This window comes from Lampetra planeri, chromosome 40, assembly GCF_965212315.1.
Source record: "Lampetra planeri chromosome 40, kcLamPlan1.2.h2, whole genome shotgun sequence".
NCBI classification, from domain to species: domain Eukaryota; kingdom Metazoa; phylum Chordata; class Hyperoartia; order Petromyzontiformes; family Petromyzontidae; genus Lampetra; species Lampetra planeri.
In genome coordinates this window covers 4722983-4851589 of record NC_136146.1, presented here as the reverse complement: position 1 = coordinate 4851589, position 128607 = coordinate 4722983, and the positions used below count along the sequence as shown (strand labels likewise).

The 128607-nt window shown below is 53.7% G+C and overlaps 2 protein-coding genes across 4 annotated transcripts; both read right to left on the bottom strand.

Moving 5' to 3' along the window:
- Positions 1-16223: 16223 nt before the first annotated feature.
- On the bottom strand, positions 16224-96075 carry LOC144731755 (inositol 1,4,5-trisphosphate-gated calcium channel ITPR1-like). The gene is made up of 58 exons (XM_078612973.1): positions 95315-96075; positions 80203-80273; positions 70153-70262; positions 64207-64293; positions 63312-63470; positions 62896-62994; positions 62114-62197; positions 59748-59897; positions 58790-58885; positions 58080-58130; positions 55954-56114; positions 54900-55160; positions 53865-54006; positions 52841-52999; positions 52354-52526; positions 51489-51608; positions 50878-51030; positions 50453-50704; positions 49923-50067; positions 49225-49396; positions 48797-48996; positions 48168-48297; positions 46709-46760; positions 45804-45969; positions 45376-45561; positions 44609-44632; positions 43597-43680; positions 43183-43320; positions 42934-43059; positions 42316-42516; positions 41352-41603; positions 40217-40342; positions 38757-38885; positions 37979-38099; positions 36913-37103; positions 36313-36461; positions 35940-36060; positions 35750-35797; positions 35503-35566; positions 34669-34850; positions 33975-34203; positions 33248-33597; positions 32343-32543; positions 31409-31519; positions 30120-30215; positions 29579-29689; positions 28942-29052; positions 27375-27567; positions 26162-26281; positions 25357-25532; positions 24611-24775; positions 23990-24185; positions 22842-22952; positions 22094-22242; positions 20891-21056; positions 19723-19883; positions 17729-17890; positions 16224-16779 (listed from the first exon to the last, which is right to left on the bottom strand). Exons 1-58 carry the CDS (start codon positions 95404-95406, stop codon positions 16687-16689), a joined length of 8328 nt encoding a protein of 2775 aa, XP_078469099.1. The 5' UTR covers positions 95407-96075; the 3' UTR covers positions 16224-16686.
- An 11535-nt stretch (positions 96076-107610) lies between these two features.
- FAM3C (FAM3 metabolism regulating signaling molecule C) lies at positions 107611-128263 on the bottom strand. Of its 3 annotated transcripts, none has more exons than XM_078612970.1 (9): positions 127728-128263; positions 120683-120799; positions 115187-115213; positions 113766-113889; positions 112044-112102; positions 111389-111439; positions 110777-110861; positions 109386-109512; positions 107611-108801 (listed from the first exon to the last, which is right to left on the bottom strand). In XM_078612970.1, exons 1-9 carry the CDS (start codon positions 127861-127863, stop codon positions 108604-108606), a joined length of 924 nt encoding a protein of 307 aa, XP_078469096.1. In that variant the 5' UTR covers positions 127864-128263; the 3' UTR covers positions 107611-108603. The 3 variants fall into 3 exon arrangements, with proteins under 3 accessions (XP_078469096.1, XP_078469098.1, XP_078469097.1); XM_078612972.1 differs by lacking the exon at positions 127728-128263 and adding an exon at positions 127453-127678; XM_078612971.1 differs by lacking the exon at positions 127728-128263 and adding an exon at positions 125355-125481.
- Between the last annotated feature and the right edge of the window lie 344 nt (positions 128264-128607).

Sequence of the window (128607 nt, the reverse complement as noted above, 5' to 3'; positions counted from 1 at the left end):
TTCTTAATCGCAGTGTTCATTGGAGCTGTAGTGATTCGTGGGGGAGTGGTGGTGGTGGTTGTGGAGAGAGAGGGGAGCGGTCGTGTCGCGCTGCGCTGCGCTACGAGACCCGAGTTCGATTCCCGCTCACGGCCAACACCGGTGACGATTATCTGAACCGGGCCTCCCCTAGGTCGACTCAGCCTCAATTGAGTACCTGGTGCGGTGTGTAAACATCGCCGCTGGGGAGACAAAGGCGGTCGGGCGTGGTGCTGGCCACCCACCCCCTCGTGTGCCGTACCGGGCTACATAGGCGCTAATTGCTAACAGCACTTGGCGTAACAGCCTGTTCAGGCTATCTTTGTCGTGGAGATAGTAAAACAAAACTTGTGTTAAATGGCGTGATCCTCGTGGCGTTGCTGGTGTTGGTGCTGGTCAGTCTGAGTTGTGATTGTGGCGGTGGTAGAGATCCATGCCTGTCCGTGTGACGTGGTGGTCGTGGTGGTGGTCGTCGTGGTGGTGTTGGTGGTTGCAGTGGTTATTGGGATTGTGGTATTCTTACTCCACGTGGCCCATCGTGTACATAGAGCGCCCTTACCACCGACTAACACCGCAGCAGCAGCAGCATTTGTTAATGAGACGATTCTGCTGATGAGACCCAGAGGGCACACACACACACCTGTCACACACACACACCTGCCACACACACACACACCTGCCCCACACACACACACACCTGCCACACACACACCTGCGCCACACACACACACCTGCCACACACACACCTGTCACACACACACACCCACCTGCCACACACACACCTGCCACACACACACACCTGCCACACACACACACACCTGCCCCACACACACACACACACCTGCCCCACACACACACCTGCCACACACACACACATACCTGCCACACACACACCTGTCACACACACACACACCTGCCACACACACACCTGCCACACACTCACACATACCTGCCACACACACACCTGCCACACACACACACCTGCCCCACACACACACCTGCCACACACACACATACCTGCCACACACACACATACCTGCCACACACACACACCTGCCACACACACACACCTGTCACACACACACACACCTGCCCACACACACACACACCTGCCACACACACACACACACATACCTGCCACACACACACACCTGCCACACACACACACACCTGCCTCACACACACACACACCTGCCACACACACACACCTGTCACACACACACACCTGCCCCACACACACACACCTGCCACACACACACACACACACACACCTGCCACACACACACACACACCTGCCACACACACACACACACATCGGCCCCACACACACACACCTGCCACACACACACACCTGCCACACACACACACCTGCCACACACACACCTGCCCCACACACACCTGCCACACACACACCTGCCACACACACACACACCTGCCACACACACACACACTTGCCCCACACACACACACCTGCCACACACACACACATCGGCCCCACACACACACACACCTGCCACACACACACACACACCTGCCACACACACACCTGCCACACACACACACACACTTGCCCCACACACACCTGCCACACACACACCTGCCACACACACACCTGCCCCACACACACACACCTGCCACACACACACCTGCCACACACACACACCTGCCACACACACACCTGCCACACACACACACCTGTCACACACACACACACCTGCCCACACACACACACACCTGCCACACACACACACATACCTGCCACACACACACACCTGCCACACACACACACACCTGCCTCACACACACACACACCTGCCACACACACACACCTGTCACACACACACACCTGCCCCACACACACACACCTGCCACACACACACACACCTGCCACACACACACACACACCTGCCACACACACACACACCTGCCACACACACACACACACATCGGCCCCACACACACACACCTGCCACACACACACACCTGCCACACACACACACCTGCCACACACACACCTGCCCCACACACACCTGCCACACACACACCTGCCACACACACACACACCTGCCACACACACACACACTTGCCCCACACACACACCTGCCACACACACACACCTGCCACACACACACCTGCCACACACACACACACTTGCCCCACACACACCTGCCACACACACACCTGCCACACACACACCTGCCCCACACACACACACCTGCCACACACACACCTGCCACACACACACACCTGCCACACACACACCTGCCACACACACACTTGTCACACACACACACACCTGCCCCACTCACACCTGCCACACACACACTTGTCACACACACACCTGCCACACACACTCACACCTGCCACACACACTCCTGCCACATACACACACCTGCCCCATACACACTTGTCACACACACTCACACCTGCCACACACACACCTGCCACATACACACCTGCCACACACACACTTGTCACACACACTCACACCTGCCCCACTCACACCTGCCACACACCTGCCCCACACACACTTGTCACACACACTCACACCTGCCACACACACACCTGCCACACACACACCTGCCACACACACACCTGCCACACACACACACCTGCCACACACACACACACACACCTGCCCCACACACACTTGCCACACACTCGCGTGCCGTGCTATGTTTTACGCCATGTTGGTTCACTTTCAGAAACCATCTAATCTCCGTGTCTCCTTTCCAAGGGCAAACTTTGGGTGAGCAAGCGGCAACCGATACATCGCTATATGAGCCCGACTCATGCATACATGCACCGCATACCATAACGGAGACGAGGGCGTCATATGGTTGCACTCATTTGCACACAAAAGTGCGAGCCACAAATGAGCCACGAATGAGTCACAAAGCCTCGCTGATCTCGTCGAGGGGTATAAGCCATCAGCACGTGACACTCCGGCCGTCCTCGCAGCAGCAGCGGCAGCAGCAGCGGCGGCGGCGGCAGCGGCGGCGGCAGCAGCAGTGGCAGCAGCAGCAGCGACAGCAGCAGCTGCAGCGGCAGCAGCGGCAGCAGCGGCGGCAGCAGCTGCGACGGCAGTAGCGGCAGCAGCGGCAGCAGCAGCAGCAGCGGCAGCGGCTTATGACGAACCATCGAACCAAGACGGTCACCACATCGCGCGCTCTCGGATGCGCTTCGGCGGCCGTCTGGAACGCTCTTCCTACCGATATTAGGAAGCCGCTTGAGCCACGCACTTTTAAATAATCTAGATTGAAAACTTACGTCTTCCAAACTGCTCTTTGTGTTTAGTGTGTTATCCTTTCGCCGGCACCTCCGATTGGCACGGTCGCCTACGTACGGTGCGAAAGAAGTTCAACACGCAATACGGGTACATACAATCGCGCTGCAAAGTCTAAACACCACTCGCACATCGCGACTGCGTGCCCTCTCGCCTTTCTACTTGGCCAGCGGCTGACCTTCCCCGGCGCCCCCTTTGAGAAGTCGTCGAACAAATCCGTGACCTTGCCGCCAGCGGTGTGGAAATCGTAGTCAAACCCAGCCACTGTGACCTCGGCTCTCCCAGAAAGAGAGGGAGAGACCGGTCCTTACCGGACAGGGCCTGCCACGAGGAGAGCCCCGACAGCTTTCCGCTGGTCCCGTAAATCGGCCACACAGTTGGCACGGGACGAACGGATTTGTTTTGTGTAAACCACGTACGCTTGGCTTGAGCTCCAAATTTAAACCCACCGTGAAATGTCACGATGTTAAGTCGCCCCTATCGAAGACTACATTGTATATAGCTGGGAAGAATAATACTGTAATACCATTTCTGTTTTCTAAACGGTCTTTCATCGAGCATCTCAGAGCGCTGTGCAAGAACGCGGCAGACACTCGTCATCACAATGACTGATGAAACGCAAACACGAAGAAACGGCAGAACAATAACACAAACACTCAAAGCAATGCGTTGATTTGCCTCAACGGTGAATCGGTGTACAGTCAACAATACGTACTAATACGAGCTTTACCAAGTCCACAGGATTTCGGGGATTGCGAGATCTCAGGGGGAGAGAGTTCAAATTCTGGGTGGGGTCGACATAACGGCTCGGTTGCCCCAAACTCTGTGGGGCCTGGGAACGCAGAGGAGACCCGCGTCCCCACATCGTAGACTCAATTGAAGGGGACATGCGGGTCGCAGGCGCGTGTGTCCGAGGCAGGCCTGCGGCAAGGTAGCTTCAGATCCGTGTAGGTTAGCAAGCGGATTTTGAGGCCAGTCCCCTTATGCGAGACTTGAAGTCAGTTGCAGGGAGGCAAACCGTGCGCGTTATGTAATCCGAGCATGCTCCGGATGACCACCCCAGCAGACGCGTTTTGAACAAGACGCGGAACGTTAAGCACCTTCTCAGCTAAGCCTTGGAGCAAACAAGAGAGTGGAATTCACAATAAAGGGGTTTGGATGAGATCGTGTAAGTATAAATATTGTGTCGTAACCCTCCACCACCCGACACAGCCAATTAGTAAGGGATTTGTCACGTAAACAAAACGCCAAATAGTTACTTCAGCCCACCGGTGTGTTGGAGAGTAAATCCACAACATTCACAAATGTATTTACTCTCCAACACACCGGTGGGCTGAAGTAGTAACTATTTGGCGTTTTGTTTACGTGACAAATCCCCTACTAATTGGCTGTGTCGGGTGGTGGAGGGTTACCACACAACATTTATACTTACGCAATCTAACCCCAAAACCTTTATTATGACTAATATTGGTCGCGAAAGCCTGCTTGCTGCGTGTTAAAGAGAGTGGAAGTAGTAGTCGATGCGAGGTGGTGACATGCAGGCGCGGGCCGAGCTTGTCTGCATCTCCGAAGCGGAGAAAAGGAGAACGGGGAATCGGACACGGGAGATATTCTTTGTGATATTTAGTAAAAATGACTATAAAGATAATGCGAGCCTCGAAGGACAGCGTGGGATCATGGATGGCCACTTGATTTCACACTTTGCTGTTGCAGAACCGATGATTTCAAGGTCGTCGTAACGTTGAAGAGGACAGCTTTTTGAAGTTGTTGGGGACAGCTGGAGAAGGAACTCGTGTTGCGTCCAGCTGATGGCGGAAGCCAGCGTCCAAGTGAGAGTGGAGACAGCGGCGGAGGAAGGAGCGAGGTCTGGCTCGGTATGGACAAGAGAAACTTGAGTGTCGTCCGCATCGCAATGAACCTCGAGTGCAGTGCCGGATTATCCTGGCAGCACAAGTAGCTACACGTGTAGTAGTAGCTGCTACACGTGTAGTAGTAGCTGCTACACGTGTAGTAGTAGCTGCGACACGTGTAGTAGTAGCTGCGACACGTGTAGTAGTAGCTGCGACACGTGTAGTAGTAGCTGCTACTACACGTGCAGTAGTAGCTGCTACACGTGCAGTAGTAGCTGCTACACGTGCAGTAGTAGCTGCAACACGTGCAGTAGTAGCTGCTACACGTGCAGTAGTAGCTGCTACACGTGCAGTAGTAGCTGCTACACGTGCAGTAGTAGCTGCTACACGTGTAGTAGTAGCTACTACATGTGTTGCTACGGGCCCCGCACTTTCAAGGGCCCCGCGCTAAATGCTTTCAAGCTATCAATTCCGGTTCAGTGATTCTGCACTTGCTCTATTACTATAGTACTAGACTGCCTTCAACTTCTATGAACGACTGGGCGTTTAAGGTTAGCGAGTTGTCGTATTATCTGGCTGTATAGCAAATGAAAAAATAAAATTACTTTACTATGCAAGTAAAAAATTTGTGCTCATTTTTCAGTTTTTATTTTATTTAGGGCCCCTTTATTAACATATGCAACATATGATCCGGCACTGTGTCTAATCAGATGACCCGGCGGGACCATGGCAAGGGTCCCAGCAACAACATATCCCGAAAGGAACCCCACACGAAATGGTGCCGGATCAGATCTACAATCTCAGACGCCTGTGGGTTCTCATGATGTCTCCAACTCTGATCGTAGCCACTCTCGCACAAACCACTATACATGATTCACTCTGTCTCAGCCGTATCCACTCGACATTATCCACGCGTATCCACAATGATTGAGAACGTTGTGATGAAGCGACTGCAGAATAGAACATCGATCGCATTAGACGCGTCGTTTGAAGCTGTGGCTGATAAGAGAAAACGACCAACGTGCAACAACACCATGGGGGGGGGGGGGGGTTCAGCTAACAACGCCACTCGGCCGAGTTACAATTGAACGGCAATATAACAGAGAATATGCCAGCGGGTCATGGGCCAGCTCTGGTCATATGAGCGTTGCGTTGTTGCCAGACAACTCACGCGCACACCCCACTTAAACAAAGATCGCCACTGTGTAGCCTCAGCAGACTGTCGGGGCAAGTTGCTGTTAGCGAGTAGCACCTATGAAGGCCGGCACGGCACACGAGGTGGTGGGTGGCCAACACCACGCCCGGCCGCCTTTGTCTTCCTCGCCGACAATGTTTACACACTGCACCAGGCGTTCATCTGAGGCCGAGTCAACCTAGGGGAGGCCCAGGATCGGTTCAGATAATCGTCACCGGTGTTGGCCGTGAGCGATAATCGAACTCGGGTCGCCAGGATTCGTAGCGCAGCGCGCTAACATCCCCCCCACCACTCAGGCACTTGCACAAACACCACATTCACGTGGGAAGTCGGGCGGGCAGGGGAGCGTGGGTGGGTGGGGAACTTCTGTGCCGCTCGCACTCCCATTGGCCCATTGGCCCAGCGGCAGGGATCGTTGATTCGTGATGGGCCCCCCCTCCACGCATGCAGAGGCCACGTGCGCGCTCCCGACACCACGTGACAGACTCCGCCGTGAGACATCGCCGCTCGTGGCACCAGCGGTAGCAGCGCCCCCACCCCCCCACACAGCCCCCCCCACACAGCCCCCCCCCCCACACAGCCCCACAGCTCCACAGCCCCCCCCCCCATAGCCCCACAGCCCCCCCCCCCACACAGCCCCCCCCCCGTCCCCACGGACGAAAACGTGACAGCCTCATGACTTGGATGATGCAGCTGACAAAACAGGAGCGCCATACACATGATATACGCACACGTGACATACACACACACGTGACATACACACACACGTGACATACACACACACGTGACATACACACACACGCGCACTCTCACCACGCGCACAGAAACAAAAAAAACACAAAGATCCCCGTGTAGCCGAAACAGACTTTTGGGGCAAGTGCTGTTAGCGAGCACCTTTCAAGGCCGGCACGGCACACGAGGAGGTCGGTGGCCAACACCACGCCCGACCGCCTTTGTCTCCCCACTGGCGATGTTTACACACCGCACCAGATACTCATTTGAGGCTGAGTCGACCTAACAGAGACCCAGGATCGGTTCACATAATCGTCACTGGTGTTGGCCGTGAGCGGGACACACACACCTAGCACACACACACACCTAGCACACACAACTAGCACACACACCTAGCACACACACACACAGCACACACACAAAGCACACACACACCACACACACACACACCACACACACACAGCACACTCACACCACACACACACCACACACACACCTAGCACACACAGCACACACACACACCACACACACACACAGCATACACACACACAGCACACACACACCACACACACAGCACACACACCTAGCACACACACCACACACACACCTAGCACACACACAGCACACACACACCACACACACACCTAGCACACACACCTCGCACACACACCTAGCACACACACAGCCACAGCACACACACACCGCACACACACACTTAGCACACACACACCTAGCACACGCACACAGAGCACACACACCTAGCACACGCACACACAGCACACACACACCTAGCACACGCACACAGAGCACACACACCTAGCACACACACACACCACGGATGGCTTCTCTTCAACGCTCACGGGAAGGGAGTTTCACAACAGCTGCGTGATCCACCAACCCTCGCCGTGCTTCCGCAGTGTTGGATTAGAGGTCACGTGCGTAGCCGCCGCGGCCCGGCTAAAGAAAAAAAAAGCGACGTTTCGGGCAATGACCCCACTAAACACCAATGGAGTGTGCAGCGGTTCTCAAAGTGGTTCGCCCGTGGTTATGCAGTCTTCAAATCGTAACCATTACACCTCGCTACGGCCTCTGTGATGTGCCATGAAGAAGGGTCATTTCTGAAAGCGTCGCTCATTTTCTATAATTTTTGTTCAAGGCCACACACACACCCCGTGCTATTGTGGCGTCCACGAACGCAGCATTTAACGAGACACGCGGTGCCCGGCAACGCGCCGGGCATCACGGGGCTTAGCAGCTGAGCGGGGGCCCCGATTAAATCCCACGGCACCCCCCTCCCTCCGCTCCACAGCCCACTGCCCCAGCCCAACAAAACACAATACAGAGATCACGTGCACGCCACACGACACAGGTGCCTCACCCTGATCAACGGCGGTGTGAGCAGGGCACGCGGGTTCGTGTTACGCAGTGCCGTGCTTTGTCGCCGCAGCCTGACGGCCAACCTTCTTCCGTGCACATTCCAAACTTCTCCCGCACGGTATCCGCGCCGCAGCCCGAGTTTGTCATTTCCTGACAATCGTCGTGAATTCCAGACAACCACGTGACCCTCTCACCCCCACGATTCGACGACGCGCGCATCGCGAGCTTCGCAATCCACGAGATCTCCGTGCCCACTGCACCCACAAACCATCGGCGCCGTCCCGAGACCAAGGCCCCTGCAGTGGGTGCATCAACCACGTGCGCTACAGAAGGACCCGAGGCAGCAGCAGGCATCACAGAACTGTCTCCGAAGATCCCTTCAAGTGACCTCGGCACGGAACGGCGCAGTACCTTGTGTGGTTCCCCACCCGACAGACAGAGAGAGAGAGTATGTAGCTTAAATCACAGATGGAAGTAAAACTCACTCTTTTGGACGTTGTATCTTGAGGAGGGGGTGGGGGGCATGCTTGCTGTTCCCACTTTGATGGTGTAGGGGTTAGCACACGGGGGACTCCCCCCCCCACCTCTCCTCGCCTCTGTCCACCCGACAATGTAGGCGGGTGCCAGCAATGAGTTGAAAGGCAGAGTCGCGTGTGGCGGCGGTGGGGCAAAGCGTGGGGAACTCACACCTTCTTGGTTCTTTCGGTAAAGTCACGTAGAATGGAAATAATAAAATAATAAAAATAAACATAATCAAATAATTCTCACGACGTTTCGGCCACAACGCAAGCAGCCGTCCTCAGGTGGAGAACAACAGGTCTGTCGAGAAGACAGAGTCTGAAGTCGTGAGAATTATTTTATTATGTTTTATTTTTATTATTTTATTATTTCCATTCTACGTGACCTTTACCGAAAGAACCAAGAAGATGAATCCCTGCAGTTACGAAAGCTTTAAATCGAAATTTAATTATGTTATTATGTTTTATTTTTGTTATTTTATTATTTCCATTCTACGTGACCTTACCGAAAGAACCAAGAAGATGAATCCCTGCAGTCACGAAAGCTTTAAATCGAAAATTAACTCCCACCTCTTCCAACGCGCACTGGACAGCGTGGACGAGCAGGCCAACACACGCGCACATCTGCAGAAAGTGCTTTAGCAGTGCCTCCTCCCGTCTGCAGGAGGCTGCGAGCAAGCAATTGCAGGACTGTGCCTTTAACTCGCTATATTTATTCAACGACTTATCTGGGCCGGCGAGCCCCGTGACGCCTGGCACGTCCTCCACAGCCCCCCGCTGCGAGCCCCCCCCCTACCCCTCCCTCTTAAGACCCCGTGTGTACCGATGTTAATGTTGTATTAGTATTCTTGGGCGTTGGACAAATGTTCGTATTGATGCGACCGCGTGACCGACCACGACAGCGGTCGGTCGGCTTCAGTTCCGGCCTACCCCCCCCCCACCCGCTGAAAAGCCACGGTCCTGGGCCAAGCTACGTCCGCAAAGCCCAACTAACCCGATCCCCGTTTCTCCCTACGAGCCACATTCGCTCGAAACAGGCTGCCGGCTGAGTGTAGAATTCAGCTGGGGTGGGGGTGGAATCTTCTTGTTTTTCTCAACGGCCCGCAGAAGTGGATATTGGAGAGCTACCTCCGAGGCCCCTCGATGTGACCTCTGGCTCCACGCACAGTCGACGGCGGTAACTTTTGCATCCACTCTGCGGATTGAGAGCAATGTTCAGGCAGCCGGAATTTTGCCAAAGTGCAGAAACAAAGTTGTTTTCACCGTTTTGTGTGTGTGTGCATTCATTTAATCATTGAAAGCAAGGGTTCAAACTAGTTTACCGGCTCTCTGGTTATTTAAGAACTACTCACTCGAGCAGTCATCGGTTTTATTTGCGCGGCCAATTGAATAACACGGAGATAGTTTGGGGGTTTGGAAAAAAAAGTATCGTCTCTCTTCTCAAGTGTGCCGCTGGACGGGAGGTGACGGACAGTGCTCGTTGACATCATCGGCATCAGCAACATCATCAGCTACGTCGCGCTGGGAGTGGCTAAAAGGGGGTTTCCTGCCTTCGGGAGGGCAGGATGTGCGGGCGACTACCATTTTTAAAGAGGCCCGATGGACCGATCACAAAGCAGAAGCCGATAACAAATTATTGATCGGTGAATCGACGAAGTGGGGCGGTGGTTGTGGTGGCCTCGCTGCACGCGGCAGCTGTGACCCTGCCTCCACCAGAAGATATTCCAGCAAGAACGTGGACTCCACCTGGTCCGTCTCCATGGGATAGAGTGTTTCCCCCTCGCACGCGTGTTTTTTTTTGGTGTTTCGGTTTCCTGCCACTCAATAAATTGGTTCATAGCAGCTTAGTATATAGAAGACTGCAGAACTTGGGCAATTGTTGGTGCAAGCTGCCTTCCCGCTCGTCTGTGGTTCCTCCTCGCCGCTGAGTCGTCCCCTCTGAGTCGTCCCCTCTGAGTCGTCCCCTCTGAGTCGTCCCCTCTGAGTCGTCCCCTCTGAGTCGTCCCCTCTCTCTCTCTCTCCGAGAGCGCGGAGCGGATACTGTGCGGGCGTGGCGCGTTAGAAGTTGCCATCATTATTATGATATTCAGCCAATCGCCCCAGAACTAATGAAAACACAACGCATCCAAGTAACCAAAGCTGACGTGGGCATCGCTTTATTAATATTATTTGTTAAAAGAGAATGCCCTCCCAAAACACATACACAAGATCAAACTGATATTCTAATGTAGACTTCCACACATCAAATGAACTTCCGAACGCTAAAAACAAAACACATACACACGCGAAGTACAAATTCCAGTCTTAAGAAAAACAAAACAAAATGTGGTGGCGATGTTGAGAGTAAAATAAAAGTTTGGCATTATTCTCAAATCCCACCGTGCCATACGGCGTGCACGCGGCTGCTGCCGCACGGCTCGTTCCGAGGAGATTTTTCCCGAGGTCGTACCACGCGCGCTTGGTTGTCCGACGTTTCGCTCCGCGTGCCGTGAGCGGAGCTTCCCGGGTGACCCCAGTTTCAAGAGGAGAGTCTCAAGGAACAACACACCACGCGCGCTCGGCAGTACAATCCCCGCAACAACAATGAACGCACACATCGGAGATCATCGTTGTCGTAAAATGTTTGGTCCTACAGATGTTAGAACAATTCCAGTTTGCACAATATCCACCCCGACACCCAGTCCCCCTTCCCGACCGTTAAAACGCGAAACGCGGATTCTTTTTTCGTGTTAAAAACTACAGCGGACCACTCCGAACCCATATACTGTACACACACAACTCCGACAAAACGATTACAGCAAAGAGAGAGAGGCGTTACAACGCGCGTGGCGAAATCACCCTCCCGGCGTCGCGCAATTACTGAGAATTCACGTGATTATTTTACACCCCCCTGCCCCCCCCCCATTGTGATTCATCAGCAGTCGCATTGTCACTCACCCACCCACTGTAATTGGGCTCTTGACATGGGCGGCGGTGAACCAGGGGGGGCTAATGCGGCGCGCAATCAGCCCTCCCCCCGCGGGCTAAACTACTTCACCCGAGCTTGCGTCCTTTGAACCACGAGGTCCTCTCATCCACAGGAGGCAAGACCCGGCAGGCTACTTGGACAGCGCCCCAAGGTTCGACACCTCGCCCTGGCGGTGCACGTGGAGTGGCAGCTATCAACCACCGGTGCCCCCCCCCCCCCCCCCGAGTGCAATCTCATTTTGTTTGAATTATGAACATTATTATTATGGTTGTTATAAAATGTAACGTCCACAAGGACAAGACAGCGCAAGGTTCGACACCCATCGCGGGCGGAGCACGTGGAAGAGCCACGTGATCATCGCTGACCCCCCACCCCCTCACATCCTCCTCCCCGTGCCCCTTGGGCGCGGCCGTTTCCCAGTCGCTCTGCCAGCGGCCAGCCTCGGTGACCGCTTGTTTTTTTTAGACATTTCTTTTCACCCACAAAAAAACATCTCGTTATCTAAATAGATATGTCAGCCTGCCCTCCCCCACCACCCACCATCAATGACATACGGATGAAACGCGCCTTACAAATGTCAATGATTACAAGAGCCGGCTGGCTCGAGGCCAGATCCGCCCCGGGGGCTTTTAAAACTCCCCCGGCACGCGTGGGCCACTGGGAGATGACGGCGGGGAATTCTCACGCAGAACCACGCGGCCGAGCTCACGTTCTTGTATGGACGGAGAGACCACGATGACTGTGGAATATTTGTTTGGGGGGCGGTGGGGGGGGGAATGGGCCAAACATCGTCGTTTTTCTGCCAAACATCCGCAAGATGTTTGGCGCCTCTCGATTGCCCGGCGGATCGCTCCAACCGGCGGGCGGACGGGGAGGGCCTCGCTCGCTCCTCACCGAACATCTCTCGGCTCGCCGGTCCCCCCGGGTGAAATGAAGCCCCCCCGGTAGCGGGGGGCAGACGACAGCCCCTGCCCAGCAGCTGTGGACGTGTTGGCGGTCGCGCCGTGCAGCGGTGCGGTGGTCCGGCGCGTTCTCGAGTGGCGCCATGCACGTTGGCAAGTTGTCCGACGTTTAACGGGGTGGGACCCGCGGCTCCCTCCGGATTACCCCGGTTCCCTCCGCAGACACAAACCAAGACATCGGCACGCTGGACGGCCCCAACCGCGATAGACGGAGACAATCGGCGACAAGGAGCTGTGCCGGAAGAAGCTCCCGTGCAGCGAAACGTCGGGCAACGGGTGCCGAACGACCGCGCGGCACGACCCTGACACGCATGGGCGACCTGTACCCCCCCCCGCTCCTCCACTCCCTGCTGACGAAGATTCCCTTGGCCTCTCCCGAGTCGAGATGAGTTGGTGTCTACTTCGTTCAGCCGTCACCCCCCGCCGCCACCACCACCACCATTGGCCTCTCCGGGGTGAACGCGAAGTTTACAAAAAAGTCGCGACGCATCGTGGGTGGCGTTTCCCGGAGTTGGCGGCGACTGCCAGCCGAGGAACACAGACCCGCGGGGTGGCTCCCACGCGGGGTTCACCCCCTGCACGACGTCTCGGGGGGCGTCCTTCACGACCCTCGCCATTCCCCGCGGCGGCGGTGACGGCGGCGGCGGAGGATTTCACTTCGGCCACCGCTCCCGGCCACGTTCCTCGCGAAGGCTCACGGAGCCACGCACGGGGAGGATGTCGGTTCGCATGAACTCACCAACAACAACAACGACGACGACGCGAAGAATAAATCCCACACCCCCCACCCACACCTCCCACACCCCCCACCACCCCCCACAACACCCAACCACATGCCGGGTGGCGTGCAACGCGCGCGTGACAATTCACGCCACTCCCCCCCCCCCCGATTGTGGGGAGGGATTACGGTCCAATTCACAAATCGGTTCCATCTTCTCTGCGTGTGTCGCGTGTGTCACGTGTGCCGCGGCTGGACGGATCAACGTAGTCACTTGGCTTCAGCGGTGAAGGCGCTCACAAGCCGGCGAACCGCCACCCCCCCCAAGAAACAGCCGCGCGTGGCAGTCGCCCGGACGTCCGTACGCGGCACGTGCTTGTGGAATGATACAGGGTACCCCCCCATTAGAAACCATCACAGCAGCAGCGCGCAAACAAAGTTTGAGACGGGAAACAAGAAGCGAGGAAACTTGAGCGTCTACAGAGCCCCCCCCCCCAGCTAGAGAGATCCGCCACAGCGACCGTGGCAGTTTGGTGCTTGTGGTGGCAGTGGGGGGGGGGGGCTCGCTCCTCAAGAGGGGAGTTCTGACACACGGAGGACGTTTGGGCCGATTCCAGCAACGGGGAGTTTGGCTTCGCGCGGCGTGGGAACGCCGAAGAGCGGTGGCGCTGGCTACGAGGCACTCAAAGGTGTTGGTCATTCATCACGAATCCCTCTCTCTCTCTACCCACCTCTCTCTCTCTCTCTCTACCCACCTCTCTCTACGCTGCCCATTTATCGATTGGCACACCTGGACGAGTCGCCTCACAGCGGGGAAACCCGGGCTGCGGGTTTGTAATTTTCCCTGAACCTGGAGCCACAAAGCCACGCCGCTTTTGTCGAGACTAAAAAAAAAACACAAATAAAGAATTACAAATCAGCAGTGTGCGGTTTTCCTTCTTCAAACAAGAATCGCGACGCTCGGCGGAAGCGTGCGAAATGGGCACGCAACTCACGCACCATCACAAAGACAAAGCCACGCCGTATAGCCCTGCAGACTCTTGAGGCAAGCCATGGCACAGCGAGCACCGATCGAGGTCAGCACCACACAAGACGGCATTTGTCTCCCCACGTCCACACGCCACTCCAGGCTGAGTCGACATCAAGGAGGCCGGAGACCGGATCTGACTTTCACTCCACCGGTGATAGCCGCCGAGTTTGCAGCACAGCGCTCCAACCAGTTCACCACCACTCCCCACAACGGCAGCCCACGCGAGCAAGCGACGGCGAATTCACCACAGCGCTTGTGCCAGGCTAGGTGCACTCTTGAGGTCACGTGAGGTGTCGTAGGCTCGCTGCTGGCAGGAGGTTACTGCACACACCCACGGCATTGTGGGTCTTCTGAGGGAGATGACGCACCATTCCCCACAACACGCACGCGAGCTCACACCACCCACGTGCGCGCTTGCATACACGCACCAGAGGAAGGTGCTGGCAGCTGTACAAGATCTCAGAAGTTACATCAATCATCCTCCTCCTCCTCGTCGTCGTCATCGTACCGGATGTTGCAAACATTCCTGAGGTCCGAAAGCCGGGGAATTCACGCCGACGGTGACGCCGCCGGAACGTGGCTGGGGATTCTGGCACGCGATCCGTTTTGGTCGAGGGGGCCCCCGAGGCTTGGGGGAGGGGGGGGGCTTTTGACGATTCATCAGCACCGTTTGCTTTTTATCTGCACCCAAAATCGCCTCGTGACAAGTTAAAAGGTGCGGTCGGGTGATACGGAGGGTGGGGGGTGGGTGGAGGAGGAGTGGAGCGGTGGGGAGGGGAGAGGGGGGAGTTCGGTTTAGGCACAGGCCACGCGGTGGCACGCGGCCCACGCGGGTGCCGGTGATGCTGGCGAGGGCCCACGCCGCGGCCCGGTAGAGACGGCGCTCGCCGCCCATCTCGGCCGCGGCCGGTCGTGGAACTCGCGACGCCGGCGGGTGAGCAGTGCGGTGCGCCAACCGCCAACAACCGCCGCCCCCTGATGTGAGCGCTCACTCAAGAGATGATGGAAGCGATGAAGACAAGAGACGGAGGTGCAGAGAGACGAGAGAAGCGTGGACTGAAGATAATTGTGGCGGAATGAGTTTTGAGAAGATCGAGACAGAGATCCATGAGCTTGGTATACTAATTGGCACGTTTCGTTCATTAGCTCTTGAATTTGAGCTGATGTTTGGTTTCACCCCTTTTAGATTTTCGTGAACCTGGGTGCCCCTCGAGCCGCTTGGGGCCCACTGAGCTCTTGCCGAGCCTCTCCCTGGCGGTGCCGTCACCGCCACGGCCCGCGCTATGGCCGCATCGGCAAACCGCAATTTCGCCCACAAAACCCACCGGTCGGAAAAAACACGATACGCACCCGAGAGAACGCTGTCACGCGCACACAAACACGCGCCGCACGCACGGCGTGAACTCATCAACGCGCCGACGGTGGCCAGATGGCGTGACGTGGACAAGAGGGAATGTCGTGGCCACGGCACCGGCGATGATGCACGCGTTGAGGATGTTTTATGCGTGGTTCAGGAGGCGCTATGCGACCCCCAGACGGGAACCCCCCCCGCCTCCCCCCCCACCTCCATCCCCCCCCACAGCGTCGTGGCAGTGCCGGGCACGTTGCCGAATCGTCCGCTCGGAGACTCCCCTTGAGGCTGCCCCTTGTTTGTGTGTTTGTAGCGGTTGCGGTGCCGCTGCTGCTGCCGCCGCTGGTGGTGCTCGTCGTGTCAGCGGTAGCGGTTGTTGGTGTGGTTGTTGGTGTGGTTGTTGGTGTGGTTGTTGGTGTGGTTGTTGGTGTGGTTGTTGGTGTGGTTGTGGTTGTTGGTGTGGTTGTTGGTGTGGTTGTTGGTGTGGTTGTGGTTGTTGGTGTGGTTGTTGGTGTGGTTGTTGGTGTGGTTGCCGATGGTTGTTGTTGGTGGGGGCGATGGTCGTGCCGGTGCTGGCGATGGTGTTGATGGTGCCAGTGCTGGTAGTGGTGGCACGGTGGCAGTGGTTCCTATATAGCGCCGGTGGCTAGTGCCCTGGTGGTGCCGGCACCGGCTGAGATCTCACGCCGCCATCTGCGCGCTCTCGCCGGGGTTCATGTGGGGACTGTTCGTGATGAAGCCGATCCTCTGCTTGTGCTTTCTCTGCTCCGTCATCTGCACAGAGAAAAAGATCCCCCGTATAGCCTCAACAGACTGTAGGGGCGAGTGCTCTTCGCGAGTGGCACCTATGTTTGCGTCGTCTCCAAAAGGCACGCCGTCACGTAGCAGCACCATCACCGCCAGCACCGTCATCGCCAGCGGCACCATCATCATCATCACCATGAGCATTCGCATCAGCGGCAGCACTGTCATCGTCATCAGCAGCAGCAGCACCATCATCATCATTCAGTAAATGTAGTGGCCACTGCCGACTGCTGTCTAAAGCTCGGCTGAGCGATTAAAACGCACGGACACCACCAACGCCTAGCCCCCTACCAGCACCGTCGCCTAATCACCGACACAACGCACCCACTCGGCTAAACACCCAACCGTCTACCAACACATTTACCCACCCACATACGCACACACACACCCTAAACACCCTAAACACTGACCACAAAGACAAAGATCCCCCGTATAGCCTTCAACAGACTGTAGGGGCGAGTGCTGTTCGCGAGTTGCACCTATGAAGGCCGGCACGGCGCACAATGGGGTGGGTGGTCAGTACCGTGCCCGGCCGCTTTCGTCCCCCTAGTGACGATGTTTACACACCGCACCAGGAACTTATTTAGAGTTTATGCTGAGTGGCCCTGGGGGAGGCCCAGAACCGGTTCAGATAATCGTCACCGGTGTTAGATGCGAGCGGAAATCAAACTCGGGTCGCCGGGTTCGTAGCGAGGCGCGCTAACCGCCGGATTCCCAGACACACACACGCACACCCAATACCCACACACCCTCTACCCACCCACCCTCTACCCACCCACCCTCTACCCACCCACCCAATACCCACACACCAACCCACCCACACACCAACCCACCCACACACCCTCTACCCACCCACCCTCTACCCACCCACCCACACACCTCCTGCCAACGCGACCGCCCCCCCCCCCCTGCCGCTCACCTGCTCCTTGAGCTCGGACAGCTGGCTGGAGAGGTAGGAGACGAGCTTCATGGTGCAGTCGAGTTTGTCCTGCAGGCCACGCAGCTCGTTCTGCTCACCCTCACCGTCGCTGCTCACTAGCGACATGGCACGCATCCGTGGGAACCAGTCCAGGTTCTGCTCCTGTGGGGTGCACGCGCACGCACGCACGCACGCACGCGCGCACGCGCGGACATACAGACGCATGAGCATACAAATACGCACAAAAGACACATTGACACTCGCACGCACTCATAGAGACAGACCCCCGTGTAGCCTCAGCGGACATTTGGGGCAAGTGTTCTTAGCACGCAGCGCCTATGAAAGCCGGCATGACACACGAGGGGGTGGGTATCCAGAACCACGCACAGCCGGCTTTGTTTATTACATCACACCAAGTACGTATTTAAGGCTGAGTTGACCTAGGGGAGGCCCATGACCAGTTCAGATATTCGTCACCGATGTTGACCTCGAGCGAGATTGCAACTGGGGCCGCCGGGTTCGTCGTGCAATGCGCTCACCGCTGCGCCGCCGCTCACCATGCAAACCACGTACAAACACACGCACGCACGCACACGCTGAGGCCACGTGAGGCGTCGAAAGCTCGCCGCTGGCAGGAGGTCACGGGACACGCACAGGTGTTACGAGTTAAGCGACCGAGATTACCGGCAGACGTACACACACGCACGCGCGCACGCACACACACGCACGTGTCGGTGATGGCGAGCACACGAGGCCACTCACCGTGCCCCGCGCACCAATCCTATTAGGCGTAATCTCACGGGAATGGCCGAGTGATGGTATTGGTGTCAGCGGCGGCGAGGCATGCCGCCCGGCAGAAAGTCCCCAACAACGGCCTCTCCAGTGTCCCGCGTCGCGGTTGTAATCCCGGCGGAATCCAACCTCCGCACCACCGCCGTCATCACCACCGCCACCACCTCCGCCACCACCGCCACCACCACCATCATGACCACCGCCACCACCACCACCACCGCCGTCATCACCACCGCCGCCACCACCGTCACTCCCGCCGCCACTACCATTACCACCACCACTGCCGCCACCACCACCACCGCCTCCACCACCGCCTCCACCACCGCCTCCACCACCACAGCCACCACCACCGCCTCCACCACCGCCTCCACCACCACCGCCTCCACCACCACCGCTTCCATCGCCACCACCACCACTACCTCGAACTTCAACTCAAAATCTCAACCCTCTGTCGACAGAATCTCCGACACGGCCATTCTGAACCGCACGAGGGACAGGGAGAATCACAGACCTAGGGTTCAACCTCAGAACTTCTGGTGTAACAGGCTCCGTGTCTTTAGCTATTGCGACATATTTACTTAATTTACTCAAATATTTCACCTGCAATTTAATCTCATGAGACCAAAGCGCAGTCGTCCTACGGCTGCTCAATCACAGGATCGGATCCATGCCACCCCTGTGTCTCCGACACCGCCAACGTGTACACCAGCAAGAGACAAAGCAACAAACTTAGACCCAGCGTTGGTTGACTTCATCACCAAGATTACGATTCATAATTAGTTAGATCCCTCGTGGTCGGTATAACGTCGATTGTTTAACAACGGCCGTCCACCACGCGACAGACCGGTCCATGCCACCTCGCCAACAGAGTTGTGGAGGGTCTCAGTTCAAAACTGTCATCGCAAACCCACACGGACGACGTAACCCGAGAGAAACTGAAAACGAAGAATCACGCGACCTACACCAGGGCCGCAATGTCAGAACCTCAGCCGGTGCCACCCCCCCCCCCCCCCCCCCCATTCTTGCAACGAGGCCGTGACACTGCACCGCCTTTCTAATTCGGGAGCCTCTCCCTGAACTTTGACCCACGCCATCACCGGCTCGCCCCCCCCCGTCCAAATCGGCCGTCATCCGGCATCGCACGTCCCGGCATTCCGCCCACCAGCGCCGACGCCAGCGGCCGCCCGCCCGGCGCTCCTCACCGCGATCATGTCGGCGACGTAACTCTCGGGGCCCGTGTACTCGGTGGGGTCCTTGACGCGCGCCAGCACGATGAAGTAGAGGTAGTGCCACATGTTGTGCTCCACCTTCACGTGCTCCTCGAACGACACCGTCTTGTTGTCGAACTTGTCCCGCTCCAGTCCTGCTCCGCCACAAAGTCGCAGGCAGGCAGGGAGGGAGGGAGGGGGGCGGGTGGGGAGAGGCGGTGGTGAGCGGACGCCGAGAGGAGGGTGGCGGCAGGGGGGGGGGGTCACAGTCCAGACTGAGGATGACCGGCGAACAAACGGGACACGTTTGGTCCTCAATATTCCAGAGGCTGCCCAGAAAAAAGTACGTTATTTTCATTGTTTTATTATGAACAAAGCAGGACTGTTTATCATGTTATTATCATCATCAGCTATGTTCAGTCCACTGCTGGATGAAGGCGTCCCTGAGCCGCCACCATCTCTCACCGTCCTGCAAAGTAATAGTTGACCCATCACCACCTGCACACGAGCCGATTTAAATCGCTCCATCTCTCCTCATCGGACATCCACTCGGGTGCGCTCCGTTCCATTCGCCGCCACTCCGATTCCTGCCCTACGACGATCGTTCCTCCGAGCGACGTCGTCTTGCCCAGGCCCAACTACTTTTTCCTTAATCGTCGTCGTCATCGTCGCCGCTCGATATCGAGACCGCGCCTCTCACGCAGCGGCGCACCTCGCGGCACCCAGCAGGGGACCCCCCCCCTCCCCAGCGGCAGCTGTCCCTGCGTGGAACACAGCAGCGGCGGCCGGAGCAAGTTGGCGTCAGTCTGCCAGTAGTGGGGGCGCTGGGGTGCAAGACGCCGCTACGTGCAGCCTTCTCGCTCAGGGGGCCGGTGACACCGGCAGACGGCCGTGACGTGAGAACCGTGAGAAGTGGCCGGGCCTTCCAGAGGGCCGGCGGCGCCGAGGCCGTGGGGACCGGCTCCAAGTTGCGGCCGTCGCCGCGATCGCGCCGGCTCGTCGTGCCGTGCGCCGAGCCGCCGGTCTCGGTCATCACCTGGCCCCATCGGGAGCTCCGTCGACGGCGCAAAGAACCGCGGAGAGCGAGCGAGGGCGCTCCGTTCACGGCGCTCAGGGGGGGGGGGGGGGGCGGGCGGTGGGGGGGGGCGTCGCCGACTCTCACCGCAGATGAAGCAGCTGTTCTTGAGCACCTCCTCCTTGTTCTGCTTCTCGCTGCGGAGGTCGGCGAACGTGTCGATGATGACGCCGAAGATGAGGTTGAGGACGATGATGATGACGACGAAGTAGAAGAGGAGGTCGTAGATGATTCTGGCGGCGAACAGGGGCTCCTGGGGGAGGGGCGAGGGGCGGGGGGAGGGGCGGGGGGAGATCAGTGCAATCACAGTCACTCTGGAGTCTGCTCCGTGCACGGCGTCTGCATGTGACAGACCTTCAAGACGCTGTACAGACACGGTGGACGTAGTTACGAAGTCACGCAAAGGTCCCTGTGTGACCACGTGGATTTGTGTGCAACTTTACGCTCGTCTGTGTGACTCTGCGGCTCAATGTGCGAGTCTACGGCGTCTCTATGCGAGTCCGTACACACAATGCGGTATTGATGTACGCAGCGTCTCGTAAATGGGGCCGTCTCCAACACGCTGCAGAGTGATGGTGGTCAGCTCTTAGTCGACACGTTGAGGGCTGCAACGCCGTGGTGAGGATGTGATAAGGTCATGGTGAAGCTGTGGTGAGGCTGTGGTGAGGACGTGGTGAAGCTGTGGTGAAGCTGTGGTGAGGTCATGGTGAAGCTGTGGTGAGGCTGTGGTGAGGCCGTGGTGAAGCTGTGGTGAAGCTGTGGTGAGGTCATGGTGAAGCTGTGGTGAGGCTGTGGTGAGGCCGTGGTGAAGCTGTGGTGAAGCTGTGGTGAGGTCATGGTGAAGCTGTGGTGAAGCCGTGGTGAGGTCATGGTGAACCCGTGGTGAGGCTGTGGTGAGGTCATGGTGAAGCTGTGGTGAAGCTGTGGTGAGGCTGTGGTGAGGTCATGGTGAAGCTGTGGTGAGGTCATGGTGAAGCCGTGGTGAGGCTGTGGTGAGGCTGTGGTGAGGCTGTGGTGAAGCTGTGGTGAGGCTGTGGTGAAGCTGTGGTGAAGCTGTGGTGAGGTCATGGTGAAGCTGTGGTGAGGCTGTGGTGAAGCTGTGGTGAAGCTGTGGTGAGGTCATGGTGAAGCTGTGGTGAGGCTGTGGTGAAGCTGTGGTGAGGTCATGGTGAAGCCGTGGTGAGGCTGTGGTGAGGCTGTGGTGAGGCCGTGGTGAAGCCGTGATGAGGCTGTGGTGAGGTCATGGTGAAGCTGTGGTGAGGTCATGGTGAAGCCGTGGTGAGGCCGTGCCTCCTTGGAGGGCTTGCGGAGGACGTCCCCGACGCCGCCGCCGTTGCGCAGGCCGTGGTTGAGCACGGTGACGATGCACATGATGAGGGTCTCGCACGACTTCTCCGTCTCCCCCCCCTCCTCCTCCTCCTTGGTACCGCCATCTCGTGCTGACCAACGGGGAATGGCGGGGGGGGGGCAGCAGTGTGGTTCAAGTCAGAGGTCGCAACCGGGTACCCGTACCCTACCCGATACCCGGCTACCCGTACCCGGTCGGGTACGGGTACGGGTAAGGAATCAAAACCCGTTTGCGACCTCTGGTTCAAGTTAAACGCGAGAGCGGTGGTACAGACTGGATTCTCGGCGGAAGCGTACCCGCGCGAATCCCACATCTCTACAAACAGTAACGTCGTCGTCGTCGTCGGCCATGGTGTATCCACTGCTGGACGAAGGCCTCCCCCCCGAGCCGTCGCCATCTCTCACGGTCCCACGACGTAAACGTCGGCGTCGTTAAACGAAAAAAAAATTCACCGACGACTTTCTCCTCCTGGGTTTATCGACGTGGCGCGCCGGCCTTCTCTCGGCGGCACAACTTCCCGCTCGAGTCCCGTTCACTTCGGAACGACCCGACGCGCGCCGGCCGCCCGCACCCCCCCCCTCCCCCCCTGTTACGGACGGATGGACGCAGCCGAACGCACGGACGCTGCTCTCCCACAACAGCCGGGAATCGCTCACAAATCATCTCCGGAGCCGTGAGCCGCACACGCACCTTCAAAGAGACGGCCTCCTGCTCCTCCTTCTCGCTGGGGGGCGCCGGCCACCACGCAAGACTCGTCCGTCGCGTCACAGAACTCGGACATGAATCTCGATGACGAGTCTCCTAGGATGGATGGGACACACGCGGGACACGCACGCGGGGACAGTGAGATAAAGATCCCCCGTATAGCCTGAAAGCTGTCAGTTTCATAGCCACCCCCCTCCCTCCGGAGGATGATGATGAAGATGATGATGGTGATGATGGTGATGATGATGATGAAGATGATGATGGTGATGATGATGATGGTGGTGGTGATGATGATGATGGTGGTGATGATGATAATGATGATGAAGATGATGATGATGAAGATGATGATGATAAAGATGATGATGATGATGAAGATGATGGTGGTGATGATGATGATGATGGTGGTGATGATGATGATGATGGTGGTGATGATGATGGTGATGAAGATGATGATGGTGATGGTGATTATGATGAAAGATGATGATGATGATGGTGATCATGATGGTGGTGATGATAATGAAGATGATGATGGTGATGGTGATGATGGTGAAAGATGATGATGATGATGGTGATGATGGTGATGATGATGGTGATGGTGATGATGGTGATGATGATGGTGATGATGATGATGGTGATGATGATGATGGTGATGATGATGGTGATGATGATGATGATGGGCCGGATTGACCGCTGACATTCGTTGTCGTCCCCCGGCACGCCATCGGCGGAGCAACCCGGGGCGGATCAAGAAACTCCCCAGATTGGGGGGTGCGGGGTAGAAGGGGGGCGGGGAGTGGGAAGGTCTATTTAAATGTCAGGCTTTTTAATAAGGGCCCTACATTACTAATAACAATCATTAAAAAAAACACATCACTTTATTTTCTCCGGTAAATATCAACAAAATACATATTTTAGAGATCTTTAGGTGGGGGAAAGAGGGGTGCGGTGGGGGGGGGGGGCAATCACCACTAACGCTCCCCCACCCACCCACCCCCACCGGGTTCCACCACCGGCAGAAATGGAATGAAATGGAACTTGGGGGAGAAAAGGGGGCGACGATTTTCTGTTCAACGTCTCCCTCCGGGCGGATGGAGGACGGTGCGAGACGGGGCGAGGCGGGTGGGCGGACTGACCGGCTGGTGGCTTGGCCTCCGCCAGCTTATCCACGTCCAGGATGAAGTCGTCCTTGAGGAACTGGAACCCGACGATGGAGAAGAGGTAGATGAGGATGAGGCCGAGCACGGCGGTGAGCACGATGGAGCGTCCGTTGCGCGTCACGCTCTTGATCACGTTCAGCAGCGTCTCCTCGCGGTACACCACGTCAAACAGCTGCCGGCGAGACCACGTGGGCGGCGGCGGTGGCGGCAGCCGCAGGTAGGGGGAGGGGGCGGGGGAGGGGCGGGAGAATGAGTTCGGTTCCCGGCAAAGTGGCCGACACCGTTGCGTCCGTGCGTGCGTGGCGGCGCGCTGTCGTTTGAGCATCGCGCTGCAAAACAGAAAGCCGCGAGTTCCATTCCCGCTCACGGCCGACATCCGGAGACGAATATCTGAACCGGTCCTGAGCCTCCCCTAGGTCGACTCAGCCTCAATGAGCACCCCGGTAACGGTGCGGCGACATCACCACCGGGGAGACAAAAGCGTCCGGGCGCGGCGCTGTCCACGCGTCCCCTTCGACGGGCGTGGCTCCTAACAGGCGCCCGCTAACGGCGCGTCGACGGCCGTGCGGGCGACCGCCGTGTCCGTTGCGTGCGCACCAGCAGGCTGAAGAAGAAGGGGTGGGCGAGCAGGCCGAGCACGCAGATGAGGAGGTAGGCGACGTGGTAGAGCAGCTCCACGTCCAGCATGACGGCGCGGTAGCCGCCCGCGAAGCGGCCCCTGTTGCCCACGAAGCTGGCGAGGAACACCAGCTTGTTGCACACCTGTCGTGCCGGCACAACAACAACAACAACGACAACGACAACAACAACGACAACAACGATGACGACCACCGGTCAGACCGGCCATGCCGGCATGGGATAACAACAACAACAACCACAAGCGCGTCGAGTGCCGTCCCCCGCCACCACAAGGGCGTGTACACACGTAGAGCGCGACCGAGCGTGTGCATGATCCGCCAACCCTCGCTGCCCCCCGCAGTCATCCGCTCGCCGTCGTGCGTAACCGCGAGCCGTGCGGTGGCATCCGCGGCATCCGCGGCGGCCACGTGTCAGTTTCCCCAGAGCCCCCTCTCAACCCGACGGCCCCGACGGCGGAGGTCGGCCGCACGGAGACCTCGCCCCGTGTCCGGAGCTAGTCCAGCAGGGCCCGCCGACCGCCGATGGCGTGACGGGGTCAAAGACGGCCAGCCGGAGGCGGGTCTGACGGTCGAGTTCGCCTTCCGATCCTCCCGCCAGCCGAGCCCCTCACGGCACCGCCGGGCTACGGGCGGCGACTGCCGGCGCCCGGTCGCGACGGACGCGTCGTGTCGGAGGTTGGGATTGGGCGTGGGGGGGGGACTCACGTTGGCCGAGCCCAGGAGGATGACGGTGGCCTCGAGGCCGAGCGTGAAGATGAAGAAGGCGATGGCCGGCACGCTGAGCAGCCGCAGCGCCTTGCGGGAGGGGAAGGCCGCGACGCCGACGGCGAGCGCCGCGGCGGTGGCGGCGAGTAGGGGGACGGGCCAGGACTCCAGCGTCCCTGGCGACATCGTCGTCGACATCATCGCCATCAGCGACGACATCATCGCCATCACCGATGACATCATCGCCATCACCGATGACATCATCATCATCACCGATGACATCATCATCATCGACAACATCATCATCACAATCGTCAGCATCAACACTGTCGATTAAGAAGTTTACGCGAACCCCACCGTCAACGTCGTCGCCATCATCGTACTAATCATCGGCGCCCGCTGTGACGTCACACACACCAAGACGTCGCACACCAAGATGTCATACACCAAGATGTCATACACCAAGACGTCACACACACCAAGACGTCATACACCAAGACGTCACACACACCAAGACGTCACACACACCAAGACGTCATACACCAAGACGTCACACACACCAAGACGTCGCACACCAAGACGTCACGCACACCAAGACGTCACACCCCAAGACGTCACACACCAAGACGTCACACCCCAAGACGTCACACCCCAAGACGTCACACACACCAAGACGTCACACACACCAAGACGTCGCACACCAAGACGTCACACACCAAGACGTCACACACCAAGACGTCACACACCAAGACGTCACACACCAAGACGTCACACACCAAGACGTCACACCGCGGCCACCTCTCACATTTGCTGCCGTCGAAGGGGAAGAAGAAGGCGACGAGGAGGTTGATGATGACGGCGAGGTTGAACGAGATGCTGCTCCACAGCGTCATGTTCTTGGAGATCCACGAGAGGTATTTCTTGGCTGTGGAGATGACGATGTCAGTTTTTTGCCGTCACTCGGCGATCGAGTTTCACGTTCTTTGGCGGGTTTTTGCGCTCTGCCGTAATTGCCCGGTGCTAACCGATTCACAGGCCTTCTAATCATTGCAACGTTACAATCGGCGACGGTTACGAATGCACACGCTCAGTTGCACAAGAAGCAATTCAATCGTCAAAAGAGCTTTGGAAATGGTGATGTCAATTACTCCGATGTTTCTTTTTAAAGCACCGAAGCTTTATCGCCGTTATTCGACTCTCTCTGCCCTTCATATCTCCATTTACAATCGTTACTGTTTACGTTTTTACAAGAATGTATTTGGTCACCTTAATAATTCCGCTTCTATCGCGTAAAAACGAAAAACTTCAACGGCAAATAAAAATACTTCCGTTCAAAAGTAAAACGGTCGACGACGACGACGACGCGACGGCGACAGCACGGACGCGACACGATCATCGCCGTCTTAATATTGCGGCAGTATCTCCACACTGTGGGGCACTGGCGGCACAGCCCCGAACGGGCATCTGCGACAAAGAGCTTTACGCCTCATGGGATTCCTCCGGTCGACATACAGATCCAGATTCTGATAATCCAGCGCCGTGAAGGGGAGGGTGTCGATGGATCACCCACAAATGCCGTGACGCTTACAATCAAACCCTCTGGGCACCGGGGGTCGCCGTCTCCCCGTAGTACAGCAAGTGGGTTCCCGTGAGGGTTAGCACCCATCGCGAGTGTGGGCTTTCTCCTCGCGCTCCTCCTAACTGGGTATGAAGCGCTCGTCAGTGGAGTTGCGGCAAACGTCCCAACGTCGAGCCACAGAGCTTGGGGCAAGGCGTTGGCAAGCGCCGGCTCTGGCTCACGCTCGTCTGCGTCTTCCCGCGCCTCCGGATCTCGAGAAATGCTCTTTGCGTTTCGTTTGTAGTCCGTTCCCGCGCAGCCTCCGATTGGCACGGTCGGCAGCGTACGGTGCGAGAGAAAGAAGTTCAATGTACACGCGTACGCAACGTAAACCCGCGCCGCAAAACTTGCTCGCGTTGATTTAGCAACGATTAAACAAAAGGAGAAGAATCGTCCTTGCCTTCGAGCTTCTTCTGCCACTCCATCTCGCGGTAGAGCTCCTCCCACACCTGGAAGAAGCCGTTGATCTTGCTTCCCTGCTCGTCGCGCTCCGTCGAGCTGTACACGCGCGCCTTCGACTCCCGCGTCAGGTAGTGGCAGATCCCCGGCACGGGGAACACGATCTGCTCCATCGTGCGGTCCTGACGCACGATCTGTCGCAACGTCCGGCAAACGTCAAGCGAGCGCGCCGTGGTGGGGGCGTTGGGGGGGGGGAGGCGGGTGCGGCGCCGTGGTACCACGCAAGCCGCTTGTTGCAAAGGTTCGCGGTTCAGATTTGGCAGGCCGCCCTGGTTATTACTGCGGTTGTGTGTTACTGTATCGACAGCAACCTCGCCCCGCCCCCTCCGCCGTGAGACTACTGCAGACCGTGTGAGTCAGAGCGCCTTCCTCCGTGGTGGCCTCGCCAAATAATGACAGCGCAAATAATAAGAAGTTACGATGGGAGTAGAAAGATAAGTGAGGTGAGCTGCAGTGTGGTGAGTGAGTGTTGTTGTGACCTGCAGTGTGGTGAGTGAGTGTTGATGTGACCTGCAGTGTGGTGAGTGAGTGTTGATGTGACCTGCAGTGTGGTGAGTGAGTGGGTGAGTGTGTTGTGACCTGCAGTGTGGTGAGTGGGTGAGTGTTGTTGTGACCAGCAGTGTGGTGAGTGGGTGAGTGTTGTTGTGATCTGCAGTGTGGTGAGTGAGTGAGTGTGTTGTGACCTGCAGTGTGGTGAGTGAGTGTTGTTGTTGTGACCTGCAGTGTGGTGAGTGAGTGTTGATGTGACCTGCAGTGTGGTGAGTGAGTGGGTGAGTGTGTTGTGACCTGCAGTGTGGTGAGTGGGTGAGTGTGTTGTGAGCTGCAGTGTGGTGAGTGAGTGAGTGTGTTGTGACCTGCAGTGTGGTGAGTGAGTGTTGTTGTTGTGACCTGCAGTGTTGTGATTACACGAAGCAGCGAGTGGTTGGTATAGACCGAGTTCTCAACACGGGTGGAGGAATCAACGAGTGACGTTCACAGGAACAGCGACCATGGTAGAAGCCTTCGATCTGTAAGTAGGCGACCGACCGCCGGTGAGTGAGCGAGTGACTGGAGAGAGAATCACTGAGTGCTGGATCATCAAACACGCCGACGACTGCTAGAAGATTCATTCTATCCAGTGACGTAGCGAGGCAGAAGCTGGGTGCTGCAACCCGATTGTGACGACAGGGTTCCAAAGCCGTGGCAATTGTCTGCCGTGAGTGTGCGGTGGAGTGTACGGTGAGTGCGGTGAATGTGCGGTGAGTGTGCGGTGAGTGCAGTGAGCGGCGGCGAGTGTTGTGGCGGCGTGTGGTGAGCGCGGAGTGTGCGGTGAGTGTGTGGTGAGTGCGGTGAATGTGCGGTGAGTGTGCGGTGAGTGCAATGAGTGGCAGCGAGTGTTGTGGCGGCGTGTGGTGAGTGTGTGGTGAGTGTGCGGTGAGTGTGCGGCGAGTGTGGTGGAGTGTGCGGTGAGTAGCCCTGGCGAGGGTCTCCCCGTGCGCCGGCTGCACCGTCGTGGGAGTGGCGGGCACCTCGATCTGGGCGGTGTTGGTGGCGTAGTACGAGAGGGGGTCGTCCTCTCCGGCGGCGCCGTCCACCGGGGCCTTCAGCATGGCCTGCAGCTCCTTGTTGTGCCGCGCCAGCTGCCGGGACGCAAGGTGGGGTCAGGTGAGTAGTAGCCGGCGTGGTGTGTGGTAAACATCGCCGCGAGGGAGACTAAGGCGGCCGGGCGTGGCGCTGCCAGAGTCTACGGATTCCAACGAGGCGTTAAATAAACGTCTAAAAAGACTACAATGCCGACGAGCTTGGCACTCGTGGCTTTCACTCGAGGGTCCTGCTGCTTTGCAACGGGCTAACAAACGCCTTTAAATTACGTTATAACAAATGATTTTATCCATTACTAAATAACCATCGTTCATGATATATTCCCTGCCGGATAAAGGCCTCAGGCCGTTGCTCTCTCTCCGTCCTGCGATACAACCATCCGCCTGGCACCCGGCACACAAGCCGATTCCATCCCTCCATCTCCACGGCGGTCGGCCCCTTGTGCAGCTCCCCCCCTCGCCTACCTCCCTCCCTCCCTCGCCACCTCCTCCTCCTCCCCACATCGTCGAACCGAAACAATGCGGCGGGTGGTGCTGGGCTCCAAGCGGGGGTCTCCGCGCTCACCTGGTGAGCCAGGATGTAGATGTTGTGGCCGACCTCCTTGGGGGACACCGTGTCTTCCTGGCCCGGGTAGATCTCCTCCTCCTGGTTGAACGCATTGCGGATCACGTCCACCTGCGGCCGGGGCGGGCAAGGGAGCCGAAGAGATGACGGTGCCGCGCCCCCAAGTGAAGCGTCGCCCTTCACGCCGACACCCAATGTAAGTGCCGCCCCTATGCTCGTCTCAAGTGCTACCCTCCCCCGCCCCCTTAACAAAAGCCACGTGCCATCCCGACATTGAAATAGAAGTGCCGCCCCTTTACCCAACACGTGTGCCGCCCACCAGGAAACCAAAGTGCCTTCCCCCTTGGGCAACCCAAGGGCTGTCCACAGTTAACTTTTAGTGCCCCTCCCTAAGAAACCCGAGGATTGCCTTCCTTTGAAACGTAGGTGCCGCCACCCCCCCATGAAACCTCATTGCCCCCCACTTGATCAACTTAATTATCGCCCCTCCTACGAAGCGCCCAAGTGCTGCCCCCCCCGATGCCCTTTAACCCCGGCTCACCAGCTCCTTGGGCCGCATGTTGTAGAGGATGCGCTCGGCGTTCTCGCTGTCCCGTCTGCTCTCCATGATGGCGAGCAGCAGCTTGGATGCATTGTTCTGCACACGGAACGTGATTGCGCCAGACATTCACGTCAGCCTCGTCACCGCCACCACCACCACCACAATAATTATAATAGGGGCGCCACAGTGGCGAGATGTTAACTCCCTCGCCTGGTAAACAGGAGGACGTGGGTTCGATCCCGGCCCAGACCCTGACACCTGTATATTTGGAGTTTGCGTGTCTCTCTCCACACGGTCACGTTTAGACGATTTGGCTGCCGTAATTTTCCACGTGATAAAAAGCCACTTCTTCCTCGAGCTTTGGCCAGGCCACTTCTGAATAAGAGCTCCATAGCTCGATGGGCCTTACCTATTAAAAAATAGAGTTTTATAGTTTCAATAGTTTTAATATTTACACCGCATTCCTCCGACGCGGTGCATCTCCAGACGCCCTGGGGCGGGAGCGGCCGTCTCGCTCCTGGGGACCTCACGGCGGCAGCTGCCTCCGGCCCGCAAGTCGGCGCCCGCCGCCTGCCCGGCGGTGGGCAGTCAACGGCAAAACTGGACAAACGACGGCGTGACGAGCACTCGCGTGTGCCGCAGTGCGATGCCCGGGAGAGAGAGCGTTAGGGAGCGGAAAGTCTGGGAAATGTATAAATGCGAAAAAGCTTTCCGTCGCTGTTATCCCGACCGTGTAAGCATCACGCCAATTGGTCATCCTAAACGTGGCTGAATCGCAAGCGGTGGCTGGAGCCCAAACTCAAACCCAGGATCTATCTCAGGAGGTGCCGGCTAGGCACCCGGACCTCCCAACCACCCAGCCCAGTGGTACATTTTATTTTTATTTTTCATGACGGTTAAAAGGGACACAGCGTGAGCTCCGTTCCTTCTGTCGACAACACGGGGAACAACACGACAAGGCTCGAGTAAAGGAATATACGTATATATATATTTATATAATTCAGCTCGAGTTTGCGTGCAGATTTGTCGCTGAACGAGCCGCAACCACCAAGCTGCCGTGCTTGGCAACTCCATTTTTTATTGTGGGCGACCGAAAGCCGAAACCTTTGGAGTAAGCGACATTTGGCGAGCGACCACTAAGGCCAGCGGAGCAACATGAGCGGGAGGTCACGGAGGTCGGGCCGGACGGCACGACGCACGCCCGGCCACCTTCGTCTCCCCGTCCCACCCGCGGCCGACGGGTGTCCCCAGAATGTAGCGAATCTTGCGCTGTGGAGGCCTCCCCTGACCTTGAGCTCCAGCACCAGGTCCATCTGCTTGGTGCCCAGCGGGTTGATGTCGTTGAGGATGAGCGCCGTGATGATGTCGATTCCGTTGGACTCGTGCGTGGCGATGGCGTTCTGCGCACGGAAGGAATTCAAAAATAAATTAAAAGTCACGCAAACGCACGGGAGGACACGCGGGTTAAAACTGTCCAACTAGCGCTTGTCCTCAGATGTATTCGAATCAGAATCTGAATATTTAGACTGCAGCAGGAGGAGGAATCCGATGAGCTCTCAAGCTTTTTTTCACAGCTGTCCAGTAGGGGACGGGTCAACAAGTTGCAACAACAAACAACACACAAACAACATCAAATAAAATCACATATTTTGCGGCACGCAAGCTGACAGGGGTAGCTGTTAGGGAAAAAATGCCTTTGCGTCATTACAAATAGTTTATTTTTTTTTGCTTTGGATTGGGTCCCCGAATATTTGGCATCCCCCACTTTGATCAATGTTGCTGGTTTTCTCCAGTCCCGAATGGCAACGCTAAAGTTGCGTTTGTTTTGGATCATCTGCATGAGAGTTATCGGAGGCTTTTTTTGTATCAGTGCTTGCTGTTGTGTTGGTAGTGATGCACTTCAGTAGCGTCACCAGATAATTTGCTCAATTAGGAAACTAAGGTTGACTGGGAAGATTGTGGCTCAGACAGGATAGGTTACAGAGGGCATGGCAAGATCGTCGGGAAGGGGGGGGTGGAGTGAGTGAAGGATGAGTCGGGGCAGTTTCACAGACGATAAAATCATCACCATCGTCACAACGTCACACTCGGGTGTAGCAGGAGCGATGATGGATTGTTGCATCGCGCGTAACCGTGAAAAACGTCGACGGCTCACGCAAGCCTCCATCCAGCAGTGGGTAGAGCACAGCCCGCGACGGTATCGCATCGCGGCGCGGGGCCCACCTGGTTGTCGTGGCAGGGCCCCTGGCAGTACTCGGTGAGGCTCTGCAGCGTCTGGTTGATGAGGCCCACGTTGCGCTCGTTGATGTAGAGGCCCAGCAGGCCCAGGCCGCCCGTGGTGCTGCCGCAGATGCAGTCGAGGAACTGCAGCGTCTCGCACACCAGGTTGTAGTTGGTCTTGTTGCTCTGGTGCCGCAAGAAGTTCTGCGGGGGCGACAGCACCGCCGCCACACAGGACGCGAGAACGATTATCGCTCTCTCACCGTTTGACGCGTTCGGTGTTCGCGCTGCCGTTCTTGGAGCGCAAGGCTTACCGCGGAGAAAGGCGCTCTCCTGGTGTGTCGCAGACACGGGCCGCAGTAGTTTCACAGTAGGGAGGGCGATGTTTCTGCAATGTGTGTGTCCGTAATTCCAATTGGCTCATTTTGCCGCCAGCAGCGCGCAAGGGCCGACTCTTGCAACTGACATCGTGGGATCTTTTAATCGTTCGCCGTGAAGCGTGCGGCAAGTAGTATGTTACAGTTAACGCAACCGCGGCGATATTCGAACCGCGAACCTCTGCTGACGGGCCGCGTCACTGCCCCAAACGATACGCGCGCGCGTTGGTTCATCCACCGTGCAGAATGGAGGCACAGGCCGTAGAATTCGTGTTCGCGGCCACGTGAGTCACGGACCGTCGACGAGTGAGGAGCAGCGGGAGAATTGACCGACGAGCTCGTAATCATTCAGTCAGCGGTAGGCCGGTGCTACCACCGGCTCCCCTACGCGAGAGAACTTCGGTTTAAATCACAGCACAGGTCGCCGAACCCTGGGTCGACCGCAGGACCGCAAGACCTCAGGCCGCGCCGGGCCCGGCGTCTGCGGTCTCCCGAGCCACGGGGCCACGCCGCCTCCCGTCCGCCCGTCACCTGCAGCTCGTGGTTGTGATTCTCGCACAGCAGCTGCAGCAGGCGCAGGATGGGCTGCATGATGGCGATGGCCGCACTCATCTCCGCCTCTCCTCCCACTCCGCCGCCTCCGCCGCCGCCGCCGCCCCCTCCGTCGCCGCCGCCGCCACCGCTGCCCCCGCCCCCTCCCTCGCCCGGCCCGGCGTCGGTGCTGCTGTTGGTGCTGCCGCCGATCCCGGTGGCAGCGGCGGCGGCCGCCTCCTCCGCGTCGGCACGGCGCACGGCTTGGAAGGCGCCGCGCGTGGCCACGGCCGCCTCTTCCAGCTGATTGCGGGCACGGTCGGACATCTGGGACTTGTGCTGCCCCCGCACTGGTGGGGCGGAGAGAGAGAGAGCGGGACGGGGAGACGTCGTGTGAACCGCCAGCCTCGGCTCAAAGTCACCGCAGGGACTGGTGTCGGCAAGAGCGACTGGGAGGCACGGTGGATCACCGATCTCAGTTGTTGGCTACGGAGCTAAATCATTTGGTGTGCGTTAAATGACACGACCGCGAATGTGCTCGGTCAATGGTGAACGTTCCGGACCGCAGCGACGCGAGGAAGCCAAGCAGCGTTGAGAACCTAGTCCTTGGGCACAGAACGATCAATTGGCCATCTCGGCCAGACAGGGCGGGGGAAGGCGGGGGGTGGGGGCGGGGGGGGAGCGTGGTGGTGGGAGGAACCGGTGTACGGGTGTAGGCCGTCCTCACCTCGAGCCCTGCTGCGAGCGGGCGTCATCTGGGTCCCATTGCCACCACCAATGACACTGCCGCCGCCGCCGCCGCCGCCGCCTTCCTCGTCGGTCCTCTGGCCCAGCTCTGACGTGTTCATGGTGACGAGCACCTTGATCTCCAGCTGCGCGGCGCGCATGTGCTCGTGGAAGCGCTGGAAGAATTTCTCCGAGCGGTTCTGCTGCGTCAGCAGGCAGTAGAAGGAGTGCTGCGCGCGAGCACGGAGGGGGGAGAGCGGAAGGCGTTTGGAAACGATCGAATGGAACGTTAAATCGGTGACGGGACCGCAGCCGCCACTGTCGCGTAGCCTCGGCCGAGTGTAACTCCCGCAGCAACGTGTCCGTTGGGGAACGGGAGGAATGATTCGGATCGTTCGGATATAAACTGCCCCGCTTGACGTCGTACGGTAGCTGAATAATTGTTACCCTTTCCAAATACGAAATTCGATTTCGCCAACTCGCGTCGTGCGCTGCGATTTAAGCATTGTTTTTGCGGTCGCGCAGGACTGTCTGTGATTGGATGGAATCCTGATGACGACAACGACGATGATGATGATGATGAAAAAGACTCTGATGACTGACGATGACAATGACGTTTGCTGACGATAAAGACAATTAAACCAGTGACGACAAAGATTTCTGCCGATGACAACGATCACCGTCGCGCCCCTCACCTGCAGCACGGTGTTGCCACCCTCGAGCAGCGCGATGCCCAGGACGATGCTCTCCTGGAAGATGCGCTGGCTCTTGGTGCTCATGATGAGGTCGATGACGAGGTCGGAGGCGCCCTGCTTGTCCAGGTGAACCTGCACCTTGGCCAAGGTCTTGTGGGCCCGCACCTGTGGCACCGTGGGGCCTGCACACGGGGGGATCGTGCACGGAGTGATGCCCCCTCCCGCTTCACCCTCTCACACGCACGTCCCCCTCCTCCTCCGCCACGACCGCGACATCCACCTCCTGCTCATGCTCCCCCCCCTTCCTCCTGCATCACTAAAATGTGTATGTTGAACTTCTTTCGCACCGTACGTAGCCAAACTTGCTAATCGGAGGTGCGGGGGGAAGGACAAAAAACAAACACTAAAAGCAGCTCCACCAGCGTTCCCGCACCTCCGATCAGCACGGTGTGCTACGTACGGTGCGAAAGAAGTTCAACATTTGCACATACGTGCACATCACCCAAGCACCGTTCAGCTCAGCGTTTCATTTCGACAGCGTGCACGTTGTCACCGTGAGTCGCGCCGTGGGGCACGCCGCTGCTCGTGACGCCGTGCGGTTCGAGCCGGCCACGGCTAACGTCGGTGGGCGGTGAAATCTGAAACCGGTCCCGCGCGCCCCACTGACCAACGCGCAATGACCAGCGTGGGGAAAGCATGGTCAGACTACCCCCCCACGACTGAAAATCATGGGGAAGCCTTCAAATGTTTCAATGAATGAAAGTCACATAACTATCATCAGTAATAATTTTATTACGATTACAATTATTAGGGGGCAGCAGAGGGCAAACCCACCAGCTTGACTGCCCGTCTTCTCCCCGTAGTAGCAAGCGAGCAGTCCCTCTCTCAGCTCCTCTCCCTGCTCACGCGCAGTCAGTCGCAAACAAACGGCGCCATCACCACGGGCGCGCGCAGGCGCCGGCTTTGGGCGACGCCGGCATTTGCCGAGGGGCGGTGGCGGATCGTCAGGGGACGGCAAGGGGGACGGGGCGGAAGCGATGAGTTTACGCGGCCGTGCGTCTCACGGCGCCACGGCACTCACCCGTTTCTGGTCCTCCTGGTGCTTGCGGCTCAAGCTGCAGTAAGCCTCCTGATGGTCCACAAACAGACGGGAGGATTAAACGCGGCAAAAGGCGAGGATCGCCGTAGAGCCTTAGCCACGCCCCCCGACCCCCTGACCCCCCACCCCCGCCACGGCGCGCGGCCCGCTGGCACGGAGGGCGCCGGCTCACCTGGGCAGCGGCGGCGCAGGCGTCGGCGCCTCCGCTGGGCATCATGTCCTGCAGCGTGTGCAAGATCTTGATGCACAGATCTTCGTTCTCGCGGTGCAGCTGTTTCGTGTGTCTAATGAGCCTGGCAGTGAGGGGAGGGGAGGAGGGAGGGAGGGATGTTGATGACACCGATAATGAGAAGAAAGATTAAGATGATGACAACTGTGATGCGGATAATAATGACGACGCTTGTGATGATGATGATGATGATGATGACACAGAAAACGATGCTGGCAAGGATGACACTGATGATGATGACGTCGCCGAAGACTGTTGTCGACTCTCCTGGTGATAAACGATGAAGACGACGACGCAGCTGACGACCGCCCCGTACTTGCAGATGAAGCCGCCGTTGCCGATTCGCTGGAAAGCTTCGGAGCCCTCGGGGAAGAGCAGCTCCGGCTGGTGCAGCACGTCCACCAGCACCGACGTCTCAGCCTGGATCAGCGAGCGCATGCGGCTCTGCAGCGACTGCACGATGTCCTGCTCACGGCGCCAGCGAGAAGGGAGCGGGGGTGACGGGAGAGGTGGCGGGGTGGGGGGGGCGTTGGCGAGAGACGGCGAGCGGCAGGCGAATGCGCTAACCGGCGGTGCGCGAGCGCGTGTGAGTGTACGCGGATTCCTTGATTTAAAAAGTATTCTCTTTTGTAATTCGTTTCCGTGTGTGTCGACTAACTGGCAATCACAACAAAAACACAGGTCCCATAAACATGAAGCAGATCGGTCCGCACGACAGCCACCATTCAGCAGGTGGCGCTCACACCAGGCCAGGTGCGCTTTGAGGCTGTCACGCCAAGTGCCGAAGGCTCGCCGACAGGAGGTCACGGGGCAGGCCCGGCAGGTGCCACGGGTTCACGGTAGACCCCACAGACACACGCGGACACGCGGAGCGCACGGACGACTCGCCAACCGGTGCTCCCGCGCCCGTCCGCACCTGTAAGCGCTCGATGACCTGCCGGTAGTCGCGGTTGGAGGTGGAGAGCAGAGATTCCTTGCGGGTGCCCGTCCGCGCGCTGTTGCGCCAGCTCATGGCCGTCTTGTGCACCAGCGCCTGCGGGTTGGGATGCACCACCTGGGCGATCTGCGCCTCCAAGTCCACGGGGATGGCGATGGAGCGATTCTTGGCTGCGGCGACGACGGCGACGTCGGCGGGACCGTTTGCACGCGGCACACGCGACCCCGGTGAAAAACACGGTAAGAAAAAAAGGTACGGGGCTTCAACGGAGGGAATCGGAACTTGAGCCCAATTTGTCCCGTTCGCAAAAAAAATGGGGCCGGCAAAGCGTGGCGATGGCGCCGTGGATCGTGACGGAGCTCATAAACTATAAAAAAAAAACTATTAAACTATTTTTATTTTACCAGGTAAGGCCCCCACTGAGCTATAGAGATTTTTTTCAGAAGTAACCTGGCCACAAATGGATATCTCAATAAAGTGGCTTACCACGCGGAATTTTTTTACAGCAGCCAAATACTCTGAACGCACATCTATTCTAAATGTAGAGAGGAAAACCCAGACAAAAATCCACGCGGCCACGGGCAGAGAGAACAACGCCAAATATACAACAGGCGTCAGGGTTGGGATCGAACTCACGACCTCCTGTATACGAGTGACATCACAATGACCCGCGGCAGCATCTCGCCATCGCCAGCCCGTCTGTCACCACCCGCTCGGAGAGGCAGCACTTGGGCGCTTCGTAGGAGGGGCGGTACTTAAGTTGAGCAAGTGGGAGGCAATGAGGTTTCATGGGGGTGTGGCGGCACCTACGTTTCATAGGATGGCAGTCCTCGGGTTTCTTATGGAGGGGCACTAAAAGTTAACAGGGGACAGCCCTTGGGTTGCGCAACGGGGCGGCACTTTGCTTTCGTAGTGGGCGGCACACGTGTTGGGCAAGGGGGGCAAATACTCAGGTTGGGCACTTGTCCTTAAATGTCGGGTGGCACAGCAGCGGCCCCCGTCACGTGCTCGTGTGTGGGGGGGGAGGGGGGAGGGGGTTCCGTACCGACGACAGAGAGCGTTCGGATGCAGGTCTCCACGGCGGGCTTCTGCTGCGACGTCAGCCAGGGGCAGCTGAACACGCGGAAGGACTTCTGCAGCAGCTGCACGAACATGGGCTGCCGCGTCTGCATCGTGCACGTTGGTGGGGGGGGGGGTGAGAGGGATGGAGGTTAAGGTGGTAGTGACGGTGGTGCTGAGCCTAAATCCACAATTAAACGGAGGCTGCCTCACTGGACTGGTGCGCCGGCTTGTTTGTACTTTACACAATCGTGGCAGTGGTGGCGGTAGGCAGAGATAGTGTTAGGGTCAGGTTGGCTAGATAGGATAGAGGTAGGGTTCAGTGAGGGTAAACGTTGGCTTATTAATGGTTAGAGGTAGGTCTGGTGTTGGGTCTGGTCAGAGAGTGAGGGTAGAGGGAGGGTTAGTGTGAGGGTCTGGATGGCGAGCGAGGTTAGGACCCAACCGGAATCTTTATTTATCCTGGAAGAATCCGATGAGCTACGAAGCCCTTGTTTACCGCGGTGCAGCCGGGGCGGCTCAGCGAGTTACATGGGGAGGAGATCGCTTTGCCCGCGGCACAAAAACCGGACGGGTACGGTGCCACCTCAGTCTGTGAAAAAGAGCTTTATAGCTCATCGGATTCCTCCAGCGTAAATAAAGATTCTGTTTACATCGGACCGCCGTTTGTGTCCGCGGCTGCGGTGCGACGGCTCCCACTCTTATGCAAGGGCCAGCGACCCCCCCCCCAACCCCCCTCCCCCGCCGCCCCCCCCCCCCCCCACCTGTATCCTCGTCGCCTGCACGGAGAAGGGCGAGCTGAAGAAGGCGGTGACGATGTTCATGATGACGTCGATGACGTATTTCTCCAGGGCCGTGTTGGCGTGCCGCCTGTCCGGCACCATGTTGCACACCTGGAAAATCGGCACGCGCAAAATGTCACGACGGTAACGATCTTTTTGTTCACCAGGGGAGACGCACTGAGCTGTACAGCTCTTTGTCGGGAGCAACCTGGCCACAAATGAAATGATAGTTCTCCCAAGTGGCTTATCATCACGTGGAAATGTATAACGGCTAAATACTCTCAACACGTGATGTTGATTCTAAACGTGGAGGAAAAAACCGGAGGACCCAGAGCTAAATCCGTGCCACCACCGCCACCACCGCCACCGCCACCACCACCGCCACCACCGCCACCACCGCCGCCGCCGGGCTCACTATCAGCTTATAGTTTAAGGGGGGAGCGGTGGCGCTGCGGTTGGCGCACCGCGCCGCGAACTCGGCTACCTCGCTTCGATTATAACCAGCCATGGCAAAATACCGGTGATGAGTTATACCTGGAGAACCGGTCCTGGGTGATGGAGGCGGTGGGCACTAAGCGTGGTGAAGTATAGTCAAACAGCTCTTGTGACCAACACGATACGGGGAGGGGCCTTTATCGGGCAAAGGACTGGCAGAGGGCCGTATGTTTTTTTTGTTATCGGATTGGGCGACCCTTTCTTTAGCGAGGGCCAAATAGGACTTTCGGTACCGTTGGTGGGCGACGACACATTCGCAGACATAGCTCACTTCTGCCACTGCAAGCCGGCCTTACAGTGACACGAGTGGTTGAGCGTGGCGCTAGATTTAGTCAGTTTGAAACGTAGGCTTTCGCGACCATTATGATCCATAAGAGGTTTTTGGCGTTAGATCGCGAAAATATAAATGTTGTGCTGTTAAACCCGCCACCACCCGACACGCAGCCAATTAGTACAGCACACCGGTGGTTGGAGAGTAAACCCACAAACATTTCCACTTTACTCTGCAACATACTCGTGTGCTGAACTCGTACTAACGAATTGCCATGTTTTGTTTAAGCAACAAGCCTTACCAAATGGCTGTTTCGGACGGTGGCGGGTTTAACGACACATTCACATTAACACGATCTAACACAAAGACCTCTCTAATGGCTTTAAATGAGTGCTGTCGTTTCCAGGTCGACAATATATTCTCTCCCTCCGGTACCGCCAAATACGCTTGCAACGATGGAAAATTGTCGTTTGCGGGACGTCGCAAAGTGTTAGGTAGGCCTCGTGTGGCCGCGTGGAATTAAGTTGCGGGGCGTAGCTTCCCCTGCCCCCCGCAATGCCCCCGTCGTCCCAGCTCCCCAGCCACTGCAGTTACCGAGACACCCGCGACAGTTTCCGGCGAAGAACGTCCGACTAGCGCGGAGCAGAGGGGGTGCGAGACGACGGGCGACTTGCACCTTGTCCATGTCGCCGAGGAAGTTCTCGAACACGGTCCACATGTGATTGCTGCTGTAGATCTCCTTCATCTCCACCTCCGTGTCCACGTAGCAGTGGTTCAGGAAGTTCACGTACGCGATCTTGACCTACGCGGTGCGCAACGCACAGCAACGAAAGCTTAAGTTTTGAAAATAGTCATTATAAACGACTCGGGACAAAGCGACGCAGCTCAAAGCTGCGGGCGTAACTCGCCGCCCGAAACCGCCGGTGGAACGTGACGAGTCGTGTCATTGGCAACGCCGCGTCGCGAGAGCAGCGAAGCGCGGCTAGTTTTAGTCTTGCGAGCGCGCAAGAACAGGACATACGCGGCTCGGTGACGCGGGCCTCACGACCGCGAGACGGCGGACGTGGCAGCGTCCCTTGCACAACCGCACATTAGAAGAGCGCGCAAGCTGTTCTCTTCTAGGCTAACAATTGGCCAACACTGTTTTTTTTTTATCAACGTTATCTTCTATTTTTAGCTGCTGCCTACAGCACTTTGTGACCTCTGGGAACACACCTCCCTGATTTTTCCGCTCGCTGCCAGATGCAGAAACGATGGCCCTTGCACAACTGCACATCAGAATTACAGCGAATTATCTATGTTTTTCTTACAACGGTGTTGTGGATGGGCGAACGTGGCAGCGGCGACAGCGCCTCTTTGCACAACCGCAATTCATAAAAGCGGCCATCCGTAAAAAAAAAACATACAGGGACTCCTCTACTTAAGAACATTCCACGTACGCACTTTCAGAGATACGAACAAACTTGTTCGTATGTCCAGTTGCCTGTTCGGGCCGAGAGTCGTAAGTTCAACTGCCAAGCAATAGATGGTGGTGGTGGCATCTTCAGAACATGAAGAACCAGTGGCATCTACATCTACAGGAGATTATACAACTTTTAAAGCCGTTCCCCATGTTTAGTGTGCATGCCGTATCTCACGTTTGGAATCGAAAGGAGTAAAGTTTGACTTACAAACAAATCGACTTACGAACAGACCTCTGGAACCTAACTCGTTCGTAAGTTGGGGAGTCCCTCTATATATCTTTATAAAAAAAAAAGTTATCTTCTTTCGAGGCAGGTTCAAAGTGGCGAGCGGCGGCGATGCCGACGCACCTCTGTGACGCACGCCTCGTGCGTGACCACGTGCACGATGTCCTCCAGTGGCAGCAGCGAGTTGCACTTGATCTCCGTGTAGACGTTCTTGCCCTCGGTGCAGGCGGCCAGCAGCTCGACGAGCGCGATGTGGTAGATGAGGCCGTCGTGGTCCTCCACGTGGTCGCCCGCCAGGCGCATGGCCTGCACCAGCGTGCCGAACGACGCCCGGTCGTTGTAGAACACCAGCACTTCGTCGCCGGCGTTGACCAGCTGCGCGCCGGGGTGGAAGGTGGGAGAGAACATCGCCGTTGTCCTTGTTGTCGTGGTGAACACTTCGCCTGCCGGGCGGTGGCGTAGCACGCCTGCGATGCAGGAACTGTTGGAGGTGAGCGGCTGTACCCTGGGTTCCGAGGATCCCTCTCTGGGTCCCCCAGATTTTGCTCCCCCCCCCTCCACATTTAGAATAAAAACACGCATTCAGACTATTTGGCCGCTGCTATGAATTCCCACGTAGGATGATGATGATGATATCAGCCACTTCCATCATGAGCTATCATCACGTGTGGCCAGGTCGCCTCTGAACAAGAGCTAGCGGCCTTAGCCCGCTAAGTATAACAAGTTAACGGTTTCCACAGAACGTTTGTTTATTGGACGTGACGTACCACTGCTCAGAAAAAAAACGCGAACGTGTACATATTTAACACGTAGGTTTTCGCGAATTGCCCGATGATGCTGGATGCAATTGCCAGCGAAACGTCGTACTCAAAAATTGTAAATGTTGTGGTTTCACGCTTCAACACACCGGTGAACTATTTGTCTTTTGTCAACGTGACACTTTTTTGCTGATTGGCCGTGTCGGGTGGTGGAGGGTTACGACACATTTATAAATAACGCGATCAAAACCCAAAAACGTTGATTATGAAGTGTACATATTTTTGAGATCGTGGGGTTGTCGTGACGGCGGTGGCGGCGATGGTCCCACCTCGGCCATGACCATGTCCTGGCTCTTCTTGATGTGCTTGCCCTCGGCGCGCACGATCGTCTGCAGGAAGCGCAGGTACTGCACGTGGCGGCCGTGCGTCTCGATGCAGTGGATGAAGTGCTGCACCACGCGTTCCGTCACCTCGTTGCACAGCTGGATGTTGTCCATGAAGATGTGGCGCATCGTCTCCGCCTCCAGCAGCTGTGGCGACGCGCACAGGGAGACAGTGACAGGGGTTGGGGGGGGGGGGGCGTGAGTGAGTGAGTGCGTGGGGGGAGCGGTTAGCGTGCTGGGCTACGAACCCCGGGCTACCAGTGTCATTTTCCGCTCGCGGTCAACGTCACTGACGAATATGTGAACCAGGTCCCGAGCCTTTCCCTCGGTCGACTCAAGCTCAAATGAGTACCTGGTGCAGTGTTCAAACATAGCCACGAAGGGAGACAAAGGCGGCCGGGCGTGGTGCGTGTTGCTGGCCATCCTACTCTCATCGCACCGTGCCGGCCCTTCATAGGTGCTACTCACCAAAAGCACTTTCCCCAAAAGAATGTTGAGGCTATACGGGGGACATGTGCCTTTGTGATGTGTGTATCGACGTATGTATGCATGCATCTGTCGAACCCCAGGAGTGAGGAAGAGGCTCATGTCCTTGTAGAGCAGACTCTGGTTCTGCTGGTTCCCGGCACAGAAGTTCTGCAGGAAGCGGTGCGCCAGCTTCATCAGCTCCTGCATCTTGCCGTCCTCGTTCTGAGACCACGCAACGCAAGGCAGGGAAGCGGCGAGGGTGCGGAGGGGATTAGAAGCAGGGAGGGGGGGCGGTTAGGGGGAGAACAGACGGCGGGAGGGGGGACCGATGGTTCCGGGAGGCACCTTCTCGTAGGGGATCTTGAGCAGGTCGAGCACCACCGAGTGGGCCCCCATGTTGCGCAGCAGCCGCTGCTGCTGCTTGCGGTTGCGCCGCACCGAGCCCTTCTCCTGCAAGCACAGCAGGCTGAGCCGCACCAGGATCTGCCGTTGGAGAAACACGCACGGCGGGGTGAGGTGGCGGGGGGGGGGGGGCGGTGGAGACATAAGGGGACGAGGGGACGCGTGGAGACGTCCACGGACGCGCGGGGAGACACGCAGCTGGGTTACGTGAGGACATTCGTCGAGAAAAAAGATCTCTCCCCGCATAGCCGTAACAGACTTTTGGGGCAAGTGTGGTCAGCAGAGAGGGTTAAATAAAGGCTCTAGAGGGGGGGGGGGGGGGCGGTACGACCGGCGGAGAGAGGGCGGCACGCTCACCGTCTTGATGGCCTCGTAGTTGTCGGTGCCGGGAGCCAGCGCCGCTCCTCCCTCCACGTCCTCCGTGACGCTGCTCACTCCGCACTGCCACGCCGCACACGAGAAACATCAGCAGCCTCAGCAGCAGCATCAGCAGCAGCATCAGCAGCAGCAGCATCAGCAGCAGCATCAGCAGCATCAGCAGCAACATCAACAGCAGCAGCAGCATCAGCAGCATCAGCAGCAGCAGCATCAGCAGCAGCGTCAGCAGCAGCAGCATCAGCATCAGCAGCATCAGCAGCAGCACCAGCAGCAGCAGCATCAGCAGCAGCATCAGCAGCAGCATCAGCAGCATCAGCAGCAACATCAGCAGCAGCATCAGCAGCATCAGCAGCATCAGCAGCAGCATCAGCAGCATCAGCAGCAGCGTCAGCAGCATCAGCAGCATCAGCAGCAGCATCAGCAGCAGCATCAGCAGCATCAGCAGCAGCATCAGCAGCAGCATCAGCAGCATCAGCAGCAACATCAGCAGCAGCATCAGCAGCATCAGCAGCATCAGCAGCAGCATCAGCAGCATCAGCAGCAGCATCAGCAGCAGCATCAGCAGCATCAGCAGCAACATCAGCAGCAGCATCAGCAGCATCAGCAGCATCAGCAGCAGCATCAGCAGCATCAGCAGCAGCGTCAGCAGCAGCAGTATCAGCAGCAGCATCAACGGCAGCAGCAGCAGCAGCAGCAGCGTCAGCAGCAGCATCAGCATCAGTGACAGCAGCGGCAGAAGAAGCAGCAACGGCAGCACAAGCAGCAGTATCAGCAGCAGTAGCAGCAATGGAAGCAGCAGCAGCAGCTAAAACAGCAGGAGCAGTGGTCACACAAAGCAGTAGTAGCAGCAAAGTCAAGAAAGAGAAACAGCAACAGCATTGAGGAACAGCAGCATGTCCTTCAAAATAACATTCAAATTAAATTGCCTTTTTTTAAAGAATTCCAATGTCTAGATATCCTTGACAGCAAGGATTTCCTTCAGAGCGCATACCTTTAATGGTTGACGTCTTGGGCTCTAGAAAATAAAAGAAACAGTGCAGTCGTTATAATGATGAAAACGATGATGACGATGATGACGATAATGACGATGAAGGTGATGCACATCCCTTTGCGGTGTCAGTGATGGGGGTCCTTTGACGATACTTCACCTTTGACGATACTTCACCACAATGGCCAATTCTGAGGTCACCTCATGCACACCATGGTGACGCATCTTCCATATGCTCTGTCATGTGTGTTGTGTAATGTGTGTTGTGTAATGTGTGTTGTTTGTGTAATGAGTGTTGTTTATGTAATGTGTGTCGTTTGTGTGACGTGTGCTGTTTGTGTGTTGTTTGTTGTTTGTGTAATGCGTTTGTCGTCGCATTGTTCATTCTGAGAGCTGGGACCGAGCCAAATTAAGTGGAAAAACCGATTGGTGACCGGACTGACACCACCAACTCTCTGCGCTTGAGAACTCAGTGCAATTACAACTCAGTTAATGCGAGTCTATGGGCCTCTATGCCAGTGTGGGTTTTTCTATGCGAGTCTGTTTGTTTCTATGCGAGTCTGTGGGTCTCTATGCGGGTATATATCGGTATCTATGTGGGTCTATGGGTCTGTATGCGAGTCTACTGTGACGGGGCAGAAACCATCAATCAACTCGCTGCTCTCCGGGCTGAATCACAGGCGGCCGACGCCTGCGATTCGAACCCCGACTCTCGGCGTCTCCGGCATGAGCCCCCCCCTGCCCCCCCGCCCCCCCCTCAAAATGGCGACCTTCTTGATGGTGTCCTTGGAGTCCTCTTTGTGGTCCTCGCTGCTGCGCATCTCCGACAGCTTGGCGTGCTGGCGGCCCTTGTAGACCCACAGCTCCGACTTCTCCACCATGAGACGCAGCTGGTCCAGGTCGGTTTTGATCTGCTTGTAGCTCTCCACTTCCTGCGTCGTCACCAGCAGCTGCACCTGCGCGCGCGCCAGCGGGGACCGCCGGTGACATTCACTACGCCCGCACGCGCGCACACGGGCACCATCGCACACGTCGAAGGCGCCGAGGGCGGTGTCGACACCGATCCAGCGATTGGATTTGTGCATCCAAGATCCCCCCTGGAGCCTTGACCAGACTGTCAGGGCAAGTGCTGTTAGCGAGCGCCTGTGAACGCCATCACGGCGCACGTATGCACGCGCGTGCACTCGCGCGCACGTACCTGCTTGAAGGCCTCCAGAACTTCGTGGCGCTGGCTGAAGTGCTTGAAGAGGAGCTGCAGAGCCCCGGACACCAGCGGGGGGTAGTCGTGCATCGTGAGGTTGAGCAGCGCACGCAGGAACAGCTTCCCCCCGTGGCCGTCCAGGTCGAGCAGCGCGTTCTCATCGCTGCTCTCGCCAGCGATGGGAGCCAGCCATGGAGCCAGCGATGGGAGCCAGCCATGGAGCCAGCCATGGAGCGCACACACACAGACAGAGATCGCCCGCTTCGTGTTCATACACAGTCGGGGGGGATGCTGCCGTGGTATAACAACAATTATTAACATTTTATACTTTTGGTATTTGCGCCATTCTTGTAGTCTGTGCGGTAGTTTGACGGTTCGGGGGCGGTGTTGCCGTTTTTGTACAATCCCAGTTGAGTTATCCGCGGTGTAATTTTTCAAATTTGAAACAATTTGGACCGTGACGCCGGCACACAACAGCCTACTCCTTTAGAATAACGCCAGGGGATCTTTCACGTTCACTGCGGAGCAGGCAGTGCGTAATATCTATAGTTAATACACCGGCAGTAATGACCAGGGCGGCCTGCTGAATTCGAACCGTGAATCCCTGCAGCGAGCGGAGCTACCGTTGGGCCGCAGCACTGCCCCCCAATGCAGACAGCGAAATGGTTATCACGCGGCACCAAACACAATTCACGCTACCAGATTATTGTAATGAGATGACGGCCGAGAGAACATCACAGCATGCCAGGGAACCTGCCTGCCAGGAGTTCACACCCAGACGCACCTCACAAAGTTCAAAGGTCACGGACGGTCAGGTCCTGAGTTTCGCACATAATAGTGAATTACCAATTCATTTGTACGGCGACTCATCAGTTTATTCGTTCACGAGCGGCGCGCTTTACCTTCCGTGAAATATTGCTTCTGCCTGTTCTCCAATCCTCTTGAGGTCAAGACCTGAAAATGGTGAAAATGAAAACGGCGTCAAGTTTCAAGTCCAGGGTTCCCGTTGTTGTCGAGCCACGGGAGAACTCACAGAGAGTCAGGGGGGTTGGAGGAGTCTCATTCGCAAGAGGGACCTGGGTCGCCAAAATGACAAAAGCAAAAAATTCTAGATTTGAAGCTTTCATGACTGCAAGGATTCATATTCTTAGGTTTTTTCGGTAAAGTCACGTAGGTAAAAACATTAAAATTAATAAAAGTAAAATAACATAAACATCACGACGTTTCGGAGGCAACACAAGCTTCCGTCTTCAGGTGGAACCGTCACAGCCACGACAGCTGTATCAAGTAAATGAGAGATTGCAGGAGCTACCACTCCGTTTATATAATGGTTGGAGAGGGGGGAAGGGCCAAGTGCAGCACACTTTTTATTCATATGGTAAGGTGAGGCTTAAGAGGGTGAGCCTTTGTTATGGTTTGTGACAACTAAACATGGTAAACATGGTAAACATTTTTATTTTATTTTACTTTTATTAATTTTAATGTTTTTACCTACGTGACTTTACCGAAAAAACCTAAGAATATGAAAAGCTAAAAAGATGAAAAAAAAACAAGCACAGCACAACAAGGGAAACGAACATAAATCGGGCGAAAAGCACCCGCGTTACAGAAAGAAAAAAAAACAGTGCAGAAACACGAATCGATATTCCATAAATTAGTTTCCAGGAACAAATATTTGCGTGGACAAATAAAAAAATAAAAAAAAATTAGCAGTCAAATTAACTTGCAGAAACGGCAACGTAGATGTAGGACTATTATTGGCACTAGTTTTGTAAACAGACGAGGGTACACACATATCCAAAACAACTTACAGCAAAGAACAGTACAAAACGGGACCTTTTTTGCCAGTATCAACGTATGAAAAAATAAAAATAGGCTTTACAATTTCTGGCAATGAAACAGTTGTGTTAAGATGTTCAAACACCAAATAGAAACCTTTTGCAAGGAATCAAGTCTGCATTAACCACACGTACTTGTGGTGAACATGCAATCAAACACGCTCTGATCATATAGACATTGTCTTTGAAACTGACAGCCTTCTTCAGGGCCTCGTCTCAGCAGTGTCAGACCAGAGAACGCCAACAGACCATGGGGCCTTGCGGCACCGTTTAGGCCGTTTGAAAGCCGTAGGAAAGACGCACATCGCACCGCACCACACCGCACCACACCGCACCACACCGCCCCGCACCGCACCGCACCACACCGCACCACACCGCACCACACCGCACCACACCGCCCCACACCGCACCACACCGCACCACACCGCACCACACCGCACCACACCGCCCCACACCGCACCACACCGCACCACACCACACCACACCGCACCACACCGCACCACACGCGGTGCGAGTGCCGTACCGGAGGGCTCGCGGAAGGTCAGCTCGGTCATGCTCTCCTCCACCACGGGGCTGCTGTTCTCCTCGAACTGGTGCTTGAAGATGGAGAGGAGGCACGAGATGCGGTAGTCCAGGCGGACGTTGAGGATGAACTGAAATCATCGGGGGGGGGGGGGGGGGGGGGGCAAGGCGGTGGCAAAGAAAGACGAAGATCCCCAGGTGGTGCAGGCTTCAACAGGCTGCAGGGCCAAGTGGCGTTGGCAAGCACCTGTGAAGGCCAGCACTGGCACGAAGGGGTGGGTGGCCAGCACCACGCCCTGCCGCCTGTCTCCTGAGTGACGATGTTTACACATCGTGTCAGGTACTCATTTGAGACTGGGTCGACCTAGGGGGGGCCCAAGGTTCAAATAATCATCAATAGTGTTGGCGGCCGTGAGTGGGAATCGAACAAGGCGCGACTGGGCGATCGGTCCCGCGTGTGCTCGTGTGCGCTCGTGCGGGCAAGCGTGTGCGTGTGTGCGTGTGCGCGTGTGCGCGTGTGCGTGTGCGGTGTGTGCGTGTGCGCTCGTGCGTGTGCGTGTGTGCACGTGTGCGTGTGTGCGGGCACGCGTGTGCGTGTGCGTGTGTGCGTGTGTGCGCTCGTGCGGGCACCTGCAGGATCTCGATGATCTTCAGCTTGGTGTCCATCACGGTGATGTCCTCGTCCTCCCCGTTGCCGTTGCCCACCGGCTTGCGCCGCGCCACGTCCGCGCCGTGGCCGCCCTGCCCTGCCGCGGTCAAGGTGCCGCCCCTCAGCACCATCTGCGTCATCATCTCCCCCACGCCGTGGATCGAGCGCATCACGCGGCTCGCTGGGGCGACAGCGGCGGCAGGAGAGGAGAGAGGGGAAGGGCAGTGAAATCGCCGAGGGATTAGCTGCGTAAAGTCACCTCGCACGCTTAGCGGACAGCTGCCGCTCGCTGGAGGTGCCCTTTAAAACGCGTCGATGAGATGCGACGCGAAGCGCTTCGTCGCGTGGCGAGGAGCGGGGACGGCAGGAGGGGGAGGAGGAGGAGGGGAGCGGCGTCGCGGGGCCTCACCGCTGGGAACGTCGCCGCTGCCGCCGCCGCCGTGCTTGCCCAGGCGATCGCCGGCGAAGGCCGGGAAGGTCTCCACGCAGTCGAGGAAGGCGAGCAGCGTCTTGGTGAGACGCAGGAGGTTGCTGAACGTGTAGAAGCCGAAGTAGATGAGGTTCCTGGCCAGGTTCACCACCTAGCAGGGACGGAGGAGCGACAGCAGACTTTAGAAACCCGGTTTAAATCACAACTGGGTTTGTGAGAGTCATACGGGTCTCTATGCAAGTCTATGAGTCTCTATGTAAGCCTATGGGTCTTGGGGTCTCTATGTGAGTCTATGGGTCTCTATGTAAGTCTATGGGTCTCGGGGTCTCTATGTGAGTCTATGGGTCTCTATGTGAGTCTATGGGTCTCTATGTAAGTCTATGGGTCTCGGGGTCTCTATGTGAGTCTATGGGTCTCTATGCAAGTATATCGGTCTCGGGGTCTCTATGCGAGTCTATGGGTCTTGGTGGAAGTTGTTGGTGGCTGGGCTGAGTTCATCACCACACTACACTCGACAACCCGGGTTTAATCAGAGGGCGGCTGAAACCCAGAATTCAAGCCCATCATGCTCAGCGTCTCTTCTCGAGCCACGAGAGGTTAGGGGCGAGGGGGGCGGAGTGGGGGCGGAGTGGGGGCGGAGTGGGGGCGGAGATGGGGCGTAGTGGGGGCGGCCTCGCCTCGTAGGTCAACTTGTTCTTGTCGCCGTCGGAGAAGGGGTTGCTCTGGTCGACGACGGTGCGCAGGTAGTCCTCAACGAAGGCGATCGTCTCCTTGAAGCGAGACTGACTCTCCGCAGTCGACGTCCCGTTGCACGCGTCGTAGCTGCGCACGGACACGCGGGTGGGAGCGGGCGCAGGGATGTGCGGACCTGGACTTCCCCGAGGTCGACTCGGCCTCAAATGTGAACGAAATGCGGTGGTGTAAACATCGCCCCTTGTGTGCCGTGCCGGCCTTCACAGGTGCTACTCGCTAACAGCATTTGCCCCAACAGTCTGCCAAGGCTATACGAAGGACCTTTGTCTTTGTCACAAACGCAAACATCCCCCAGGCTGGTGGGGCAAGTGCTGTTAGCGAGCGCCGATGAAGGCCGGTGTTAGCATCCGCGGTGTTAGTATATATGTGTGTGTTGCATGCACGCTGTTAGTACGCGCATGTATCGCACGTACACACACACACACGAGCGCTCGTCTCCCCGCCGTGGACTTACTCGTTGATGGTGATGCGCGTCGGCACCTTGTACCAGAGGCGCGCGTATCGCACCGGGGTCACGGGCTCCTGGGGGTCGCGATCCACGTGCAGGTGCAGCATGAGGCGCGAGAAGGAGGCCCGCAGGTCGTAGGGCAGCCCCTCGTCCGACATGCAGTGCAGGATCAGCTCGACACTCAGCTCCGAGGACAGGCGGTCGATGGCGAGGTACTGCCGGTCCAGGCACATCCTCGAGAAGAGGTTCAGCTGGTACCTGCGCGGGAGGGCGCGCGGAGGGTGGGGGGGGAGGTGGCGGAGCGGTGGAGGGGGAGGCACGGTAGACACGTAGACACGTGCGTTACACGGAGGAGGAGAGAGACGGAGAGCCGCGATTCCTCGCAAAGCGTCGGGAGTTGCGGCTGCGAGCGACGGTGGCGGTTGCCGGACCTGTAGTATACGAGGATCTCCTCGTCGTCGGCGTTGAAGGTGCGCGAGCTGTCGGCCAGCGCGCGCACCGACTTGCTGTGCGGTGACTTCTCCGAGTCGCGCCAGTACAGCCACACCTCGCAGTACTGGTTCGTGGCCGTCATCTGGCACAGCCTGGCGGGCGCACGCACACGGGGATCGGGCGGGGTTCAACGCGGAGGGCCGTACGGCAAGGGGGTTGTCGCGGATGGGCGCGCGAGTGCGTGAGGGGCGTTGAGTGGGCGAGAGGCTGGATGAGTGGGTGGGTCAGTAATGGGGGTGGGGAGAGGGTGGGTGAGTTGGTGAGTGGGTGAGTGGGTGGGCGAGTGGGTGAGTTGGTGAGTTGGTGAGTGGGTGAGTGGGTGGGGTGTGTGAGTGAGTTGGTGAGTTGGTGAGTGGGTGAGTGGGTGGGCGAGTGGGTGAGTTGGTGAGTGGGTGAGTGGGTGGGTGTGTGAGTGAGTTGGTGAGTTGGTGGGTGGGTGAGTGGGTGGGTGGGTGAGTGAATTGGTGAGTGGGTGAGTGAGTGAGTTGGTGAGTGGGTGAGTGGGTGGGTGTGTGAGTGAGTTGGTGAGTTGGTGATGGGGGGCCCTCACTTGGTCTCCAGCAGGATGTCCGAGTTGGTGGGGTTGAGCACCGACTTGCAGATGAGCTCCTGCGTGACGGCAATCGCCGTGTGGTTGGAGACACACAGGTCGGCCAGGTACTCCAGGAACCTGCAAGGCGGACGCGGCGACCCTCGTTAACCGCCAGTCACCGGGAACGAACCCGCACCGCCCTCACCAGCGGTGGAGCGAGGGAGCGAGCGTGCGCAGGCGGTGCACCTGCACCTGGGGAGCCCATGGGCCTCCCGGGCCCAGGCACCAGGCCCTATTTTGTTCCTCGCCACCAGGGACCAGGCCAACCGCGCTACGCCACCGAACACAGAATGGGTGCGGTGGGTGAGTGGGGGGGGGTGGGGAGGGTGAGGGGGGAGTGGGTGTGGGGCAGTGTGTGGGTGGGTGGGCGACTGAATGAGTGAGAGGGTGATTGAATAGGCGAGTGAGTATGGAGACCAAACCAGCGACCTCTAAGGTCCAGTTTTGCTGACCATTACATCATGGAAGTATGTGGGTTGCATTCAGACACCATGTATGGGGAGCAGCAGCATCGTGTTTGTGCGACGCACTACGAACCCGGCGACCCGAGTTCGATCCCTGCTCATGATCACAAAACACCGGTGACGAATATCTAAACCCATTTTGCGCCTCCCCTAGGTCGACTCAGCCTCAAATGAATACCCGACGAGATACGTAAACATCGCCCACCGGGGAGAGACAAAGGCGGACCGGTCACGGGACTGGCCGCCGTGCCGGCCTTCACGGTTCGCCGCTAGCCGACAGCACTTGCCCCAGCGGTCCCGCTAAAGCTACACGGGACGGGGGGCCTTAGCATCGTTGCTGTCGCGGCTGTGGCCGGCACCTGGGCTCGCGGTTCTTGCGCAGGAGGCTCACGAAGGTGTCCACCTCGGCGGCCGTGATGTGCTTCTCCAGCAGCTTGCGGTTGTTGTGCAGCAGCGCGGTGATAGTGTCCTCCGCCAGCACGTCGTAGCCAATCTGTTTCTGCATGAAGCCAAACTGCTTGGCGATGTACTCCTGTGGGGAGGGGGGGCAGGGGTGGGGGGGCACATGGTGAGGATGGCTCGGTGATTGGAAGCTCCTTTTGTTGTGCAGTGAGATTTAATATTACCGTTGGCTTGTCCTGGAGTATGATTGGACGCTACCTGTACTGTGAGTATAATCATTATCGCTAAGCTCTTGGCTTTTAATTGTAGTTTGTCTGCGTTTTATGCACAACAAGAATGCAGTTATCCGCAGGTTTTACTGTGCGTAGCAATACCAGCATCAACAATAATAATAATCGTTATCCTATCACGGCACTGGCTGAGCGAGGCGAGGCGTTTGGCCACCTGGTTCTTGCGGTAGTCCTGCTGCGAGTGGCGAAGCACGCGGTAGCACAGCTGGCAGATGTACTTGTAGGGCGCGTGCTTCTGGTCGGAGAGCTCCTCCAGCCGCAGCAGCGACTCTCGCCCATTCCCCGAGAACGGAGCCTGCAGCAGCCGGAAGATCTGCACGCAAAAAAAAAAATAAGAAAGGAAAAAAACAACACGGAACGCAACCTCGACGGTGAAAATCTGAATCGGAATCTTTACAGGGACTCCTCTACTTATGAACACACTCGACTTACGAATTTTCAGAGATACGAACAAACCTGTCCGTATGTCCAGTTGCCTGTTCGGACCGAGAGTCGTAAGTTCAACCGCCACGCATTAGATGGCAGTGGTGGCATCTACATCTGCAGAACGTGAAGAACCAGTGGCATCTACATCTGCAGGAGATTATACAACTTTTAAAGCATTCGCCATTTTTAGTGCACATGCCGTCAAACACGTTTGGAATCGATAGGAGTAAAGTTGAACTTACGAACAGACCTCTGGAACCTAACTCGTTCGTAAGTCGAGGAGTCCCTGTACTTAGACTGGAGGAGGAATCCGATGAGCTATGAAGCTCTTTTTCACAGATGTCCAGTATGGGCGGGCCAGCAAGTTACAGAGGAGGGCCCAGATGGCATGGGTGGTGAAGTGGATGACGTGTGGGTGTGTGAGTGGGTGGCCGAGGGGAGTGAGCGTGCGTGCGCGTGGATGATTGGTCAATCTGTCCGTGAACAAGTGAATGAGTAAGTGAGTCAATGGGTGAGCAAGGAAATGAGTGTGTCGATGAGTGTGCGGGCGAATGAGTAAATGAACAGGTGAGCGAGTAAGTGGAGCGAGTGGGTGAGCGAACGAGCAGGTTTAGCGAGCGCGCGTATGCGAACAGACGGGGGGGGGGGGGGCGTGACGTGGCGGTTGACAGAGTAGTAATTTGCGAGCAGGCGAACGATCCGCACGTCACGACAGCGACGACAACGGCGAGGTGGCGGGCGACGCGATGCACCTGCTTGAGGATGTTCTGCTCGCGCGTCAGCTTCTGCCGCTCGCGGTTGGGCTTGGAGATGGCCACCTTGAGGGGCTCCTGCCCGTTGTTGGGGATGTCGGCGATGAAGAAGATCAGGTCCTCCAGCAGCTTCGTGACGAACCTGGCGGAGGGGCGGAGGGGCGCGAGCGACGGTCACCAAGCCGCCGCGAACCCCGGCACGGAATCGGCCAGTCAACGAACCGCAGCGTCGGCACGAGCCCTAACGGGGGCAGCCGCCAATCACCTCTCCTGCCCCGCCCACCTTTCTCACAAGCCCCGCCCACCAACAATAATGATGATGATGACGAGCATCTCCCAATGGTGCGCCATCCGCGGGAGGCGCACTTCGGTCGAGGCGTTTTCAGCCAACGGGCGACGAATTTCGATTGAAAGCTTTCGTGACTGCAGGGATTCAACTTCTTGGTTCTTTCGGTAAAGTCACGTAGAAAGGAAATAATAAAATAATAATAATAAAACATAATAAAATTATTTTAAAGCTTTCGTGACTGCAGGGATTCATCTTCTTGGTTCTTTCGGTAAAGTCACGTAGAAGGGAAATAATAAAATAATAATAATACAACATAATAAAATTATTTTAAAGCTTTCGTGACTGCAGGGATTCATCTTCTTGGTTCTTTCGGTAAAGTCACGTAGAAGGGAAATAATAAAATAATAAAAATAAAACATTATAAAATTATTTTAAAGCTTTCGTGACTGCAGGGATTAATCTTCTTGGTTCTTTCGGTAAAGTCACGTAGAAGGGAAATAATAAAATAATAAAAATAAAACATAACAAAATAATTCTCACGACGTTTCGGCCACAACGCAAGCAGGTCTGTCGAGAAGACAGAGACTAGCGACGAGTTGTTCACAAGTTGCGGGAGGAGAAAACCGGAGCACCCGGAGAATACCCCCCATGCGCAGAGCAGCCGCCGCTGCATCGGCCGTCCCCGCCGGCCATCGCACAACCCCAGCCCCCCCACCAGCCCCCACCAGCCCCCAAACCGTGCTCACTTGCGCTCGTTGTGCGTGAGGTCGGCCTTCTCCATGCTGTCGGAGACGAGCGCGAGCACCTTGCACGCGTCGTTGGCGAAGTCGAGGTCGCGCACTTCCGCGGGCGACACGGGCACGATGGCGAACGCCTCCTTGTCCTCCTTGAGCGGCGACGTGCCGATCTTGAGCATGACGGGGCGCTCCTCGGACGCGTCGATGGGGATGAACGTGCTGTGCACCCACGTGTTGGTGCACAGGTGGCGCAGGCGCACAAACGAGTTGCTGCGGGACAGCGACGCAGCGGAGGCAGGGAGGAAGGGAGTGGGGGGGAGAGAGGGAGAGGAGTTACCCGCTGCGTGGACGTGTGTACGCGTCGAGCCCTCTGGGTGGACCGGCTGCGATCGCCTGCGGGGGTTTTGCGCGTTAACGCCGAGTGAGCGGCGTACCCTCGAAGCTAAGCAGGTTCGAGCCTGGACAGTGCCAGGAACGGGAATCCACCGTGCACACGACAGGTGCTATGGGCTGTTGCGGGGCTAAGTGGTTTGCAGCAGCAGCAGCAGCGTTCACCCTACGCACAGCTTGGAGTTTGCTTGTCTCTCTCCCCGTGATTTAAAGCTTTCGTGACTGCAGGGATTCATATTCTTGGTTCTTTCGGTAAAGTCACGTATAAGGGAAATAATAAAATAATAAAGTATTTTTTCAAATTTTCTTGCTGTGGATTTCACACCTGATGATCGAGAATTTTATTGTTTTATATTTGTATTATTTTATTATTTCCCTTCTACATGACTTTACCGAAAGAACCAAGAATATCTCCCCCCGTGGTCACGTGGATTTTTCTCCAGGCCCTCCTGTGTTTCCCTCCACATTTAGAAAGACACGTTTAAAGTATTTGGCCTCTATACGTTTCCACATTGATAAGCCACTTTGTTGAGATATCATTTGCGGCCAGGTCGCTTATGAAAAATGAGCTACATAGCCCCCGTGGGGCCTTACCTGGTAAAACAAACAAAATGTTTATGTTAACAGCTTTTAGTTTGTTGACCCCCGTTATAATCCGGGCGGCGCCCCTCACCGTGGCACGAGCGAGTCCCCGCGCTGCAGCGTCGTGGGATCCAGCTCGAAGATGGAGGCGATGTCGTCGCCGTGCGGCACCGAGATGAGCGTGAAGTGGATGTTCTCCTGGCGCCGGCGGGCGCGCGTTCGCGGGCCCTCCGGAGGAAACTCCCTCTCCACCTGCACGGCGAGGACCGACCAGCCAGGTTGTACGTCTGTGTGCTGCGCTGGGGAGCGGTGGTGTAGCGGTTAGCGCTACGCTGCGCTACGAACCTGGCGAACCAGGTTCGATTCCCGCTCGCGGTCAACACCGGTGACGATTATCTGAACCGGTCCAAGGCCTCCCCTAGGTCGACTCCGTCTCAAATGAGTACCTGGTGCGGTGTGTAAACAGCGCCACAGGGGAGACAAAGGCGGCTGGGCGTGGTGCTGTCCACCTACCCTCTCGTGTGCCGTTTTTTAAGTAGTAATTTGTGACCGGCTAAGACCATCAACTCAGCCAACGCTTGGTCTGCGCAGTGGGAGCGCAGCACTTTCCCACCCACTCTGCCAACGACAGTAACGTTTGTGGTACGGCCCTCAAAACCCACGTGGTTCATTCTCAGAGCTGGAATTTAGCCAAAACAAAGTTGTCTTGATGGTTTCTGGGTGACTAGGCAGCAGGGCCTTCTCTGCTGGGCTAGAGATTGTCAGAATCAGAAAATTTTATTTTTATAATTGAATATATATTTTCATTAATGCTATGTGTATTTTACAAGTTCGTTCCCATCAGTAGATTAATGTCATTTCATTGCTACTCTCTCCCTCAGTTGCGCTGCTTCCAGTGAAGCTCATAGAAATTGGAGCTTTTATACAATCCGGGTGAAAAATCTACCCTGAGGCCTTCAGAATGTCGAGTGAATCCCCTCTGCCGTTGAAGCCAATCAGATGTCGAGTTTGCCGTGTTGGGCGTATTCTGTGACACGCCGGAGCCTTCTAGCTGGCCAAGCCGCCTACATTAGCCTTGTCCGTGTGGCGTGGTCGGAGGGCCAGTTAGCTAACTGAAGTAAAACTAGCTAGCACGTCACGTAGCATCATCTATGATTTATTTAAACTTTATTTCGTGACGTTGATATTTTTAGATGTAGTGCTTTAGATTTTTTTTTTCTGTGTGGAAGCCTGTTGAATCCTGATTGTGTTATTTGTGTTTTACGGCATTTTTGCTTGCTTGGTGGTCGAATGAGTAAATGTGACTGGTTGTTGTGAGTGTGTTCTTGTTTCTTTGGTAATGACATTGATTTGGGCTATGCGATCTCTATTTGTGATGCAGCATCCTGTCATACTGCGTCATAGTGGTACATCCTTGATGGTTTCAGTCACCATGTATTCATGCCTCTGCATTTAGTGTATTGTAACTCTGACAGGTGTTGAACCTCGTGTTAAATCACTTCATTCCGCTCGATAAAGGTGACTGTCACTGTTAATATGGGGAGTGGTTACGTCGAATGACAATAGCCTGTAGCCCTAGTGTCATGGTGAGGTTATCCAAAGGTGGTTTCATTGCAGGAGGATCGCACTGAAGGCCTACGTGTAAAAAACACGGCACCCCTCCACTGCCAGGCAGAGACCATGACCTCACTGCACTTGAGAACACGTTTAGTCACAGGCAGTGGAACTGAACAGTGCCAGCTCAGCACTCTGACCCCTGACCCCCAAGCCACTCGGCCCGCCTCTGCAACGCGTGACCTGGTGGCCTTCGCGAGCGAGCGAGTGCGTGAGCGAGTGAGCGAGTGCGTGAGCGAGTGAGCGAGTGCGTGAGCGAGTGAGCGAGTGCGTGAGCGAGTGAGTGAGCGAGTGCGTGAGCGAGTGAGCAAGTGCGTGAGCGAGTGAGCGAGTGCGTGAGCGAGTGAGCGAGTGCGTGAGCGAGCGAGTGAGCGAGTGCGTGAGCGAGTGAGCGAGCGCGTGAGCGAGTGAGCGAGCACGTGAGCGAGTGCGTGAGCGAGTGAGCGAGTGCGTGAGCGAGTGCGTGAGCGAGTGAGCGAGCGCGTGAACGAGTGCGTGAGCGAGTGAGCGAGTGCGTGCGTTGCAGCGGTCTTCGTCGTTCTCGCCTCCCCCTCCTCCATCCGGCACTTCGTTGCCAACGGCCGCGCACAATGCGGTACTCACAGGCGTGTGCGGGGAAGCCACACTCCCTTCGTCCTGGTAATCGGGGTTGATCTAGGACGATATGAAACATATTGAAGTAAACTCATTAGCGGCTCATTCGCAACCAAGCGATAATGACAACGATGACGGCCTTTATTTACAACAACGAATGCACACTCGGCCGCATGCGTGAAGGCGCACGCATGCGCACATACACACGCCCATTTTGCATAGCCCCGCCCACTACTCCAGTAGCCCCGCCCACTACTCTGGTAGCCCCGCACACTACTCTGGTAGCTCCGCCCACTGATGGGTAGCCCCGCCCACTACTCAGGTAGCTCCACCCACTATTCAGGTAGCCCCACCCACGACTCAGGTAGCCCCGCCCACTATTCCGGTAGCCCCGCCCACGACTCAGGTAGCTCCGCTCTCTGCCCACATCACGAGTCGAGATTAACCCTTCGCCGGATTGGCACAGATCACGGAAGATGCCGATGGCTCGTGCGCGAGTGCACGACTCTCCAACACCAAACCGTGGACCGTATCACTTCGCACCGCCCCAACCCAACGCTGTATGGAGTTGAAGGCGGCGAATTTGCCGTTTTCGCCAAAATCTCAGACAAAGCAACGCGATGTCTCAATCACCTGCAACGGAATCTCTCAAACGGCAGCTGCTCTTCACTGGCCGTGGCTCTAGCGGAGGCTCTAGCGGTGTCCAGAGCGGAGCTCACCTCTGCCGCGAGGTATTTCTCCGTAGCCAGGTGCTTGAAGCGGAAGAGCGTGTTCCAGTGTCCGGCGCCACCACGGCACGGGCAGTGCTGCACCACCTTGATGGCGACAGCGGCGACAACGGCGATGGCGTCAGCGGTTGCGGCCGTGGGCCGGGGGGTTTCTCACTCGCGTCTCATCGTGTGTCATCGTGTCTCCTCGTGTCTCATCGTGTTGCCGGGCAGAAACGCAACAAATCAGACCAGCGACAGCTTGGGGAGGCCTTCATCCAGCAGTGGATTGATCATGGCTGATGATAATAAAGTCAAGGCGCACTTCCTCCTCTAACCCAGCTTAAATATACGCTGCCAAGCCTGGTGGTGTTCATTCAGACGCTGTCTTTCCGACAGACCTGTTCTTCACCTGGGGACGGCTGCTTGCATTGTGGCCGAAACGTCGTGAGAATTTTATTTTCTGATGTTTTATTTTTATTATTTTATTATTTCCCTTCTACGTGACTTTACCGAAAGAACCAAGAAGATGAATCCCTGCAGTCACGAAAGCTTTAAATCCAAAAATAAAGTCAGAGTGATGTTCTGCTCAAATGAGCAATGAGGCATTGGTGCTCAACCTCCTGTTTGCAGTCCTGAGGCAGTGGTGGAAATTCCACATTCTTATGGTGGGGGCATGTCTCTCCATAGGACAACACCTTCCCACAAAGTGGCAGAATAAAACCCAGAGGGCTGATGGGGCAAGGCATCTCCCAACCAGGATGTGAACTCGCAACCTTGCGACCGCGAGCAGCTTGCTGTACACATGTATCTTTGTTCAACCTCTTTCCCACCGTACGCCGAGCACATGACGAAGGCGACGCGTGCACGACGCTCCGCAGATTCGAGCGCCCTGGAAAACGAAACGCGATCGAACCCCAGGCGAGCGGCAGACACTCCCACGTGAGGTCTTCGCTGGAGGCGCACGCACCTCGACCTCCCAGAGTGCCTTGGGGCTGGTGGCGGAGGTGGCCGACTCGCGCAGCGTCGTGCGCAGGAACACGTACTCCTTCTTCTCCTTGTAGACGTCGCACGTCAGGAACTTCTCCTGCTCCGCATGGAAGAGACGCACCACGTCCCCCTGCAGAGCAAACGTGGTCAGGAAGGGTCCACGCCGTTAATTTAACGCGTGGGCTTTCGCGACCGATATTATTCACGATGAGGTTGTTTTTTTAGGTTGGAGATCGCGGGAAATGTGTCGTATGTCCACATCCGCCTGATACGTCCAATTAGTAATTCATGTGAATGCAATAACCCTCCTGGGTGCTTCTTTGCACTTGAAGGTGCACAGTGATGACATCACCGCCAGAATTTGTGAAGACTTCTTCACACATTCTGGTGGTCGGCTGATGATGCTGGTTGTTGTAATCGCCAGCGAAACGTCGTTAACTCAAATTGGAAATGTTGTTGTGGGTTTGCTCTCCAACATGGTGCTGTAGTAGAAACTAATTGGCACGTTCTGATCACACGACAAACCTTACTAAGCGGCTGCGTCACGTGGCGGTGGGTGCACGACACATTTACGAGATCTAACCCGCACCTCCGATTAGCATGGTTGGCTACGTACAGGGCAAAAGAAGTTCAACATACAGTAAAACCTCGTCATGTCGGTATTTGATCATTCATAATTGAGGATAATTCGGCACGGCTGCGCTTTTAGCATCTACACGGCGTATTAGCAATTTGCCACGAGCCGAACTGCCGTACCGAATGGTCCAATTTCAGCATAGCACGTAGGGCGACGTCGCACGCCACGACCAAAACAACGACTCGGTCTGGTGGCGGCGCGCGTGGCGAGCGTGGTGAGCGTGGTGAGCGTGGTGAGAGTGGTGAGCGTGGTGAGCGTGGTGAGAGTGGTGAGCGTGGTGAGCGTGGCGAGCGTGGTGAGTGTGGTGAGTGTGGTGAGAGTGGTGAGCGTGGTGAGAGTGGCGAGCGTGGTGAGAATGGCGAGCGTGGTGAGCGTGGTGAGCGTGGTGAGCGTGGTGAGAGTGGTGAGAGTGGCGAGCGTGGTGAGCGTGGTGAGCGTGGTGAGCGTGGTGAGAGTGGCGAGCGTGGTGAGCGTGGTGAGCGTGGCGATCGTGGTGAGCGTTAGTGCAGACCGATCGTTTTGGACTGTCCCTTGTGTGTGCACTCTGTTACCGCCAACCCTCTCAGAAATGCCGTCTCCACCTCCATCAAGAAGTAACAGAAAGGGGCTGAAGTATAAAACCCTGAGTCTGCGAGACAAATCCAAAGTTTAGGATAGAATGTATGCAGGGTGTGTGTCGATGCGTATGCGGTGTGAAAAGTTTGGCAAACTAATTTGGATTATTTTTCTAATGGGGCAGGAGGCACTGGGGAGTACCTTTGGACATAGTTTGGAGTACTGGATAATTCGGCAAAGGCCACAGCCCCATATGTGTCGAATTAACAAGACACATCGTCGATATCATCATCGTGAACGTCAACATCACCGTCGGCATCGGTTTCATCATGACCAACACCACGTCGTGTCTCGACGGTGGTGCCTGCTCAAGCGCAGTACATCGCACGGAGACCCAGGGGGCACTCGAGCCCAGGGGGGGGGGGGGGGGCAAGGTGACTGCAAGTGGGCGTAACACCCACCACGATCGTCAACATGACAAGCTGCAGCAGCAGCAGCAGCACTATGACCACCACCAAAGACACCCAGTCCAGCCTAACAGACTGTTGTGGAAAGTGCTGTTAGCGAGCACCGATGAAGGTTGGTAATGGCACACGAGGGGGTGAGTGGGCAGCACCACGCCCGACCGTCTTTGTCTTCACAGCGGCGATGTTTACGCACCGCACCGGGTACTCATTTGAGGCTGAGTCGACCTAGGGGAGGCCCAGAACCGGTTCAGATAATCGTCACCGGTGTTGGCTGTTAGCGGGAATCAAACTCGGGTCGCATGGCTTGTAGTACAGCGCGCTAACCACTACACCACCACCATCATCAACATCGCCATCATCAACATCACCATCATCAACATCACCATCATCAACATCACCATTAGCAACATCATCACCATTATGCCCTCTGTCTGGAAACTGGCAAAGTGCCCTCTTGATGGACGGACGTAAAATTCCCCGGGCAACGCGGTAGGTAAGCAGCTCGACGGCTCACTTCAATAACGGACGAACGACTGAGTAAATTAATGATTTCACGAGTAAGTGAAATAAGCGAATGAGTAAATGAATGAGTGAATTAATGATTGCGTGAAATTAATGAACGAGTGAATGAACGAGTACGTGAACGAGTGCGTGAATGAGTGCATGGATGAGTGCAGGAACACAAACCCCTTTGAGGATGTCCTCCTGGTTGTCGCTGTACTTCATGAAGAGCGTGATCTTCCAACTCGTGTCGCACTGCACCGAATTCACCTGCGCAACACGCACCGCAAACGGACCTAACGGATCTGCAAACGTACGATTCCGACCGCCAACTTTAGCCCGATCGCGTCTCACCAGTGCCGTGTCAGATTTCCCGTACGGCAGGGCGATCCTTCGCGTCGGAGAACGGCCCACGGAAGCTGCTACCGCAGAGCTACCTCTGAAGATCCCTTGAAGCGACTTGTAGTCCACACAGGAGGCGGTAGCCCACTCCCACCTGACCCTCTTGCTCAGAGAGTAATTCTCATGGCACGAAATCAAACTGATGCTCGTAACTCTCGGAGCGCAGAACTCAATGGAACGTGATGCCTTGTTTTGTGCGGTCATCGATGACCGGGCTGAGACCATCGACCCACTTGCACCTGGGAACCCAGTGTGATTCTCTGGGTCTCTACGCGAGTCTATGGATCGTTATGCGAGTCTATGGGTCTTTACGTGAGTCTGTCAGTCTCTAACCAAGCCGCTGGTGACGGGGCCCAGGTTTGCGCACAGCTGGCCGAATCCTGGATCAGAACCCAGGATCTCAGCGGTGCCGGTTGACTGCTCCAACGCCCGAGCCACCAGGCGACTTTAACAACGTAACAATCGACTCCGCGTCGTGCGTCTGCCCTCCTCCTGGCCGCGATTGCCGTGCCGAGGCGTGGATTCGGGGTGGCTGTGTTTGTTTGACGTTCCGAGCGAGCGCGCACCTCGTTGCTGCCGGGATTGTCCACGAGCTCGAAAGTGCTCGCGTGCAGCGGCTGCCCGGCGTTCACGGGGTTCAGCACCACCTTGTCTCCCACAACCACCTGGGGGCGGCACAGCCGGGCACGGCCAGGCACGGGGAGAGCACAACCGGTCACAACCGGTCACAACCGGTCACAACCGGTCACAACCGGTCACAACCGGTCACAACCAGGCACGGCCGGGCACAAATGGACACAAGCGGGCACAGCCGGACATAACCGTGCCCGGACGAACACAACCAGGCACAACTGCACAGACGCAACCGGGCACGGACGGGCACACAGCCAGACGACGACACTCAAGACGAGGGACGTCCAGGATTTGACGTCGAGCGAGACGCCGTCTGCCGCCCGCGCCGCGTCCCCCGCCCGTGACTCACGTTGTCGCCGGGCACGCGCAGCTTGTAGAAGGGCTGGATGTAGAACCACGAGCCCTCGTTGCCCGAGGGGTCCAGCATCACGCGCATCGCCTTCTTCTCCAGCAGCGCCGGCAGACGCTTGTTCACCGTCATGTACTTGTTGCTCTTCATGTGCAGCAGCTGGCGCACGCGCAAAGACCCCCCAACCCCCGTGCAGCCTTTAACAAGAAGCTGGGGCGAGTGCTGTTAGAAAGTGCTGCTGTCCGTTCCCCCCGCACCGCCGATTAGCACGGTTGGCTACGTACGGTGCGAAAGAAGGTCAACGTACGTACACGCATACGAGCAGCACCTGGGAAGGACGGCACGGTACACAATGGGGTGGGTGGCCAGAACCACACCCGGCCACTTTTGCCCCACTTGGTGGCGATGTGTACACATTGCACCCGGAACTCATTTAAAGCGGAGTTGACCTCGGGGAGACCCGGGACCGGTTCAGAATATCGTCACGGGTGTTGGCTGCCGTGAGCGGAAATTGAACTCGGGTCGCCGGGTTTGCAGCACAGCGCGCTAACCGCTTTGCTGCCGCTCGACGCGCGCATTCGCCACTAAGTGGCGGTGACGTCACCACGGCGCTTGTGCCAGGCTACGTGCACGTTGAAGCCAAGTGAAGTGTCGAACGCCCGCTGGCAGGAGGTCACGGGGAAGACCCAGGTGCCACGGGTCGACTGAAATGACTGGCAGATACATCCACTGCTGGATGAAGGCCTACCCGCGCCGCGGTCGGCGCTGTGATGGTTAATTGGCAGTAAGCGAGTCGCGGGACCGTGAGAGACGGTGATGACTCAGAGAGGCCTTCATCCCACAGCGGCTCGATCGTGGCTGACGACAACGATGACGACGAACACCCGGCAAGTACCTGCACCACGTTTCCGTACTGAACGACGTTTCCCAGCAGCTTTTTGTTCTCCGTGTCGTTTTGCTTCTTTTCAAGTTCCGCGGCGTGCTGCAACGAAACAAGACACGTCACCCGCCCGCCCACGCTCGCCAGCGTTATCGTTCGCGATGACGACCACGACGATTGGCAGTGCTCGGTCCAGGCGGTGCGCACGAAGGAACCGTGCCTGTTGGTGGCGGTTGGTTGGTGGTGGTTGGTGGTGGTGGTGGTTGGTGGTGGTGGTGCCTGGTGGTGGCGGTTGGTTGGTGGTGGTTGGTGGTGGTGGTTGGTGGTGGTGGTGGTGCCTGGTGGTGGCGGTTGGTTGGTGGTGGTTGGTGGTGGTGGTGGTTGGTGGTGGTGGTGCCTGGTGGTGGCGGTTGGTTGGTGGTGGTTGGTGGTGGTGGTGGTTGGTGGTGGTGGTGCCTGGTGGTGGCGGTTGGTTGGTGGTGGTTGGTGGTGGTGGTGGTTGGTGGTGGTGGTGGTGCCTGGTGGTGGCGGCGGTTGGTTGGTGGTGGTTGGTGGTGGTGGTGGTTGGTGGTGGTGGTGCCTGGTGGTGGCGGTTGGTTGGTGGTGGTTGGTGGTGGTGGTGGTGGTTGGTGGTGGTGGTGGTGCCTGGTGGTGGCAGTTGGTTGGTGGTGGTTGGTGGTGGTGGTGGTTGGTGGTGGTGCCTGGTGGTGGCGGTTGGTTGGTGGTGGTTGGTGGTGGTGGTGGTAGGTGGTGGTGGTGCCTGGTGGTGGCGGTTGGTTGGTGGTGGTTGGTGGTGGTGGTGGTGGTTGGTGGTGGTGGTGGTGCCTGGTGGTGGCGGTTGGTTGGTGGTGGTTGGTGGTGGTGGTGGTGGTTGGTGGTGGTGCCTGGTGGTGGCGGTTGGTTGGTGGTGGTTGGTGGTGGTGGTGGTGGTTGGTGGTGGTGCCTGGTGGTGGCGGTTGGTTGGTGGTGGTTGGTGGTGGTGGTGGTTGGTGGTGCCTGGTGGTGGCGGTTGGTTGGTGGTGGTTGGTTGGTGGTGGTTGGTGGTGGTGGTGGTGCCTGGTGGTGGCGGTTGGTTGGTGGTGGTTGAGGCGGGGGATTTGAATAAACTCGGCCGGATTCTTTCATCTGCCGCGCCGGGAGATGGAATCGAACCCGCGCCCTCACGCATTGCAAGTGGGTTTGATCCCTACCCTGACGCCTGCTGTCTATTTGGAGTTTGCGTGTCTCTCTCCCAGTGGTCTCGTGGATTTTTCTCTGGGTCCTCTGGTTTTTTTCCCTCCGCATTTAGAATCAACGTGCGTTCAGAGTATTTGGCTGCTATACATTTCCACACGATAAGCCACTTTGTTGATTTGTGGCCAGGGTGGTATCTGAAAAAGAGCTATATAGCTCAGTGGGCTATTACCTGCCAAAATAGAAAATTGTTTAGTTTAAATAGTTTTAGTGCTGCGGCGCCAACTTTTTGCTGTTTTTTTTTTATTTGGGCAACACTTTTTCACCGGGCAATTCCATAATAGCGACACGGCATTATACTAAAGTTACATAAATATTTCACCGTGCGAGCGCGAGTTTCTAGAACCAACCCCCCAACCCCCTTAATGGACAAACAGACGGACGGACGGAGTTGATGCATCTTTGCGTCCAACCTTGAGATGAACAAATCGAATCGCGCCAAAGGCTTGAGAACTTCTGGGAGGAGGGCGACGAGGGGTGAGCGGTCCCAACGGGGCTACGTTGAGAGCCGCTCACTCGTCAGGGAGTCGTGCAGAGGGGCCAGAGCCGTGTCAGGTTTTTTTGGGGGGTATTTGAGCCGGCTTTGCCCCCGGTCCTCCTGTGGAATTTTTAGAGCAACCGAACGGTTGCACTGTGACCCGTGCATCACAAGAAAATAATTTAATCAAGGCCAACGCTGAGTAGCGGGCTAGGGAGCACAACTTTAGCCAGACGCACGACACGGCAAATATTTAACTCGGGGCGGTGCAAATGCTTTTCACCGTAAGCTGCAAAGTCAGAAACGACCCCCCCTCTCTCCCGTTTCTCTTGTCGTCCGTTTGTTAAAAGCCATTTTTAACCGGGTGTGAATGTGTGTTTGTGTGCGCGTGTGTGTAGGGAGTGGAAGTGTGACCCGAGTTCGATTCCCGCTCACGGCCAACACCAGCGACAGTTATCTGAACCGGTGCTGGGCCTCCCCTAGGTCGACTCAGCCTCCTCAAATGAGTACTTGGTGGGGTGTGTAAACATCGCTACTGGGGAGACAAAGGCGGCTGGGTGTGGTACTGGCCACCCACCCCCTCGTGTAGTATGCCGGCCTTCATAGGTGCTTGCTAACCCCAATGTGTGTGCAGGGAGTGGTAGTGTAGGAGTTAGTGCGCTGTGCTACGAACCCAGTAACCCGAGCTCACGGCTAACACCAGCAACGGTTATTTGAACCGGTCCTGGGCCTCCCCTAGGTAGACTCAGCCTCAAATAAGTATCTGGTGCGGTGTGTAAACATCAGTATCACAGGGAGGGAAAGGGGGCCGCCAGGTCCGGTTCTCGCCACACCACCCCCTCGTGTGCCGTGCCGACCTTAATAGGTGCTCGCCAACAGCCCTGACAGTCTGCTTACAAGGCTGTACGGGGGAGCTTTGCCTTTGTATGCCCGAGTCCGTCTCTGTCACCTCCTGCCACGCGCGGTGGCAAGCCGCAGGAGGTGACATGCCCGAGAGGACGTCTACCGTGGAGATGGAGCGGGCGCTCGACGAGGGAATTCTGCGCGCCGCGAGAGCTCGGGGAGGCGCTCGCCCAGCGGCGGACAGGTCGCAGCCGACCACCACCGCGGCGGCACGGCTTTTTAAAACAACCGGCATTTGCATTCGCTTGCTCTGTCGCCATGCCACAGTTCCGTCCCACGTGTGCAGACCGACGCGCGCGCGTGCGAAGCGCGGGTGGTGTGTGCGCACACGCGCACGCAAGCGGCAGTGGCACGGCACGGCAGAGAAAAGGGAAACGACACGCGCTCGTGCGACGGGTTTGAGCGTGCGCGTGCGACGGGTTAGTCAGCCGGGGAGGAGGAAGTGTGCCGAGGCCCGATAGCGCCGCGGTCAACGGCACACGGCTTCTGCTCAAAAGCGCGCGTGGGTTCTAAAGCGTGTGAGAATGGCGAGCGTGTACATGAACGTGTGCGTGCGAGCGGTGAGTGTGCATACAGGATGAGTGTGCGCGTGCGCACGCGTGCCCGGGCATGCCGACTGCCCCCGTAGCTGCCAAATTACGTTTTATATTAATAATAAATAATTCTGCCACGCAAACCGCATGAATGGCGTTACCCTCCCCCCCCCAGCCTCGCCATTGCAATCGGCGCGAGGGTGAGATTTTTCCACTTAGCCCCAATGGGGTCGACGATCGATTTCATTCAGAAAAGCTAAGCAACCTACGCCCCTCCTGGAACTCTCGCAGCCTCCTAGCATTCACGAGCCCTGACGGGATCCCAAGGAGACTTCATTCCGTCTCAGCATTACCGCTAAACCCGGCGGAGTCCAACACTTGCCACAGCTTGACTCAAAAAACAACTAAATAATAAAAATTTTAATGTAGGCGAGAGGAACGCATCCACGTATTGGAAGCGTGGGAGTACCCACACTTTACCGCACCACACGCGAACCGCCAAACCGATAGCCGCGGCGGTGAACCCATATCCAGTGCACTGCTGGGTGGACAGTGGTGGTGGTGGTGGTTTGTGGTGGTTGGTGGTGGTTGGTGGTGGTTGGTGGTGGTGCCTGGTGGTGGTGCCTGGTGGTGGTTGGTGGTGGTGGTGGTTGGTGGTGGTGGTTGGTAGTGGTGGTGGTTGGTGGTGGTGGTGCCTGGTGGTGGTGGTGCCTGGTGGTGGCGGTTGGTTGGTGGTGGTTGAGGCGGGGGATTTGAATAAACTCGGCCGGATTCTTTCAGCTGCCGCGCCGGGAGATGGAATCGAACCCGCGCCCTCACGCATTGCAAGTGGGTTTGATCCCTACCCTGATGCCTGCTGTCTATTTGGAGTTTGCGTGTCTCTCTCCCAGTGGTCTCGTGGATTTTTCTCTGGGTCCTCTGGTTTTTTTCCAGCAGCGTGCCGCCCGTTTGTGCCGCCATGGGGAGACGTTACTCTCCAACCCACCGGCGTGCCGAACTAGTAGCTAATTGGCACGTCTTTTGCTTACGTGACAAACCTCGCTAAATTGGATGTGTCGGGTGATGGCGTGTTTAACGACACACACATTTATATTTACGCAATCTCACCCATAACATTGGTTGCAAAAGCCTACTCCTACGTGTTCAACTGCTGCCCAGAGATGGTATGGGTGGGTGGGGTTGCCTTGAAGCTGCCGAGTCAGCAACAACTTGCTGGTGGGCGAAGCTAAGCCCGGTGGGCGAAGGATTGTCGTCCTTCAGCTCAACAATTATCTGTTGCATCTTCAACAGTGCTGTAGGTCGCCGTTTGGCGTTTTGGGCCCCTTTTGTTGGGGATTTGAGGTGCCTGTGCTCGGCAACTGTGGTTTAAAACAAACAAAAGTGAGAGTATCTTTTACGATTCGCTTATGTATTTTGAATTTGTTTGAGTTAAAAAACTGAAATGATGCTTAGAAAGGCTAAAGATGTGTACATCCTTTTTTCTGAAAACGTCAATTCTACTGCCAAACAGCGGCTCAGCGGTTGCGCGTTCGACGCTTGGTGCAGAGATTCGAATCCAGTGGCCCCCCTGGTTACTACTACACATCCGTTAACCCTAAGAATAAGAATAATAATACTACTACTACTATGTGCCGTCTGCTCCACTCACAGTGGACGTTAAAGATCCCGTGATGTAATTCGCAAAGAGTCGGCCGCAGTGTGCCACTGGCGTCCAAACTTGTCACATTCGAGAACGACACCGCAAATCACTCGAGCGAGATTCCACACACACACAGCAGCAGCAGCAGCAGCGGCGGCAATCACTGCCGGGCCCCCTACTGGCAGCAGACTCACTCCCCCCGCCCCAGGTAACTCTCGCGAATTCGCAGCTGCTGAAGCTTTATAAACGTAAAACCGGACGTGCGAGTGTGATTTCGTTGCATATCAGGTTTTTGTTTCCAGGACACCCTTGAGAATTCATCGAATTTGCTCAGCAAATGGGAGGAGAGGTTGGCGGTGGTGAATCATTACCATGCCTGGGTACAAAAATGTGCCCCCACCACCAAAGACAAAGATCCCCCGTATAGCCTTAACAGACTGTTGGGTGTGAAGTGCTGTGAGCGACCCTCAAATGAGTGCCTGGTGCGGTGTAAACATCGCCACTGGGGAGACAAAGGCGGTAGGGTGTGGTGCCGGCCACCCACCCCCTCGTGTGCCGTGCCGGCCTTCATAGGTGCTTGCCCCCACCACCGCCACCACCACCACAACAAACATGCCTGGCGTATACAATTATATAATTCGCTTGGTCATTCATCCAGACGTGACGGCCAGCCAGCAGGGAGCACTCTGACGTGAAGTCCGGTACCGTACGGGCTGCAACCTGCTCCCCAGATAAGATCGGAGTGAGCGGCTCCCCACTTGCAAAGTTCAAAGTTCAAATCCTAATTGGGGGTTGACTCAGCCCATCATCCCTCCGGTCCGGGGGTTGATAAAACGAGTGCCACTTTGGGCGGAGAAGTCGGCAGCGGTTGGCCTATGGAGAGACTTGACCCCCCCCTCTGCCCCCGGCTCGAATGCGCCGGTGGAAAACCACCCGCACCTGGCACGGCTCAGTTGTGGAGGTGGAAAATCATCTGGACCTGGCACGGCTCAGTTGTGCCAGTGAAAATCATCTGGACCTGGCACGGCTCGGATGCGGCGATGGAAAACCACCCGCACCTGGCACGGCTCAGATGTGGAGGTGGAAAACCACCCGCACCTGGCACGGCTCAGTTGTGGAGGTGGAAGAGAGGCAACTGCAGTGGCGGTGGAAGGGCGATCGTGCGGATCACTCACGTGGAGCTTCTTGAGAAGAGCCGGGTCGGTGTTGGCCCCGGCCTTGGCCGCGTTCCAAAACTGCTTCTGCGCGGAGTAGCGATTCATCGGGCATATCTTGAAGAGGCAGTCTGAGGCGGGAGACCGACCAGCACGTGGCAGCAGGGGGGGTGGAGGGAAACAAGCGCAAGGTGCTGTTATCAACCGGAGGCCCGTAGCAGCGATACAAATAATAATAATACATCTGTCTGGCCACGACGCAGTGAACGCACATGGCACCAGGTACTCGGTTTAAACCGAAGCAAGCCTAGGAGGAGGCTGCAATGATAGCCGAGTCGAGATTTTCACCCGAGCCAACAGATTCAGTACATTGCTCTCTCTCGCACACACAGACACACACAGACCCTTGTACAGACTGCGGCGTTGGGGCAGGTGGTGTTCGCAGGTACCTACGAAGGCCAACACCGCAGCAGGCAATGTAAGGTCTGGTTTAGATCGCACTCGCCACTCATGATGGCCACGATCGGCAAGCGAACTCAGGTCCCCGGGTTCATTGCGCAGTGTCTTAACCACCGCGGCAAAACGCAAAGAACCCCCACACAGTTTTTAATGAACCGTCGGGGGCAAGTGCTGTTAGCGTGCACCAATTAAGGATGGCACAACGCACGAGGGGGTGAGTGGCCAGCACCACGCCTGCTGCCACCGTCTCCCCAATGCCCACGTCGACACACTGCAGTCGGTGCCCATGCAGGGCAGAGTTGACCGCCGAGGGGAGGCCACGACACACAACACACACAACACACACTCCTGTGTAGCCGATGCAGACCGCTGGATTGAGCAAATGACGTTACTGAGCACCGATTGAGGCCATGGCGTGGACAGCACCGCATCACCCCCAAGCAGCTACATGCACACAATGCCAGGTAAGCATTTATGGAGGAGTCGAATTGCGATTGGGAAGGCCAAGCCCTGGACGTACGTGACTCGCCACTCCTGTCAGCCGTGACCAGGAATCGAACTCAGCTCCCTGGGTTCAAAGTTGAGCGCCATAGCCACTGTGGGTGTCGCTGTTCGCACGCATTAATCAGGGGACGGGGCAACCTATTCCTTGCCAAAGGCCAAATAGGATGCTCAAACATCTTTTGGCGGAGCCACACATTAGCACAACCCCGCCGCCGGCGTTATCTCCGATGAAAACGCATAAAATAGCGTGGCAAGTCAACCCTGAAAGGAGAGGGCCTTGCGGTGACAGCAGTGCCTTGAGTACGGCGCTAAAATTCTAAACGCGGTGATGTTACCAGGTTGGCGGAAACCACCCCCCCACCCCCGCCCCCCATCAGTGCGGCCAAGACGCAAGCAGTGAGGAACAAGTGTCGTCTTGTGGGCCGTTGTTAGTGGGCAGGCCTCGCGTGGCCGTGGGCTGCCCCGTGGCCTCGTAGTCCATGGGCTGCCCGTGGCCTCGTGGTCCATGGGCTGCCCCCCCCCCCCCACCAACACGACGCTCAAGCACCGCGCGCTCCCCCAGCACCCTCGCTCGGAGATTGCTCCAAGCGTCGGGTGGCCGATGACGCCACCACACGCCGCCGGCACGCGACGCACAGCCTTGCCGTTTGGGCCACAATGTCGCCTACAACACCGGGCAACCACTCCCCCGCTCCCCCCCCCAGAAAACCCACGCACCGCAGCCCCACGTCTCCCTTCCCACGCACCCTCGCGTCCCCCCCCTGTTCCTCAGCGTGCTCCTTCCGTGTCCTGACACAACCCATCGCAGGAAAACGAAATGACCCAAATGCTGTTTCTCAATCACGGAGCTGCTTGACGGAGCTGCTTGTTGTGACCGCGCGTGCAAGCATGCGAGCCGTGCTTTTATGCAATTACGCTCGCCTTGCGTGCGTTCATGTTTTCCTTACGCGAACGTTTGCGCGCGTTCGCCTTTTCAGTTTTATCTTCGTACGAGGAAGTTTTTTACGTTTTAAATCCACGCATATTATACTTGCCACGGCGCACGCTGGTTCAGGGCAATGGACACTGTAGGTATGTTGAACGTCTTTCGGGACGTGGGTTGCGCACGGAGCCAACCGTGCGTCGGAAGGACAACAAACTATACACAAAAAGCAGGTGGAAAAAAAAATTCAACCGAAATTATTGAAAAGTGCATAAAAAGCGTTCCAGACGTCCGCAGAAGCGCATCTGAAAGCGTCACGTTGACCGATGAGGAGAGGTGGCCTTGGGCAGGATACGTCGTGAGCAGGGCTGATAAGACACCTAATACACGAAGAACCCAGAAATCCAAGTTCAATTAAGTTATGTTCAGTCTATAAGTGGGATCTTTGTGTATGTCTGTTTGAAAGTGTGGCAGTGTATGTGTGTGTAAGTGTTTTCCAAGGTTCACATAAGTGGCGATTATCTAAACCGGTCCTGGCCATCCCCTAGGTCGACTCGGCCTTAAACGAGTACTTGGTACGATGTGGGGAGACAAGGGATAGGCGGTGGCGTGGGATCTTTGTCTGTGCGTGTATCAGCCAGTGTCTCTGTGTGTGTATTTCTTTGTCTGTAAGTGTTTACAAATATGAAGGAGCTGCCACATTCCTCGGTGCGACTGAACTTTGCCGACGTTGGGCCAACGTTGAAGCAACATCGGCATGTTTCTAGGGTTCTCACCAATGCCGTGTGGTACATGAAATAAAACCAACATAGTCACGGCCAAACTCATTAGAAAACATTTCTTTGGCCAGAGAAAGCATGGGAGAGCGTTAAAAACAACACTGCCAGCATCCATCTGCAGAGCGTCGGCCTAAACAGAAACTCGATCTTTAAACATAATAACGAAACACTGGCGTGGCACGCTCGCGATATTAATGAGAACGGAGACCCTCCAGCCGACTCGAAGTAGCAAAAAAAACGACAAGATTCGTTTCTCGTTACGTAACGCTTACACGTCGCCGTGGGAGTTAGCGAATGTTACTGGCGCCGTGTTTGCACAAACGAGAAGCTGCCCCAAACGGGAGGCGTATTTACTTTTCAGTCGGGGAGTGTTAGTTTTAGACAGAGTACTGTCGTCTTTAATGCGGCGAATCGCATCTCTCACACATCTCTCACAATTGCCCGAGGAACCACAGACGGGCTTGGAAGGGAGCGGCCGGGCGGTGAGCCGGCGTCAGCAACAGTTGCCCGAGCTCCTGCCGGCCTCTATATATCGAGGTGTTTTCTGGCCAATTGACGAGAGCGCGACGGACGTGTCGGAGGAAACCGGAGCACACGGAGGAAACGCCACGGGTGCGAGCGGCCAACAAAGACTCTTATCTCATGCAGCAGGGACAGATAATATTAGTCTGCACTTTGCGGGACCGCCTTCTCCAGGAGAGCCACTGTATGACACCTCAATGCCCACGGGGAGGCAGTTGGAACAGATGGAAATTAGTCCGTACTTGCTGTCGGACATGGACGGGACAATTTGCGACAAACCCATCGACAGGAAGCGGCGCCGACGACTCCGTCGGAATTGTCGCGACTTGGGGCCGCGATGCAAATGAGCGGCCTCTAGCGGCTGCAGGGGTCACACGAACCGATTACGTACGACGACAACAACGCAGGCCAGCACTCGTCACCCGTGTTCAGACGGGGGGGCCACTCTCGTCGATATGACATCCGCGTCAGGGCCGCCACGCATCTGAAACCATTTGGGGTTTGACAGCACGATGATGGCGGCGTTTTCACATTTGTGTATTGTCAGGGGCCGCACGTCAGGGGCCGCACTAAAGGCCACCGGGGGCCACCAGGGGCCCACGGGGCCTTGCCGGCACGACTCGATGCGCGCGTCGCCATCGTAGGGGAAGCGACGCTTGTGCACTTTCGCATCTTCCGTTAGCATTTGGCGTCAATGCCAGTAGAGAACGGCGGTGGCGGGGAGCGCAGATGTGGCAACGTGGCAGAGAACAGTGCGACTGGGCACGGAATGGCGGCCAAGGGAGGGGAACGCGCCCGTGAGGGAGAGGTGGTAATACAGACGGAGCGATGACATCAGTTCTTGTGCAGGAGTGAGGCTGGACTGTGGCACTGCTAGTACATGAAGGATGGGGAGATTTTGGATAGGGGACCTTCATCCAGTAGATCATGACCGATGCTGCGGATGGTAACGCAGCTGTATAGGGCCTGTAGAGCTTGTTTCCACAGACTAGTGTAGGACCCTGACTTGTGTGGCCTGTACCATAGACTCACACAGGAACCACAGACTCGCACAGGAACCACAGACTCGCACAAGAACCACAGGCTCGCACAGGAACCACAGACTCGCACAGGAACCACAGACTCGCACAGGAACCACAGACTCGCACAGGAACCACAGAATCACACAGGATCCACAGAATCACACAGGAACCACAGACTCACACAGGAACCACAGACTCGCACAGGAACCACAGACTCACACAGGAACCACAGACTCACACAGGAACCACAGACTCGCACAGGAACCACAGACTCGCACAGGAACCACAGACTCGCACAGGAACCACAGACTCGCACAGGAACCACAGACTCACACAGGAACCACAGACTCACACAGGAACCACAGACTCACACAGGAACCACAGACTCACACAGGAACCACAGACTCACACAGGAACCACAGACTCACACAGGAACCACAGGCTCACACAGGAACCAGACTCACACAGGAACCACAGACTCGCACAGGAACCACAAATTCACACAGGAACCACACCCGCACAGGAACCACAGACTCACACATGACCCATATACTCACATAAGACCCATGAATTTATATAGAACTCACTTTAAAAAGGCACAGACGGACAGAGTTAATGCAATAACGCTGTCAATCTCAGTTGGAAAGCATTTAAATGAAACCAGATTCAGTGCGAATCAAGGTTTCAGGCAAACCCGTTGACCCCACGCTCATCGGCTTTCATAACAAGATCAGAGTAACCTTGTGATTCACGCATGACATGACATTTAAGCAATAAAAACGTCACGTTTTAGTTTATTTCATTTATCAAGAACCTTGAGCATTTGTCAAGAATCCTTAAAAATATGAAGTTGCCAGCGTAATACAAAATAAACCCCTACAAAGTTAATATTAAGAATAAAAGTACGATAACTATATTAGACACGTACAGCCCTTCGTGAAATCAACTGGCAGATGATGGCCTCCTCGTATCGTGGCGTTTGCGGGGGGAGGGGGGGTTGCATGACCATACTTCACCAAGCTGGTCAGCGAGGACTGGCGAAGGAGATGGGGGTCCTATACCAGTTCAGTTATCATTTTGGCACCGATGTGCGCCGTCGGTCGGGAATCGAACTCGGGTGGCTCAAGTTCATAGCGCAGTGCGCTGGACACTGCGGCAACCACTCTGCCCCAAATAAAATAGAAAAAAAAAATCACAATATTTAACACAGCAATGCCACACGGAGTGTCGAGAATAATTTTCAGGAGGGTTCCTGCGTTTTGGATGCTTGGCCAATTGCATAAATGAAGAGCGTTTGGTTTGATTGTGGGAGAACCCAGAGAGGGTACAACCCAGATGGCTGGGTTGAGAGGGAACACCACGTACGAAGGAAAAAGGCGTTGAATGTGGAATCACTGGGGTGGAGTCCGAGAGGCAGGGCCAGACAGAGGTGGTGGCTTCAAAGTGACGAGCCGGGGATGTGAAGGACCTGCGGGCGGTGGACGTGGAGACGATGGCCCAGAACAGGAGTGAGCGGGGAGTGAGCGGGGAGTGAGCGGAGAGCGACGCGCAGAAAGACAAGAGCCCACAACGGTGGGGAAATAATGTCAGGAAGAAAAAAAAGAATTACGAACTCGATTTTCTCATTAAATATATTATCTCCGCGCCGCTGCCACAGCGGCGTAACGGGTAAAGCAGTGGGCTCGCAGTCCACAGGGCGCCGGTTTGATTTCCTTCCCGAGGCGCGGCCAGTTGAGACAAATGAGCAAGTCGCGCGTTGGTGGGGTAAAGTGCGAGTAACTCGCACCTCTCCCGAGACAACTTCGCCATCGTGTGCAAAGTCGGCCAGACCGCACTCCCCGCTAGAGCCGGCCCCTTCCATCAGCAGCGGCGCAATTGCAGGGCTGTCCCTTTACCTGTTGTGCATGACAGCGCCGGCGAGTGCTCGCGATGACATCGCACCCACAGACGAAGGCATGCCGCGCTGGCGGGGCGCCCAGGACGCGCCGTCTCCGCCAGACCAGTTTATCTTGTTTTGAGAGTCCGACTTTGTTTTCACTTTTAATCTGGCGCTCCCCCGAATGAGCGGCGAGTTCGGCAACGCTGCCATCAGCGCCGCCGCAACCTCGTGCCTGCGCTGCCCTGCTGCTCACGCGCCGTCCTTAATGTTTCGTGTGCGCTCGCTTGGACGCTTTCGTTGGCACGCTGCTGAGGCCGATGTAACAATCGTACGCGCTCGTTGTTAGTTTGAAATGTGTACAAAAAAAAAGTCGAGTTTCCGCGTTGCTACGATGCATTTGTGGGTACGTACAACATTTGAGCGGCGTAAGCAATGCGAACTGGATCCAACTGGGAGTTATGTAAATGCGAAGTTGTTGAGTAAATATCATGGGCAGAACTAAATGGAAGGAAGGTCATGATTGCCAATGTCTTTGAGAAAGGACACGGCAGAGAGAGAGAGATGCACGGAGCAGTCTTTGATGATGAATCATAATATAAAGTCCATTTATCAATCCGCTGCTGGATGGATGAAGACTGACTCTGAGTTAAACTGTGTACTTTTCCACACCGAAGTTGAATAACGTTGATCACCTACCGCACCTCCGCTCGGCAGGGTTGGCTACGTGTGGTGCGAAAGGCGTTCAACATGCATACGGACAAAAAGGTTATTCTTACCTGCCTACTTACCTGCATAACCTCCTCATCTACCAACCCCCCTCCTTCCCTCCACTCACCTACGTGCCAACACGACCTGCTTCCGTACCTACCTACGTAGCCGTGCAATGTCGGGTCGCCGGGTTGATAGCACTATGCTTACCTCCCTCCAACTCGCTCTGCAGCCTTTCACAATATTTGTGCAATGTGGATACCTTTCAAAGCACTTTCCAGGCTAAATACCTGCTTAGCTTCAGAAAATCTGAAGAAATTAGTCGCATCCCGCGCAATATTACTCGCTGGTCTGGAGCGATGGTGCCCTGGTGAATAATTGTTACAAATAGGATTTAACCCCTTAGCAATTATTATTATGAATGCACAGGCCCCGGCGAGCACACGAATGGCGAGTGACATCTGAAGCGATCCCATGCCACGGCCGCTTCAGCAAACCCGCACGCACCGACCGTCGCGGCGAAGTCGTCCGGTCAAACAGGCCGACACGGCGTGGGAACAACAACGTCCAGCGGTGGATTGACAAAGGGGGCTCGAAAAATGTGGGTGAAGATTTGACAACTTGGAAAATGACACCACAGGCTACTCAGTTTGTATTCACCGTGGCACCACAGTGGCGAAATGTTAACTACCTCGCCTGGTATACAGGAGGGTGTGAGTTCGATCCCGACACTGACGCCTGCTGTACATGTGGAGTTGGCATGTCTCTCTCCCCGTGGCCGCGTGGATTTTTTTCTCTGGGTCCTCCAGTTTTTCCATCCACATTTTTAGAAACACGCGTTTAGAGAATTTGGCTGCAAAAAAGTCCACGTGACGATGAGCCACTTCGTCGAGCTGAAAAAGAGCTGCATAGCTCAGTGGGCCCTACGCGGTAAAATAAAAAATAGTTTATAGTTCTTAAATAGTTTAGTTTACAAAGCAATCACCGCCCCCATTACCGGCAGCGGACTAATGTCCCCACGAGGTCACCGGTTACACAAAGTCAAATTGAACCCTGACACTTAAAAAGTATTTCAATTGGTATTATTTATTTTGTATTACAGTATTCTCACCTCCTGTGTGCACCGGGCATGCAAGGGCGAACGGATGTTCTGGTTATTGCGCAATGCTTTGGAATTTGACGGCACTGCCTACATTAGTTTCTTAACAGCATTCGTATGTACGTAGTATGCGCGCACACACACGCACACACACACACAACAACAACCGCCATTCGCCACTAAGTGGCGGTGACGTCACCACGTCGCTTGTGCCAGGCCATGTGCACCTTGAAGCCAAGTGAAGTGTCGAACGCCCACTCGCAGGAGGTCACGGGGCAGACCCAGATGCCACGGGTCGACTGACTGAGACGACTGGCTGATACACCACCTTTGCCCTCTACTGTGCCAACTTGCTGTGCTTTATCCACCCGGCGCTCCGCTCGTTGTTGCGAGCGTCACTCCTCCGCCCACCGTTGTTGTTGGAGGACGACTGCCTCCAACTGCCCAGTAGCGTCCTTCACGAGCCTCCTCCACAGAGGCCCATCTTGACACCGCTGGTACCGGTCATCGGCAAGTCCACTCAGCTCCACATCCTCCTGTACCACATCACTCCATCTCTTCTCTAGCCTGTGCCGCGCCCGTTTAGCCCCCTCCATCCGGCCGAACAAAAGCTGTTTAGGCATGTGGTGGCTGGGCATGCGGGCTACATGGCCCAGCCAACGCAGGCTTGCCTGCCGGAGGAGCTCACCGATTGGACTTTGTCCAGATCTTTCAAGGATTTGTGAGCTCCTCACACAATCCAGCCTGGTTAAACCCAGGATGGATCATAGGCAGGCCAGCCGAAATGTTTCTAACCGGCAAAGATGTTCCATCAGGGGGGTCCACGTTTCGCAAGCGTAGAAAAGGGAGGGAATGACTGTGGCAGAGATGACCTGAAGTTTCGTGCGGAGCGACAAACCAGGTACCTTCCACGCAGCGTTACGCAACCGATTAAGAGATAATGCCGCTCGAATGATTCGGAGTGAGACCTCTGCTCTTAAACCGTAGCCGGTCATGAGCACACTGCCCAGGTATGAGAAACTCTCCACTCTATCCACAACTGCCCTATCACCAATTGGGAGTTGTGGGGGTGGAGTGTCCAATGGTACAAAATACCCAGGCAGGTGCTTAGTTTTGGTGGGGCTGATGGTAAGGCCCCACCTTTTAGTGGCAAGCTCCAGGTTCAGCAGCAGCACCTCCAACTCCTCCTCTGAGTGAGCAGCAATTACCAGATCATCGGCATACATAACATGGTTGAGCAATAGGGAGCCATCCCTTGACCGCACTCGAGCATCGATCGATCAGCCTCCCATTGTATGTGTACCAGATGGAAATTCCTCCGGTACAGCTATTGAAGGCTTCACGAACTAAGTGGTCGAAATAGATATTAAATAATATGGGAGCCAGATGACATCCCTGTCGCACCCCAAGGTGTACAGGAAATGGCTCCGACGCCCGGCCACGTAGTTTTACACACACACACGCACGCACACACACACGCATGCACACACACATGCGGACACACACGCACGCGCACACACGCACGCGCACACACACATGCACACACACACTCACACACGCACACACGCACACGCACGCGCACATACGCACACACGCACATGTATTTTTGCTTTTATTTTTACCAATTTCTATCCAAACGCTGCTATCGGCGTTTTCCCATCGGAACTCTTAACAGTGAGCAGTGGACTACCCTGTGCAGGCCCCCCTCACCCCCGCCCCGTCCCCAGAACACATTTAGTTACGTGGGAAGGGACGGTGAGATGTTAAGTGAGTGGGTGACAGGCTGAGTGAGTCGTTGAGTGGGTGAATAGGTGAGTGGATGAGTGAGTGGGTGAGAGGCTGAGTGTGTCGTTGAGTGGGTGAGTGGGTGAGTGGATGAGTGAGTGGGTAAGAGGCTGAGTGAGTAATTGAGTGGGTGAGTGATTGAGTGAGCGAGTAACAGGCTGAGTGAGTAATTGAGTGGGTGAGCGAGTGGTTGGCTGAGTGGTTAAGTGGGTGAACTAGTGAGTGTTTGAGTGGTTGATTTGGTAAGTGGTAGAGTGGGTGTATAGTTGAGTGAGTTGCTGAGTGAAATTGGACAGGGGGCCCCATTTCATTCCGTGCACCAGGGCCCTTTCTCACCACGAAGCACCATTGATCACACGGCGGGTGGAGGGAAGTGGGGGAGGGGGTCTCACCTCTGAATTTCTTGGGAGGCCGAGTAAGATCTCCGGCTGCAGGTTGCACGACGCATCGATCGTCTACGAGCCTGAACAAGGGGGAAGATAGACGCGCACACGCACGCACACCTTAACAATGACAGCAATCTCTGCATTTACGAGGAGCTTAATGAAACGCCTCACCATCTCGAAGCGCCTTACGGACATTTCTGCTCAACAATTCGAAGGGGGCACCCCCAGTGGCAGCTGTCCGCGTGCGGCACAAGGTTGACTCGGTACTGCCCCGCCGCCGGTGGGCACGAGTCTGTCAGTAGGGGGGCGACGATCGCTGCCGTGTGCGTGCGTCATCCCAAATTGAGTGATTTCGCGGTGCAAGTGTATTCAGCCGCGCGACCGCTCCAGATGTCACTCGCGACCGACGTCAGCCGTGGCCGGGAACCGTGCTCAGCGTCTGCGAGTGCGTCGAGCAGCACGCGATCCACCGCGCCACAATCGGGTTGGCCAATCGTGCCGCTCACGTCACCGCAGACGGGACAAGCTTAGGCTCATATTCTTAGGTTTTTTTCGGTAAAGTCACGTAGGTAAAACATAAAAATTAATGAAAATAAAATAAAATAAAAAACAAAAAATCACGACGTTTCGGAGGCAACACACGGAGACTTGTGTTGCCTCCGAAACGTCGTGATTTTTTGTTTTTATTTTATTTTATTTTCATTAATTTTGATGTTTTACCTACGTGACTTTACCGAAAAAACCTAAGAATATGATTCCTTGCAGTCACGAAAGCTTCAAACCAAGCTTAGGCTCATTGTCCCACCTTCTCGACGTCATCGACGCCTTCATCATCATCGTCGTCGTCGTCGTCATCATCAGCGTCAGCATCATCGTCTTCTTCATCATCATCGTCGTCGTCATGATCATGAGCATGGTCATCAGCATTGTCAAAGGTGTCATCATCATCAGCTTCTCATTATCGTCACCATCACCATCTAATAAGATGGATTTGCAAGAAGCTACAAAGACCCGCATCGTTGCGTCTGCTGGGGCCTTTTCCTGTAAATTGCACCGCCAACTCCAACCCACGATAACTGTTTCCAAGAAAAAAAATCGTCCTAATGCGCAGCAGGCCTCTGGAATTAAACTGCGACAAAACCCGAGCCGGCTAATTGAAGCAAGGCGGAACGGAATTGACCGCCCAGTCGCTGGCAAGGAGGAGTGCAGGGGATGAAGCGTGGTGGGGGGGGGGGTGCCGGGGATGCCACACGTTCGTGCGTACTCCGGCCCTCCACGCCAGGAATTTTATTTCTCAAGCCAACAGGCGCTTAGCAACTGCGGTGGGAAGAGAGTAAAAGCACGGGAGAGAAAGGGAGCGAGCGAGCGAGGGAGCACCCTCCGTAACAAGGCACACTTTGACCAAGGCACACTTTGACGCAGATCCCTCCTCCGTCGCGAAGGCTCACTTTGTGCACCGTGTGGCCAGGGCTACGGAATGCAGAAGTCGACGCTGCAAGGGAGCAGAATCAGAAGCAGCGGCGGCAGCGGCGTCGGTTCCCCGCGATCGCGCTGCACACGACAGCTGTCCGGCGTGTGCTTTCGGGCTGTGCCCCCGTGTTGCCCGGCGCGATGTCCGACGTTCCGCGCCCGGTGCAAATACGAGAAAAGGCCCGGCACACGATCTTGGGACACCGCTTATGCAATTTTGCCACGAACGCCTTTCATCGTTGAGACGACGACGGTTACGAGGACGGCGATGATGACGACAGCGGCGGCGACTCGTACACACGACTGCGCCGGGAGCCCCGCGGGCCGACGTTTCACTCCGCGTGCCGCGGTGCTTCTTCACCGAGCCGAACTTATTTTGTTCCAAAGAAGCCCCAAGGCATGCGCAGTGAAACGTAAGGCGTCGTGTCGAACGGCACGCGTGCCCCCCCCCCCCCCCGCGAACACGTCGGAGGGATGCACAAACGCGGAGTCGTGTCGGCAAAAGAAAACCACGATATGGGGTAATCATCCGGGACGTTCAAAATGGGAAGCAATTTTGGGTCACAATTTCTGACTTTTATTGAGCCAGGGGGGAAGGGTGGGGGGAGGGGCAAACGAGGCCACAGAGATGAGGTGGATCCAGTGAGATGAGGACAAAGATCCCCCGTGTAGCCTTAACAGACTGTTGGGGCAAGTGCTGTTTGCGAGTACCTATAAAGGCCCGTACAATACACGAGGGGGTGGGTGCCAGCACCACGCCCGACCGCCTTTGTCTCCCCAGTGGTGATGTTTACACACTGCACCAGGTACCCCTTTAAGGCCGAGTCGACCTAGGGGGGGACCGGTTCAAATAATGTTAACTGGTTGTTGGCCGTGAGTGGAGATCGAACTCGGGTCGCCATTGTTCGTAGCGGAACACACAACACACACAGAGACACGTGTGTGCATCCATACAAAAGATCCCAGAAAAGCTGCATCAACCCATTGGGGAAAGTTACGTTAGCGAGCACCTATCAAAGCAGGCACGGCACACAAGGGGGTAGTCTGGTAAGCAGCATCATACCGGCTGCCTTTGTCTCCCCAATGCTGATGTGTACACTCCACACAAGGTGTTAATTTAAGGCCGGGTTAACCTAGGGGAGGCCCAACATTGGTTCTAATATCCCTTCGAACTCATGTTAACTATGGCCAGAACTTGGGTCACCACCAGCGTTCGCAGCGCATCACGCTCACCGCTACACCACCGCTCCCCACACACAGACAGGGCTGCCTATTCAACCGTACAGGCTCGAGGGAGAACAGAGACAAGTGCTGTTGGCGAGCGCTTATTAAGGCACACGAGGGAGCGGTGTGGCAACACGACATCACCAGGCCGCCGCCTTTACGGCAAGTCCCGGAGCTCACACCCACGCAAAGTGTGCGAGCAAGTAGCGGTCAAAACAAATTGAAAAGGAAACTGACTCACAGGGTTCAACCGATGTGTAAGAATAACAAAGAGGCGGGAGACTGCATTGGGAGTGGTACAGCAGCACCGACACCCACAACAGCCTCTACCAGACCATTGGGAGAGCACGTGCTGTTAGTGAGCGTCTATTGAGGCCAGCACGGGCGGTGTGGTGACCAACACCGCAGCCCGTGAGAGTATGCCTCCCCAATGCTGTTGTTTACACACCGCGCCAGGTACTCATTTTAAGGTTGAGTCGACCTCGGGGAGGGCGCAGGACCGGTTCAGATCGACGTCAGCCGCGGTCCGTATTCGCTAACGCAGCGCAGTGCCAACCGCCGTGCCACCGCTCCGCAGGAATTCATTCCGCGTCGGGCACCACGCCAAAGACGCCGCTCGGTACGCGACGCCGGGAACGAGCCGTGGAGACGCCGCATCGTGGGGACAATCGCCGGCGGCGGCGGCGCGGCTCGAGCCCCTGGCTGGGGTCAGAGGAAGGTCCCTGTCAGGGGGTCCTTTAAAGACCCCCGGGGCGAGACTGTGGCCGGGCGAGGCATCTGGGTAATTGAGCGCAACAATGTCGTAGCCTCGGGAGGTGGATTGTTTCGCGCGTGGGACACCCCCACCCCGGGCATCCCAGAGGCACCCAGGAGTTGTGATGCGTTGGCTCTTGGCGGGTTTTTATTCGATCCATTTTGTGCTTGCCGATTAGCTCCTCTCATCTGCTAAAAAATACACGGGTACGTTGGACTTCTTTTGTACCTTACGTGGCCAACCGTGAAACACAAAAAACAGTTCTGAAGTAATGACTTTTCAATCGAGATTTCAAAGTGCATAACTCCAGTCGCTTCCTAATAGCGGAAGCAGAAGCGTTCCGGATGGCCGCAGAAGCGCATCTGAGAGGTCGGGTAATAGGAGTTGTGACGATTCACCAAAGTGCTTCTTGGGGAAAAAAACGACCATCGGTGGATGACTCGTTGACAAGAGGAGGAGTTTGACACGCGACGCCACCTATCCGGCTCCATCTATCACGCTGCACTGCCGCTGTGCGGAGCAGCCAAGACCGAAGATGGCAATCCTCTCGTCTGTCGCGCTTAAATAAAAAAAAAACTCATTAAACCGTGCACACAGAAGGGCACGAGTGTGCCCGGGTGCGTACGTGCAAAGACAAAGATTCCCTCCCTACCGCCTTTAACAGACTGTCAGGGCAAGTGCTGTTGGCGAGCAACTATGAAGGCCGGCACGGCACACGAGGGGGTGGGTTGCCAACACCGCACCCGGCCACCTTTATCTCCCCAGTGGCGATGTTTACACACCGCACCAGGTACTCATTTGAGGCTGAGTCAGCATAGGGGAGGCCCGGGACCCGTTCAGATAATCGTCACCAGTGTTTGCCGTGAGCCAGGCGACCCTCCTACCCCGAGCGCGATGCCACGCCGAGCGCAGTCCCTGGGCCTCGGCGTTGGCCGCATCTTCTACGCCGACCGTGGTAGCGGCCCGAGGTCGGCTCCGGTATTGCGGCGGCGCCACCACCACCGCCACCACCGCCACCACCACCGCCACCACCGCCACCGTCACCACAGCCGCCACCACCGCCACCACCACCACCGCCACCACCGCCACCACCACCGCCACCACCGCCACCGTCACCACAGCCGCCACCACAGCCGCCACCACCGCCACCACCACCGCCACCACCGCCACCGCCACCACCGCCGTCACCACAGCCGCCACCGCCGTCGGTGACAACGCGCGGTGCTCCGGTGCGGTCAGCTGAGTCGTCCGCACGGGCCACGTTGTGTCCCAATAATAGTGATAATTATTATAATAATGCTCTTTGGTTCTTTCGGCAAGTCACATAAGTAGAAATAAAACAAAATAAATCACGACGTTTCGATAGCAACACAAGCCCTCATCTTCAGAAGACGTCTTCAGACGATGGCTTGTGTTGCTTTCGAAACGTCGTGATTTATTTTGTTTCATTTCTACCTACGTGACTTTACCGAAAGAACCAAAGAGTATGGATTATTGCAGTCACGAAAGCTTCAAATCAAGATATTATAATAATGCCAAGAGCACAAATGGGTACTTCATGTAGCATTCACTCACTGCATTTAGATGCAGTTTAGATGCGGCGAGTGAGCATCATATTAACCGCAAAAAAAATGAAGTGGGCACATCGTGGCTAGGAGGGAGACAATATCCGATAGTCACGACGAACAACAAAGTCGCAGCCAGATAAGTAAACGGGCCCGAGCGTTCTTCCACCGAGGAGATGGAGCGATGCAATCAGCTCGTGTGTAGGAGTCAGGACGGACTTTCGCATCCCGAAGAGCCGTGAGAGACGGTGAAGGGGGGGGGGGCCTTCGTCCAGCAGTGGATCGACACGGCTGACGATAATGAAGAGCCCGAGTCTCTGGGGCGTGTAAAGGAGTCCACAGGTTAGACGATTAATGACGCAAGGGAGAGCGGCCGACGAGCAACCTGAGACCCTGACGCCACCGGGGTAATTCAATCGGGTGCCAATTTGCTCTGAAAAAAAACCACACGGCACGGTAAATAGCCGCTCGGCAAATCTCGCGCACGCGTGAAGTGCCCCGTATTGTGCGCACGTTTGTCTGTCCCCGATATATTTTTTTCATCTCCGCCCGTCCATCTCCAAAAACACGAGAGGAAAAAAACAGCGCGCAATGGATCCGCTTTGGGCAAAAAGACCTTGCCCACCACGGTCAGCGCCCCGCGGCCTCTCCAATCCGCACGTCGGTCTGCGTCCGTCAGTCCGGGTTTGTCTGCTTGTCCGTCCGTTTGTCCGGTTCAGTGGTCAGTTATCACCACCGCCGCCTCCCGCCCCCCCTGTATTTACTCCCTGCCCTTTAAACCAGCAGCTGCGTTCTAATTGATTTTCCTCCCCCGTCCTCCTGCTCCGTGTGTCACGTCGTAAAGTAAAACACCCACACCGCAGGCGGGGCAACAAGAAAAATACAATTATATAACGATGAACTCGAGCGAGGTGAGAAGCGACGGTCAACGGGAAGTCCTCCAACGATTGCCGAATTATGCCAGTTTTCTTTATTCGGTGCTTCGAAACATTTCTTCCAAAATTGCCGACTGGTAGTGCCCAAGACGGCGGACGAGAGCCGTGAAATTCTTTCGTGGCGTTTTATCTCTCTGGATCACGCAAATATGTACGGCGGCCAGGTCAACGTGGTAGCTGAATGTCGATAAACAGAGAATATAATTTTGTGGGGAAAAAAACGAATGTGCTATGGAACATGAAAATAATTAAAAACAGTATCCATCTTCTCCACCTTATTTTGTATGGAGTTTGAAAAAAGCAGCAAGGTCACGATTGCATTTCTAATGTTGCGAGCCATACCATCGTTAACTGGGTGGTAGCTGAGTCAAGTCTGCTTGCTCCACCAGAGTACGCGTACACGGTCGCAACCACAGCTAGTTGATGGGCAGGTCCCGAGTGGTGGGGTAAATCGTGGGTACTCCAACCTCTTTCAATTCGTCTGGCCAACAGGGCTTCCCTAAAGCAGTCCCACACAGGCCCTTGCACCAGCAGTGGCACGAGCAGGCCATTGCAGGGACACAACCTTTCACCATTTGTCTTGCCGCATGAGTCCGTTGATTTTCGCAGATGGCAGCTGAGTTCGTCTTGTAATTAAGAGGTTTGACCCAGGTCACGAGCCACTGTTCACAGTGCAAACTCTTGGCCTAAACCCATAATCCATCCTAAATTCTCCAGGGTTCACTGGTTCTTGACTCCTGAGGTGGTTGTCTGGCTTGATCACCTGAATGTCAAATTGTGGTTGTTGGTCTGCATCTACATCAGCCATAGAATAAAAGGCTGCGACTGGGAAGCTAAGCAAGGCCGGGGCTGGTTGGTACTTGGGTGAGGAGACTGCATTGGGAATGCCAGTGACTGAGACATTGCAATACAGCAAATCGATTATTGAATCCATCTGTGCGGAGCTATTGAGTCATATTCTCTCGTTTGTTCTGGGTTTTCTCCAGGTGCTCTCGTATCCTCCCGTGTGACAAGAAAGTCGTGAGTGGAATCGGCCAAACATCCGAATACAGTACCCTCCTGAAAACAGGTCGTGAGGTTCAGTGCGGCTTTCTTGGGAAAAATAGGTTTTAGTTTTACTTCTAGTGTTATTTAAAAAAAGTATAATGACACTTCATTAGGGGTGTAATGATACACTTACTCGGTGATTTATATAGCTTCTTCAGTTCACAAGACATACATTGGATCGCTTGCGTGAGGATCGGTGTTTTAATCTGTAGTATGCTTCATAATAAAGATTATTGGATTTCGATTTAAAGCTTTCGTGACTGCAGGGATTCATCTTCTTGGTTCTTTCGGTAAAGTCACGTAGAAGGGAAGTAATAAAATAATAAAAATAAAACAATAAAATAATTCTCACGACGTTTTGGCTACAACGCAAGCAGCCGTCTCATTCTTCACCTGAATACGGCTGTTTGCGTTGTAGCCGAAACGTCGTGAGAATTATTTTATGATGTTTTATTTTTATTATTTTATTACTTCCCTTCTACGTGACTTTACCGAAAGAACCAAGAAGAAAAAAAAAAGATTATTGGGTTAGAAGTAGTAATTAATTGGCGTTTTGTTTACGTGGTTCAGTGTCTCTGATCTCTGATCCACCTGGTCCAGTCACCTCTCGCTTGTGAGCTTGCTTTTAAGCACAGGCAAGGAATCTGCTCTTCTGGATTCCAAGGGTGGTATGTCTTGCAAATTAACAGTCCAAAAGCCTCGAGGAAGTATTCCTTATCACCGCCACATCATTCGCATCATCGTCTGCTTCGCCTTGAGACTCACAGTGCATTTATCCCATTGTCAAGCGTCTCTGACAATAGCTGCCCTAACCTGAAAGGCCACATGCTCCGACCTGAGCCTATTAGAGGGTGAACTATGTAGGCTTTTATTAAATCCAGTGTGCACAGGGCAACCCACGTAGAGACTGGTTACAAAAGACGTTTGTTGCGTGCGATTTGCTGAGGTGGAGCAACTACAGAGCCTCCACGTAGGTCAACCTGACATAGGTGTTATAGGCTGCGCGGAAACGTGGTGGGCAGACAATGTCAGCGCAGCAAAATCCAGTTATTTTATGTTTCGGTTTTGATACCGACAATTATGTAGCAAAATAGTCTTAGTGTCTCTATCCCACTTTTCATTATCAGCGATGACCCAACCGCTGCTGAATGAAGGCCTCCCCGAACCTGTTGCGATCTGATATGGTCTCTCACTGGCAACAATAGAGCTCGCACCGGCACAAGAGATCATTCCACCGGACGTTCAATCGCGCGTGTTCCCTCCTTTGGCTGTGACTTCGTAATTCGTCTTGACACCCACCGAGTCTCTAATCTCGTGTCTGTTAAAGTGGAAAGTAAACAAATTCCCCCACTTTACTGTACAATGTTTCACTTTTATCAGTCGACCTCTGTCATGGGAATTAGATTTTACAGTGTAATCACCATTAGTCATGGGTTTTAAACGCAATACCATTTTTTCTCTCTCTTGCAAATAATCGCATCACTAGTTCTTGGCAAACACAACCGCAAACATGTTTTGTAAGCTGAACATTGCAGACATATATTCTAAAAGACGAGGCAGATAGTGGTGGTGATGATGACTTTGGGCAGCAGCAACGACGATAACAAAATAATTTTCTAGGTCCTGGCATTTTTCCCAACCATGTGAAGTCTTGCCTCTGTGGTCCTCTCTCGTCCACTCATTCCCGTTCTGGGGCCATCACCTCCATGTCCAACTCAACAGTCATTCGCATCCGAGTCCACCACTTTGCAAGGTCAGCAGCGCTGGTCGATGGACACTATACCATTGATTTGCCATTGAAAAGTGAGAATACGAAAATGCCGAACAACCGCTGCATTGCAAGGCAGCGCATCATCAGTTTCAAGAGAAAGCTGAGCAAGAGCCCAGATTTCCATGAGGACTACAACAGATTCATGAGAGACTTCATTGCAAAGGACTTTGCTGTGAAAGTGCCTAAAAAGCAGCTGGAACGAGAATGCGGAAGAGTGTGGTATATTCCCCACCATGTGGTGGACCACCAGAAGAAAAAGAAGATCCGTGTAGTCTTCGACTGCACTGCAACATACCAAGGAACCGCATTGAATGAGCAGTTACTCCAAGGACCCAACCTCACCAACACTCTCATTGGTGTGTTGACCAGATTCAGAGAAGAATCTGTGGCTATGATCGTGGACATCGAGTCAATGTTTTATCAGGTCAGAGTGCTGGAGGATGACGCTGACCTACTGCGTTTCCCGTGGTGGTCTGGTGGTCACCTGAGTCGAGCCACAGAGGAGGACAGAATGACTGCGCACCTGTCTGGAGCCACGCCATCACCCAGCTGTGCATCCGACGCACTAGGGAGAACAGCTGAAGATGGAAGAACCGAGTCAACACCAGAGGCGGTTGACACAGTATGCAGAAGCTTCTACGTCGACGACTGCTTGAAGCCTGTGTCATGTGACGGCCGTGCTGTCACCCTGTCAAGAGGTCTCCGAACTTTGTGTTCTAGTGAGGGATTCAACTTGACAAAGAGGGCGAGCAACAGCGGAGTTGTCATACCGTCCATCACAGAAGAAGAAAGAGCCGCAAAGGTTGATAAGATGCTCGGACGAGAACTTCAAGTGCCGCTCGAAGAGTCTACCTTTTGGACGGATATCACTACAGTGCTGAAGTACACAGAGAATGAAACCACTAGTTTCAACACCTTTGTGGCAAACAGGATTGCTACAATCCGTGAGGCCACAGAACCGACTCATGCGAGGTACATCAATACCTCAGTGAACCCAGCGGATCATCCTTCAAGAGGTTTGAAAACCTGAAAACTTCATCAAAAGTGAATAATGGATTCAGGGACCCAAATTCCTGTGGAAGGTTCCAAGTGAATGGCCCGAACGACCAATTCAAACGAGTCAAAACTCAGACGATGATGAGATCAAGAAGTCGGTAACAGTCAATCTCGTCAGTACCGAAGATAACTCTAACACGGTGAACAGACTTATCAATCACTACTCAAGTTGGCATCGTCTGAAGAGAGCAGTGGCATGGTTTTTCCGACTGTAAGAGATTCTGCTGCACTTGAGGAATAAAAGAAAAGAGTATCGAGCTACAATCAGTCAGGCTGAAAGCAGAGGTCGCAACCGGGTACCCGATACCCGTACCCTACCCAATACCCGGCTACCCGTACCCGGCCGAGTACGGGTACGGGTAGCCGTTTGCGACCCTGGTGCGGCCGGGTACGGGTAGGCCGTGAGTCACTGGTGAGTAGCCGTTTGTCACTCATTTCGGGTAGGGTACGGGTTACGGGTAGGGAACGGCTACCCGTACCCGGCTGGGTACGAGTACGGGTACCCATTTGCGACCCTGGTGCGGCCGGGTACGGGTAAGGAATCAAAACCCGTTTGCGACCTCTGGCTGCAAGTAAACCTGAGAGGCAGAAGATACTTCTCAAGCAGTGCATGCAGGAACTCAAAGCAACACTGGAAAATTATCTGCTTACAGTGGAAAACCAGACCCAGGCTGAGATCGACCCAATCCGCTTCAGCCAGAAGAATGATCAAGACCATGCCAGTCTCCAACGGTTCAGTCCGTCGCGTGTGTGTTAAAACGAAGTTCAGCACAATGGAGCGAGCTATTACAAAGCTGTCTGTTACAAGAGGCAGCATGAAAGTATACGGATAAGACGAAGAGAAGGCTCAAGAAAGCCAATAAGTGGCAGAAATACAAGAAATTGTTACAAGTAAAATTCATTATTTAGAGTTTTGTGGCTCTTAAGGTTAAAGTTAAGAGTAATTGGTATGCTCCCCGCCTAGCCAAATAGGAGCTGGTAATGTAAGAGCCATTAGACAGAAAGTGAATGTATTATTTCTGTGTATACATTTGATGTACATCTGTCATACATTTGTTGACAGACTAGGCCAGGGGTCGGCAACCTACGGCTCCGGAGCCGCATGCGGCTCTTTACGGGCTGCTTCTTGACGATATGTACGTATGTACAGTATGTACTCAGATGCATTGCGGCTCTTGAAATACTGAATTTTGTACCGAATTGGAAAGAAATGGCTCTTCTTGTTATTTTGGTTGCCGACCCCTGGACTAGGCATACTCGATTTGGAATATTCCAACTGTCTAGAACCCCCCCTTTGGTGAGACGCTCCGTTGGTTGAACCCATGACGTCACTTCCGCCCTGACAGTATAAATGGGAAGCCAAGAGAAGGGCCAGTGGACGTGTGACAGGTGAAGATATCTCCTTGGAAATCGCTCGTTTTTGTGCAACTAAGAAATAAAAAAAACAGTTTTGATTTAAGCCACGTCCAACACGCGTTAGACTTATTGCTCCCACAGGTTACGACGTAGCTTATTTTCTGGTAGAAGAAAGCTGCGCCGACACACACCACTCTGGACCACATACCGGAGTAAACCGGTGTCCCCGTAGCCTGTGCTCCTCTTCAACGGAGGAGGAATACCAAAACGACGCGAACGAAATTCTGAAATAGCCTCATGGTTCTAACAACTCGACATTGACATTTAACTCTTCTATGTACGTGTGTTGAACTTCTTTCGCACCGTACGTGGCCAAAAGTGCCAATCAGAGGTGCGGTGGAAGGCCAACAAACTAAACACAAAAATTAATTCTAAACAAATGAGTTTTTTTCTTCTTGGTTCTTTCGGTAAAGTCAAGTAGAATGGAAATAATAAAATAATAAAAATAAACCAATAAAATAATTTTCACGACGTTTCGGCCACAACGTTTCGGCCACAACGCAAGCCGTCCTCAGGACTTAATAAAATAACCGTACCCGGCCGGGTACCCGTACCCGGCCGGGTACGGGTACCCGTTTGCGACCCTGGTGCGGCCGGGTACGGGTAAGGAATCAAAACCCGTTTGCGACCTCTGCGATACGTCGTGCCTAGCCTACCGAGTCAGCTTTCTCTTCACGTGTCCGAGCCGGGTACCACTTTCCATGAATTCGAACTGACATCACTCCGAGTCATCCAAGTTGACTTTCTTTCAGCTTGGACCGCCAAGGGGTCATCCAAATTTAAGTGGTAAATATATATATAAATAACAGTACAGTAACACCATAACAATACCGAACCTGGCAAGTTTAAGTCAGAATCTTACAAGGAACTTTCTGTCATAAACGGGGTAAAAAGAAATTCATCACAGGACTGTATAAACTTGTAAAAGCCACATTTTTTAGGTAACTCGGCAAGGATGTTTGTAAGACAATACATTTTTTTTTCAAGCTGTCCCAGGTTCATCAAGGTATACTGAAGCATTTGTGACATACGGTATTTTGCCCTGGTGTTACATTTTTTGGCATCATCGCCCGACTTATGATACGGCCAGAGGGTTTAATGCACGACCCATGATATGGACCAGAGGGCTTCATGCCACGACCCATGATATGGACCAGAGGGCTTCATGCCACGACCCATGATATGGACCAGAGGGCTTCATGCCACGACCCATGATACGAACCAGAGAGCATCATGCATGACCCATCATAGGGACAGAGGGTTTCATCCATGACCCATGATCAAGGCTGGCAGCATCGCGTTTTTTTCCATCGGGTTTTTCATGGTTTTAATCAAACCCGATCATCTCAGACGAGCAAAAATCTGGTTTTATTCGGTTTTATTGCCTGTTAATCCCTACAATTATAGCCCCCACCAAAGAGAAGACAAACAACACGTTCCGCTACGAGATGATGGTCAAAGGTCACAAGACACCGATGGATTCTTGGCTATCCAATGGCAGTGAGTGGCCTGAGCTGCAAAAGATCGCCGTCAAGCTGTCCAGCATTGCCACGTCCAGTGCCACATCCGAGAGGAACTTCTCCACCGCGGCCTTCGTTCACTCCGAGCTGAGTAACAGCCCGCGCGTGAAGTCGGTGGAGGAGGTCGTCGTCTTCACCAAGAGCAACATTCACGACTTTTTCGCCGGCGCGCTTGAGATGATCGATGAGGACAGCGAATCCGATGAATCTGGTGCCGATTGACGACAACTTGGCTTGCCGGATTAAAACCATGGTTTGTTTTCGACAAAATCGGGTTTTTTTTAATATATAAAACCAATAACCCGATCAAATTTGCAACAAACAAAAAAGTCGTTTTTTTTTCACCCTTGCCCATGATAGGGGCATAAGCGAGCTGCTGCTGTTCGCCACGAACAGCACTCGCCCCAACACTCTGTTACTACAGGTTATAACACTGTGTTACTACAGGCTATAACCCACACTGTGTTACTACAGGCTATAACACTGTGTTACTACAGGCTATAACACACTGTGTTACTGCAGGTTATAACACTGTGTTACTACAGGCTACAACACTGTGTTACTACAGGGTTATAACACACTGTGTTACTACAGGGTTATAACACACTGTGTTACTACAGGGTTATAACACACTATGTTACTACAGGCTATAACCCACACTGTGTTACTACAGGCTACAACACACACTGTATTACTACAGGCTATAACACTGTGTTACTACAGGGTATAACACACACTGTATTACTACAGGCTATAACACGCACTGTGTTACTACAGGCTACAACACACTGTGTTACTACAGGCTATAACACACACTGTGTTACTACAGGCTATAACACACACTGTGTTACTACAGGGTATAACACACACTGTGTTACTACAGGCTATAACACGCACTGTGTTACTACAGGCTATAACACACACTGTGTTACTACAGGGTATAACACACACTGTGTTACTACAGGCTATAACACACACTGTGTTACTACAGGCTATAACCCACACTGTGTTACTATAGGCTATAACACTGTGTTACTACAGGCTATAACACACACTGTGTTACTACAGGCTATAACACTGTGTTACTACAGGCTATAACACACAATGTGTTACTACAGGCTACAACACACACTGTGTTACTACAGGCTATAACACACACTGTGTTACTACAGGCTATAACACACACTGTGTTACTACAGGCTATAACACACACTGTATTACTACAGGCTATAACACGCACTGTGTTACTACAGGCTACAACACACTGTGTTACTACAGGCTATAACACACACTGTGTTACTACAGGCTACAACACACTGTGTTACTACAGGCTATAACACACACTGTGTTACTACAGGCTACAACACACTGTGTTACTACAGGCTATAACACACACTGTGTTACTACAGGCTATAACACACACTGTGTTACTACAGGCTATAACACACACTGTATTACTACAGGCTATAACACGCACTGTGTTACTACAGGCTACAACACACTGTGTTACTACAGGCTATAACACACACTGTGTTACTACAGGCTACAACACACACTGTGTTACTACAGGGTATAACACACACTGTGTTACTACAGGGTACAACACACACTGTGTTACTACAGGCTATAACACGCACTGTGTTACTACAGGGTATAACACACACTGTGTTACTACAGGCTATAACACACACTGTGTTACTACAGGGTACAACACACACTGTGTTACTACAGGCTATAACACACACTGTGTTACTACAGGGTACAACACACACTGTGTTACTACAGGCTATAACAATGTGTTACTACAGGCTATAACACACACTGTGTTACTACAGGCTACAACACACACTGTGTTACTACAGGCTATAACACACACTGTGTTACTACATGCTATAACACTGTGTTACTACAGGCTATAACAATGTGTTACTACAGGCTATAACACTGTGTTACTACAGGCTATAACAATGTGTTACTACAGGCTATAACAATGTGTTACTACAGGCTATAACACTGTGTTACTACAGGCTATAACACTGTGTTACTACAGGCTACAACACACACTGTGTTACTACAGGTTATAACACACACTGTGTTACTACATGGTATAACACTGTGTTACTACAGGCTACAACACACACTGTGTTACTACAGGCTATAACACACACTGTGTTACTACAGGCTATAACACTGTGTTACTACAGGCTATAACACACACTGTGTTACTACAGGCTATAACAATGTGTTACTACAGGCTATAACACACACTGTGTTACTACAGGCTATAACACACACTGTGTTACTACAGGCTATAACACTGTGTTACTACAGGCTATAACACACACTGTGTTACTACTTACCCCAGGGTGCTGATGAAGCCGGTCACTGTCCCCTCGGCGTACAGGGAGACGACATCCCCCACGTGCAGGAAGCTGGACATCTTGTCCGTCATCGTCTTGGCGCATAAATTGTGTCTCTGTGTCTGTGTTGTGTGTGTTGTGTTATATCTGTGTGTGTTGTGTTATATCTGTGTGTGTTGTGTTATATCTGTGTGTGTTGTGTTATATCTGTGTGTGTTGTATATGTGGTGTGTGTTGTGTGTGTGTTGTGTTGTGTGTGTTGTATCTGTGTGTGTTGTGTCTCTGTGTGTTGTGTGTGTGTTGTGTCTGTGTTGTGTGCGATTCTCTGTGTGGTGTCTTGTGTTTGTGTGTGTTGTGTGTGTTGTCTGTGTGTGTGTTGTGCTGTGTCTGTTGTGTGTTGTGTCTGTGTGTGGTGTGTTGTGCTGTGTCTGTTGTGTTGTGTGTTGTGTTACAGCCTACACTGTTCATGCATTTGCCTGAGTTTATGTGTGCGTGTCTAAGAGTGTCTTTGTAAGTTTGTGTGTGCGTCCCTACGGATTGTGTCTATTGTGTATGCGTCAGTCTGTAGGCGAGTTTATGTACGCGTGTCGTTGTGTATGACGTGTGATGTGTTTATGTGTCTGTCTGTGTTTCAGTGTCCGTGTCTATCTGTGTGTGTGTCTTGGTGTGCGTGTCTATCTGTGTGTGTCTATCTGTGTGCGTGTCTATCTGTGTGCGTGTCTATCTGTGTGTGTGTCTTGGTGTGTGTGTCTTGGTGTGTGTGTCTATCTGTGTGTGTGTGTCTGTGTCTATCTGTGTGTGTCTATCTGTGTGTGTGTGTGTCTGTGTCTATCTGTGTGTGTGTGTGTCTATCTGTGTGTGTCTATCTGTGTGCGTGTCTATCTGTGTGTGTGTCTTGGTGTGTGTGTCTATCTGTGTGTGTGTCTGTGTGTGTGTCTATCTGTGTGTGTGTGTGTGTCTATCTGTGTGTGTGTGTGTGTCTATCTGTGTGTGTCTTGGTGTGTGCTGCAGACACGGAAGGGAAGCCGCCAACATACCCCGCACTCTGCTCGACACTTCTAACGCGCCAACCCTCCCAAGCTGAGCGCGTGTGCTCAGCCACAGCGTAGTCAACTATTCAGCGTGTGATTACTGCGTGTGCGTGTGTAGGATAGTGTGTAGGTTAGTGTGTGTATGGCACAGACGATACTAAGTACTGTAGTGAACGTACAGCGTGTCTTTGTACGGTGGTGTGGTCTATGTTAAAATCCTGTGTATGATACAATTCAACACTATCGCGAACGTATATACGCTCGTGTGTGTGTGTGGTCTATGGCGTTCTACTTCACACGTGTGTGTGTGTGAACACTTGAGTGTGCGTGAACACGTGTGTGTGCGTGCACACGTGTGTGTGTGTGTGAACACTTGAGTGTGCGTGCACACGTGTGTGTGCGTGCACACGTGTGTGTGTGTGTGAACACTTGAGTGTGCGTGCACACGTGTGTGTGTGTGAGTGTGCAGTACACACCACTAAACAGCTGACGTACACATCACACTCACCACAACAGCAAGTTTGTAGACGTGAGCCGAGTGAGTGAGTGCGAGCAAGTGAGTCAGTGAGTGAGTGTGTGTGAGAGTGTGCGAGTGTGTGAGTGAGTGAGTGTGAGTGTGTGAGTGTGTGTGTGTGCGAGTGAGTGTGTGCGAGTGAGTGTGTGCGAGTGACTGTGTGCGAGTGACTGTGTGCGAGTGACTGTGTGCGAGTGACTGTGTGCGAGTGACTGTGTGCGAGTGACTGTGTGCGAGTGACTGTGTGCGAGTGACTGTGTGCGAGTGTGCGCGAGTGAGTGTGCGCGAGTGAGTGTGTGTGTGAGTGTGTGCGTGAGTGTGTGTGAGTGAGTGTGTGAGTGAGTGTGTGTGTGAGTTTCTGTGTGTGAGTGAGTGTGTGTGAGTGAGTGTGTGTGTGTGTGAGTGAGAGTGAGTGTGTGAGTGAGTGTGAGTGTGTGAGTGAGTGTGTGTGTGTGTGAGTTTCTGTGTGCGAGTGAGTGTGTGCGAGTGAGTGTGTGAGTGAGTGTGTGTGTGAGTGTGTGTGTGAGTGAGTGTGTGAGTGAGTGTGTGTGAGTTTCTGTGTGTGTGAGTGAGTGTGTGTGATTGAGTGTGTGAGTGTGTGTGTGAGTTAGTGTGTGAGTGTGTGTGTGAGTTAGTGTGTGAGTGTGTGTGAGTGAGTGTGTGAGTGTGAGTTAGTGAGAGTGTGTGTGAGTGAGTGTGTGCGAGAGTGAGTGTGTGAGTGTGCGTGCAACTAAAGTCGTGAGTGATTCCGTTCACTGTCCACACAACTTTCTCTCGCACACAACATCAAGAAAACAACAACAACACCACCACCACACTCGCGCACACTTCCGTCAATGCGGCAGTGGCAGCAGCAGCATCAGTAGCAGCAGCAGGAGCTGCTGCAGGGTTCTCTGGTTGTGGTGGGAGGGAGGGAGGGATTCAGCAGCAGGAGCAGTAGGAGGAGGGCACCCAGACCAAACAGTGCGAGGCAATTGGCTACCCCGAGCAAGCGGAGAAAGAGGTGGGACTTCACTAAAACATTGCCACCCAAGGGGCCACGCGCGATGGGCATTGCAGTAGCAACATCAGAATGAGACTTGTTGATGTCCCAGTAAGGGGAAGACCGGGTTGCCAGCAAGTCAACAAATCACAATGAAGGATAGTGGAGTGAGATAGAGAAAAGTGAAGTCACGACTTTAATCAATAAGAGGAATTCGCAACCTTTATATTTTTTAAAAAAAGTCCACGTTGCAGGTTTCGGCAAGGCAGCAAAACAACGCCAGTCCCAGACCACACCAAGACAACACCGTGTCCCTCGATTGCATTGCCCGTTCTAATGTCTAGCATGCAGCCCTTGCTGCTAGTATCAAAGTACTAAACTTACAAATAGGTGTTTAGCCTTTCTGGCAATAAAACAGGGGGTGTCAAGATGCTTAAACAGCAAATAGAAACCTTTTGCATAGGGGCCGTCCATAAATGACGTCACGCGATTTTGGACGATTTTTGACCCCTCCCCCCTCGTCACACGGCGTCACAAAAAGCCAGACCCCCTCAAATATGACGTCACAAAGCTCTGCCCCCCCCAAAACCCATATTTTCATTTTGAAAAAAACATGCTTCAAATTGCTTTAAACTATTGTCATTGTAGTGCGTATTTAATGTGGCGCTGCACTCTGATGTTGTAGGAGAAAATATTTATTAAAAATGAGGCGTTGGAAAGCTTAAATTTAGCATAACATTCACTTGAAAATATTCAACGTCTTACTAAAACTGCAGATGTTCAGAATATTATATTGAAATTATCGTATTATTATAAAATATTAAAAGTAATTCTAACTATAAAAAATACTTGAAACTTCGTAGTAGAACGAAGCAAAATGGAGAGTACAATTATAACAATGACATTCATTCCACAGAATGAAAAGCCCTGGTAGAATAATTAGAATAAAAATGTTTAATAACGATCATTAAAAAATGTTCAAAATGTATGCTTCTCCATTCTCCCATGGAGAAGCAAAATGCTCCTTCATGGAATAAATGAAAGGTGACCTTAGTAAATTTAAATAATCAAATAGTTAATAATGAAAATCAATCAAAATTAGTGTTATAACAATTCTATATTTATTAAAAGTTGCGCATTTTGATGTGACGTCACATTTCTCAAACCCCCCCCCCCTCGTCACACATCGTCACAAATGTCTGAACCCCCTAGGTGCGTGACGTCATTTATGGACGACCCCAAGGCATCAGGTCTGCATTAACCACACGCGCAGTGCTTGTGGTGGTACACCCTCTGGTGATGTACGCGTTGTCTTTGACGCTGGCAGGCCTACGCCAGAGACAGCCTTACTCTTTGGTGTTTTCGGTAAAGTCACGTAGGTAAGAAAAAAGAGAAAATATAAAAACAATTAAATCAAGACGTTTCGGAGGCAGTACTTGTGCTGTGATGGTGCCACCTGAAGACGGAAGCTTGTGTTGCCTCCGAAACGTCGTGATTTTATTTATTTTTATTTTCTCTGTTTTTTTTTACCTACGTGACTTTACAGAAAAAAACAAAGAGTATGGACCCTTGCAGCCACGAAAACTTCAAATCTAGAAGCGACAACCTTCTACGTGGTCGAGTACAAATACAATGGGCGTATCAGAGCATTTATAATCTAAATATCGATAGCACATCATGGGTAAGGTTCGTAGTTGCAAATGTGGCTGTCTGAACGGCAATCTTCTGGTTGAGGATATTTTTTGAAGGAATATTTACTCGGTTTATTGTAGGAATTCATTCTCTCGCTCATTCATTGTTTATGATTCATGCATTCTACCGTTCATGTTAATTAACGAATGTCTTAACGAATACGTGTATGTACCAGTTGAGTGATTCGCCGTAGTGAATATATACACTCATGTGTGTGTTCCTGGGCCTCCCCTAGGTTAACTCAACCTCAAGTGGTGCGGTGTGTAAATATAATAACCAGATTTGAAGCTTTCGTGACTGCAAGGATTCATATTCTTAGGTTTTTTCGCTAAAGTCACGTAGGTAAAACATTTAAAATTAATAAAAGTAAAATAAAATAAAAATCACGACGTTTCGGAGGCAACACAAGCCTCCGTCTTCAAGGAAAAAAACTTAAGAATATAATAACCAGGGAGACAAAGGTGGCCGGGCGTGGTGCTGGCCACCCCACCCCCTCTTGTGCCGTTCCGGCCTTCCCAGGTGCTCGCTTCGTATCAGTGGCCCCAAGTCAGTCTGTGCGACACGGGGCGTCATTACCCGAACCTGGGATTCATTCGTGAAAACTCATCCGTTAGTTGACTCGTTAACTTTATCAGCCAATCGTTCATTCACACCGTTCGTTTACAGCAGCGCATCCATCACCGTTCACAACAACTATGTGAAGGTTAATTGCACGTGGACTGTTGTGTGTGCTCGTTCACGAATTGTTCACCGGAGTTTGTGTAAAACAATTATGCACAGCGGTGTTACTCATGTCCATGCTTGCCGTGCTTTAACGCAATGTGTGGACCTGCGAGCTACAGATGTCCAGTTCGATCTGCTCGCCCAGCAGTTGGAACAATGGATCAAGTCCCTAGCCCCCCCCCCATCAGCTATCTCAGTCCACCCAATGCCGTGAAGTACTAGCAGCGAGTGTATCCGCAGGTCGCCTGGTGGAGTATGGTCACGTAGTCCACATCACCCTGGTGTGCATTGTGACTTGTTGACTAAAAGAACATCCGTGCTTACAAATGTGTGGACGATTAGAACTCCTGCCATAGAAACGTGGAATTTCCACCACTAGTTTCGGAGCTGTAAAATGGTAAATGAGATTCGTACTTTAAGAATTAAAACACAAATTCAAGACACGTGCTCGGGTTTAAAACAAAGGGCTTTGCAGTACTGTACCGTCACTTTGAAATATGAGGAAGTACAGTGCGTCAACGTCAGTCAAAGGCTGCACAATCTGTGTCAGATTTGTCAGCCCTCGGCTAATTGATCGCAAATTCGCGGCCCAATTAAGACCACCGCGTGGCACACGATGGTTTAAATTATTCGATGTCCTTTAAAAGTCTCGCGTCCTGGCAATATCCGACTGCGTGGCCCCACCCACTCTGGCAAGATTAAACAAACAATGCCATACAGTGGTCATCAGTCAAGCAAGAACTCCTCTTGTCTTCCTCATTTCGCTTGGGGCTCGAGAGCTCATCCTTCCGAGGGCACATACTGCCCCCTTGTGTGTTATTTCGTGAGAAGCCCGCTTTGTTTTCTCTGGCACGGATTCCATCCATTGCCTTATACCCCCACTGTGACGATGACTGGATGACAAGCCAGCTTTTCACAAAGCTGTAACAATGCATCATTGTACAGACCTCATCATTACCGACTCTCCTCCTGACTTAAGTTCTCAGCTGCTAATTTTCTAAGCCATTTTACCCAGTTCCAATGTCCGAAAATGAGTATAGTATATTTGGCTTTGATGTGATTTTTTCTGCTTTTCAATTACAGTATCAGTAAAAAATTGCCAGCCTGCTGATATCGGTAGGGTTGGTGCTTGTACTGATGAGATCTGTAGCTGGCTTCATCTGATTTATCGTGGCTTAAGTGTCACATGCTTACGACAACTGAAAAACACGTGTTATCGGAAAGCTGACTTTGTATTTGGATCGAGTGGCAAATTAAACCCGCCAGTTAAATAATTGTAGACCTCGATCTTTAAAAAAACCGAATACGAAATATTTCGTCTCGAATGTTTTAGAGGACCCAAATTGGTTTTCTGATCTTAAAATCTTATTTCATGTTAGGATTTGGTTTATTTCAGCTCTAAAGCAGGAAATGTTCGGCGTGACTGGCGTGCGACATTTCTTTGCGGGGCTTATTTAAAGGTGCCCCATCCGTGGACGATGGAAACAACCTCAGAAGCGGTTCTGCGACATCATCTTCCGGGGACGTTCTGTAACCCAGGGTGGTGCACTGCTTGCTGCAGGAGCTTCTTCAGAGTGGGATTGTTTTCTTGGTTCGTGACATCACACGCAAAGGCACAACTGCGAAATCTTTGAGCAACGACGTGTTACGGTATATATTTAAATAAATAAATATAACTACCCTGGTTTTCATTCCCCAACACAACATTCACAAGCCGTAAAACATGAAACTATTTTTTTACAATTTTATTACGATGTTAACAATTATATATAATCCTCGTTGCCAATACCTGTACAGTTCAACTTTGATCACGGCATAATCGATACTGGCAGATTCTCTGCACTCTGGACTCGTCGACCCGAATTTAACTCCCCGCCGCGGGCGAACATCCGTGGCCAAGTGACATCTGAGACCAGTTCTGGGTCTCACTTCAGCCCGCACTGATCATGCCACCGCTTCCACAGACCGGCGCGGTGAAGTATGGTGACACAACTTCTTGGTTCTTTCGGTAAAGTCACGTAGAAGGGAAATAATAAAATAATAAATATAAAACATAATACAATAATTCTCACGACGTTTCGGCCACAACGCAAGCAGCCGTCCACGAAACGTGAGAATTATTTTATTATGTTTTATTTTTATTATTTTATTATTTCCCTTCTACGTGACTATACCGAAAGAACCAAGAAGATGAATCCCTGCAGTCACGAAAGCTTTAAATCGAAATTTATGGTGACACGACTCACATGGACCGACACGGCATGGAGTGGAGGTCGCCTTCACCAAACAGCGGCTTGACCAGGATCTGAAACAAATTTGTTTTTAATATTGAGAAACTTTGCGAGGCAAATGATTGACACGTCACCGTACGTTTCTCCAAACTTATGTTTATGCATCTATGTCGAACTTCTTTCGCACCGTACGTAGCCAACCGTGATAATCGGAGGTTGGCTTCTCTTGAGCCCGGGTGGTTCACGACCCGCTGCGTAACAGCCGAACCCCGCTCGGAGCCTGCACCATCCCCTGGCAGAACGGGATTCTATTTGCCTTGCGAGACGGTCTGTTGCGAGTTAGCGATCCCCATCTGCTTCACATTACCGTGACACCGTTTGTTGCTGACAGGCAGGTCTCGGCCTTGAAACCGCGTCTCGCACTTCCACATCACCACCACCATCATCACCCTCCAACAAAATCATATTTCGTCGGCATGGCCGAACAAAGAAAGTTGTACATTCTCTCTCTCTCTCTCCTTCGTGATGTGCATAACAAACAACTGGGGCACGCATCCGCCCCGACCAATCACCAGCCCCACTCCCATTGCAGTTGTTGGCGAATCATGGTGGTGGAGTGGTCTTCTCTCTAGCAGGGGTGGCCAACATAGAACAGACCAAGACCCCAATAAATTCCCTAGCCGTGAGTTCTGCAAAAAGCCAACTGCGTGTGTGTATGTATGTGTGTGTGAATATCGTGACAGTTTTCGGCACAGCACTGGAGCCAATAACATTCCTAGCTGCCGTGAGAGCGCGTTCTGCGTTGTGCTCCTGTGCTGGATTAAAGAGTCGCATGTTGACCACCGCTGTTCTACACGACGAAACACAACAACACTCGCGAATTATTTTGTCTCGCAGGGGGAGTGGCGGCCCTTGCACTGATGATGTCTTATGGGGAAGACCGACGTTCTAGATGGTGACACGTCTGATCTTTTCACGCGCAGTTCCAGCCGTCTTGCCTGGCTCTCGCGACATTGGCTCACCGGCATGGCATGGGCAAGCTGCTCGCTCCCCCCCCACCCTACGAACCGTGTTTAAGTCGAGGTTTGGCGCTTTGGTTTTTTCGTAACTTATTTGTGCACGTGGTGGCGCATCGGTCGCTTAATCCACCCATAACACCGCAGTCCCCAGCCAGGTGATGGAAGTCGGGAAATGGATTATTTAATCTATCTGTGCGGAGATTTGAACGTTATCCCCAATTATTCATGGCACCCATTCACGTAACCGGCCAAACATTCCAACGCAGGACCCTCCTTCCAAATAAGTCTTGAGGCTCGATGTTTTTTTCTAGCTAAAGTTCATTATTTTTTATTCATATTATTTCGTCCACGTGACTTTGGTCGTTGCTGTTATTGATCACAAACTTGCATATGTACAGCGCTGTACATTCAGTTTTTCAATAGGTTTATTACAGTTTTAGATCGTTAGGCAAAAAAAACTGTGGCCTTAAAGGCGAAACAAGTATAACCCGTAAAAACAAAGTTTTTCACTATAAATCCTGTATATGCGTGGCGGCTAGAGTCCTCTCGTCCTCTGGCTTGAGATGGCTGCCACCTATGGGTCAGATGATTGCATGGCAGCATTAAGCAATTGGTAATTAAATATAATATTTTTGTCCTAAAAAGTGTAAAATTTTGGAAAAAAATTTTCACGAACATTAATTGTCACGCACAACGAGTCTGTGTGGAAAATGTCAGCTCGATTGGATCACGGGAAGTGGGTTAAAAAACGACCGAAAGATTTGCACGGTCCTAAGCAAGCAAGTGAACTTAATATAAAGGATTTAAAAACACATGTCTGTGTAAAATAGGCGCCGCTTTGGGCATTGACCCGTCTTTATGGCAGGCCAGGGATAGAGAGCACAACAACACGAGGTGGAGACTGCACTTTACACCACGAGGCCTCGATGGGAATCATGTTCTCTGATGACCAGTTTCTTCAATTGGCTTATGGGATAGTTACCTACCCCTAGCAACATTGGCTACCGGGTCAAACCCCTTCAATAATCTCGTACGGTGTGAAGGAAGCTCGACGCACAATAACTTTATAGTGTTTTTATATAAAATATGTTTTATTCCACATCCTGCCTCACATCAAACATTGCGACATCCTGACATTCTGGACGGCATTGCCAGTTGCATTGGCAACTGCAGGCTGGAAAGGGGGGGGGTTAGGTAATTGCCATTCTGGGCTCAGGTATTTAAGATTGCTCTAACGTTTAGGAAGAAACCCCGCGTGTAGTGCTGTGTTCTTCTCAAGTCTACTTCTTGAGTTACATTGTCTCTTTGGGGTTTGCTTCATCGGCAAATTCTATTTATTTTTGACAAAAGCACTCCATCCAACAATAAGCAATCGTTTATTTTTGTCCGGCAAACTTGTTGTACATTTGTTTTTGTTCGTATAGACCGACAATCGACCGTGACGATGCCCTTGTCGACCGTGGATGATTGGTGGATGACCAACGCACGTGCTCTGAAACTCACTTCACGTGGGGGTCGAGGTGCCTTACCGCAGCTCGCCACTAGAGGGCGGCACAGCAAAAACGTGGGACTGCCCCCACCTTCTTGGTTCTTTCGGTAAAGTCACGTAGAAGGGAAGTAATAAAATAATAAAAATAAAACATAATAAAATAATAAAAATAAAACATAATAAAATAATTCTCACGACGTTTCGGCCACAACGCAAGCAGCCGTCCTCAGGTGAAACCAGGTCTGTCGAGGCGACAGCGTCTGAATGAAACAAGCACACGTGCTTGGAGCATATATATAAGCTGGGTTGGAAGGGGGGGGGGGGGAAAGGGCGTCTTGACAAAATAATTTGCATATCAAGAGGAATTTAGCATATTTATGGGAAATGCAGGTATGTGATTAGTACTACTTATGTCCGTGCATTATGCAGGATTAGCAGCATCCGGTGCACCCGTAGAGAACCCCACCTGTTTCACCTGTTTCACCTGTTTCACCTGTTTCACCTGTTTCACCTGTTTCACCTGTTTCACCTGTTTCACCTGTTTCACCTGTTTCACCTGTTTCACCTGTTTCACCTGCACGGTGTGGAGTGTTTCCCCCTCGCACGCGTGGGTTTCTCTACGGGTTGCACCGGTTTCCTCCGCACGTGTAAACACTCATGAATTGTCCGATAACACCGTAACATATATAGAGAACCGCAGAGCTTGAACAATCGTTGTCGCCGGCTCACCAAATGGATGCCTCCCTGCCTGTCCGTGGTTGCTCCTCGAACCTCCGAGTCATCCTCACTCTCTCTACTGTGCACTTGCGGTGCGTTACAAGTTTAACTTTTCTTTATAATCCGGCAAGCACTTAATTTGCGACTCGTTCGAAATTTGCAGAGCTCTTCTTAAACTATGAAGACAATCTCAAACATTTCTGTCATTTGTTTTGCCACGACTTTAAATTCCATGCCGCATGCTATCACCAAGTTTCCACGCTGATTGAACAAACGTAGCCTCCTGTGTTCGTCTAAGTCTACGTCACTGCTTTAAGTATGGCCGAGTTAAAACCAAAGTATCCGTGGGGTGTTTTTAAATCCTTTATATTAAGTTCGCTTGCTTGCGTGCTTGCGTGCTTGCTTGCTTACGACCGTGCAAATCTTTCGGTCGTTTTTTAACCCACTTCCCGTGATCCAATCGAGCTGACATTTTCCACACAGACTCGTTGTGTGTGACAATTAATTTTCGTGAAAATTTTTTTCCAAAATTTTACACTGTTTAGGGAAAACAAATTAAATATTTAATTACCAATTGCTTAATACTGGCAGACAATCATCTGACCCATAGGTGGCAGCCATCTCAAGCCAGAGGACGAGAAGACTCTAGCCGCCACGCATATAAAGGATTTATAGTGAAAAACTTTGTTTTTACGGGTTTACTTGTTTTCTGAATGCATTTGTTATATGATCGGACAAGTGTGATCATTTGTATTACTTATCCAGTGGAAATGTAGGTACAGCCAGTTTACGCACCACCAGCCACGGGGTTTGTGAAAATCGAACATTCAGGATGGAACTGGCTTGCGGGAGCTCTCACTTGGCAAAGTCATGTTAATTTTTCAGGTCTAATTTTGTCTCTCAATATATTAATCAATAGGCAGTGCCACAAATTAGACCGCTTACCCACACTATGTGGAGCCCACTCTTGCATCTTCTGCTACAGAGTATGGCAATTATAAAAAAAAAACTAAAAAAACTCAACACATTCCGTCCATAACACTGTGGCCCTGAAAGGAAACAAACATGACATAGGTGATGTTTTTTTTAAAATGTCCCATCTTCATGGTCCATTTGACAAAGCTACATTGCACCTCACACCTGGCTTTGACATTCCTCCTCCTTGAAGACACTGGCGGTGTAACCATCAACTAAACTACAACATCAACAACAGGGCCATGCGCACATCTCCCCTTCGTGGTGGAGGATTAGAGGCCACAACCGCAGGCAGTGCCGTTGTGGCCTTGCAACCCAAACTGTGGACCGGACAGCGAACCCACTCGCGAATCTGCGCTCTTTCAACGGAGGAATAGCAACACTACATTAACTCTTTGGAAGCCCTCTTGTGGCCACCAAACCTCGACATTGGCATTTAGCTCTTGAACACATTGACATCATTCGCAAGAATAGAATTTGTCAAATATAATGAGTTTTTATCTTTGTAATTTGTGCTTATGCACCACCAACAAAAACATCTGCGCAAGTTATGAACACTTGACATTCAAACCAAACATGTTTGGGTCCTCAGGACTGACATTGCCCACATTACGCGAAATACCAAATGTAATATTTTGTCTGTGCGCATTCATTGGACACAAGGTAGACGACCATCAACGCACTGCACTTGATGGCTCCCTTTAATCTGCAATAGCTGAAACCTGGATTTGAACCCGGAGTGTCAGCAGCGCTAGCTCAGCTATCTGACTAAATAGAAGCCTCCCAATGCACCCGCCTTACGACTAGACTACAAGAGACACATTTATGTACCGGTAAAATATGCTGAAGTACAGTGAATAACCCTCCAAAATCCATATGTGCGGAGGCCCTCATCCAGCAGTGCATTGACAAAAGATTGAAAATCATTGTTCTTGTTTTTATTCCTGAGGCGTAAAAACGGTATTCAAGCGAGGGCATCAATGTCAAGGACTACTCTTTGTAAAGCGCTGGAGTGTAACAATTATATATTTCTACAAATCCGACCACCTGTGCTGTTGTTAAATTACTTAATTGAATTTACTTCATTTATTTTATTTGACAGCAACACGGCCATTGCCATCACTGACTGCAGAGAGACTCACTGAGGCTTTCCTGATCAAACACGTTTAACGATGCAATCAAGAACAATAAAATATCATGAGATGAACATTAATTCCATATTCTCGCCTTCTGAGATCTGTCCAGTAACTTCTGATGCACACTTAGGGGCTGCATTTTCCCGCAGTTAGTGGATCACGTCCCGTGTTCTACCGATGGCACTTTATGCAAAAAATCAAGTCAAGTTAGAAATTATTCAAAGGATTCAATTCGGTGCGGAGACAATGAAAGTTATCAGAATGTATTACATTTAAATCCCAAACTACGAAATTAAATCCGTACTTGTGCCTAAAGATACAAACATCCGATAACCGAAACTCACCCCTACTACTACACATTCATATATACACTGTACACACAGAGCACATTGCAGTTGCGTGTTGATATAATACTGCAGCAACTCATCCAGTTCATTGTGTTCACAAAGCTTTCTTAGCCAGGGCCTCATTTCTCACCGACTGTCTTCTGTGTCGCTGGTAGACTGGAGTAAAACAGCGTGATTAGTAACAACAGTCATAGCGACAGGTCGACTGGATGTCGTCTGTCGGCTGTGGGAATATCTTCTGGTGTCATTGATCGACCGGAGTAGGTGGTTACGCGACTACTATTAGCTACAGACACCGGTGTGCCGGCAGTGAAAATGTTGTCCGGGTAATCGTCCCACACAGACCCCGGCTGGATAAAATTAAGCGAGATTCCCCCCCCCCCCCACACCACTTCTGTAAACACCACGGCGTCTCTCCACGCTCGGAAAACATTCAGCGTCCACGCTCGGCTCCGTGCGGCACGTTCGCCGTCACGTTCCTCCTGTGCTTGGCTCCCATGGCCGGCTCGGCGTGCGGTGGCGAGGTGGCGTTCTTGTGCCCAGGCCACGTCCGTTCGGGGATGCAGCCTTCCATCTGCAGCATCTCGGGCCAGTTCAGATACAGGTTCTTCTTGGGGATACTCCGCACGTGCTGTGGAGGCAGACACACAGCACTGATCGCCCGTATAGTCTTGACAGGCTGCTTGGGGCAAGCGCCGTTCACGAGCACCTGTGAAGAAGGCCCGCATGGCAAACGAGGGGGCTAATGTGGGCAGCACTACGCCCAGCTGCCTTTGTGTCCCCAGCGGTGATGTTCACACACTGCACCAGGTATTCATTTTAGGCTGAGTCAACTTAGGGGAGGCCCAGGACCTGTTCAGATAATCGTCGATTATATTGTCCTCAAGCGGGAATCTAGCTCGGGCTGCCGGGTTCGCAGCGCAGTGCGCTGACCGCTGACCCACTGAGAACCCTAACACCGTGCCCAGGATTCAGCATCCTTTGTTTAATCGGGAGACGTCCCATCTCCTTTCTACTTTAATCGTTCACTCGCTCGACCACAGAGGCATTGCTGTGGCTGCGTCTGCTCAGACTGGTGACCTGCCGGCTTCTGCAGAGCCACCTGCAGTTCTTCATCAGGGAGCCTGAAAATATTGGGTGAAAAATCAAGCCCCGCCTGGGTCAACTGGCGATCGCGTGGCCAGTATCTATTCGGAGGGAGGGGGGGCGGGGTACCATCTCAAAGGGGCTCTTCCCCCGGATGCCCTTGGCCCCGACGAAAGCCCAGCTGTCCCTCCTCTTCAGCAGCCGGGCCACTGAGCTCCCCAGCTCAGTCAGCAGTTGCCGCGCGGTGGTGTTGAGCCTGCGGGAAACCACGTGGCGATCACAAAGCACTTCGGCGCACGGGCGCTTTCACAAAACTTCGGTGGCTTCTTGGGATTTAAAATCGCCCGACTAATAGTAATATGTTTGGGGTGTTGTCTAGAATGTGATTGTAATTAAAACAAAAATATATGGTTATAAGTCGATGGTTTCATGGGGCATACCCAGTGAACTGTGATCGATGGGTGAGGAGCAAAGGGATTGTGGACGCAGTTGTGGGCAAGGGGTTTGGGTGGACGCGGGTTACATTCTGACTTGGGAGGAGTGGTTTCTGCTTGGTGTGGGTCAGTTGAGCATGGTGAAAATTTTGAAACTATTCAAGAATGTTTTATTTTACCAGGTAAGGCTCACTGAGCTATATAGCTCTTTTTCAGAAGCGACCTGGCCACAAATGATAGCTCAACAAAATAGCTTATCACGTGGACATTTATAGCAGCCAAATACTCGAAGCGCGTGTTTTCCAGATGTAGAGAAAATTCCACGCGATCACGGGGCGAGAGACATACTAACTCCAAGTATATAGGCACCAGGGTCAGGATAATACTCACCGACCCTCTGCATATCAGGCGAGGTAGATAACATCTCGCCACCGTGACACCCACTAATCATGAGCGGTTGAAACTCAGATCCATATCCCAATGTCTCAGCAGTGTCAGCCCAGTGTCTCTTGACTCCGGAGCCTCCCAGACCAAGTACTGACCTTGGATCTCTATGGTCTCTGATATCAATAATGATAAATCATCATCATCATGATTTGTTTTTGATTGAGCCGCTCTCCTATACCCCGGGGCATCTCAGGCCATTTTACATCTCACATCTCATTTCAACGCATTTCCTTGGGTACCCCCAGTGGCAGCTGTCCCTGTGGGCACCAGGTGACTCAGCACGTGGCTTACAAATGGGCAATAGTCTGCTGCCAGTCGGGGGCGACGATTACGATGTGCAATCCCGATTGAGTAATAAGCGGTGTCATTTTCGAACTTGGGAAAGTTGGACACTTGAAGCCGGTACACAGTGGCCTAACTCTTGCGAATGACGTCAAGGGATCTTTAACTTCCACTGCGAGTGTAGTATTATTGTTTGCTACGGGTAGTGCACCGCGCAGTATTAACCAGGGCGGCCGCCGCATTCGAAAACAGTAACCTCTGCAACAGGCTGCGAGCGCGCTATCGCCCCCTGCCTTGGATGGCGCAGGAGCCGAGCTCGTTCGGCGGGCTCGGCGGGGTCGGCGGGCTGCCGTGTACCTGGTGGCCGGGTCGTGGAAGCTGGCGAGCATTACGATGGTGCCGGGCCTCACGGAGCGCAGGAAGTTCACCATTCCCGCGTCGTCTGCGCGCGCGCGGCCAAGCACGGGCACGCCGCCGTGCATCACAGAGACAGACAAACGCAGATCAACGTTGGATTTCATTTCATTTATTAGGTTTGTTGAACCAGCTGGCCTGGATTGGGCAAATCCGAGCCCACTTTTCACCCAGGAAACTGTAGAGCAGCACAGACTCAGTGTTACTAACCCACCATTACAACTAACAATAACATATTTAAGAATCACAATTGTATGTATGCGTGTTGAACTTCTTTCGCATCGTACATAGCCAACCGTGCTAATTGGAGCATCTGGGTACTGGTGATCATCTCCCGTTTACAGCCCCGAGCCAGTGGTGGGGAATTTCACGTTCCTATGGCGGGGCGAGCCTTTACAGAAAACTACATACGGTATTCTTGACCGTCGTACTCATTTTACAGAAGCCAGGAGGATGACGGGCAGAGTCGACCACCCAACCAGGATTTGTCCGAATGCGGTACGGAGCGATGGCGCGGTGGATGGCGCAGTGCGCCGTGAGTGCGACTGTCCTCACCTCCGTTGAACGTGTTGAAATACGACGTCGTTAACATTTTCCCACTCGTACCTGCGACAGGGATTAGAGGTGCGAAAAAAATATTGTAAATATTTCCACAGGTGCCGCCATCACCACCATCGTCATCAAAAAGCCACGCTCAGTCCACTGCTGGATGAAGACCTCCCCAAATTGTCACCGTCTGCCACGATCCTGTGGTGTAAATAATCCACTCAACACCTACACAAGAACTGATGTCATCACTCCATCTCTGCGTTGGATGTTCCCTTGGGTGTACAACCAAAGCAAAACAAAAATTGACCATTTCCTGTTTACAGCCCTGAGCGAGGAGTGGACATTCCACATTCCTCTGGCAGGGATGAGTTATCCCATAAAACATTCTCTGTTGACCTTTCAAAAAGTGTTACTCATTTTCTAGACCCCAGGGGGATGATGGGCTGAGTCAACCCCCGACAGGGATGTGAACTTGCAGCCTTGTGGTCGCGGACTACAGCAATGGCAGATCGAGTTGTGTATTAGAACAATGTTCTCTGTTTACCCAGCAAAGCGTCACCGAGTCCCATGACTCTTTGTCAGGAGAGTCCTGCTACATCGAGACGTTTGGCCGATGCCGCTGTTGAGTTGCTTGCGACTGAGCTCAGGATGAAAGGCTTACCATTTACCAATGCGATATTTATCCCGAAGCCAACGTTATTCAGCACGGTGCTCATTAATCTGCGAGTGGGAAAACACGCACGCACACAAGACAACGTCGTTCGCTAGCATCCACAGTTATATATTCACCCCCGAGACACCCACAACATTTCGGTCAAAAATCACGGTATTTTCTCCCTTCAACAAGGTGATATAAATTCTGACTTGTGATGGGACGTTGTAGGATGAACGTTGAGATTTATAAGGGCACGGGGTGACCGATAGTGTCTGAATTGGTCTGTAATAAGGTAGGGCACTGATGAGGGGTTGACGGGTTTGTGTTATTATTTAAGAGAAGGTACATGGTGATCAGGGATTGCAGTAGAGTATGAGGCACGTCTCCAATTTAAATTTGGCCGGACTCCGTGCTGAGAAATTCAGCTGCGGTGTTGTGACGTGGAGGGTGTTCACACCTGGCAACCCCTTGTCAGTGCCCTATCTTGTTACAGACCAACTCAGACCCTATTGGTCACCCCCGTGCTCTTATACATCTCAAGGTTCATCCTAAAAAGTCCCACCACAAGGGAGAAACACAAACAAATAGACAAAACAATATTTCCCTGGACAAGAATACGGGTGAACATGATGGGTTGAGAACTTTCGGTGTTTCTGATCGCTATTGCAGGCACGCAACTTGCCCTTGTGAAGAGGACTTTTGAAATAAAGTTTTGCCGTTCCACAAACCCCCCCCCCACCCCCCGGGCGTTCAGCTGCTGTGCAGTCGCCCCGCTGATCACAACGCGGAGTCTCGACTCATCACCTCCGCAACGTCATTATTTCTATTGTTGGTATTCAGTGGCGGCTCCTGCAAAATCTCTCAGGGGGGGCAAATGTCTGGATGATTTATAAGGATAAGGTCCACCCATGCAAAAGATAAATTAACAGCTTAAGCATGTAAAGGCAACTTCACTTCTTTAATATTAATGAAAAATAAAGTGACTCTTACAATACATCTTGTTTGTTTATATACTCACTATTAATACAATCCACTCAAGTTTATTTTATTAAAGATTCCACTAGGTGGCGACAAATAATATTGTTGGATGCAACGTGCTTTCGTATGATGACGTAAACACGTTAGTGCGAGCCCTCCCGGAAGCCATAGAGAATGCATTGCAGCGGCCCCCGTTCGAAAAAAAACACCTTTGAATGTAAGTCTATGGGACCACTCGGGGCGATTCTCAGCCAGAGTGAAATCGCCCAAAAAGAGGCGGTACTCCACAGAACGTAGCATGACGCTGATTGGACTATATCTAGAGGCACAGTGACGGCTAGCGTGACTCTGTGGTTGAATGACATTGGTGGTGCGTCGCCCAATCGCCCTAATGAAGAAACCGCCCCTGTTGGTATTGCTGCTGTCTATTTATGCGACCTGTTCCCCTTCGCAAGGTTTACGGCGGGAGGAGAGGGCCCGGGGCGGACTGGCGACACCGGCGACACCGCATTGCACAGCATTCACAGCCAAGCGGAACGGCAGCAGCCAGGCAGCCAGCTGGCGCCAACTGCTCCCAAGCTCTGCGGTCCTCTACATATTGTGATTTAATTTTTTTCAGTCAATGAGTGTTTTTACACGCGGGAGGGAAACCGGAGTTTTTACCGATAACCGCCGGGAACCGTTACGCTACAGCAGGAGACGGCGGGGGGTCGTAGGAAGGGGCAGAGATGTGGGAAGGGAGCGGCTCACATCTCGTCGTTGAAGCACAGCGTAGGCCCCAAGAAGTTTCCGGCGCCGGAGTCGATGCTGAAGGAGAAGTGGTGCGGGGGACACGGAGACTGCAGGCCGCACACGTTGCCTCTCTTGGCAGGCGCTTGGGGACGGCGAGGAGGGGTGGCGCAATCATTGGGGGTGGCGCAATCTAAACTAAAAGCTATTTTTTATTTTACCAGGTAAGGCTCATTGAGCTGCCTTTTTCTGAAGCGACCGGACCACAAATGATGGCTCAACGACGTGGCTTATCATCACGTGGAAATGTATAGCAACCGAACACTCAAACCGCACGTTGATTCTAAATGTGGAGGGAAACACCGGAGAATCCTGATAAAAATCTACTCAACCACGGGGAGAAAACGCAAACTCCAAATATACATCAGGCATCGGTGTCGGGATCGAACCCATGCACTCCTGTATACCGGGCGAGGTAGTTAACATCTCACCACCGTGGCGCCCAACCATGGGGGGCAGCGCAATCATCAGGGGGCAGTGCACGCCAGCATGCCCATGCCCAGGGACTCATTTTTCATTGAGTATTTTCCGGGACGCTGGCTGCAGTGGGGTAAGCGGCGCGTGGCTCGTGGGACACGATGGCTCCCGCCTGGGTTACCTTTCTTGGATCCCCGCGGCTTCCGCGTGGGCAGCAGAGGAGAGTAAATCGCGTTTTGATATCCAAGAGAGGTGACGTTTCTGAGCCATAGCCGGTGTTAGAAATGTGCTCTAAGGTCAGGGAGGTGGTCTTAAGATCGCTTGAGCATGCGTGGAGAAGAGACAAAGGAGATGGAATGAGACGAGCCATTGAGATTAGAAACCCTGGGACTCACACAGGATCCATAGACTCACACAGGATCCATAGACTCACACAGGAACCATAGACTCACGCAGAAACCCATCGAATCACAGAGAACCATAGACTAACACAGGACCCATAGACTAACACATTATTCATAGACAAACACAAGATCCATAGACTCACACAGGAACCATAGACTCACACAGGACCCATCGACTAATAGATGACCCATAGACTCACACAGAGCCCCATAGACTCACACAGAGACCCATAGACTCACACAGAGACCCATAGACTCACACAGAGACCCATAGACTCACCCAGAGCCCCATAGACTCACACATAGCCCCATAGACTCACACAGAGATCCATAGACTCACACAGAGACCCATAGACTCACACAGAGACCCATAGACTCACACAGAGACCCATAGACTCACACAGAGCCCCACAGACTCACACAGAGATCCATAGACTCACACAGAGCCCCATAGACTCACACAGAAATTCATAGAATCACACAGAAACCAGAGACTCATATGGGGAGACAGACTCAGCAGTAATGGGACCCGAGGCATGTGGATGTTTGTGCTGCACTTACGGTTTGGGTTGATTTGCCTTTTCACTTCTGCAAGACAGACACGCAAGGCAAATGCGGGATTAGTTCCATTGGGTCGGTCCACTCGGCTAACACTCAAGCTGGCACACATACATGTCAAAGTAATATTTTAGTGCACGGCCCAAAGATGAAATCGGTACCACCCAAGGTAGCATACCTTTAGTAGTACCGATTTATTTACACGGCTAATTCGTGACTTACTTGATAACCCCACTCATTTTAAGTGGTCATGGCGTTATTCACTGTTGTTGTTCACATGAGTAAATTGGAACAGCTGCTGTAATGCTCCCTGAAGTGGTAGCGGCAAATGAAAACGTCGGGTCTGGGCTCGTGGACTATTTGCGCTCACAGGGTGGTGATATCTCCCTCGTCTGGTTCGAGGGAGGCCGTGGGTTCGATCCTGACCCCCGGCGCCTGTTGTATATTTAGAATGGACACCTTCTCCCCGTGGTGGAGATTTATCCGATGAGCTCTCATCGCGTGTGGCCAGGTCGCTTCTGGAACTAATCGCGCTTCTCAGTGGGCTTTAGCTGGCAAATAAAAGAAAGTAGCCGTAGTTTGGATAAATGCAAGTGCTTGATATCGTTTGCAAATTCAGATGCTTTCAGGTGAGGCCAGTTTTACAAACGCTATTACACTACGTGCCCACACACAAAAAGGTCGTTTTTAAACAGCAAAGGATAATGGGAATCTCAGCATGATTTGCATTCCTAGATGACGTCATCCATATTTAATTGTTCTGACAATGAAGAACGCTTGCATATCTTTTGACAAACGAGAATCACAATTGCTTACGACTGACAAACACAAGTGGCCCGATGTTCCCGTCCGTGGGTGGCTACTCTACAAGAGCCATCATGCAGCGAGGGGTCAATGAAGGACTCTTGAAGAAAACCTTAGGCCCTCATATTTTGTCGGCCCCCCGTTCCACGTTGAAGAAACGGCGGCCATCGGAAGAAAAATAATGTCTTTGAATTACGGTGACAACATTGTTGACTTAGCCACAGCAGCGAAAGACATGATTTGGTTTGTTTTCGATTGAAGAAATGAGTACAGTGAGTGAGTTATGTTTGACAAATATACCTACAGTCAAATAAATACCTAAAATTTACAAAGGTAAATAAATTTTAATTTCAGAATGATTCCGAACAGTGTGTGATCACGGCACATGCTTCGGGCCGTCCCTCCTATTAGCCTTAGGCCTCTCATAACCTGAATCCGGCTTTGATCAAAAGGTCCAAATCTCACGCTGATGAACGGGTGTGGTGGGCGAACACAGCGTGGTGCTGGTGGTGGATGAGACGACGCAGGGCCGTGTTTGGCGGGGAGCCAGGCCTGACGACGTGGGCTGTGGAATCACTGAACGACGCTCGCGAGAGCAGTGGCTAGAGCAGGTAGGACAGCAGTAGCTAGAGCAGGTAAGGCAGCAGTAGTTAGGGCAGGTAGGGCAACAGTAGCTAGGGTAGCAGTAGCTAAGGCAGGTGAGGCAGCAGTGGCTAGGACAGGAAAGGCAGCAGTAGGTAAGGCAGGTAAGGCAGCAGTAGGTAAGGCAGGTAGGACAGCAGTAGGTAAGGCAGGTAAGGCAGCAGTAGGTAAGGCAGGTAAGGCAGCAGTAGGTAAGGCAGGTAGGACAGCAGTAGGTAAGGCAGGTAAGGCAGCAGTAGGTAAGGCAGGTAAGGCAGCAGTAGGTAAGGCAGGTAGGACAGCAGTAGGTAAGGCAGGTAGGACAGCAGTAGGTAAGGCAGGTACGGCAGCAGTAGGTAAGGCAGGTAAGGCAGCAGTATGTAAGGCAGGTAGGACAGCAGTAGGTAAGGCAGGTAAGGCAGCAGTAGGTAAGGCAGGTAAGGCAGCAGTAGGAAAGGCAGGTAGGACAGCAGTAGGTAAGGCAGGTAAGGCAGCAGTAGGTAAGGCAGGTAAGGCAGCAGTAGGTAAGGCAGGTAGGACAGCAGTAGGTAAGGCAGGTAAGGCAGCAGTAGGTAAGGCAGGTAAGGCAGCAGTAGGTAAGGCAGGTAGGACAGCAGTAGGTAAGGCAGGTAAGGCAGCAGTAGGTAAGGCAGGTAGGACAGCAGTAGGTAAGGCAGGTAGGACAGCAGTAGGTAAGGCAGGTAAGGCAGCAGTAGGTAAGGCAGGTAAGGCAGCAGTAGGTAAGGCAGGTAGGACAGCAGTAGGTAAGGCAGGTAAGGCAGCAGTAGGTAAGGCAGCAGTAGGTAAGGCAGGTAGGACAGCAGTAGGTAAGGCAGGTAAGGCAGCAGTAGGTAAGGCAGGTAAAGCAGCAGTAGGTAAGGCAGGTAGGACAGCAGTAGGTAAGGCAGGTAAGGCAGCAGTAGGTAAGGCAGCAGTAGGTAAGGCAGGTAGGACAGCAGTAGGTAAGGCAGGTAAAGCAGCAGTAGGTAAGGCAGGTAAGGCAGCAGTAGCTAGGGCAGCAGTGGCTAGAGCAGGTAAGGCAGCAGTAGCTAGGGCAGCAGTGGCTAGGGCAGGCAAGGCAGCAGTGGCTAGGGCAGGCAAGGCAGCAGTGGCTAGGGCAGCAGTGGCTAGGGCAGGCGGGGCAGCAGTGGCTAGGGCAGGTAAGGCAGCAGTGGCTAGGCAGGCGAGGCAGCAGTGGCTAGGGCAGGCGAGGCAGCAGTGGCTAGGGCAGCAGTGGCTAGGGCAGCAGTGGCTAGGGCAGGCGAGGCAGCAGTGGCTAGGGCAGGTAAGGCAGCAGTGGCTAGGGCAGGCGAGGCAGCAGTGGCTAGGGCAGGCGAGGCAGCAGTGGCTAGGGCAGCAGTGGCTAGGGCAGGCGAGGCAGCAGTGGCTAGGGCAGGTAAGGCAGCAGTAGGTAAGGCAGGTAAGGCAGCAGTAGGTAAGGCAACAGTAGGTAAGGCAGGTAGGACAGCAGTAGGTAAGGCAGGTAAGGCAGCAGTAGGTAAGGCAGGTAAAGCAGCAGTAGGTAAGGCAGGTACGGCAGCAGTAGGTAAGGCAGGTAAGGCAGCAGTATGTAAGGCAGGTAGGACAGCAGTAGGTAAGGCAGGTAAGGCAGCAGTAGGTAAGGCAGGTAAGGCAGCAGTAGGAAAGGCAGGTAGGACAGCAGTAGGTAAGGCAGGTAAGGCAGCAGTAGGTAAGGCAGGTAAGGCAGCAGTAGGTAAGGCAGGTAGGACAGCAGTAGGTAAGGCAGGTAAGGCAGCAGTAGGTAAGGCAGGTAAGGCAGCAGTAGGTAAGGCAGGTAGGACAGCAGTAGGTAAGGCAGGTAGGACAGCAGTAGGTAAGGCAGGTAGGACAGCAGTAGGTAAGGCAGGTAAGGCAGCAGTAGGTAAGGCAGGTAAGGCAGCAGTAGGTAAGGCAGGTAGGACAGCAGTAGGTAAGGCAGGTAAGGCAGCAGTAGGTAAGGCAGCAGTAGGTAAGGCAGGTAGGACAGCAGTAGGTAAGGCAGGTAAGGCAGCAGTAGGTAAGGCAGGTAAAGCAGCAGTAGGTAAGGCAGGTAGGACAGCAGTAGGTAAGGCAGGTAAGGCAGCAGTAGGTAAGGCAGCAGTAGGTAAGGCAGGTAGGACAGCAGTAGGTAAGGCAGGTAAAGCAGCAGTAGGTAAGGCAGGTAAGGCAGCAGTAGCTAGGGCAGCAGTGGCTAGAGCAGGTAAGGCAGCAGTAGCTAGGGCAGCAGTGGCTAGGGCAGGTAAGGCAGCAGTGGCTAGGGCAGGCAAGGCAGCAGTGGCTAGGGCAGCAGTGGCTAGGGCAGGCGGGGCAGCAGTGGCTAGGGCAGGTAAGGCAGCAGTGGCTAGGCAGGCGAGGCAGCAGTGGCTAGGGCAGGCGAGGCAGCAGTGGCTAGGGCAGCAGTGGCTAGGGCAGCAGTGGCTAGGGCAGGCGAGGCAGCAGTGGCTAGGGCAGGTAAGGCAGCAGTGGCTAGGGCAGGCGAGGCAGCAGTGGCTAGGGCAGGCGAGGCAGCAGTGGCTAGGGCAGCAGTGGCTAGGGCAGGCGAGGCAGCAGTGGCTAGGGCAGGTAAGGCAGCAGTAGGTAAGGCAGGTAGGACAGCAGTAGGTAAGGCAGGTAAGGCAGCAGTAGGTAAGGCAACAGTAGGTAAGGCAGGTAGGACAGCAGTAGGTAAGGCAGGTAAGGCAGCAGTAGGTAAGGCAGGTAAAGCAGCAGTAGGTAAGGCAGGTAAGGCAGCAGTAGCTAGGGCAGCAGTGGCTAGAGCAGGTAAGGCAGCAGTAGCTAGGGCAGCAGTGGCTAGGGCAGGTAAGGCAGCAGTGGCTAGGGCAGGCGAGGCAGCAGTGGCTAGGGCAGCAGTGGCTAGGGCAGGCGGGGCAGCAGTGGCTAGGGCAGGTAAGGCAGCAGTGGCTAGGGCAGGCGAGGCAGCAGTGGCTAGGGCAGGCGAGGCAGCAGTGGCTAGGGCAGCAGTGGCTAGGGCAGGCGAGGCAGCAGTGGCTAGGGCAGGTAAGGCAGCAGTGGCTAGGGCAGGCGAGGCAGCAGTGGCTAGGGCAGGCGAGGCAGCAGTGGCTAGGGCAGCAGTGGCTAGGGCAGGCGAGGCAGCAGTGGCTAGGGCAGGTAAGGCAGCAGTGGCTAGGGCAGGCGAGGCAGCAGTGGCTAGGGCAGGCGAGGCAGCAGTAGCGATACAAGAGTGATAGGGAGGCGACTGGCCGCCGGCATGCGGCGTTAGGGCTGAACGATTGATCGATTTCAAATCGAAATCGCAATTTGAAACAATGTGATTAGCATATCGCGAAGGCTGCGATTTTTTGGCGATTTGAAAAGTCATTTTACTTTCTTATTGGAATTGTAATATTTATTATTATAACTGTATTTATTTAACTTAACACTTGTTCTATGTTTGATTGTTCTATTTCATCTTCTTAGGTTCTTTCGGTAAAGCCACGCAGAAAGTAAAATAAAATAAAAACAAAAATCACGACGTTTCAGGTGGGACCGTCACAGCCAGATTAGCTGTATACAGCTAATCTGGCTGTGACGGTCCCACCTGATGACGGAGACTTGTGTTGCCTCCGAAACGTCGTGATTTTTGTTTTTATTTTATTTTACTTTCTGCGTGGCTTTACCGAAAGAACCTAAGAAGATGATTCCTTGCAGTCACGAAAGCTTCAAATCTGTTCTATTTCAATTAAAACATTTTGATAAATAAATGTTGGAAGCAATTAATATATTTTAAGTTCTCATCCTTGCATTAGAATATATAGATCAGTTCATATTTTGATGGTATCACGTGGTAATGCTCCATCACACGTTTTAAATCTATTACACAGTGAATATTGAACTGAAGATTGACTTTGAAACATTTTTACTCGCAAATCAAATCACAATCGCAATGTCAGAAATATCTCAATTTGATATTTTCCCCAAATCGTTCAGCCCTATGCGGCGTTCCAAAAAAAAAAACAATTCCTGGAAAGTATAGTTCGGAGGCCGTGCCGGACAATCATCGGCGCGCGCGCGTGTCCACCCGCCCGTCTCGCCGTCTCGCGTGTCCACCCGCCCGCCCGCCGTCTCGCGTCGTACCGGCCATCAGGCGGTGTATCCGCGATGACTTCTCCATGCTGGAGATGAAGACGTCGGTGATGACGAAGTAGATGATGCCGAGCGAGCACAGCACCAGCAGGAAGTGCCGCAGCTGCCCTGCCAGCCCAGCGGGGAGGGGGGGCAGGCGCACGGGGGGGGGGGGGGTCACGCACAGCCGACGGTGGGTGGTGGTGGGTGGTGGTGGCGGGTGGTGGTGGTGGGTGGTGGTGGCGGCGTGGGTGGTGGTGGTGGGTGGTGGTGGTGAGTGGTGGTGGCGGCGTGGGTGCTACAGCGTGGATGGGTGGTGGGATAGGGGTTGCCAACCTTCGTCACGCATTGGCCGGCAGTTTTGACCAGACATTGATATTGGAAGCCATCGGGGAGATTTTAATGACAGAATCGGATATCGTAGGAAAGTAAATTATTCATAAATAAATAATTATCCTGGAATATATTAAGTCAGAGTTGGCAACCCATGAGTGTGTAGATTGATAACAAATAGCTAGGTGGGTGGGTAGGTGCACAGTTTGGTAGGTGGGTGGGTAGGTAAGTTGGTGCGTGTGGAGGTGCGTGGGTAGGTGGGCTAGCTCGGTGGATTGGCGCGTGGTAGGTAGGTGGGTGGGTAAGTTGGTGCGTGTGGAGGTGCGTGGGTAGGTGGGCTAGCTCGGTGGATTGGCGCGTGGTAGGTAGGTGGGTGGGTAAGTTGGTGCGTGTGGAGGTGCGTGGGTAGGTGGGCTAGCTCGGTGGATTGGCGCGTGGTAGGTAGGTGGGTGGGTAAGTTGGTGCGTGTGGAGGTGCGTGGGTAGGTGGGTTAGCTCGGTGGATTGGCGCGTGGTAGGTAGGTGAGTGGGTAGTAGGTATGTAGATAAAGTAGGTGGGTAGCAGAGATGTGGTGTCGTCATTGAAATATATTTATGCAGTCAAAATATATGCATTGAATTGTGTGCATAACAGTCAATTAATTGTTTGTATTCCAATGGTAATAATTTAAATTTTATTTTACAAGTAATATTATCCATCTTCATTACCATGAAGTCGACATGGGGTAAAGCAGTGGTGCAGTGGTCAGCGCACTGCCCTTCAAACCCGGCGACCTGAGTTCAACTCCCGATCACCGCCAACATCCGAACCGAATCCTGGGCCCTCCACGACCCTTCACCAACCCGCATTGACCAGCGTGGTGAAGTATGGTCAAAACCATTACACGGCATGGGGAGCCCTTCGTACGGCAGCGGAATGACAGTCGGCTGTCGATGTATCGGGAATAACTACGCCCGTACGTAGGTAGGCGTGTGTGGAGATCGCCACGTGGTCATGTAGCTGCGTGAACAGGTAGGAGGGCAGCGAGCGAGTACTGGGGTAGGTACATGGCTAGGTAGGTGCACAGGTAGGTGAGGAGAGAGAAGGAGGGTCGGTGGACGAGGTGGGTATGCAGGTAGGCAGGCCGGCAAGATATGTATGACCTTTGTGGTGATTGAACAACGTTTTTCAACACAGGTATTTTGCATTTAAATTAAAAACACTGCACAGAGAAAATACTTTGCACGAGCCAAGGAGGCTTAGCCCGCCAATATCGTGAGCAAAGCGGTTTCAATTCTAGATTTGAAGCTTTCGTGAATGCAAGGATTCATATTCTTAGGTTTTTTCCGGTAAAGTCACGGAGGTAAAAAAAATTAATAAAAGTAAAATAAAAATCACGACGTTTCGGAGGCAACACAAGCTTCCGTCTTCAAGTGGAACCGTCACAGCACGCTTGCTGTATCAAGTAAAATATACATTCCAAGAGACCCGACCTTGTATATATTTATTTTACTTTTATTAATTTTAATTAATTTTTTTATTTTTTACCTACGTGACTTTACCGATAAAACCTAAGAGTACGGTTTCAATTCATTATCATAATCGAGAATTCAGCCACGCGCGACTTAACGGGGAGCGACCTTCAGCAAACATCGGATAGAGAATGATTAAGGGGCCATCCATTTAGTACGATCGATTAATAAAGCTGTTCCATCAGCACCAGCGATGTTCCCGAAGAGCGACACACGCACACAGCGGGGCGGGGTGCTTCAATGGTCATTACAGGCGGCGTCATACAGGCAGGTGCAAGAAACCTGAAAAATGACATTTAGGAGATCATAGAAATGTGTTTTTTACGCAATGCATTTTACTTACACGATCCAAACAAAACAACCTTAAAAAAAATGAATGATAAATAGGTTTGCATCATTCATTGTTTTGCTCAAAAAACAAGTACTGTCAAATTCTACATTTGAAGCTTTCGTGACTGCAAGGATTCATATTCTTAGGGTTTTCGGTAAAGTCACGTAAGTAAAAAAAATCAAAATTAATAAAAGTAAAATAAAAATCACGACGTTTCGGAAGCTTGTGTTGCCTCCGAAACGTCGTGATTTTTATTTTATTTTACTTTTATAAATTTTGATTTTTTTTTTTACCTACGTGACTTTACCGAAAATCCTAAGAATATGAAGTACTGTCAAAACCCAGTCATATATTTATTCATAGATCCAGTCAAACATGTATTTTAGTCATATCTGGTTTAAATTGAAATCCCTTCCCTTTATAACTCACTTATCCTCTCCCATTTCCAAGTCAAAGGTCGTAAATACTGACCCAGTAGCATAGCTTGAAAACAAGAGCCAATCAACAATTGTAAGCATCATTTTCATTCTGGGTGACCCAGAATTAGTAAAGTTGGACTACATTGATTTCGGAAGCATTTTGGCTGTCGACCGGTGGTGTTCTTAGACCGGTCATCGCAAGCCATCATTGTACTCTTCATAGCGTACGGCTGGGAGTTCGATCTCGACGATTGCGCAATGGGAATCGCATGCCGGTGCGAGGTCAACTCCGTGGTGTCGTGGCAAGGCTCCACATGGCTTACAGGAAATGTCTCTCGCTGTAAGTTGGCACGCCATACCAAGCCACTTCAATAGCTCTCTCGCTTTAAAGGCGAGGCAGAGTTTCATGAAAATCCCTCTAAACAATGGTAATCCGCGCGTCGCTCCTCCGATGCGTGTTTACCTGCTTATTTTTACTCCTGGAAAGTGGAGTGGCGATTCAATGGTTGGAACACTTGCGCTGCCAGTCACCAGAGTGTCCAATGGTTGACGCTGGCGCTCACTACTCCTGGCTCAGAGGCACCCTGGCCGTGCCCGAGTACGTTGCATCTGATCTTGTTTGTCTTGCCCACATGCGGTCGCTCTATCCACATTCCTACTACGACAGAGCCTTCACGTGCAGCGTGGAGCAGTGGTTAGCGTCACTGTGCTCTTGGCTCTGCGACCTGAGTTCCATTCCCGGTCACAGCTGACACCAGTGGCGAGTTACGTCTCAACCATGACTAACGCGGCGTCATCCAGTAGTGGATCGATGAAGGGCTGTCGTCTTTAAGAGCTGTCCCAAGTCAAATTCAGCGCCGTCTTTTCTTACTGCTGTCAGACAACGCACATTTTTTAAAAGTTTATTTTATTCAAATCACAACCCCCTACCCCACCCCCTGATGCGTTTTCGGGTTGTACCGCGTGACGTTCGGCACGATGTCCGACGTTTCGCTCCACGCGCTCGGAGCTCTGAATCCGGTTCCCGAAGAAGCTGCCTGGCACGTGGAGCGAAACGCCGAAACATCGCGGCCGAACGACGGGCGGGGCGACCCGAACGTCAAATTTCGATTTAAAGCTTTCGTGACTGCAGGGATTCATCTTCTTGGTTCTTTCGGTAAAGTCACGTAGAAGGGAAATAATAAAATAATAAAAATGAAACATAATAAAATACAATTCTCACGACGTTTCGGCCACAACGCAAGCAGCCGTCCTCAGGTGAAGAACAGGTCTGTCGGAAAGACAGCGTCTGAATGGGCACCACCAGGCTTGGCAGCGTATATTTAAGCTGGGTTGGAGGGGGAAGGGGCGCCTTGACAAAGGAATTTGCATATCAAGAGGAATTTAGCATATTTATGGGAAATGCAGATATGGGATTAGTCACTACTTGTGGAATGCGTAGGAGGTGGGGGGGGGGTTTCAAAGTCATGTTATGCCCGTGAATTATGCAGTATGCAGGATTAGCAGCATCAACGTCCTTCATTGTGCGTCTCTCTGCATCTAAACACACACACACCAACTTGTCACGCTAAGCCTGTGGGCCTGTCTGTTGGCTTTCCCAGTCGAATGTTCTTAAGCAGCATTCGTTCTGGGCATAGGGTGCCGCGTGACTCCAGCCCGCTGGGTCTCATCAGAGCCACCGTGGCACAACGGAGGAAAGTTTACACCTCGGTGAGCGGCTACAGGTTTTAGAGATGTGTATTCATACCGGAGGAATCCGATGAGCTATAAAGCTCTTTTTGCACAGATGTCCCAGTAAGAGGCGGGTAAGAACGTAACAACAAACGATACCAAAGCATGATCGTGGTACAAAGTACAATAAATGTAGACAAATCACCCTAAACACATACAAATACACCTAAACCGTCCCCACCCTACCCGACAAAGCCCACTGCGGTATTAACTCGTTGTTCAGAAGCGACTTGGCCACCACAAACGATAGCTCAACAAAGTGGCCCATCAAGGAACCTCCCAAAAAAACAACCCCATCGTCACGAACCGAGGCCGCCGTGGGCCCCGTCAGCCCACACACAGGAGGAGGAGGTCCTTACCAACCAAAGAGGAGGCGGAGGGTTGTTCCATGCTTCTGCGCCGCAGCTGCGAAACCTCCGACTCCAGTCCAAATAATGCCAGAGCAGCCCATCAGAATAACGTCCAATCAGTGTTATGAAACAAAAGGATGCCCCGACTGGCGAATTTTAATCGCAGCACTGTAATCGGTTCGCAAAGAGCACGAACAGAGGAATATGCATACTCGTTGGGTCTTTCGGTAAAGTCACGTAGGAAAAAAAAACAAATCACGACGTTTCAATCGACCGCAACACAAAGCAATAGTCCCGAGTTAATGCCTCAGTGGGCTTTGTCTGCTAGGATGGGATGGTGTAATGTTGTACTTGTTTGTGTTTATGGTGATTTGTCTTGTACTTCGCACCACTAGCATATTTTTTTTGACCTGAGGACGATTGCTTGTGTTGCGATCGAAACGTCGTGATTTGTTTTATGTTTTCTTCTATCTACGTGACTTCACCGAAAGACCCAGAGTATGAATTCCTGCAGTCACGAAAGCTTTAAGTCAAGAGGAATTTTTGTTTTCCTAAAACTTACAGGGCGTTGGAGCTTTTGCCGCTTTCAAAATTCACAAAAGAGCCCCGTTGTGTTTCTTTGCCTCGGTGGGGAAAGGTTTCATTCTTGGCGAGACTTTAGTGTCCTTAATCGTTGCTCAAGAAAACACCGGACAGTTTGGGCATACATTGGAAATACGTGAAACCAGAGGAGTGTGAATCACACGTTGACAATGAGGTGAGGCTACACATGTTCACGTGCTGCATCGGCATGATCAAAATGTGTAGCCATTTGCGAAAGACACAATTATAAAGAAACAGGGCACAGGTAATGATCACGTAATAGTCAATGTCAATGTAAAGACATACACGCAGACACGCACGCGTGCACACACGCGCATGTCTCATTGTGTGGTACTGGATCAAGACAGTGACGCTTCACAATTCGACGCGTGCGCTGGGAGAAACTTGAGAGCCCACACCAAAGCGCGCTTTGTGGCAGATGACGTGAATGGAAGCGGTGTTCATTTGACTCCGTGGCCATCTGACGATACAATAACAAAAACAACTATCGAGAGAACAATTGCAAGGTATACTCCTGAAGCAAGGCCACAAGTAAAACAAAAATCCACGCGCAAGGCATTGCCACTGTCCCAGCACAGAGCACCGTGTGAAACCCACCAGCACCTGTTCACAGCCCACCATCCATCCCTTCCGAGATCGATCATCGGAACACACACCGCTGCCATGCTGACACTAACTCAGCAATGACTTCCCGTGGCAGGAGTCGGCAAGCAACAATAGCAAGAAGAGACTTTTTGTTGAATTCGGGGGGGGGGGAATTCCTCCCCCCCCTCCTTAATATTTCAAAAGCCGGCAATGCACGTGGTGACTACGAGACGGCGGTGGTCATTACGAGTACTAGTAATAGTAGTAGTACTAGTAACAGTAGTAGTACTATTAATAAGTAACCGTCACGAAGCAGTCCTGAAGAAGCCGCTCGCGGCTCCGGAGGTGCAGGTTGCCGGCACAGGAATGAGGAATTTCCACTCATGGTTCAGGGCTGTGAACACCAGATAAGCAAGCAAAGCCTCAACGCTCATCAGAGCAAGAACTAACTCTGGACGAAGCGGCGTGTTACACGAAATTAAGCTCAAAACGACGTTTTATTTTACCATGTGAAGCCCACCGAGCTATAGAGCTGTTTTTCAGAAGCGATATTGAAAGCGGCCAAATACTCGAAACTCTGCTGAATGTGGTGGGGAAAACCGAAGGACCCGGAGAAAAATCCACTCGACCGCAGGAAGAGAGACACGAAAATCCAAATATACAGCAGGCCGTCAGGGTCGGGATCGAACCCACGACCTCCTGTATACCAGGCGATGTAGTTAACATCTCACCACGGGGAGAGAGAGAGACACGCAAACTCCAAATATACAGCAGGCGTCAAGATCGGGATCGAAACCACGACCTCCTCCATACCAGGCGATGTAGTTAACATCTCACCACGGGGAGAGAGAGAGACACGCAAACTCCAAATATACAGCAGGCGTCAAGATCGGGATCGAACCCACGACCTCCTGCATACCAGGCGAGGTAGTTAACATCAGCCAGTCTTCGCACGCCACGTTGGGAAAGGCAGGCGGGACGACCCAGCAAAGTCGGCGACAATAATCCGAAGCTGGAGGTCGCCGCCTTTCTTGATTCGCGTCTTCCCGAAACCAAAGGAAAGAAGCGAAAGGCGAAGAAAGTGGAGGGGAGTGGTGGTGGTGGTTGTTGGTGTGTGGGGGGTGGTGGTGGTTGTTGGTGTGTTTGGGGGGTGGTGGTGGGGGGGTAGACACACAGCGACCCAGGCCGACTCACTTTGTATCCTCATGCCCCGCCAGCCTCGAGCGAGTGAGCAGCAGCAGCGGCACTGCCGGGCAGCCCCGCCACCAAATATCCTGCACCTCGGAGGAGACCTGAAAAAAAAAGTCGCGACGCTTGCGGGACAGCGCATTCCTCTCTCTTGCTGCGCCCCCACCCCCCCACCGTGTTTTTTCCCTTCTCTCTCTCTCTTCTTTATATTTGCCTCGGAGCTCTTCTTAACAACAGCAGCGACAACAAAAAAGAAGTGAAATGCATCGCGTGCACATTTCTCGCCGGGGCGGGAGGCCGGATGCGCGGTCCACGCCGACTTCGCGGACGACGGCGGTGACCCCAGGTAGTGACCCCCGGCGGTGACCCTTGGTGGTGACCCTCGGTGATGACCCCCGGCGGTGACCCCAGGTGGTGACCCTCGGTGGTGACCCTTGGTGGTGACCCTTGGTGGTGACCCTCGGTGATGACCCCCGGTGATGACCCCAGGTGGTGACCCTCGGTGATGACCCCCGGTGATGACCCCCGGTGGTGACCCTCGGTGGTGACCCCCGGCGGTGACCCCCGGTGATGACCCCCGGCGGTGACCCCCGGCGATGACCCCCGGTGATGACCCCCGGTGGTGACCCTCGGTGATGACCCCCGGTGGTGACCCTCGGTGATGACCCTCGACGGTGACCCCCGGTGATGACCCCAGGCGGTGACCCTCGGTGGTGACCCCCGGTGATGACCCCCGGCGGTGACCCTCGGTAATGAACCCCGGTGGTGACCCTCGGCGGTGACCCTCGGTGGTGACCCCCGGTGGTGACCCCCGGCGGTGGTGACCCTCAGCGCCGACGGCTTTCAAATCGCCTCGAACATTGCCCCATAGACTTTCTATTGTAAC

Coding starts and splice junctions, on each gene's coding strand:
- LOC144731755 (XM_078612973.1), bottom strand. CDS start 95,406: ATGACGGACAAGATGTCCAGCTTCCTGCACGTGGGGGATGTCGTCTCC. Junction 38,100..38,756: donor TGCAGGCGACGAGGATACAG/GTGGGGGGGGGG, acceptor TGCACGATGCAG/ACGCGGCAGCCCATGTTCGT. Junction 21,057..22,093: donor TCCGCAAGCCCTCCAAGGAG/GCACGGCCTCAC, acceptor CCCCTCCCCCAG/GAGCCCCTGTTCGCCGCCAG.
- FAM3C (XM_078612970.1), bottom strand. CDS start 127,863: ATGCGCTGTCCCGCAAGCGTCGCGACTTTTTTTTTCAGGTCTCCTCCG. Junction 115,214..120,682: donor GATACACCGCCTGATGGCCG/GTACGACGCGAG, acceptor TCTGTCTTGCAG/AAGTGAAAAGGCAAATCAAC. Junction 110,862..111,388: donor TTTCAACACGTTCAACGGAG/GTGAGGACAGTC, acceptor GCGCGCGCGCAG/ACGACGCGGGAATGGTGAAC.